Source organism: Elephas maximus, chromosome 2 (assembly GCF_024166365.1).
Source record: "Elephas maximus indicus isolate mEleMax1 chromosome 2, mEleMax1 primary haplotype, whole genome shotgun sequence".
Classification (NCBI taxonomy): Eukaryota; Metazoa; Chordata; class Mammalia; order Proboscidea; family Elephantidae; genus Elephas; species Elephas maximus.
The window spans coordinates 136433946-136578124 of record NC_064820.1 but is presented as its reverse complement, the minus strand read 5'-3'; the positions used below and the strand labels follow the sequence as shown (position 1 = coordinate 136578124).

The 144179-nt window shown below is 37.2% G+C and overlaps 1 protein-coding gene across 3 annotated transcripts; it reads left to right on the top strand.

Annotated features, from left to right (window-relative positions):
- Positions 1-70587: 70587 nt before the first annotated feature.
- Positions 70588-134301, top strand: SRFBP1 (serum response factor binding protein 1). Of its 3 annotated transcripts, none has more exons than XM_049873591.1 (8): positions 70588-70807; positions 77760-77848; positions 78893-78965; positions 104216-104287; positions 123717-123798; positions 124705-125413; positions 126663-126700; positions 131009-134300. In XM_049873591.1, the coding sequence occupies exons 1-8, from the start codon at positions 70772-70774 to the stop codon at positions 131197-131199; spliced, it is 1290 nt and encodes a 429-aa protein (XP_049729548.1). In that variant the 5' UTR covers positions 70588-70771; the 3' UTR covers positions 131200-134300. The 3 variants fall into 3 exon arrangements, with proteins under 3 accessions (XP_049729548.1, XP_049729550.1, XP_049729549.1); XM_049873592.1 differs by lacking the exon at positions 70588-70807 and adding an exon at positions 70814-71000 and having other exon boundaries at positions 131009-134301; XM_049873593.1 differs by lacking the exon at positions 126663-126700 and having other exon boundaries at positions 131009-131114.
- The last annotated feature ends 9878 nt before the right edge of the window (positions 134302-144179 follow it).

Here is a 144179-nt window from a genome sequence, read left to right as displayed (position 1 = left end):
ACAGTTTTGCTGTATATACGATTCTTGGCTGGCAATTTTTTCCTTCAATGTGTTATGTAAGTCATCCCATTGCCTTTTTGCCTGCATGGTTTCTGCTGAGTAGTCCAAGCTTATTCTTATTGACTGTCCTTTGTCGGCGACTTTTTGTTTATCCCTAGCTGCTCTTAAAAGCCTCTCTTTATCTTTGGTTTTGGCAAGTTTGATTATAATATGTCTTGGTGACTTTCTTTTGGGATCTACCCTACATGGGGTTCAATGAGCATCTTGGGTAGATATCTCTTCTCTTTCACAATATCATGGAATTTTTCTGCCAAGAAGCCCTCAACAATCCTCTCTGTATTTTCTGTTCTCTCTCCCTGTCCTGTACTCCAATCATTCATAGGTTATTTTTCTTGATAAGAGTCCCACATGATTCTTAGGGTTTCTTCAGCTCTTTAAATTCTTTTATCTGATTTTTCTTTGAATATATTGGTGCCAAGTGTTTTATCTTCAATCTCACTGATTCTTTCAGTTCCTCAATTCTGCTCCTCTCACTTTCTATTGAGTTGTCTAATTCTGAAATTTTGTGGTTAATCTTCTGAGTTTCTGATTGCTGTCTCTATATGAAGTCTTGCAACCTATTAAATTTGTCATTATGCTCTTGAATAACTTTCTTAATTTCCTCAACTGCTTTATCTGTGTGTTCCTTGGCTATTTCTGTGTTTTCCTGATCTCTTAAAGAGTTCTGTATGTTATTCTTTTGTATTGTACCTCTGATAATTCCAGGAATATATCCTCCTCCAGAAGATTCCTCGATTCTTTGTTTTGGGAGCTTGTTGAACTGGTCATGGTCTGCTTCTTTATGTGATTTGATATTGACTGTTGTCTCCAAGCCATCTATAAGTTATTGTATTAATGTATCTTATGTGCGTTTTCTGTGTCATAGCTTCTTGCTTTGTTTTGTTTTGATATGCCCAAATAGGCTGCTTGAGTGAGCTAGCTTGATTATTTGTGCCTTTGAAACTCTAATGTCTTGTCACCAGATGGCTAGAGCTCTTATCAGGTATATGAACCTAGGAGTCCATTCAGTTTTCTTGAATGGATTCAGCTCAGGTGTCCAGGTAGTTGGTCACCAAGTGTGTAATGCGTGCTCTCACCTACAGTCTTAGAGGAGCAGGGGTGATTGGTGTAGGCACAGGTATCAGGTTGCAGGAGGGGGTCACTCTCTGAGCAAGGCAGGGGGCTGAACACCATCCCCTGAGTGTCTGTGAGGAATGCACTTCCCTCTTCCTTAGAGCAGACAGATGTGTGGGTTCTGCAGCCAGACCATGGGCATCCAATTCTTTCGGCTCTAAGGACTGGGAAGCACCACTTTTCCTTGAACCCCTGTTGCTGGTGGCTAGGTGGCATGGGTGGACCCACCAGTGCTCAGGCCCTTGATGTGGGTAGGTAAGGACCCTGCTTAATAGGCAGAGCAGTGTCAAATGTCAAAAACCAGCCTCTCCACCGCACAGCTGAAACAGTTGAAGTCAGATCTCAGGCACATACATCCCATTGCAGTCTGCTAACAAGGGGCTAAGCTGCTGAAATGGGACCACTCAGATCCATGCAGGGATGAAAGGCATTCAAAGCCCATGGACTATTTGTGCCTGGACATGAGCAGCTTCTGCCCTGAGTTCATGGCTTAGGGGAGCTGGCAGATTATTTTTTCCCTCATTTGTTAATTTGTTCCTGGGAGAATGGCTCAGAGCATGAAGCAGGACCTATCTCGGGCCCAGGGAAATCAACAGCCACTGAAGCTGGCCTTGGGGCCTGGGGCAGAGGGAGGATGGATCAGATAAATGGGACAGAGTTCTTTTGAAAGGGGTGCTAATTTGATCCATGTAGTAAGTTAGATGTAAGCACTTATCTTTTGCTGAGAGCACTGTTCTTCGCTGATTCCAGAGGTATGAGTAGATTCTGTGGGGCCCGTTCCCTGTGGCTAAGGAAACCGTGTCCTGAACGCTACTGCCAGCCCCACTGTGGTCATGCAAGGGATCGTGCCTGAGTGGCATCAGTTCCCACTGAGTCAGGTCTGGCAACTCCTTGCCACTTCTGAACCGTCTCTCTGTCCCCCTGCTGCTCAGTCTGATTTCCAAGCTTTGCCTTTGATGTTCAGGGTTCCTAGCTTGTCATATATACAATTGATTCACTTGATTTTGGGGGTCTTTCTTGTAAGAGGGATCACTAGAAGCATCTACTACTCCACCTTCTTGGCCCTACCCCCTTTTCTGTTCACTTTACCTACTCTGCACTCAAATTTCAAAGTCTCTTCTGACATTAATTTTTGTCTTTTCTTTCTTTCCAGCCTTTTAAAAGGGACATTTACTTTCTTCATGTATGATGTCCTTGATGTCATCCCACAACTTTTCAGGTCTTCATTCATTAGTGTCCAGTGCATCAAATCTATTCTCGGTTTGATTTCTAAATTCAGGCAGGGTTTATTCAAGGCCGTACTTGGGTTCTCATGCACTCGCTTTAATTTTCTTCAGCTTTAGCTTGCATATGAGCAATTGATGTTCTGTTCCTTAGTTGGCTCCTGGCTTCTCTGGACTGACAATATTGTGCTTCTCTATGGTCTCTTTCCACAGATATAGTCTATTTGATTCTTGTGCAGTTCGTTTGGTGAGATTCACATGTGTAGTCATTGTTTGTGTTGTTGAAAAATGTATTTTCAGTGAATTAGTCACTGGTCTTGCAGAATTCTATCACGCAATCTCCAGCATTGTTCCTATCACCAAGGCCGTATTTTCCAACTACTGATCCTTCTTCTTTGTTTCCAACTTTTGCATTCCAGTCACCAGTAATGATCATTGCATTTTGGTTGCACATTTAATCATTTCCAGACTGCTGCAGCTAGTAAGAATCTTCAGTTTTTTCATCTATGTCATTTGTGATTGGTGCATAAATTTGAATAATAGTTGTATTAACTGGTCTTCCTTGTAGCCATATTACCTATCATTGACAGCAGTGTATTCAGGATATGTCTTGAAATGTTTTTTCTGATAATGAAAGCAATACTATTCCTCTTCAACTTGTAGTTCCTGCCATAGTAGACCACATGATTATCTGATTCAAAATGGCCAATACCAATCCATTTCAGCTTACTAATGTCTAGGATATCCATCTTCAAGTGTTCTGTTTCATTTTTGACAACTTCCAATTTTCTTCAATTCATACTTTGTGCATTCCATGTTCAAATTGTTAATGCATGTTTACTGCTGTTGTTCTCATTTTGAGTCATGGCAAATCAGCAAATGAAGGTCCCAAAGTCCAATGGTATCATTAAGGTCAACTCAACTTTGCGGAAGCAGCTCTTAGTCATATTCTGAGTGACTTCCAACCTGAGGGGCTCATCTCCCAGCACAATATAAGACCTTATATTTTGTTGTTATCCATAAGGTTTTCATTGGCTAATATTCAGCAGTAGATCACCAGATCTTCCTTCCTAGTATGTCTTAATCTAAAAGCTCTGCTGAAATCTGTCCAACATGGGCAACCGTGCTAGAATTTGAAACACTGGTGGCATAGCTCCTAGCATCATAGCAAAAGGCAGGCCGCCACCGTACAACAAACTGATAGACAGGTGCCACGGGGATAACACACATTTCTGTTGAGTCATTTCCCATTTGTCCAGACCATAGTATCTTGATATAATTTTATTATAATATATTGATTTTTTAAACAGAAATTTAAGGTGACTTATTTATATTTTCCTGAGACCTCTATACGTTGAAATCCAGGATTCCAACAGTGACATTTTGACAAGGTATCAGTATCCCCAACACTACCAGATACCAAGGCTGTAGACTTTTACAGCACTATATTCGGAGGTAGGATATATTCCCTCATTCCCTCATAACATATTAACTCAAAACATAATATACTAATTTCCAGTACAATTAACACCGAGTGTACCTGAGATGGTTTAGATGGTACACAGATAAACATTTTAATTAATGATAATGTCGGTATTAAATGTATGTCAAAGTATATTACTAATGCATCAAAGGTGTGATACTATTATTTAGGACAAGGCTAAAAGAGTATTTAGATGAGTTTTTTGTTTTGTTTTGCTTTTTTAAGAGAGTCATTTTAACAGAATATTTTAAGAAAATAGTAGGGAAAAAGGTGATACATGAACAAGGCAAACTTCATGAAAACGCTACATGAATTACACAGGCTTGAAAAACAGTAATATAACTGTAAGATAACTGGAAGTTGACTATAGACTTAAAAGAAGCATCAAAATTAGGCTGACCTAAAGTACCATAGCTAATTCACAGTTGTTATTGAAGTCAAAAAAAAAAAAAAAAGAAGAAAGAAAGAATTTGATTCCATATTAGAAGATATCTTCTGGCATATCTCAAAGCTAATGTTTTATTAAATGCGATATTTTAAACATTAACTTCTACAAACCCAGCCAAGAAGTAAAATGTGCTATATTTTAAATAATAGCTAATATTTATAGATTTTCTCCCACTCAAATATGTGGTTTACTTTGTAAAGACAATAAATTCTAAGGGCCTGAAAAGATTTATAACTGCATTTTAAAAGGCTTTCTAGAAATTTATTTGAGCCAGAAACATTAGGAACAATGTAAAATAAAGCAGAGCTGAGAGTAAAGTAGATTCTAGTGCTATGTTGCATTGTAATATGAATGTGAAGCAAAGCAGGTTCCATTTAGCAGGTGAAAAGGAGAAAGTGGTAGAATTTGTTAGGTTAGGTGAAGTTTTGAGCTTTGTTCACTCTTAGCTTTCTTAAATTGAATGAAATTTGTAGCTTTGTTGTTTTCTGGGGGGGGAAGGGGGAATAAAAGCATTTCTTTAACTAAAAGGTGAGTTATTTCTTTTGGTTTGTTGTTAATTTCAAACACAAGCTTCTGCTTTCAGGTATTATTTTTAGAAGAAATTCCATGTTATCAATATTATAAATATAAGTAAATGATAGATTACACCAGAGGATTCTAAACACAAATGGCTCAATACCATTAGTGAATAGTATCATAATTCAAAGACAAATAACAATACATGATTCTACACTTAAATTTGTATAATTTGTTATGTGTAAAATATATCTCAATTAACAAAATTTGGTAGGAAAAATGATAGCAAGACTTACATAGTAAAACTGATAGCAAATTTACAGAATTAGTCAATTCTTGGTAATGGTGAGTGCTAAATAAAAGTTATTTCAAAGGAAATAATCCAAAGATACTAAAACAAACATCAAGAAGGTTTGTCAAAAAAATTGTGACAGACTGTAGCTAGAGGGCAAATCAGAGAACTGAGCTTCAGACACTCTAGTTACCTTGTAAGCAATCAAATATATATACAGTGGGGCTAAAAATGAACAGAAGATACCTTCAATACAGTAAAGGAATTGCCAAAATCACTAAGAATGATTGTTAGAGATGGACAGCTTGTACACACAACAACAGACATAATCAGAAATCTATCAGTTTAATCTTCCTCTCTACGATTTACCCAGAAGACGTGAAAGTGGGAGGGACTGAAGACAAAAATTCTGTCCGCTTTCAATTTGTGAAAGCAGGATTTGAACCGAATACTCCTTCTTACCATTCTGATGTTTTGTTTATACTTATCTATTTCTCCTTTTCACTTGGTTCTTTCAATGTTCTATGTCCTTTTTTGTTGTTTTTGTTTCTTTTTAACTAATTTCCATTGTTCATAGAACACTGCTCATTACCATCACAGTCACTGATCTGCACAAGATCTCTTTGGTTTTGTATTTCTTGTTATATTCTTTCTGCTTCATCCATTATTCTCAATACCATTCACATATTCCCTTCAAATTTACATATGTTTAGTTGCATATATATTCATCCATGTGTTTTAATTGTGTCCTATTCATCTCGTTGGTGAGAAAGAGATTCCTACTCTTCAGTTATAGCTTGGCCAAATATACAACACCTAACACAGGACAGATGAGATTGGCAGCAGTTTATTAGTCACATATACTGACAGCCCAGTGGAGGAGGATAACACACAGGGTCACACGGGATTGCACTCAGGAACAGAGGGAAAATCTACAAGGTGTGGGAACAAGTTTTGTAGTATCAAGAGGGTGGGATGTCCCCTGGTTATCGTGTGAGGATGTAATTGTCTAGTTTGAATGATTCCACAAATGGCAAGAGAATGAAACCTGTTACTTAGGGAAAAGCGGGAACTGTACCTTATCTGTTTTATAAAAAGGACTGTTTGGCTAGAAGACTTTATCTGCAAGAGCAAAATGGGCAGGAGAATTTGCAGTTACATCACTTGAGATCCTCTCAATTTCACTGAATGTCAATGCAGCATATAAAATCGGACATTGATATTAGGCCTTACACTACACTACCCCACGTGCCTATCAGTTTGTCATACTGTGGGGGTTGTGTGTTGCTGTGATGCTGAAAACTATGCCACCAGTATTCAAATACCACTAGGGTCACCCATGTTGGACAGGTTTCAGGTGAGCTTCCAGACTAAGACAGATGAGGAAGAAGGACCTGGCAATCTACTTCTGAAAAGAATTAGCCAGTGAAAATCTTATGAATAGCAGAGGGACATTGTCTGATATAGTGCCAGAAGATGAGCCCCTCAGGTTGGAAGGCACTCAAAAGACAACTGAGGGACAGTTGCCTCCTCAAAGTAGTTGAGCATAATGACGTGGATGGAGTCAAGCTTTCAGACTCTTCATTTGCTGATGTGGCATGACTCATACTGAGAAGAAACAGCTGCAAACATCCATTAATAACTGGAATGTGGAATCTACAAAGTATGTCTCTGTGAAAACTGGAAGTCATCAAAAATTAAAAGGAATGCATAAACATTGATATCCTAGGCACTGGTGAGCTGAAGTGTGCTGGTATTGACCATTCTGAATTGGACAATCATACGGTATACTATGCTGTGAGTGACACCTTGAAGAGGAATGACATTGCATTCATCATCAAAAAGAATATTTCAAGATCTATCCTAAAGTACAATGCTGTCAGTGACAGGATAATATCCATACGCCTACAAGAAAGACCAGTTAATGTGACTATTATTCAAATGTATGCAACAACCATTGAAACCAAAGATGAAGAAATTGAAGATTTTTACCAGCTTCTGCAGTCTGAAATTCATCGAACATGCAATCAGGATGCATTGATAATTACTGGTGATTGGAATGTAAAAGTTGGAAACAAACAAGAAGGATCAGTAGTTGGAAAATATGGCCTTGGTGATAGAAATGTTGCCAGAAATCAAATGATAGTATTTTGCAAGACCAAGGACTTCTTCTTTGGAGATACCTATTTTCAACAACATAAAAAAATGACTATACACGTGGACCTCACCAGATTGAATACACAGGAATCAAATCGACTACAGCTATGGAAAGACACAATGGAAAAGCCTAATATCATCAGTCAGAACACGGCCAGGGGCCAACTGTAGAACATACCATTAATTGCTCATATGCAAGTTCAAGTCAAAGCTGAAGAAATGGGAATTCCAGAACACTTAATTGTGCTCATGAGGAGCCCTTACATAGATCAAGAGGCAGTTGTTCGGACAGAACGAGGGGATACTGTGTAACTTAAAGTCAGGAAAGGTGTGAGTCAGGATTGTACCCTCTCACCATACTTATTCAATCTGTATGCTGAGCAAATAATCTGAGAAGCTGGACTACATGGATAAGAACAGTGCATCAGGATTGGAGGAAGACTCATTAACAACCTGCATTATGCAGATGACACAACCTTGCTTGCTGAAAGTGAAGAGGACTTGAAGCACTTACTGATGAAGACCAAAGACCACAGCCTCCAGTATGAGTTACACCTCAACAGGAACAAAAATCCTCACAACCGGTCCATTAAGCAACATCATGATAAACAGAGAAAAGATTGAAGTTGTCCAGGATTTCATTTTACTTGGGTCCACAATTGACACTCATGGAAGCAGCAGTCAGAAAATCACATGATGCATTGCATTGGGCAAATCTGCTGCAAAAGACCTCTTTGAAGTATTAAAAAGCAAAGATGTCACCTTGAAAACTAACATGCATCTGACCCAAGCCATGGTGTTTTCAACTGCCTCACATGCAAGCGAAAGCTGGACAATGAATAAAGGAGACTGAAGAAAAACTGACGCATTTAAATTACGGTGTTGGTGAAGATCACTGAATGTACCATGGACTGCCAAAAGAGCAAACAAATTTGTCTTGGAAGAAGTACAACTAGAATGGTCCTTAGAAGCAAGGATGGTGAGACTTCATTTCACATACTTTTGACATGTTATCAGAAGGGACCAGTCCCTGGAGAAGGACATCATGCTTGATAAAGAAGACCCAGTGCCGTCTAGTCGATTCCGAGTCATAGCGACCCTATAGGACAGAGTAGAACTGCCCCATAGAGTTTCTAAGGAGGATAAGGAAGAGGGTCAGCAAAAAAGAGGAATACCCTCAATGAAATGGATTGACACAGTGGCTGCAACAGTGGGCTCAAGCATAACAATGATTGTGAAGATGGTGTGGGACCGGGCAGTGCTTAGTTCTGTTGTACACAGGGTCGCTATGAGTCAGAACTGACTCGATGGCACCTAACAACAATAATGCCCTACACTATGAAAGGTCATATGTGGGCATGGCTTATAATTATCAGTGATTGTGTTCAATAAGCATTCTGTTTCTTACTCTTTCTATTCAAAATATGTTTCTTGATAATATTCTATGTTGCTATATAGTCTAAGTTCATTCCTTCTGTACTGTACATAGTACTTCAAAGTATGCACATGGCACCTTTACTTATGCAATACCCAAGGCAGCAACAAATATCTGCATACCAGCCCTCTTGCATACCTGTTAGAGAGTATCTCAGGGATAGATATCAAGTAGGAGATGCTTTATGATATGCAAAAGTATACGCATTATAGAAAATGAGTAATTTTCTCTACTTAATACAACTCTCACAAATGACTATCTAAATTTAAACTCCCAACAGCTATGCATGGGACTGCCATTTCCCTACATCCTAAATGGTTGGTGATGTTATTTGACTTTTTAAACTTTTGTCAATCTGACAGATGTGTAATGGTAGTTTAATGCCTTTTTAATTTGCATTTTCTGATTACCATTGCTGTTGAACATGCCTGTTAGCCATTTGGTTTTGACTTCTCTGAATTGTGTCTTTACATCATTTTGTCTATTTTTGTATTAGCTTTTCTGACATCTTCTTAATGATGTGAATTACTTCCTTATACATTGTAGGTATTGGTCTTTGTTGAACATTAACTTTTCCATAACCTTCTCAAACCTTTAATCTGCCTCAATATTTATTCCAATATATAAAAATATTTAATTATAATTAAATTTATCAATTTCTCTGTGTGGTTTTTGCTTTGGGGTCTTGTTTAAGAAATTCTTTCCCAATTCAAAGTTACAAAAACATTCCCTGATATTTTCCTCCAGTAGCACCATAATTTTACATTTCATATTGCTTCTTAAGATATTTAGCTTATTAATGTTGTTTATCTTCTAATATATTTAAGAATATAGAATTCCTTTTAAATACCAAATTAGTAGCAACCCCCCCAAAATTTGTTTTTAGTGTTTTCATTAGCCTTCAGTTTAGATTATAGTTTGGGTGCTTGGGTGCTATCAATGCTCTGAAATTCAATGAGAAATATTTTATGGCCTACATGAAACATGAACTATTTTAATAAATGTTCTGCATATACTGGAGAAGAATGTACATTATCCAATTCTTGGATTGAATGTTTCATATAGAATCACTTGATCAAGTTAAATAAATATGCTATTCAAATTATCTTTAGTCTTGTTTTTGTTTTGTTTTTCTGTATACCAGGTTTAAAATACTGAGGTATTTTGAAATATCAAACTATTCTGGTAGTTTTGTCACTATCTTCTCATAATTCAGTAATGCCTTGCTTTATATACTTTTAGACTAAGTTATTTAGTGTATACAAGTTTAGAATTGCTGCATTTTCCTAGTGCGTATAATTTTTCAAATCATTATCAAATGATTTTCTTTAGATGTATATTAAGGTTTTTGGAAACATAGTCTAATTTTTCTAATATAAACAGAAACTACTCAGTTTTATTTTGGTTAGAATTTGTATGCATATCGTTTCCATCCTCTCACTTTCAACTTTTATGCATCATTGTGATTTTAGATAGGGTTCTCATAAAGAACATAAACTTGAATATTTAATCCTGTGTGACACTCTTCTTTCTTTACTAGAGAGTTTCATCCATTCACATTTATTTTAATTAACAATATATTTTACTCTGTTATTACCATTTATATCATGCCATTTGTTTTGCTTTTTTAGTTCTTTCCTTCTGTCTTGTCCACTTCAGATTGATTGAGAGATTGTTTTCTTTTTCCATTTACACATTTATAAAATACACTCACTATATATTTTTCTGTGTGTATATGCTTACAGTAGCCATCTTAACATGTATACTTAACAATATCTAAAGTTAATCATCTTTATACCCTTGCCTCAACAAACATATGGACCTTTAATGATTTAACTCTGATAAGCATTTGCCAGTTTATATGTAATTGTCCTTTTATTTATTCCCCACAAATTAGCATCATTTTGGTTTCCTATACAGTCATTGCTTATTTAGATTTATCCATATACTTACCAATACATTATTCATAATTTCTTTCATTTATTTTCACCTCTACACCTTACCTTACTTTGTGCTAGATGAGTTATGCATTTTAAAACTTTTGTTTACAATACTTAATCAAGCATTTTTAGTTATTTTTATCCAGAAGGTCTTTCAGAGTAACTAGTGTGTAATTTTCTTGAAATTATGTTTTTGTCTTTATTTTCCTTGCACCATTCAGATAAATTTTACTTGAGAACACTATGCCATTTTTTAATATATTCTTGGATTCAGTTACCTAACACATTAATGAAGATTTTTGCATTTATGTTAATATATGAAATTGGTCTACGGTTTTGTACAAAAATATCTGGTTTTGCTATCAAGGTTTTACTACCCTGAAAATATACTGCCTTCCTATCCTTCACTGAGTCTATAATTTGATTGAATCATGAGAAAACACATAAGCCTAAGGTATAAAGCCAATTTTGAGATAGAAAAAAAATTCAGGGGTTTTGGCAATTTAACTGGTGCTGTGGGACACAGAAATGAGCCAATATTTGCAAAAATAAATTCTGTCATTCTCAACATGTTCTTAAATTAGGAAGTATGATCTGTTCTACATGAAAATATATTTTTAAGAATACATTAAAAGTACATACATTTGCCTAAAACATTTACTGTGTTGTTGTCGTTGTTCTTGATAGGTGTCATACAGTCAGTTCTGACTTATGGCAACCCTACGCACAACAGAATGAAACACTGCCCAGTCCTGCACCATCCTCACAATTGTTGCTATGCTTGAGCCCATTGTTGCAGCCACTGTGTCAATCCATCTTGTTGAGGATCTTTCTCTTTTTTACAGACCCTCTACTTTACCAAGCATGATGTCCTTCTGCAGGGAACGACCCCTCCTGATAACACATCCAAAGTGAGACGTAGTCTTGTCATCCTTGCTTCTAAGGAGCATTCTGGTTGCACTTCTTCCAAGACAAATTTGTTTGTTCTTTTGGCAGTCCATGGTATATTCAATATTCTTTGCCAGCACCATGATTCAAAGGCATCAATCTTCCTTGGTCTTCCTTACTCATTGTCCAGCTTTCGCATGCATATGAGGCAATTGAAAACACCATGGTTTGGGTTAGGTGCACCTTAGTTCTCAAGGTGATATCTTTGCTTTCCCACTCTTTAAAGAGGTCCTTTGGAGCAGATTTGCCCAATGCAATGTGTCGTTTGATTTCTTGACTACTGCTTCCACGGGTGTTGATTGTGGATCCAAGTAAAATGAAATCCTTGAGAGCCTCAATCTTTTCTCTGTTTACCATGAATGAGGTATAGGTCCTGTTTTATTTTTCTGCAAGTGGATTAAGGAGACTGTTTCTGCTCCACTGAATGGATTTTGACCCCCTTGTCAAAAATCAGTTGCCCATAGATGGCTGGGTTTTATTCAGAATTCTCATTTCTATTCCACTGGTCTATGTGTCTATGGTGGAACCAACACCAGGCTGATTGATTACAATGGCTGTATAGAATATTTTGATATTGGGGAGTGTGAAGCCCCTGCTTTGTTCTTTTCCTTCAACATCCCTTTGGCTATTTGGGGTTTCTTTAGTTTCCATATGAAGTTGGTCCTTAGTTTTTCCATTTCACTAAAGAATGTTGTTGGAATTTATATTGGGATTACATTGCATCTGTAGATCACTTTAGGTAGAATTGACATTTTCACTATATTAAGTTTCCCAATCCATGAGTATGGGATGTCTTTCCATTTTTGTAGGTCTCTTTTAGTCTCTCGTAGTAGTGTTTTATAATTTTCATCATATAAGTCTTTCATATCCCTTCTTAGGTTAATTCCTAGGTATTTTATCAATTTGGGGACTATTGTAAATGGTATTATTTCCTTGATTTCTTTTTGCAGGACATTTTTGTTAGTGTAGAGGAACTCAACTGATTTTTGTGTACTGATCTTGTACCCCGCAATGTTGCTAAATTCTTCCATTAGTTCCAGCGGTTTTCTTGTGAAGTTTTTAGGGTCTTCTATATATAAAAAAATCATGTCATGCACAAATAGAGATAGTTTTACATCTTCCTTTCTGATTCGGATACCTTTTACTTCTCTTGTCTTATTGCTCTGGCTAGGACTTCCGGTACAATGTTGAATAAGTGTGGTGATAATGGGAAACCTTGCCTCATTCCCATTCTCAAACGGAAGGCTCTCAGCCTTTCTCTGTTGAGTATAATGCTGACTGTTGGTTTTGCATACACACTCTTAATTATGTTGATTTCATTTTTTTTCTATTTTGCTAACGGTTTTTATCAGGAAAGGGTGTTGAATTTTATCGAATGTCTTTTATGCATTGATTGATATAGTTTTTTTTTGATATATGATTATATGGTTCTTTTCCTTTATTTATGTGGTGGATTACATTGATTTTCTAATGTTGAACCACCCTTGTAATCCTGATATGGATCCCAGTTCATCAGGATGTATGATTTTTTTTTTTTTTTATGTTGCTTAAGTCTGTTGGCTAGGATTTTGTTGAAAATTTTTGCATCTATGTTCATAAGGGATATTGGTGTATAATTTTCTTTCTTTCTTTCTTTTTTGGTGATATCTTTGCCTAGTTTAGGTATTACAGTTATGCTGGCATCACAGAAAGAGATTAGTAGTTTCTGAAACTATTGATAAGTTTCTCATTCTTAAAGGTAATAATGGTACCTCCCTTAAACAGTTATTTTGAGGGTAAAATCAGTTAAAATATATCAAGCACTTAGAACACTTGATTTTCTGTTTGGCACTTAGTAAATTAGCTTTGTTTTCATTACTATTTTTATTACTAGATAAAGATTTTTATCCTTGATCTTTGACTTTTTCTGCTTTTAATCATTCCAGCAAGGTTATAGAGATGATTTTTACTATTAAAAATATAAGATTGATATTGCTATGGTTTAACCACACAGCCTGCTGGCCCTAAAATAATTTATTCCTTCTACCTCTTCTACTCCCTGGAGTCTATATCAAGTTAAAGTCCCTTCATTTTGGAAAGTGAGAAAGATATACATAATGAATAAAGCATGCAGTTAATCTTTCATAACTAATCCTTAGCATAAAAAGTGTCAAATTATCTTCCTCCTGACAATTCATCACTGTCCTTTACTTTCTGAAAAAAGTGGAGATGCCCTTGATCTGAAAAGCTTCACAGAACATATTAGATTAGTTCCAAAGTAAAATATGAAATGTCACAGAAATATCACTACTAGACATTACAGAACTTTAACAAGCTCCTTTTACTCTCCTTTTTCCTACTCTATTACCCTTCCCTTATGAACCCCAATCACCTATTTCTTTCCAAAAAAAAAACAAACCCAGTGCCATCGAGTCGATTCCGACTCATTTCTTTAGCAATAAAAGACTAAAATCCAAGTTTCTTTAGCCTGATGTTAAAACCTTCAAAAATTGGTTGTAATAAAAATGGTCAGTCTTTTCTCCCATTTCTTTGCTCTAAAGATTCTTTCTTATAGTCTAACTACACTAACTTCAACCCCCAAACCAGTGAAAAACCAGTTGCCATGGAGTTGATTCTGACTCAGGGTGCCCCCGTGTGTACAGAGTAGAACTGTGCTCCATAGGGTTTTCAATGGCTGATTTTTCAGAAGTATCTCATCAGGCCTTCTGAAGAGCTTCTGGGTGGACTCCAATCTTCAACCTGAATCTCCAGCCTTTTGGTTAGTACCTGAGGGCATTAAGCATCTGCATCACCCAGGGACTCCAAGCCCCAAAGAGGAACTCATATTTAGATCAAAACAAAACCCACTGCCATTAAGTCGATTATACATGAGGACTATGCACTCGGGAACCACATGAACTGAGCTAACTTAAATAGTTGTTTAGGAGGTTAAATAAAATATGTATGGGTAATGCCTAGTATATTTCTTGGTAAAAAATACTGAATGTCAGTTCCTTTCCCTGCCCCCTTTCTCTTGAAAGTCCATATTTGTGCCTACATTTATGCTTTACTTTTTGACTCTCTTCACAACCTCCGGCTGTCAAAATCATACTTATCCTTTTTAGTCAACTCACATGGCACCTTCTCAACAAAGTCACCTCAAATTACTATTCTTAAAGAATTTTAGTTATTTAATAAGGGGTTCTGTTGGCATGGTGGTTAAAGCACTTCGCTGCTAACTGAAAGGTTTGAACCCACCAGCAGCTCTGTGGGAGAAAGATGTGGTGGTCTGTTTCCATAAAGAAAACTTTGGAAACCTTTGGAAACCCTTTGGGGGCAGTTCTACTCTCTTCTACAGGGTCACTATGAATCAGAAGCAACTCGATGGCAATGGGTTTTTCAGTTCTTTAATAGTAGTGACAATATATTCTGATAGTCTGTCAAAATTTCTAAAAGTGTGGCTTGAACACAGTGGGAAACTTTTTTTTTTTTTTGAATTAACAATTTAAAACCGGAATGGTGGGGTTGGGCTGAGTATAGATCAAATAGACTATAGAAACTCAACTATGAAACATTGCTGAAAGAAATTAAGGAAAATCTAACTAAATGGAAAAACATTTGGTGTTCATGGATTGGAAGGCTTAATATTGTTACGATGTCAATACAACACAATCTATAGATTCAATGCAACACTTATCAAAATTTTAATAGCCTTATTGTAGAAATGGAAAAGTTAATCCCAAAATTTATATGAAATTGCAAGTGGCCCCCAGCAGCCAAAACAATCTTGAAAAGGATGGATACTTTTTTTTTTTTTTAATTCAGTCCTTTTCCTAGTGTTGTATTGGAGGTGCCTTCTACCAGCACCACTCACAATGATATTGTTGCTTCAAGAAAAGTGTCATAGTTTTTCCTTTCAGTGTACACAAGAAACATGCCTTGTCCAAGTTTAATGAAATCATTTTCAGCATACTGCCTCACTTTAGCTCAGTTTTCATTGCATTGAGTTGATTTTCTTCATATGCTGAGATTCTGAGTTATAGAAGGTTGCCTGGCAAACTGCTTTGGTAAAACCTAAACCAAACAAAAAGATAGTTGTTGTGTGTCTTTGAGTAGATTCCAACTCATAGTGACCCTATATGACAGACTAGAACTGCTCCACAGGGTTTCCTAGGCTGTAATCTTCACAGAAGCAGATCGCCAAGAGCTGATAGATAGATAGATAGATAGATAGATGGATGGATGGATGGATGGATGGATGGATGGATGGATGGATGGATGGATGGATGGATGGATGATAGGTAGAAAGGCAGATAGATCTGATGTTAAATGATAGATCAGTGGGCAGGGGGTAGGTGGGTAGGTAGGTAGATGGGTAGATAGATGATACACTTTTATTGCTTACACAGCTCTTCAGTTTATCTTTAAATTCCATTTTGACTTTTAAAAGATAATTCCAATTGAATTTCCTCCAAATACTTCCTTCAAGAATTATAAAGTGCTCTTTTGAGTAGTTATAGACATTAAGACTCCTGTCTTGGGCAAGTGATGGTGGATTCAACTGGAACTTACTTAAAAATTAGAAGTACCACTTAAATCACCCATGCCATGCTTTTTATTTTAAAGTTTGTCAGGGTCTATCAGCTTTTTTAAAAAAACTAGGTCTGTAAGATAGTCTATATTATCAACCCAATGGCATTTTTTTTATATGACAAAATTAATTCTACTGTTTCCACAGGGGGGAATTTTAGGACAAAGTGGGAAGGGGAGACAATCCTAAGAATGTAGCTGAATTAACTATATCACAAAAACCACAAAAAATAGAACACCAAAACCATGTGCATTATTTTTTATAAGCAATAAACTATTGTGGATCCAAAATAAATTTACAGGATGAAATGTACAATGAAAATCAGATTAAGTATAACTTTGAACAATAATTGTACTATTATACAGAATATTACATTGATATTGAAAGAATAACAACTATGCTATAGGAAGGGTTGGATTTAAAAGTGGCAGACACAAGTGTTAATAATTTTTGCAAGAGTGGTAAGAGAAATAGAGAAATTAAAATCACTCCAAATATTCATTGCAACCACTGAAATGATTATCTTTGTAAATTGTCAACTTCCAAGAGTAATACATGCTGATGTCAAAACATTTGCACAGAACAAAATCGCATGACGTAGAAAGATAAACTCTCCTATTATCCAAGCCCAAAGTGAGAAAACAGATCAGATTTTTAAAAGCACAAACACACTTGATATTAGCATTTGTGTTTACTTTTTTGTTTTTTTCTTTTTGGGGGTAGGGTGTTTTTATAAATTCATAAGCATTTAATAGTTTTTAATTGTTTTAGCAAAAGATGGGCTTGGATGGGCCATATTTTATTTAATTTGCCCTTTATTGGGCAACAGTACTTTTGTTTTTAATTTTTCACAATTTGAAAATAAGAATACAATGAACAAACTTGTGTATATATCTGTGCACACTTGCAAAGTATATCTATAATTACAAAAATAACATTGATGAACCAGAGTATAATCATTTTACATTTTAATACATATCACTAAATGTCTCTGATTTTTTTGATAATTTCCACATTCTGTTGGATAACCTGTCTTTGGCATAGGCATCAATATGGATTTCTTCCGGTCAGCTGGCCAGGTAGCTGTCTTCCAAATTTCTTGGGATAGACGAGTGAGCACTTCCACTGCTGCATCTTTTTGTTGAAACATCTCAATTGGTATTCTGTCTGTTTCTGGAGCCTTGTTTTTTGCCAGTGTCTTCAGTGAAACTTGAACTTCTTCTTTCAGTACTATTAGTTTTTGATCATATGCTGCCTCCTGAAATAACTGAACATCGACCAATTCTTTTTGGTACAGTGACCCTGTATTCCTTACGTCTTCTTTTCATGCTTCCTGCATCTTTCAGTATTTTGCCCACAGAATCCTTCACACTGTTACAACTCAAGGCTTGAATTTTTTCTTCAGTTCTTTCAGCTTGCAAAGTGCCAAGCATGTTCTTCCCTTTTGGTTTTCTAACTCCAAGTCTTTGCACATGAACAATATCATTATCAAACAATACCATTAATATTACAGGTAAGTAAAATTTTGCTGAAGATCATTCAAAAACGGTTGCAGCAGTGAATCAACAGAGAACTGCCAGAAATTCAAGCCAGATTCAGAAGATGACATGGAACAAGAGATATCGTTGCTGATGTCACATGGATCCTGGCTGAAAGCATAGAATACCAAAAATATGCTTATCTGTGTTTTATTGACTATGCAAAGGCATTCAACTGTGTGGATCATAACAAATTACATTTCAAAGAATGGGAATTCCAGAACACTTAATTGTGCTTAGGAGAAACCTGTACATAGACCATAAGATAGTCGTTTGAATAGAACAAAGGTATACCATATGGTTTAAAGTCATGAAAAGTGTGTGGCAGGGTCGTATCCTTTCACCACAATATTCAATCTATATGCTGAGCAAATCCAAAAAGCTGGACTACATGAAGAAGAATGGGGTATCAGGATTCGCAGAAAATTCATTAACAACCTGCGTTTTGCAGATAACGCAACCTTGCATGCTGAAAGCAAAAGGTACTTGAAGCGCTTACTGATGAAGATCAAAGACTACAGCCTTCAGTATGAATTACACCTCAACATAAAGAAAACTAAAATCCTCACAACTTTACCAATAAGCAACATTATGCTAAACGGAGAAAATATTGAAGTTGTCAAGGGTTTCATTTTACTTGGATCCACAATCAACACCCATGGAAGCAGCAGTCAAGAAATCAAATGACACATTGCATTGGGCAAATCTGGGGCAAAAGGCCTCTTTAAAATATTAAAAAGCAAAGATGTCACTTTAATGATAAGGTGTGCCTGACCCAAGCCATGGTGTTTTCAATCACATCATATGCATGTGAAATCTGGACAATGAATAAAGAAGACCGAAGAAGAATTGATGCCTTTTAATTATGATATTGGTGATTAATATTGAATATACCACGGACTGCCAAAAGAAGGAATCAATCTGTCTTGGAAGAAGTACAGCCAGAATTCTCCTTAGAAGCAAGGACATCAAGACTTCGTCTCACATGCTTTCAACAGGTTATCAGGAGGGACCAGTCCCTGGAGAAGAACATCATGCTTGGTAAAGTAGAGGGTCAGTGAAAAAGAGGAAGACCCTCAACGAGATGCATTGACACAGTGGCTGCAACAATGGGCCCAAGCATAACAATTGTGAGGCTGGTGCAGGACCAGGTAGTGTTTTGCTCTGTTGTATGTAGGGTCACTATGAGTCTGAACTGACTCAACAGCACCTAACAACAACAACAACAAATGTCTCTAAAAAATATTGAAATACTGCACTTCTACCAAGAGCATTGGCCTTTTGCCCACATTGTCACCTATATTGGATAAGAAATCTTTTTAAATGTTGATTTTTAAAAATTGTCAAACCATTAAAAAGGAAACACTCCCTCCTATTCCCCATGACAGAAAAAGGAATAGAATTGTATTGAAACGATGATAGTGTCAGGAAAGAGGCACACATGCAAATTTAAACCGTAACTAACACTCACCAGAGAAGGGTTGTAATGAAAAGAGTAGTCCACATAATAATACAATCTTTTAATATATATAAAAGTTCTTTTTCAGTTCTTCTCCAGATAGTCCAAGGAAGAAGAAATTTCCTCAGCCTTAGAAAAAACTTGTAAAATACTGATCAACCAGAAAATAATTATTTCCACCTCCAATATTATATTATTAGAGATCAATAACAACTTATCTGATGTTAATGATAATAAAAATTAGAGTGTCTTATGTGTTTAACCCTATGGGGCAGTTCTACTCTGTTCTATAGGGTCACTGTGAGTCGGAATCGACTCGATGGCAATTGGTTTTTTGGGTTTTATGTGTATAAAATAAGTTATTCCCTACTTTTTTAATCTTTCAAAGTTAGAATCCATAGGCTGCTTGTTCTACATTAATTTATCACTTTAAGTTTTGTTTCTTCCCTCTAATAATATAGTCGCATCATATATGATATTATGATTGAAGTAAAGCCTCTACTGCTGTTGTGTTTTCTTTGATTTTAATAAAGAAATAATTAAATAGAATAAAATTATACTCAGCTTACAAAGCCAAATTGAAAACTACCACTTACCTGAGTCCTTCAACCACCCATTTAATCAATATGTGTTTTTAATGGTAACAGTTACATGCTTATTGCGAGAGCTTAATTAAGAAATACGATGATGAAATTAGTAAAGGTACTAAAGAAAGCCATATGGACATTTAGTCTCTCGATCCATAGACTCTCTGTATTCACTTCAGGTTTTTAAAATGCATTTAGGAACAATTTAGTGAGCTAATATAGCAATACCAGATGTACTTTGTAAGTTGATTATGAAACAGATGGCTTTATGATCACACTTGTGTTTTAAAAGGTGGTATTCTATTATATAAGGTTCACATTTACAACACATGCTTTTTGTTTAGTATAGTGGATGGTGTCATCCTGTCAGAGCATCTCATGTATTTCTGTTTCCTCACATCTGTTCAGTAACTATGCTGACTGATTCACTCAGTAGGAGGGATAAATTATCCAATTACATTGTTGAGAGTATGAGTATGGTATATTACATGGTCCTAATTTTCTTATTAACATGATGACATCAGTATATCTAATACCACAGGAAAACATGGGAAATCAACACAGACACCTAAAAGCTAAGTTGGGTTGTACCCAGTTTATTAAATATCTGATCAAGATTTGACAAGAAAATTGTATTCCTTAATGACGTCTTTCTACTGTTGACAATATAGTTTTGCTCAACTAAGCTTAAAGTATTATGTACTCTGGAAGTAATTCTATATTAAGAGACTAATTCCATAATTATTCCTACTGTGCTAAACTAATAATACAAACATTAACCCCTACTTAGCCCTAATAGAAAATAAATATGACTATAGAGATATGCATGTCCTCCTGAAGAAAGCATTTAAGCATTATGCCTTTTGCTCATACAGTAAATTTCAATTTTGTCAGTTCTTTAGGATGTAGTAAAATGCAAAAAAAGCATTTCAGGAAAAATCTGTCTTGTCTATAAACTCAGTCTACATGCCCTGGTATTCTGGCAGTGTTCCCTGTCTGACTTGTAGCGGTAACCTAATCCTAGATTTGAGTGATCCAGTGGGAATAATCCTGTTATCTGAACTGGCTATATTAAGCATCAATAATAACGAGAACAGACCATCATTCATTCAACCAGCATTTATTTACCACCTACTAAATGCATCTGTACTAGCCACTGGGGATATAAATATAAGTGGATCACTGTGCACGCCCTCAAGGAAATCACGGTCTAGTGATTAAGCAGGCATGCAAATAATTATACATACATACATATTACAGATAAAATTACTATTACTGTAAACAAATATTGAATTCCAGTTAATGATATTCATGCTGAAGTATCAAAGGGGACCTTTACTGATATTTGTGATCTACTTTGAAATGCACCCAAAACAAGAAGGATTAGTGATGGAGAGGGGGATGGCTAGATATGCTAGTAAAGCAAGTACAGTAAAATGTTAATGATAGAATCCAGGTGATGGATATAGAGGTGTTTACTAAAAAATTCTTTCAAAGTTTGATGACACTTTAAAATAAAATGTTGGAAAGGAAATCAAAGTAAAATTATGGAATAAGGAGTCAGTTGTTGGCAATAACAAGATTTAAAGTAAGACCATCTGAGTTGGCTTTTTGAGAATGAAAAATAGGGTAAATAGGGAAAATTCAAAGAATCAAGAAACTGGGGCAGGGGACTAGAAGATTCATCTACTTGAATCTATACAAATGTTGAAATCATCAAAATTTTACATTTGTTGTACTGGAGAAAGTGATAGTGGTAATCACTTATCACTTATATTCAAGGAATGAAAGAGGTTGATCTGGATGCAGCTAACAGAAACAATGGGAGACAGCAAGTGAAAGCCTGATGACAGAAGTTTTAATGCTGGAAGCTTTTTAGAAGGGAGGAGTAACAATGTTCTGGATACAACAGAGAGAAGCAGATATGATTTCAGGCTCAGAGGTAAAGGACCAGGGGAGAGTAAATAGTCACTACCTATAGGGTCGCTATGAGTCAGAATTGACTCGACAGCAGTGAGGTTTTTTTTTTTTGACCTGAGAAGGTTACATGAAAAATAAGTGTGCTAAGCGCTTAGCTGCTAATCCAGGGGCTCTGCAGGAGAAAGACCCAGCGATCTGCTTCTATAAAGATTACAGCCAAGAAAACCCTATGGGACAGTTCTACTCTGTTACGTGGGGTCACTACGAATCAGAATAGACTCAATGGCACCTAACAACAAAACAAGGGTCCATCAAAATTTTGGTTACAGCATAAAGGTAAAGGAGTTTAATGAAGAGGTTGAAGTATAATGAGGAAGAGATTTTGCTAAAGACCAGTCACAAGTTCCAAGGAGTAAAATAGAAGAGTTTAGGAAACTGGAATGATAGGAGTAGACATGGAGTCAGATAAAGTTATATGTAAGTAATTTGCAGATAAGACTCCTGAGCCTCCTGTGACGTATAAAATATACAGAAATAAAAGTGTGACAAGAATAATGCCAGTGGTTTCAGAGACTAAATGGGATGATAAAACTCTCTGAATGATGGAAGAAGAGAGGCAGTTATGGGTATCTTGCCAGAAGCTAGCAGGAAGAGTAAAGATTTTTCAAGCAGACAGGCAGGGGAAGGCCTTTCCAAGCAGTGGCAACAGTCTGAGCAAAGGCTCAGGGGCATGAGACGGTAAGGTGCTCTGGGGACCACAAGTAGCTGAGCGTTTCTGGTGTATAAAATTCACGGGTGGGAATTCTAATAATGAAGCTGCAGAGAGAGTTCATATGTTCCCATATATGCTATAGGAAAAGAGTTTGAAATTTATCCTGTAAGCAGTGGGTAACCATTGAATAATTTTGTGGAAGAAAGTGATGTGATCACATGTTGTTTTTAAAAAGATTACTCTGGTACAGTATAGAGCCTAGATTGGATGGTATCATTGTAAAAGCAGAAAGACAAGGTAAAATGATTGTTCCAAGGGCAAGTGAGAGATGATAATTCCTGAGCTAGATACGTGACAGTAGAGATGGAGAGGCATGGAGAGAGAAATGTTTAAAAAATAGAGCCAATAGACTGTACCAATTGATGCAAAAGGTAAGATAAAGAAAGAAATCCCTGACGGCCTCAACTTTCTGAAATAATCACGGAACCAGTCACCACAGAGCAGCAAGGACAGTTGAGAAGGTTTAGAGTAGGGGGATATGATGAACTTCTTTGTGACACTAGGAGGGATACCATTGAGAACTTGTCTGGTAGCAATTTGAGTTATAAAATTGGGATAGTTGTATGGATTGCTAAATAGTTTTTACCAGTTTTAAATACTGAACTAAAGTTTGATCCTTCCCTGCCTGTCTGTTGCTAGTGCAAACATTATAATAAATGAATACATATCAAGCAGGAGGCAAGCAGAAAAAGAGAGATTTATAGAATTAATATGACATCTCACTTGAAAAAAAAATGAAGCATTCAATACTGCTTTAAATATGCAAATAGCTAGTGTTATGGATTGAATTATATCCCCTCAAAATATGTGCCGTAAATCTTAACCCCTGTTGTGTCAGAGCCCTGGTGGCATAGTGGTTAAAGCGATCAACTGCTAACCTTTTGGCAGTTCAAAACCACCAGATGCTTAACCAGTCACCATGGGTCGAATTCCACAGCAGTGTGTTGGAAACTCTGGTGGTACAGTGGTTAGAGAGTTTGGCTACTAACCAAAAGGTCAGCAGTTTGAATACACCAGGCGCTCCTTGGAAGTCTTGTGGGACAGTCAGTCCTATGCTGTCCTATAGGGTCGCTATGAGTTGGAATCAACTGGATGGCAATGGGTTTGTTTTTTTGTTTGTTTTTTTTAACCTGTGGTTATAAACCCATTTGGGAATGAGTTTTCTTTGTTATGTTAATGAAGCAGTATAAGTGTACCAAAAAACCCACTGCCATGGAGTTGATTCCGACTCATAGCGACCCTATAGGACAGGGTACAACTGCCCCCATAGAGTTTCCAAGCAGCACCTGGTGGATTCAAACTGCCGACCTTTTAGTTAGCAGCCTAGCACTTAACCACTACACCACCAGGGCTTCCAGTATAAGTGTAGGGTGTGTTTTTTGTTTGTTTTAGTTTTTATTGTGCTTTTTAGTGAAAGTTTACAAATCAAGTCAGTCTCTCACACAAAAACTTACATACACCTTGCTACATACTCCCAGTTGCTCTCCCCTTAATGAGACAGCCCGCACCCCCCCTCCACTCTCTCTTTTCGTATCCATTTCACCAGCTTCTAAGCCCCTCTACTCTCTCATTGCCCCTCCAAGGAGGAGATACCAACATAATCTCAAGTGTCCACCTGATCCAAGAAGCTCACTCCTCACCAACATCCCTCTCCAACCCATTGTCCAGTCCAATCCCTGTCTGAAGAGTTGGCTTTGGGAATGGTTCCTGTCCTGGGCCAATAGAAGGTCTGGGGTGTAGAGTGTGTTTTAACTCAATCTCTTTTGAGATGTAAAAGAGCAGATTAAGTAAGCAAGCAAATACAAACAGAGGTATAGAAACAAGCCATGTAATTGCCAAGGAACCTAGGAATAGAAACTAAAAAGAGAAAAAAAACCTTCCCCCAGACAGACAGGGAGAGAGATACTTCCCCTAGAGCCAGCACCATGAATTCAGACTTCTAGTCTCCTAAACTATAAGAAAATAAATTTCTGTTTGTTCAAGCCACCCACTGTGATATTTCTGTCATAACAGCACTAGATAATTAAGACAGCTAGGAAAGAGTAGTTCCAAAGTATTATCTCAATAATTTTTAATTTAGTAATACTTTTCACATTGACTAATTCTTTTGGTACAGTGACTCTTTGCCCACCTTCGATATTGAACCATTTCAGGAGGTAGCATATGATCAAGAGCCAATGGTACTGAAGGAAGAAGTCCAGGTTGCACTGAAGGCGTTGGCGAAAAACAAGGCACCAGGAACTGATGGAACGCCAACTGAGATGTTTCAACAAATGGATGTAGCCCTGGAGGCACTCACTCATCTATGCCAAGAACTTTGGAAGATAGCTACCTGGCCAGTCAACTAGAAAACCCAACAAAACCAAACCTGTTGCCGTCGAGTCAATTCTGACTCATAGTGACCCTATAGGACAGAGTAGAACTGCCCCCATAGAGTTTCCAAGGAGCGCCTGGTGCATTTGAACTGCCAAACTTTTGGTTAGCAGCCATAGCTTTTAACCACTACACTGCAAAGAGTGGTGATCTAACAGAATGTGGAAATTATCAAACAATATCATTAATGCCACCCAAACCAAACCAAACCCACTGCTGTCAAGTTGATTTCTGACTCACAGCAACCCTATAGGACAGAATTAATACCACAGGCAAGTCAAATTTTGCTGAAGATCATTCAAAAGCAGTTGCAGCAGTACATCCACAGGAAACTGCCAGAAATCAAGCCAGACTCAGAAAAGGACTTGGAACACGGGATGCCATTGCTTATGTCAGATGGATCTTGACTGAAAGCAGAGAAAGATGTTTACCTGTGTTTTACAAACTATGCAAAGGCATTCAACTGTGTGGATCATAATAAATTATAGATAACATTGTGAAGAATGAGAATTCCAGAACACTTAATTGTGCTTCTGCAGAATCTGTACATAGACCAAGAGGCAGCTGTTCAAAAAGAACAAGGGGACACTATGTAGTTTAAAATCAGGAAAGGGGTGCATCAGGGTTGTATTCTTTCACTATATTAATTCATTCTGTATGCTGAGCAAATAATTCGAGAAGCTATACTATATAAAGAAGAAAGTGGCATCAAGATTGGAGGAAGATTTATTAACAATCTATGATGTGTAGATGACACAACCTTGCTTGCTGAAAGTGAAGAAGACTTGAAGCATTTACTGATGAAGATCAAAGACTACAGCCTTCGGTATGGATTACATCTCAACATAAAGAAAACAAAAATCCTCACAACTGGACCAATAAGCAACCACATGATAAATGGAGAAAATATTGAAGTTGTCCAAGATTTCATTTTCTTGGATCCACAAACAACACCCACGGAAGCAGCATTGAAGAAATCAAATGACACATTGCTTTGGGCAAATCTGCTACAAAAGACCTCTTTAAAGTGTTAAAAATCAAAGATGTCACTTTGAGGACTAAGGTGTGCCTGATTCAAGACGTAGTATTTTCAATCGCCTCATATGAACATGAAAGCTAGACAATGAATAAGGAAGACCAAAGAAAAATTGATGCCTTTGAATTATGGTGTTGGCAAAGAACATCGAATATACTATGGACTTCCAGAAAAACAAACAAATCTATCTTGGAAGAAGTAAGGCCAGAATACTCCTTAAAAGAGAGGATGACAACATCCTCATACTTACATACTTCGGCCATGTTATCAGGAGGGACCAGTCCCTGGAGGAGAACATCATGCTTGGTTAAGTAGAGGTTCAGCAAAAAAGAGGAAGACCCTCAATGTGATGGATTGACACAGTGGCTGCAACAATGGGCTCAAACCTAGCAATGATTGTGAGGATAGCACAGGACCGGGCAGTGTTTCGTTCTGTTTTACATAGGGTCAGTAAGAGTCAGAACTGACTTGATAGCACTTGACAACAATACTTTTAAAGTCCGTAACTTTATAATTATGAGCCTATTACTATTACATAGTCCAGTACATTACTGAGTCAACAAAACCAGAAGTGTACTCTGGGAATAGTTTCTTTCTTAGAATAATTGCAGAGTTAGATGAAAGCTTAATGTTATTTGTGTTAAATATGGAAATAAACCAAAAAAAAAAAACCCACTGCCATAGAAATATGGACATTAAAAATTCACTTCCTGGAAACTGAAAAAATGTCACATTTATCCCAGAAAGACGGGCCATTACTTTTCCTTTTTATAAGATAGGGAAGCTATTTTGTAAAAAATTTAATTATAAGGTAAAATCTAAATACAAAATTATAGCTTGGGCTTCTACTTGGCATAAAATTATTACATATGGGTAACCTATCATTCTGCCCCCTTCTTGAGTCAATTTTACCCACTTCTGTTTAGATGCAGTATTCTAGACTGCATGGACATAAAATCATTTAATGTTAGAACACTGTCAAATTTAATACTAAAATTGACATTTCTTTGCACCAATGTCATGGAAAAATTTGTATAAAATTCATTGATTGGAAAACAAATTTGCTATGTACACTTTCCCCTAAAGCACAATACAGTGTTCAAAAAAAAAAAAAACTGGCATTTCTTAAACTACTTTTGTCAGTACTTGGATCTGACATACTATCATCAGTAAAGACACATTTAGCATCCTTAAATGAAGAATAATTTCTTTTAAAACCTTTTCATGGTTTTTAATTATAGTTTTTTTTTTTTTTTTTCTACCTGCTCAACCTTGTTGATATGTCTCCACTGATAGAAAACTTATTTACTACATTACTCCTTTGGCCTCTGTTGAATTTGCAGAGTTTAGGTTTTGTTTTTTTGTTTTTTGTTTTTTTTTTGACTTTTTGGTTTTTTACTTATTAATGTTTTTTTATATTAATATGCTAAGTAAGATATGATCCTTTTTTACTTACAACCAAGATAACAAAACAAAAATAAACAAAAAAAGCAAACCCACTGCCATTGAGTTGATCTGACTCATAAAGACCCCATAGGACAGAGTACAACTGCCCTATAAGGTTTCCAAGACTGTAAATCTTTATGGGAGCAGACTGCCACATCTTTCTCTTGCAGAGTTGTTGGGGGGTTCTAACCACCAACCTTCTGGTTAGCAGCCAAGCATTTAACCACTGCACCACTAGTGCTCAGCAACTGTAAAATAAAATTCTAACAGCTTCTTTCACTTATCTTGAAGTTGTAATGCTGCATTAGTGCCACTGCATCTTGACGGTGAAGATAAAGAAGGTAGCTTGGAACATGACAACCTCATGTTTTCATCAAAAATTTCTGACAAGAGGCTATGATTCACAATTGCATGATTTAAGCACTATTAGAATTAACAGTCTCTTTTGTAATACAAATTGTGGCAACTCTATTTAAAGGTGTGTTCTATTCCGATGAAGATATATTCAGCATTTAAATCAGTATGTAATCAAACATACATAATCAACTGCCTCTCCACAATCTGAAACAAATTAGGTCACCCCAGGAATAAACTTGGAGTGAACACTTTAGCATTTTAAGAATTTTTTCCTTCTATGTCTTCTTTCTGTTCAAGTTTCAAATAAATGGCTCAGATATAATGACCCTTGAAGTTTCCAAATTTTTAAATCAATTACCATAGGCCCTTTGACATTACCACTGATTTTAATCTTCCCGTCATTCTAAGGCCTATCTGGCCTCTGACTTTCTTCTCTTTTCCTCCAGTTTTCTGCCCAGCTGTCACTTCTTGAATTTAGCAACAGAACTTTGTTTCTGTTTTTTCACCTTTGATATATCCTAAAGCATGGTGTGTTCTCCCTTCCTTCACTGGGAAATCAAAATTTATGATCAAACTGTAGCCTAAACACAGCCTCCTCCAGCAATCTAGCATACTCCTGATTATCTAAGAGATAATCCACACCCCTCTGCTTACCCTCTTTTTCCCATGGGATTCTTATTCCTATCCCTTTATTTGTTTCCCTCAAAACAGGAAATCAATAAGGAGCAATGGCATTTCGATTTGTCTGAAAACAATTTAGGAAAAGAGAGGAAGAAAGTAGGTAAGTGGCCTATATGTAACTTCTGATAGCCACTGGAAATCACACACTCTACTTATTCTCTGAGCAACTGGTCACTGAGTAGGATTAAGACCCCAATGAGGTAGATTTTTTTTTCCCAAAGTTGTAGGACTTTTATCATTACTGGCATGTGAGATAGCTCTAAAAGAAGCATTTAAAATTACAAAAATAAAGACAAACAAAACAAAGAGAAAACTCATTAGTGAACTTTGGAGCAGGCTAGGAAACCAACTAATTTTTTTAACTGATGAAGGCTATCAAGTATTTACCCTACCTCTTCTAGATGAACTGTATCCTAAGGTAGCCAAATAGTTGATAAAGAAAGATCTCTTTACTTTAGTACAGCAACTCCTAAATTAAGAAGAAATGAAGGAATTAAAATACCACCATTTAGGAACCATTAAGAAATTAATGGATCTCAGCTGCTGACCAAAAGGCTGGCAGTTCAAATTCACCAGACTCTCCCTGGAAACCCTATGGGGCAGATCTACTGTGTCCCATAGGGTTGCTGTGAGTTGGAATTGACTCGATGGCAACAGGTTTGGTTTTTGGTAAGCAACAATCATCAACAGATACAGATGTCACAAAAGGAAAGAGTCAGATATTCATGACTTCTCATGGAAGTATACAATACTAATAATGATTATTAAAAAGAAAAAAGAATTAGAATCTGATGTAGCCTCCATTTATAAGTACCCAAGCCAAACCAAACCCGTTGCTATTGAGTCATTTCTAAGTACTAGAACACAGTAAACAAAGGGGTCAAGCAACATATTAAATGAGACCATGTCATTTGGAGTGATAGTAGTTCTTAAAACAAAGGGAGAATATATAATAACAAAACAATTTTAAAACTCAAGAGTACCCAAGAATCTTTCCCTAGGTACTTCATAAAATACATCTATGAATATGTGTTCTACTCTAATATAGACTCGATAGCAACTAGTAAGCCAACATCAGATTCTAAGGAGGAAAGACTAGAAAGCAGAATAACCCCAAGAAAACCCATACTCGTCGTCGTCATGTCAATTCCTACTTATAGCGACCCAATAGGACAGAGTAGGACTGCCTCATATGGTTTCCAAGGAGTGCTTGGTGCATTTGAATTGCTGATCTTTTGGTTAACAGCCATAGCTCTTAGTCACTATGCCATCAGGGTTTCCAGAAAGAAGAATACTGGTGAAGAAAGTTGTTTAGAAAAAGTATAATTAATACTGATTGAGAGCATGGAAAAACACCTTGAATAGTCTTTTTACAGAGAGGAAATAAATTTGCTTGCTTTCCTTCAGGGATTACAACCCTGTGCTACCTGTTGTCCAATATATTACAATAGGTGTTTAAATCTTTGTTTAAAGCAAAAAGTAATTTCAGACTGTGTTACTCTCAGGGCAGGGAGAAAGATCCCTATTATTTTTAACTTGATAATATTTTGAAACAACACTTTTGGTGAATTGAAATGTAGAATGCCCTTCAGCTATAGAACATAAAAATATAAGCATTTTTAAGGACATATAAACAGCAAAAAAAAAAAACCAGAAGAAAAATGACTGTGTTTACTATCAAAATGGGATAAGTCTCCCATGACTTGATTGCTTCAGGGAGGAGGACCTACTTGAGGTGTTTGTCTATAATCTTACTATCAGTATTAATTATACTTCTAAAAAACTAGACACATTTTATATTGTTAAAAACAAAAAACACCGTTACCGTCAATTCTGACTCATAGCAACCCTATAAGACAGACTAGAACTGCCCAGTAGGGTTTCCAAGGAGCGACTGATAGATTTGAACTGCTTGCCGACCTTCTGGCTAGCAGCCGAGCTCTTAATAACCACTGTGCCACTAGGACTCCTTTTATGTTATATACAGTTTGAATTTCAAGATTACTGCAGCTCTCCCTATATTTCAGCACGAAAATCTTAAAGAGTTCAAACCATGGCTCATCCCAAAAAATTATATAGGTCCTTGTGGCATCCATTATTCATATATTAACCTTTCTTCTGATTCTATTTTATTTTCCTTTCTTTTCCATTCACCTCATTTATTTTCTAATTTTATTTTACAACACATTGTATCTTTATAAACCATACACAGTTTCACTCAGTGTGTGATTTCAAATTATTTTCATTTGTCCCTGTTTGAAGAGATGCAAGATTTTCTTTTCACCTTAAAAATCAAAACTTAAAGGCGGGGCCAAGACGGCTGACTATATAGAACTACTGCGGATCCCTCTTGCAACAAAGACTCGGAAAAACAAGTGAATCGATCACATACATGACAATCCACAAACCCTGACCATCAAACACAGAACTAAGGAGTTGACCTGAGTGACAGGGGAGCGAAAAGCCGTGCCCTGAAGCAGCGACTGCTTCTGGAACTGGCATCCTGTGCCACAGTCTTGAGCTCTTGCGGTTCCCTGGTGCCAGACAGGTGGGGTTGATCGTGGCTTAATGACATGGGGCAAGCACGGGACACAGCCCTAACCCCCTGGAGTAACCTCGGTAGAGACTCAGCCAGCGCAATCACGCTGCACACTGACATGGCTGACAAAAGAATGAGCAACTACAGGGAAGCAACAACTGTTTTTGGAGCCTGGAGGCAGCATCCCAGTCAGAAAACCTTGGTGCCGGGCTTTGGCCTAAGCGCAGAGGAGCTGATCACGGCTTCCTGAGGCACCGCAAGCACAGGACACACTCCTAGAAAAAAAAACTTTTTTTACTCCTAGCCCCCTGAAATAACCTTGGTGGAAACCCAGCCAGTGCAATCAGGCTGCACAACGACGTGGCTGACAGAAGAAGGAGAAATCACAGGGAAGCAGTGACTGGTTTTGGAGCCTGGAGTGCACCGTCCCAGGTAGAAGACCTTGGCGCTGGGCTTTGGACTAGCAGCAGAGGAGCTGATCACGGCTTCCTCAGACGGCACAAGCACAGGATGCAGGCCTGACCCTCGGGGGCAATCTCGACCCAGCCAGCACACACAGACTACAAGCATCTCTGGAATCTCAGATACAGTCATCACCAAGCAAGAAAACTAACTTTGCCTCTCTCTCCTGTCTCTCTGATACTTCCCCCCTCCCCCAGCCCCAGGTGGCTTTATTAATATTGGAATTTCCTGGGCCAGGGAATGAAGTGCTCTGCGGGTTTTTTTTTTTTCCTAGCCCATTCTCCTGGCCTGAGAGAAGCAGCAATTAACAATCCGGGGGGGGGGGAATCCTTCCCTGACTTCCCTAAACTGGAATAAAAATACAGAACCAGCTCCAGCCAAGCATAAAAGGTCCACAGTCTTTGACTTTCATCCCTACAGGGAACAAGGTGGCTATTATAATATAAAGGGAATTCTGATAGAGATCTGACTGTAATTGTTTTAGCAGAGAAGTGGAAAAACAAGTTTTGGAGGTCTGATACGTCTCTACCTATTAAACAGAGACCTCACTGACCCACAGTAGGGAACTGAGGACAGAAGCTCCACCCAAACCACCTAGCCACCTGCTAAAGGGGTCTAAGGACAGTGACGCCTACCAACTTTAGAGGTACAAGCATTGGATGACTAAGGTACAGCTGCAGAGCCCACCCACCAAAGTGCTCTAGGAATAGAGACACACCTACCTCACTGGTACGTGTGGGAAGGCTGTTGGCATCCTGCCCTCCTAGGAGTGTGATGCCCTGCTGCTACTAGAATCTGGTGCATACAACTATCACAACTACTCTTCTAAGTTAATAGGTGACAGCCTACACCACACTTGGTGACCCAAAATCAGGACACCTAAGCTGACTCTATTCAAGAATAGTGAATGGACTCTTAGGCTTATATACCTGGTAACAGCTCAAACCAGATGGTAATAGGGCATAAGTGATTCAAAGGCTACAACAATCAAGACAGCACAATCTAGTAGCTCATATGGGTATACTGAAACAAAAAAAGCAAGAAGATAAGAATCAGTGAGCAAATATAAAATAAATCATTACAATATCTTATAGATGGCTCAGAGACAGCAGTCGATAACAAACCCCATAAAGAAACAGACCATGATTCCTTCTACAAACCCCCAAATTAAAGAATCAAAATCTTTCCCAAATGAAGATACAATCCTGGAATTACCAGATGCAGAATATAAAAAAACTAATATACAGAATGCTTCAAGACATCAGGGATGACCTCAGAAATGAAATATGGCAATCTAGAGAAAAAGCCAAGGAACACACTGATAAAGCAGTTGAAGAAATCAAAAAGATTATTCAAGAACATAATGGAAAAATTAAAAAGCTGCAAGAACTCATAGAGAGACAGCATTCAGAAATTCAAAAGATTAACAATAAAATTACAGAATTAGACAAGTCAATAGGAAGTCAGAGGAGCAGAATCAAGGAATTGGAATGCAGAGTGGGGGAGTTGAAGGATAAGGCAATTGACACCAGTATAGTTGAAGAAAAATCACATAAAAGAATTAAAAAAAAATGAAGAAACCCTAAGAATCATGTGGGACTCTATCAATAAAAATAACTTGCATGTCATTGGAGTTCAGGAACAGGGAGAGATAACAGAAAATAGAGAGAATAGTTGAAGATCTGTTGGAAGAAAACTTTCCTGGCATCGTGAAAGATGAAAGGATATCTAACCAAGATGGTCATCGAACCCCATCCAAGATTGATCCAAAAAGAAAATCACCAAGGCATATTATCATCAAACTTGCCAAAACCAAAGATAAAGAGAAAATTTTAAAAGCAGCCAGGGATAAAAGAAAAGTCATCTACAAAGGAGAATCAATAAGTTCAGACTACTCGACAGAAACCATGCAGGCAAGAAGGCAATGGGATGACATACATGAGCACTGAAGGAGAAAAATTGCCAGCCAAGAATCATATATCCAGCAAAACTCTCTCTCAAATATGAAGGTGAAATTAAAACATTTACAGATAAACACAAGCTTAGAGAATTTGCAAAAACCAAACCAAAGTGACAAGAATTACTAAAGGAAATTCTTTGGTCAGAAAATCAATAATATCAGATACCAACACAACACAGGATCACAGAACTTTCTGACATCAACTCAAACAGGGAAATCACAAAAACAAAATAAGAATAATTTACAAAAGAAAAAAATGCTCATAACAGGGAATCATTGATGTCATTATGTAAAAAAATTACAATAATCAAAAAAGAGGGACTAAATACAGTAGGCATAGATCTTCCATATGGAGAGGAAAACAAGGTGATATAGGACAATACAAGTTAGGCTTTTACTTAGAAAAATAGGGGTAAATATTAAGGTAACCAAAAAGAGGTCTAACAATTCCATAACTCAAAAACCAAGATAAACATAACGACTCAGCAAAAATAAATTCAACTGCTATGAAAATGAGGAACACACAATTTACAAAAAAAAACTTCTCAGCACAAAAAAGTAAGTGGAAAAATGAAATTGTCAACAACACACAAAAAAAGGCATCAAAATGACACCACTAAACTCACCTTTATCTATAATTACGGTGAATGTAAATGGACTAAATGTACCAGTAAAGAGACAGAGAGTCTCAGACTGGATAAAGAAACACGATCCGTCTATACGATGCCTACAAGAGACACACCTTAGACTTAGAGACACAAACAAACTAAAACTCAAAGGATGGAAAAAATGTATCAAGCAAACAATAAGCAAAAAAGAGCAGGAGTAGCAATATTAATTTCTGACAAAATAGACTTCAAAGTTAAACCCACCACAAAGGATAAAGAAGGACACTACATAATGATTAAAGCGACAATAGACCAAGAAGATATAACCATATTAAATATTTATGCACCCAATGACAGGGCTGCAAGATGCATAAAACAAACTTTAAGAGAATTGAAAAGTGAGATAGACAGCTCCACAATTATAGTAGGAGACTTCAACACACCACTTTCGGAAGATAGGACTTCCAGTAAGAAGCTCAATAGAGACGCGGAAGATCTAATTGCTACAATCAGTCAACTTGACCTCACAGACTTACACAGAACACTCCACCCAACTGCTGCAAAGTATACTGTTTTTTCTAGTGCACATGGAACATTCTCTAGAATAGATCACATATTAGGTCATAAAACAAACAGTTGCAGAATCCAAAACACTGAAATATTACAAAGCATCTTCTCAGACCATAAGGCCATAAAAGTAGAAATCAATAACAGAAAAATCAGGGAAAAGAAATCAAATACTTGGAAACTGAACAATATCCTGCTCAAAAAAGACTGGGTTACAGAAGACATTAAGGAGGGAATAAAGAAATTCAAAGAATGCAATGAGACTGAAAACACTTCCTATCAAAACATCTGGGACGCAGCGAAAGCAGTGCTCAGAGGTCAATTTATATCGACAAATACACACATACATAAAGAAGAAAGAGCCAAAATCAGAGAACTGTCCCTACAACTTGAACAAATAGAAAGCAAGCAAAAGAATCCATCAGGCACTAGAAGAAAACAAATAATAAAAATTAGGGCAGAATTAAATGAATTAGAGAACAGAAAAACAATTGAAAGAATAAACAAAGCCAAAAGCTGGTTCTTTGAGAAAATTTAAAAAATTGATAAACCATTGGCCAGACTCACTAAAGAAATACAAGAAAGGAAACAAATAACCCAAATAAGAAATGAGATGGGCCATATCACAACAGACCCAACTGAAATTAAAAAATCATACCAGATTACTACGAAATATTGTACTCTTAACAAATTTGAAAACCTAGAAGAAATGAGTGAATTCCTAGAAACACATTACCTACCTAAACTAACACAATCAGAAGTAGAACAACTAAATAGACCCATAACAAAAAAAGAGATTGAAAAGGTAATCAAAAAACTTGCAACAAAGAAAAAGCCCTGGCCCAGACGGCTTCACTGCAGAGTTCTACCAAACTTTCAGAGAAAACACCACTACTACTGAAGGTATTTGAAAGTATAGAAAACGACGGAAGACGACCTAACTCATTCTATGAAGCCAGCATAACCCTGATAACAAAACCAGCCAAAGACACCACAAAAAAAGAAAATTACAGACCTACATCCCTCACGAACATAGATGCAAAAATCATCAATAAAATTCTAGCCAATAGAATTCAACAACACATGAAAAAAATAATCCACCATGACCAAGTGGGATTTATACCAGGTATGCAAGGTTTGTTCAATATTAGAAACACAATTAATGTAATTCACCATATAAATAAAACAAAAGTCAAAAATCACATGATCTTATCAACTGATGCAGAAAAGGCATTTGACAAAGTCCAACACCCATTCATAATAAAAACTGTCAGCAAAATAGGAATTGAAGGAAAATTCCTCAACATAATAAAGGGCATTTATACAAAGCCAACAGCCAACATCACCCTAAATGGAGGGAGCCTGAAAGCATTTCCCTTGAGAACAGGAACCAGACAAGGATGCCCTTTATCATCACTCTTATTCAACATTGTGCTGGAGGTCCTGCCAGAGCAAATAGGCTAGACAAAGAAATAAAGGGCATCCAGATTGGCAAGAAAGAAGTAAAATTATCTCTTTGCAGATGACATAATCTGATACACAGAAAACCCTAAGGAATCCTCAAGAAAACTACTGAAACTAATAGAAGAGTTCAGCAGAGTATCAGGTTACAAGGTAAACATACGAAAATCAGTTGGATTCCTCTATACCAACAAAAAGGACATCGAAGAGGAAATCACCAAATCAATACCATTCACAGTAGCCCCCCAGAAGATAAAACACTTGGGAATAAATCTTACCAAAGATGTAAAAGACCTATACAAAGAAAACTACAAAGTACTTCTCCAAGAAACCAAAGCGGAACTACATAAGTGGAAAAACATACCTTGCTCATGGATAGTAAAAATGGAACATACTAAAAATGTCTATTCTACCAAAAGCCATCTATATATACAACGCACTTCCGATCCAAATTTTGTATAAGACCACTATTATAAGATCTTGAGAAATAGTTCAAACTGAGAAGAACACATTCTTTTGTGGTCATGAGAGGGGGAAGGGAGGGAGGGTGGGAGAGGGTTATTTACTGATTAAATGGTAGATTAGAAGTACTTTAGGTGAGGTGAAGGGAAGGACAACACTCAATACAGGGGAGGTCAGCACAACTGGACTGGACCAAAAGCAAAGAAGTTTCCTGAATAAAATGAATGCTTCGAAGGTCAGGTGAGCAGGGGTGGGGGTTTGGGGACTATGGCTTCAGGGGACATCTAAGTCAATTGGCAAAATAAATGCTATTAAGAAAACATTCTGCATTCCACTTTGAAGTGTGGCATCTGGGGTCTTAAACACTAGCAAGTGGCCATGTAAGATGAGTCAATGAGTCTCAACCCACCTGGATCAAAGGAGAATGAAGAACACCAAGGTCACAAGGTAATTATAAGCCCAAGAGACAGAAAGGCTACATGAACTATAGACTACATCATCTTGAGACCAGGAGAGCTAAACCGTGCCCAGCCACAACCAATGACTGCCCTGACAGGGAGCAAAATAGAGAACCCCTGAGGGAGCAGGAGAGCAGTGGGATGCAGACCCCAAATTCTCATAAAAAGACCAGACTTAATGGTCTAAGACTAGAAGAATCCCAGCAGTCATGGTCTCCAAACCTTCTGTTGGCCCAGGACAGAAACCATTCCCAAAGCCAACTCATCAGACATGGATTGGACTGGACAATGGGTTACAGAGAGATGCTGATGAGGAGTGAGCTCCTTGCATCAGGTGGACACTTGAGACTATGTTGGCATCTCCTGTCCGGAGGGGAGATGGGAAGGTAGAGGGGGTTAGAAACTGGCAAAACGGTCGCAAAAGGAGAGACTGGAAGGAGGGAGTGGGCTGACTCATTAGGGGGACAGTAAGTGGGAGTATGTAGTAAGGTGTATATACGTTTATATGTGAGAGACTGACTTGATTTGTAAACTTTCACTTAAAGCACAATAAAAATTACTTTAAAAAAAATCAAATCTCAGTGTCCAAGTCTTCTACTATCCAGTTGTAGAGACAATTGTCCTGGGCCATTAAAAAAAGGATTACCTTTAAGGGGATGTCTGGACTGAGACAGGTAAGTTTTAATTTAAACCTGACACTCAACAAACAAGAGCTGACTTTTGGTAATTAAGAAAACTCACAGCTCTCTGAAGCTTTGGCAGAGACTCTTAGTTTCTCCAGCACTTTCTCTCCTACCCCATGATCTCTCAACAACTTCCCTCCTCTGCCCATGAACTCTATTTATCCAGTTTGTACAAACAAGAAATAACATTTCAGTGTGTGTTCTAAGATTTTTGAATTCTGCTTTGGTTAGTGACTGTTTTGTTCTTCCTTTTCTTTTTGTTTGTTTTCTTAATACTTCTTACAGCCTTTGTCTATGTTCTGTTAAGTAATTCTTATCCTTCTAGCTGGGGAAGGGAAGAGGACCTCAGGATCCAAGGGGAGGTATTAGGTGGGATGGGGAAAAAGAACAGATATTGTTTTTATTTTTAGATCATTTAATTTTAATATTTCCCACCAAACTGAATTACATTCTTTTGGATGAATACATCATTGCATAGAAAGAAAAGTATCAAAGTGGGTAAGAATATTAACATTTTTTTTTAAATATGGTTACCAAGAAGATTAGGTTCACCCACATGTAATAGAAAACCCAAACTAACAGTGGCTTAAACACTTGGGTGGTGTAGTGGTTAAGAGGTATGGCTGCTAACCAAAAGGCTGGCAGTTCAAATCTACCAGGCACTCCTTGGTAACCATTTGGCGCAGCTGTACTCTGTCGTATAGGGTCACCATGAGTCGGAATTGACCTGATGGCAATGGGTTTGGTTTTTGGTTTAAATACATCGTTTTTTTGGTTTTTGTTTTTTTTCACACTTAAGGAAAAGACTTGATATTGCAGTTCAGTGAAGTCATCAGAGACCCAGGCTTTTTCCAAATTTTGACTATGCCTTTACTGTATATGGTCTTCAGCTATATGTTTTTAAATATTGCTGAAGATCCTACCACTTTATCAACATTCCAGCCAGCAGTAAGGAGGAAGCACAGGAGGCACATTCACTTCAACATAAGTTATTTCTACCACTTTGACTTACATCCCTTTCGTTAGAAATTAGTAAGGTGGCCAACCTATGAGAAAAGTACTCGGAGTCACTGAATATATTTTTAGTTGACCCAGCTAAAAAAAAAAAAATTAATGGTTGTCTTACAATGCAAAAGGAAGAAAACACGTAATTGAAGCAACTCCTAATTTCTGTCATGGTAGTTTTGGATATTGTATGCTAAAAGGGAGCATCTAAAACTAGAAAGTTCAGCAATCAATATTTCAGGGGTAAAAACAAAAGAGGACCAACTAGAGGTAAGATATGGAGTTAGGCAACAAAAAGCAAAAACAGTTTGGTAGCCCAGGAGCTAATTCAAAGCAGGCTGAAACTTTCAAGGTCCTGGTTTGATGTTTCATTGGACCAGGTATGGTCTTTTAAATAAGCCAAGCAGAAATGAAAAGTAGGATACACCTTCAAGAAACCTTGACTATTATTTCTTTTAGATTAAATAGAACATAATGATGCTGCAGAACAAATCTGTATTGGAAGAAATACGACAAGAATGCTCCTTAGAAGCAAGGATGGCGAGACTACGTCTCACATGCTTTGGATATGCTGTCAGGAGGGATCAGTCTCTGGAAAAGGACATTATGTTTGGTAAAGTAGAGCGTCGTCAAAAAAGAAGACCCTCAATGAGATGGACTGACACAGTGGCTGCAATAATGGGCTTAAGTCTAATAATGATTGCGAGGATGGTGCAGGACTGGGCAGAGTACATAAGGTCACTATGAGTTAGAACTGACTGAAGAGCACCTAACAACAACAATGATGCTGCGTGGGAACCTCTACTTTTTCAAGCAGAGTGTTGGAGAGACTACACTTGCAGTTTGCAAAGAGAAATCTGACAGAGAGTTCTAATGCATTGGAGGAAGGGAGGTTGCTGTGTCTCAGCTCATGGAATTAGATAAAAAAAATTTTAAAAAAACCTTTTTTTTTTTTTAATGTAGAGGATCCATCCACCATCTTAATTTTACAAGTGAGGATCCTGATGTTCAGGGAAATGAAGTGACTTTCTAAATGAGTTTAAATGTTAGTACTAGATACAGAAGCTTCCTGATTCCTAGTCCATGGCTCTTAAATCTTAAATCTCTTGGCCACATCTAGTTATTTATCAAATTTTAGCTTCCTCAATCTGGGAAAGGTCTCAGCAAATCAATTTAGAATTCTTATTTCCAGCATTTAGGTAACATTGAGTCAAAAAGCCATCTTAACTCAGAGTTATTTTATAATTAGCTAAATTCTACATTTTTATGAGGATTCATTTAAACCATTGTTCAACCTGCCTTTATGCTCACATTGATGAAAGTTTTTATTCATCTTCTGTTAATGATACTCTTGGATATTATGAAGTTTGACTGTGCTATTTCCTACTCAAAATGTTCTTAATTTAACCAGGTACTCAACCTCACCCCACACCTCTTATATAACTTCAAAGTTAAGAAGGCTTCACCGTAAAACCCACTGCCATTGAGTCAATTCTGACTCATAGTGACCCCATAGGATTTCTTAGACTGTAAATCTCTATAGAAGCAGACTGCCATATCTTTCTCCCATAGATTCGCTGGTGGTTTAGAACCGCCAACTTTTGGTTAGCAGCCGATGGCTTTAACCACTGTGTCACCAGGGCTCCTTTGATATTCTGCTAGATGCTGGAGAATACAATGGTAAGCAAAACCAAACATGATACCTGCAGACACTGAGTTTAGAGTTTAGTGGGGTTTAAAGACATTAAATGAGCATGCTAATGGCTATACAATTTTAAAATTTAATTATGAAAAATAACACGGTTCAATGGAAGCACATAATAAAGACTATCAAAAAAATTTTATTGAATGAACTATAATGGGCATACACACTATATATGGGGACTGATCAGCCTGGTATAAAGTGAGATGATAAAGTTAAGATACATCAAATTGCCTTGAATTGTATGCTAGATGTTTAGTCTTTGTCCTACAGATAAAGTGAACCATTAAGGGTTATAAATTTGAGGACCGACTGATCGTATTTATGTTTTGGAAAGAAAGCTTTGATAGTAGGAAGTAGACAGCATAATATGGGTGTAAAACTAAAAGCCGGAAGATTAGTTTACTGACACTTGCAGTGGTCCAGGTAAAAGATGGTGAGGTAGTAAGAAGGCAGGAGCATGGATGAATTTGAAATACATTTCATGGATATTTATTAGGAGAATTGATGACTAATACCCCTCTGTGATGTCAGCAATATGAGAGTTTAAAGTTAACCAGATGTTTCTTATTTAGATGACTAAGGTGATGGCAATAAATAAGACAGAACAAAGAGCAAGTGTTGTAAAAAGAATGAGAAAGAAAAAAGGAGCTCCTGACATTGGGAAATTTGACTGAAACACAAAGCTAGGCCTACTGTTACTACAAGCTGGTTTGAGGCTTCTAGGTAGGCCATTTGTTCTGCTCTTGGACATAATCAATATCAAACAAAGTAACTCTAAGACCATGACTAAGCGAGACCAAAACAAGATCATTGTGCAACCCACAAAATACCAAACATTCCCCTCTCTGCTAAAATGAGTGACCACTACTTCTTTATTAATTACAGCTTTATATTTGTCTAGTCTGCTCTCCCTATAAATAAGATTTATTGAGATACCTAATTATAGATTTGCCCCTGCTTTCTGGTAGCACCTATCTAGAGCTAGCCCCTGCTTTCCTAGATAGTCTCCAAAATTGCCCAACCAAAGCTCAAATCCTTTCTTTCCAACACCCTCTTACTTAGATACCCCATGTTTCCCTAAAGAAACCTCTGTGTTTTGTTTCATTTTGTTCTCCAGAGAACAGGTTGTTAAACATTTACCAGTACATACTGGTATAAAACCCTATAAAAAATTGTTCTCACAAAAATCCATCAGTGGAAATGTATGAGAATGTTCACTGCTGTATTATTTATGGGTAACAGTGATGGGCATATACCTTTAGGAGAACTAACTTTTAGGAGAGTAGATAGAAAACATGGCAACTGCAAGCATAAAGCATCATGCAACAATTAGATGAGATTACAGTCATCTGGTAACAATCTTTAAAATATAATGCTTAGTAAAAAATTTAAAACAGAATGAGGTAATATCATCTATGTATATTAAATATCATATGTAAAAAAACAATAATACACATTTATACAAATGCCAACACCCTCTCAAAAAAGATACATATTAAATACAATGGAACAATTACCTACCAGTATAGAGGGTAGAGAATGGAAACGGGTAGAGGAAATGCATAAACAAAATAAGAAAGGAAACTTGCACTGACTAATGATGAAAACATGTGATGAACTGAGTAATATAACTAACGCAACCCTCTGCATCTGAGATCATCTCAACCTCCAAGAAAAAAGTATCTGAGTTAAAGTTATCCAGGTTAATGATAAACCAGTATTTGGTAAATAGATCTCTGGGCAACTGTATGGAGTGGGATGTTAAAAAAGCATTTGTGGTGAAGAATCCATATCCACAATGGCATATTCAAAAGGGAATGCCAGAAGAAATGCAAGTATTTTAGTATATTTATAAAGTTTTAGCAAAGAGTAAAACCTGGAGATTTTAGTAGAAAACAGATCATAAAGAGCCTGATATGCCACACTAAGAAGTTTGGTTTTACTAAATAGACAAGAGATAAGTGGTAACTTTGGGGAAAGGTAAGACAGTACACAATACTGGGGAAACCAGCACAGCTTGTACAAGGCAAGGTCATGGAAGCTCCATAGACACATCCAAACTCCCTGAGGGACCAAATTGCTGGGCTAAGGGCTGTGGAGATCATGGTCTCAGGGAACATCTAGCTCAACTGGCACAACATAGTTTATAAAGAAAATATTCGACAGTCTACTTTGGTGAGTAGTGTCTGGGGTCTTAAACACCTGTAAGCAGCCATCTAAGATATGCCACTGGTCTCACTGCTTTAAGAGAAAGAGGGAATGAAGAGAACTAAAGATACAAGGGAAAGATTAGTCCAAAGGATTAATAGACCACAAGTATAATGGCTTTTACCACCACTGACTGCTCTGACAGGGATCACAATAGAGGGTCCTGGACAGAGTTGGAGAAAAATGTAGAACAAAATTCTAACTCACAAAAAAGACCAGACTTTACTGGGCTGACAGAGACTGGGGAAACCCTGAGAATATGGCTTCCAGACACCATTTTAGCTCAGTAATGAAGTCACTCCTGAAGTTCACCCTTCATCCCAAGATTAGACAGGCCCTTAAAACAAAACGAGATTAAAGGGGCACACCAACCCAGGGGCAAGGACTAGAAGGCAGGAGAGGAAGGAAAGCTGGTAATAGGGAACCCAAGGCTGAGAAGGGAGAGTGTTGACATGTCATGCATTGCTAATCAATAGTCATAAAACAATATGTGCACAAACTGTTTAATGAGAAGCTAGTTTGTTCTTTAAACCTTCATCTAATGTATAAAAAAAAAAGTTTGGTTTTTATCATGAAAGCAAGGAGAAGTCAGTGAAAGAATTTTTGGAGGAAATATAATTCCCAAAATTAGACTTAGGTCTAAAAAAGACGACTTACAATGTGGAGAATGGATTAGCAGTGCTGAGTCTGAAGGCAGGAAGACAACTTGGAAACTACTACACAAATCCAGGCAAGAAATGACGAGGTTGTGGGGATAAAGATAAGGGAACTCAGGAGAGAAATGAATTAGAGACTCTAAATAACTTGATTATTGACTAGTTATGTGAGAGTAAGTGGTAAATTAAGGAAGAAGTCAAGGATGATCATGTGGAAAATAATGCCCTTCACTGAGGTTAGGAGTTTTTGTTTGTTTGCCACCTTTACATGATTTGTGAGGCATAAATGATGAGTTTAGTTGTAGAAATATACTTTAAGTACTTCTGAGATATTGGTATACTAGTGGCATAATTTATGATATACCCAGAACAAATAATTTTTATACTTTCCTCTACAGGAAGAAGTTATTTTTCAGAAATAGTTGTAAAAATAAAGAAATAATAATGGTCAGAAAAAAGTACACAAGGAAATTTCTTTTATTGAATTTGGTATATAACATTATGCAGTAGAAAAGATTAAAAAAGAAAACCTTAATATTTAATCAAATACTAGAATACAAGAAAATGTAAAAGTAATGAATAGATTTTTAATTATATTAATATAATTCATTAAAAAGGGAAAAACTTATACCTACATATCAATCTTTCAGAGCATTAAATAATAATATTATAGTTTTTGGTCACAAGCCTTACTTCTGCAAACTCGTCAACAACTTTACCAAAAATTGATGTTCACATATTCATGTTTACCAGAGAGTAAAGCTGATTCATCAATTTCTGCTTCTCACAGCTAATTAAAGGACACTTTTAATTAATTTTAATGTTGATGTTTCTTTCACCTGAAGCAACTTATATGCAAATGTGAGGAACCGTCTTAAACGTAAGAATAAATTTGGCACAGATTTATAATACTTTCATGCACAATAAATTTCAAAAACTGTATACTATCCATATCTTTGTTTCTTCAGGATATATGCTAGTGTTTTGAATGACTCTTCAAAACTATTTCCGCTAAAATATCTTCACACAAAAATTCATCATAAATTTCTCTAACACTTGAGATTATTTGTCATCTTTCACAAAAGTCAAAAAAAATTGCTGAATGATAGAAAACATGGACATGATTTGATTCATTGCTTTAGAACAAGTGACCATTACTAGTAAAAACAAGTGAGGTATTCAAATATTGCTCCTCTGATTGTTTTTATGACAATACCAGCATCTTTAGTTGTTCCTCCCAGTATTCTTCAAAATTTAATTCTTTTCTCTATATGAATGTCCATTTTCTTACTTTTTTTAGGATGTTTTTGTTGCACAGTTAATAGCCTTCCACACATTTTCTGTATGACCATCATCAATAAATGACTTTATGATTTTCTTCTTTATTTTGGTGAGTAGGTTTGTCAGCTTTCTTTGTGGTTACCTTGAAATTTACCTTTATCTTCCCAGGTTTGAACCATTCTACTATTACTTGGAATCACCTTGCCTTCCTCTCTGTTAGACAGTTCTATACCTACAGTGTTTATTCCCTCTTTCATTGTTCCGACGTTGTTGTCATTTACAGATTAACCTCTCTGGTACCCTGTTGTAGTTCTTTTGGTTTTGCATAGTCCTTGAGAGTTAATTTCCTACGTTGGTATCTGGCTGGTACAATCTTGTGTCCTAGATTCGGGCTGCAGTCTGATGTTGTATGTTCTCAGATTGAAAGACTCCTTTTAATAATTCTTCTAAGTTTGGTTTTTCACATATTCCCTTAATTTCTGTTTATCTGAAAATGTCCTGATTTCACCATCATATTTGAATGAGAGTTTTGCAGTATATATATTTCTTGATTGGCAATTTTGTTCTTTCAAGGTTTCATATATGTCATCCCGTTGCCTTCTTGCCTACATGGCTTGGGCCAAATAATCACAGGTTAGTCTTATTGTTTCACCTCTGTATGTGACTCTTAGTTTTTCTCAGGCTGCTCTCAGGATTTTTTTCTTTGTCTTGGTTTTAGCAAGTGTGATTATGGTATGTCTTGGTGATTTTCTTTCGGGGTCTATCCTATATGGGGTTTGCTGAGCTTCTTGGATGGTCAGCTTTTCATCTTTCATGATATTAGGGATGTTTTCTGTCAGCAATTCTTCAGTGATCCTCTCTGTGTTTTCCATTTTCTCCCCCTGATCTGGAACTCTAATCACTCCTAAATTGTTGCTGTTGATTGTATACCACATAATTCTCAGGGTTTCTTCAGTTTTCTTTGTTCTTTTTTTCTGATTTTTCCTCAGAGTTGTATCCAAGTATTTGTCTTCAATTTCGCTGATCCTGTCTTCCATCATTTCAAGTCTCAATAAAAAAAAAATCTACAAAAACCAAAGAAATGAAAAAGAAATCCACACAAAAAAAGAGGAAATTAGCACAGGACAGTAACAGGAACAAAGAAAATGTAATCACTATAAAAAAAGAGCACTACAAAATGACAGCAATAAATTCACACCTATCAATAATTACACTGAATGTAAATAGCCTAAATGGACCCATAAATAGACAGAGAGTGACAGAATGGATTTTAAAAAAAGTATCCATCAATATGCTGTCTACAAGAGACACACCTTAGAAACAAAGACATAAATTTATTAAAAATGAAAGGATGGAAAAAATATATCAAGCAAATAACTGCCAAAAAAGAGCAGGAGTGGCAATACTAATCTCAGATAAAATAGGCTTTAAAACAAAATCCACCATAAAAGACAAAGAAGGGCACTATATAATGATTAAAGGGATGATCCATCATGAAGACTTAATCACAATAAACATCTACGCATCCAAAGACAGGGCTCCAAAATACATAAAACAAACTAAAAGCACTGAAAAGAGAAATTGACAGTTCCACAATAATAGTAGGAGACTTCAACACACTGCTCACGGTAAAGAACAGAACATCTAGAAAGAAACTCATCTAGAGAGATACAGAAGAGCTAAAGGACATAATCAGTCAACTTGACCTCATAGACGTATATAGAACACACCACCCAACAGCTGCAAAGTACACATTCTTTCCCTACCACATGGAATATTCTCCAGAATAGACCACATCTTAGGCCAAGGAGCAACCCTCAACAAAATCCAAAACACTGAGATAATACAAAGTATCTTCTCTGAACACAATGCCATCAAAGTAGAAATTAACAAAAGGAAGAGCAAGGAAAAAAAAAATCAATTACATGGAAACTGAATAACATCCTGCTTAAAAATCACTGGATAATAAAAGAAATCAGAGATGGAATAAAAAAAATTCCTAGAAACAAACAAAAATGAAAACTCATCATAACAAAACCTGTGGGACACAGCAAAGGCAGTGCTCAGAGGTCAATTTACAGCAATAGATGCACACATCAAAAAAAGAAAGGGACAAAATCCAAACATTAGCTACACAACTTGAACAAATAGAAAGAGAACAGCAAAAGAAGCCCCTAGCCACCAGAAGAAAGGAAATAATAAAGATCAGAGCAGAAATGAATGAAATAAAGAATAGAAAAACAACAGAAAGAATCAAAAAAACTAAAATTTGGTTCTTTGAAAGGATCAACAAAATCAACAAACCACTGGCCAAACTGACAAAAGAAAAACAGGACAGGATGCAAATAACCCAAAGAAGAAATGAAATAGCGGACATTACAACAGACACAACTGAAATAAAAAGGATCATAACAGAGTATTATGAAAAACTACACTCCAACAAATTTGAAAACACAAAAGGACAAATTTCTAGAAACACTCTACCTACCCAAACTAACTCAAAATGATGTTGAAAATCTGAACAGACCCATAACAAGAAAAGAGGTCGAAAAAGTAATTAAAAAAAAAAAACCAACAAAAAAATCCCTGGCCCAGATGGCTTCACTGGAGAATTCTATGAAACATTCAGAGAAGAGCTTATGTTAATACTACTCAAACTATTTCAGAATATAGAAAAGAAAATGATACTGCCAAATTTATTTTATGAAACCAGCATAAAACTGATACTAAAACCAGATAAAGACACCACAAAAAAAGAAAATCACAGACCAATATCTCTCATGAATATAGATGCAAAAATTCTCAACAAAACGCTGGCCAATAGAATTCAGCATCGTATATAAAAAAAAAAAACAAACACCACGACCAAGTGGGATTCATACTAGGTAAGCAAGGATGGTTCAACATTAGGAAATCAATCGATGTAACCCACCACATAAATAAAAGGAAAGAAAAGAATCTCATGATCATCTCAATCGACACAGAAAAGGAATTCAACAAAGTCCAACACCCATTCCTGATAAAAATTCTCAACATAATAAATGGCATCTATGCAAAACCAACAGCCCACATCATTCTTAATGGAGAGAGGCTGAATTTATTCCCCTTGAGAACAGGAACAAGACAAAGATGCCCTTTATGACCACTTCTATTTTACATTGTGCTGGAAGTTCTAGCCAGAGCAACAATAAGACGAGAAAAAGAAATAAAGGGCATCAAAATTGGTAATGAAGAAGTTAAACCGTCCCTATTTGTGGATGATGTGATACTACACATAGAAAACCCAAAAGACTCCATGAGAAAACAACTGAAACTAATAGAAGATTCAGCAGAGCAGCAGGATACATGATAAACATACAAAAATCAGTTGGATTCCCATACAACAATAAAGAAAAGGATGAAGAGGAAATCACAAAAATAATACCATTTATAATAGTCCCTAGAAAAATAAAATACTTAGGAATAAATCTAACCAGGGATGTAAAGGGCCTATACAAAGAAAACTACAAAACACTACCACAAGAAACCAAAAGAGATCTACATAAATGGAAATATATACCGTGCTCATGAATAGGTAGACTCAATATCGTGAAAATGACAATTCTACCTGAAATGATTTACAAATACAATGCAATCCCAATCCAAATACCAACAACATTCTTTAAAGAGATGAAAAAAACTTATCATTAACTTTATATGGAAAGGGAAGAAGCCCCGGATAAGTAAAGCACTACTGAAGAAAAAGAATAAAATAGGAGGACTCACACTACCTGACCTCAGAACCTACTATACAGCTAAAGTAGTCAAAATAGCCTGGTACTGGTACAATGACAGATACATTGACCAATGGAACAAAATTGAGAACCCAGATGTAAACCATCTACCTATGGCCACCTGATCTTCGACAAGGGCCCAAAGCCTATCAAATGGGGGAAAAGACAGTCTTTTTAACAAATGTTACTGGAAAAACTGGATGTCCATCTGCAAAAAAATAAAACAGGACCCATACCTCACACCATACACAAAAACTAATTCAAAATGGATCAAAGACCTAAATATAAAGTCAAAAACTATGAAGTTCATAGAAGAACAAATAGGATCAATGCTAGAAGCCCTAATACACAGCATTAACAGGATCCAAACCACAACCAACAACACACAAACTCCAGAAGATAGGAGAGATAACTGGGATCTTCTAAAATTAAACACTTATGCTCATCCTAAGACTTCACCAAAAAAGTAAAAAGAGAACCTACAGAGTGGGAAAAAAAAAAATTTGGCTCTTACAAATCAGACAAATGTCTAATCTTTAAAATCTACAAGAAAATCCAACACCTCTACAACAAAAAGATAAATAATCCAGTTAAAAAATGGGCAAAGGAAATGAACAAACACTTCACCAAAGAAGACATTCAAGTGGCCAACAGACACATGAGGAAATGCTCATGATCACTAGCCATTAGAGAAATGCCAATGAGATACCATCTCATACCAGCGTCACTGGCACGAACAAAACAAACAGGAAATAACAAATGTTGGAGAGGCTGTGGGGAGACCGGAACTCTTACACACCGCTGGTGGGAATGCAAAATTATATAATCATTTTGGAAAATGATATGGCACTTCCTTAGAAAGCTAGAAATAGAAATACCACATGATCCCAGCAATCCCACTCCTGGGAATATATCCTAGAGAAATAAGAATTGTCACACAAAGAGACAAGTGCACACTCATGTTCATTACAGCATTGTTCAGAATAGCAAAAAAGATGGAAAAAACCTAGATGTCCATCAACAGAGGAATGGATAAACGAACTGTGGTACACACATGCAATGGAGTATTACGCACCGATAAAGAACAAGGATGAATCTGTGAAGCATGTCATAACATGGATGAATCTGCAGGGCATTATGCTGAGTGAAATAAGCCAATCACAAAAGGAAAAATATTGTATGAGAACACTACTGTAAAAACTCACGAAAAGGTTTACACACAAAAAGAAACCATCTTTGATGGTTATGAGAGAAAGGGATGGGGACAGAAAAACACTAAATAGACAATAGATAAGCGGTAACTTTGGTGAAGGTAAGACGGTACACAGTACTGGGGACGCCTGCACAACTTGTACAAGGCAAGGTCATGGAAGCTCGATAGACACACCCAAACACCCTGAGGGACCGAACAGCTGAGCTGAGGAGACCATGGTCTCGGGGAACATATAGCTTAACAGGCATAACAGTTTATAAAGGAACTGTTCTACATTCTACTTTGGTGAGTAGCATCTGGGGTCTTAAAAGCTTGTGAGCTGCCATCCAGGATACTCCACTGTTGTCACCCCTTCTGGAGCAAGGAAGAATGAAGAAAACTAGTGATACAAGTGAAAGAGTACTCCAAAGGACTAATGGACCACATCTACCACGGCCTCCAGCAGACCGGATTGTGCCCAGCTAACACCACTGACTGCTCTGACAGGGATCACAATAGAGGGTCCTCAACAAACCTGGAGAAAAATGTAGAACAAAATTCTAATTCAAAAAGAAAGACCAGACTTGCTGGCCTGACAGAGACTGGGGAAGCCCTGAGAGCATGGCCCCTGAACACCCTTTCAGCTCAGTAATGAGGTCACTCCTGAGGTTTACCCTTCAGCCAAAGATTGGACAGGCCCATAAAACAAAACAAGACTAAAGGGGCACGCCAGCCCAGGGACAAGGACTAGAAGACAGGGGTGAACAGGAAAACTGGTAATAGGCAGCCTAAGGTTGAGAAGGGAGAGTGTTGACATGCCGTGCGGTTGTTAACCAATGTCATAAAACAATGTGTACTGTTTAATGAGAAACTAGTTTGTTCTGTAAACCTTCACCGAAAGTACAATGAAAGTAATAATAATAAATGACTTTAAAGCTTGATGTTTCACTGTACAATGTTCTAGACTGATTCCAGCTGTTCACATATATTTTTGTGCCTGATTGGCTTCATTTCAAAACTCACCCTAGGAAGAAAAAGATAATCCAGAAAAACTTACATACAGTTATCATTGTTTATCGTGAATCTACTTTAAATGCAGGAAGATGTCATATCACAGGGGTTAAAAATGAACTCCATCCTAAAGCGAGCTCAGTTGATTTCAAATCATTATGAACTTAACACTGAATAGGTGTAGCTGAGTCTCCATGTACCAAGAGCTGACTGCATAACTAGCAATTCTCTAAATTTACTTCCATATAGAACACAATGTTGAAGATAATAAAAATGAGCTAATTTTGAACCTTATATCTATATTAATAAAACAACAGCAAAACTACAATTGTTTAAAGCTTAAGTCAACAAAAGATTTTGGGTTTTTTTTTGGGGGGGGGCTTTAACAAAGAGAAATTTATTCTCTCACAGTCTAGTAGGCTACAAGTCCAAATTCAGGGTATCACTTCCAGGGGAAGGCTTTATCTCTGTTGGCGCTGGAAGAAGGTCTTTATCATCAATCTTCCCCTGAACTAGGAGCTTCTCAGCACAGAGACCCCAGGTCCAAAGGATGCGCTCTTCTCCTGGCACTACTTTCTTGATGGTATGAGGTTACCATGTCTCTCTGCTTCCTTCTCTCTTTTATATCTCAAAAGAGATTGGCTTTAAACACGATCTAATCTTATAGATTGAGTGTCACCTCATTAACATAAATGCCACTAATCCCATCTCATTAACATCATAGAGACAGAATTCAGAACACACAGAAAAATCACATCAGATGACAAAATGGTGGATAATCACATAATATTGGGAATCATGGCCTACCCTAATTGATACACATATTTTGGGGGGACACAGTTCAATCCACGACAATTGGCTTAATATAATTTTTGTTTTAACAGCAGTATACTTTTTTTTTTAATTTTCACTGTGCTTTAAGTGAAAGTTTACAAATCAAGACAGACTCTCATACAAAAATTTAAAAACACCTTGCTATATACTCCTAATTGCTCTCCCCCTAATGAGACAGCATACTCCTTCCCTCCACTCTCTCTTTTCATGTCCATTCAGCCACCTTCTGACCCTCTCTACCTTCTCATCTCCCTTTCAGACAGGAGATACCAACACAGTCTCATGTGTCTACTTGATCCAAAAAGCTCATTCTTCACCAGTATCATTGTCTATCCCATAGTCCAGGCCAGTTCCTGTCTGAAGAGTTACCTTTAGGAATGGTTCCTGTCTTGGGGTAACAGAAGGTCTGGGGACCATGACATCCTGGGTCCTTCTAGTCTCAGTCAGACCATTAAGTCTGGTCTTTTTATGAGAATTTGGGGTCCGCATCCCACTGCTCTTCTGCTCCCTCAGGGGTTCTTTGTTTTGTTTCCTGTCAGGGAAGTAATCAGTTGTAGCCAGGAAACATTTAGTTCTTCTGGTCTCAGGCTGACACACCCTCTGGTTTATGTGGCCCTTTCTGTCTCTTGGGCTCTTAATTACCATCTTTGGTGTTCTTCATTCTTCTTTGCTCCAGGTGGGTTGAGAACAATTGATGCATCTTAGATGGCCGCTTGCTAGCATTTAAGACCCCAGACGCTACTCTCCAAAGTGGGATGCAGAATGTTTTCTTAATAGATTTTATTAAGCCAATTGACTTAGATGTCCCCTGAAACCATGGTCCCCAAACCCCCGCCACTGCTACACTGGCCTTCTAAGCATTCAGTTTATTCAGGAAACTTCTTTGCTTTTGGTTTAGTCCAGTTGTGCTGACCTCTGCTGTATTGTGTGTTGTTTTTCCCTTCAGCTAAAAGAGTTCTTATCTACTATCTAATTAGTGAAAACCCCCTCCCTCCCTCCTCCCTCTCATAATCATCTAAGAATATTCTCTTCTCTGTTTAAATGATTTCTCAAGTTCTTATAATAGTGGTCTTGTACAATATTTGTCTTTTTGCAGCTGACTAATTTCACTTAGTGGAATGCCTTCCAGATTCCTCCATTCTATGAAATGTTTCACAGATTCATCATTTTTTTATCAATGTGTAATATTTCATTGTGGAAAATACCATAATTTATTTACCCATTTATCCCTTCATGGGCACCTTGGATGCTTCCATCTTTTTGCTGTTATAAACAGTGCTGCAATGAACATGGGTGTGCATATATCTGTTCGTGTAAAGGCTCTTATTTCTCCAGGACATGCTCCACGGAGTGGGATTGCTGGATTATATGATAGTGCTATTTCTAGATTTTAAGGAACTGCCAAATCAATTTCCAAAGTGGTTGTACCATTTTACCTTCCAACCAGCAGTGTAGAAGTGTTCCATTCTCTCCACAACCTCTCCAACATCTATTATTTTGTGATTTTTGGATTAATGCCAGCCTTGTTGGAGTGAGATGGAATCTCATTGTAGTTTTGATTTGCATTTCTCTAATAGCTAACGATCATGAGCATTTCCTCATGTATCTGTTAGCCACCTGAATGCCTTGTTTAGTGATGTGTCTGTTCATGTCCTTTGACCATTTTTTAAATTGGGTTCTCTTTTTGTTGTTGAGTTTTTTGCAGTATCATGTAGATTTTACAGATCTAACGCTGATCGGAAATGTCATAGATAAAAACTTTTTCCCAGTCTGTAGGTAATCTTTTTACTCTTTTGGTGACGTCTTTGAATGAGCATAGGTGTTTGATTTTTAGGAGCTCCCAGTTATCTAGTTTTTCTTCTGCATTGTTAGCAATGTTTTGTATTCTGTTTATGCCATGTATTAGGGCTCCTAGCATTGTCCCTATTTTTTCTTCCATGATCTTTACTGTTTTAGATTTTATATTTAGGTCTTTGATCCATTTTGAGTTAGATTTTGTGCATGGTGTGAGGTATGGGTCTTGTTTCATATTTTTACAGATGGATATCCAGTTATGCCAGCATCATTTGTTAAAAAGACAATCTTTTCCCCATTTAACTGACTTTGGGCCTTTGTCAGATATCAGCTGCTCATACGTGGATGGATTTATGTCTAGATTCTCAATTCTGTTCCATTGGTCTATGTATCTGTTGTTATACCAGTACCAGGCTGTTTTGACTACTGTGACAGTATAATAGGTTCTAAAATCAGTTAGAGTGAGGCCTCCCACTTTGTTCTTCTTTTTCAGTAATGCTTTACCTATCTGGGGCCTCTTTCCCTTCCATGTGAAGTTGGTGATTTTTTTTCTCCATCTCGTTAAAAATGTCATTGGAATTTGGATCAGAATTGCATTGTATCTATAGATCACTTTTGGCAGAATAGGCATTTTTACAATGTTAAATCTTCCTATCCATGAGCAAGGTATGTTTTTCCACTTATGTAGGTCTCTTTTGGTTTCTTGCAGTAGCGTCTTGTGGTTTTCTTTGTATAGGTCTTTTATGTCTATGATAAGATTTATTCCTAAGTATTTTATCTTTTGAGGGGCTACTGTAAATGGTATTGATTTGGTGATTTCCTCTTCAATGTTCTTTTTGTTGGTGTAGAGGAATCCAACTGATTTTTGTTATGTTTATCTTGTATCCTGATACTCTGCTGAACTCTTCTATTAGTTTCAGTAGTTTCCTGGAGGATTCTTTAGGGTTTTCTGTGTATAAGATCATGTCATCAGCAAATAGCAACACTTTTACTTCTTCCTTACCAATCTGGATGCCCTTTATTTCTTTATCTAGCCTAACTGCTCTGGCTAGGACCTCCAGCACAGTATTGAATAAGTGATGATAAAGACATCCTTGTCTGATTCCTGATCTCAAGAGGAATGAATGATTTCAAACTGTCTCCATTTAGGCTGATGTTGGTTGTTGGCTCTGTATAAATGCACTTTATTGTGTTCATGAATTTTCTATTCCTATTTTGCTGAGAGTTTTTATCATGAATGGGTGTTGAACTTTCTCAGATGCCTTTTCTGCATCGATTGATAATATCACGTTCTTGTCTTTTATTTATATGATGGATTGCATTGATTTTTTTTTCTAATGTTGAACCATCCCTGCATACTTGGTATGAATCACACTTGGTCATGGTGAGTTATTTATTTGATATGTTGCTAGAATTTTGTTGAGGATTTTTGCATCTAAGTTCATAAGGGATATAGGTGTATAATTTTATTTTATTTTTTGGTGTCTTTACCTGGTTTGCTATGAGTCGCAATCGACTCAACGGCAATGGGTTTGGTTTTGGTTTTACCTGGTTTTGGTATCAGGGATATGCTGGCTTCATAAAATGAGTTTGGGAGTATTCTGTCCTTTTCTATATTCTGAAAATTCTTTAGAAGTAGCGGTGTTAATTCTTTTCTGTAAGTTTGGTAGAACTTTGCATTGAAGCTGCCCGGCCCAGGGCTTTTTTGTTGTTGTTGTTGGGAGCTCTTTAATTACCTTTTAAATCTTTTCTTATGAGTCTATTTCATTGTTCTACCTCTGTTTGTGTTAGTTTAGGTAGGATGTGTGTTTCTAGGAATTCATCCATTTCTTCCAGGGTTTCAAATTTGTTAGAATACAATTTTTCATGGTAATCTGATATGATCCTTTTAATTTCAGTTGGGTCTGTTGTAATATTACCCATCTCCTTTCTTATTCAGGTTATTTGCTTCCTCTCCTGTTTTTCTTTTGGAAGTTTGGTCAATGCTTTATCAATTTTGTTAATTTTTTCAAAGAACAAGGTTTTGGTCTTGTTAACTCTTTCAATTGTTTTTCTGGTTTCTATTTCATTTACTTCTGCTCTAGTTTTTATTATTTCCTTTCTTCTGGTGCCTGAAGGTTTCTTTTGTTGCTCTCTATTTGCTCAAGTTGTAGGGATAATTCTTTGATTTGGGCCCTTTCTTCTTTTTGGATGTGCGCATTTACTGATACAAATTTGTCTCTGAGCACTGCTTTTGCTGTGTCCCAAAGGTTCTGATAGGAAGTGTTTTCATTCTCTTTGTCCTATGAATTTCTTTATTCCATCCTTAATGTCTTCTATAACTCAAGTCTTTTTTGAGCAGGGTATCGTTCAGTTTCCAAGTGTTTGATATCTTTTCCCTGCTTTTTCTGTTACTGATTTCTACTTTTATGGCCTTATGGTCAGAGAAGATACTTTGTAATATTTTGATGTTTTAGATTCTGCTAAGAGTTGCTTTATGACTAATATGTGGTCTATTCTGGAGAATGTTCCATGTGCACTAGAAAAGAAAGTATGCTTGGTTGCTGTTGGGTGGAGCGTTCCGAATATGTCTATAAAGTCGAGTTGGTTGATTGTGGCATTTAGATTTTCCAGCCCTTCTCGATGGCAGTGGATTTTTTTTTTTTTTTTGGTTTATTGAGCTTCTTTCTGGATGTCCTGTCCTTCACCAAAAGTGTTGTGCTTGAAGTCTCCTACTATAATTGTGGCGCTATCTCACTTTTCAATGCTGTTAAGAGTTTGTTTTATGTATCCTGCAGCCCTGTCATTGGGAGCATAAATGTTTAATTTCGTTATATCCTCCTGGAATACTGTCCCTTTATTCAATGTTCCTTCTCCTTCGTGGTGGATTTAACTTTAAAGTCTATTTTGTCAGAAATTAATATTGCCACTCCTGCTCTTTTTTGAATGTTGTTTTCTTGATATATCTTTTCCATCCTTTGAGTTTTAGTTTCTTTGTGTCTCTAGTCTAAAGTGTGTCTCTTGTAGGCAGGGTATAGATGGATCATTTTTTTTTATCCGTTCTGCCACTCTCTGTCTCTTTATTGGTGCATTTAGTCCACTAACATTCAGCATAATTATGGATAGGTATGACTTTAGTGCTGTCATTTTGATGTCTTTTTTTGTGTGTTGTTGATCGTTTCCTTTTCCCATTTAATTTTTTGGGCTGAGTAGTTTATCTTTATATATTGTCTTTTCCTCTTATTCGTTGTTTTGTTTCTGCTGCGTCTCTATTTTTTTCTTGTATTTTATTTTGATGAGTAGGATAGTTAGTCTGCTTTGTGGTTACCTTATTATTTACCCCTATTTTTCAAAGTTTAAGCCTAACTTTTATTTCTTTATATTGCCTTGTCTTCATCTCCATGTGAAAGATCTATGACTACATTTCTTAGACCCTCTTTATTTTTTTAATGTGGTCTTCTTTTACATAATGACATCACTGTTTCCCTATTTTGAGCTTTTTTTATCTTGATTTATTTTTGTGATTTCCCTATCTGGGTTGACATCTGGTTGCTCTGTCCAATGTTCTAGTCTTGGGTTGATACCTGATATTGATTTTCTAATCAAAGAACTATCTTTAGTATTTCTTTTAATTTTGGTTTGCTGTTTATGAATTCCCTAAACTTCTGTTTATCTGGAAATGCCCTAATTTCACCTTCATATTTGAGAAATAGTTTGGGTGGATATATGATTCTTGGTTGGCAATTTTTTTCCTTCAATGCTTTATATAAATTATCCCATTGTCTTCTTGCCTGCATGGTTTCTTCCGAGTAGTCCGAGCTTATTCTTATTGACTGTCCTTTGTAGGTGACTTTTTGTTTATCCCTAGCTGCTCTTAAAATTCTGTCTTTATCTTTGGTTTTGGCAAGTTTGATTAATATGTCTTGGTGACTTTCTTTTCAAATCTACCTTATGAACAGTTCGATGAGCATCTTGGATTGATATCTTCTCATCTTTCACGGTATCAGGGAATTTTTTGCCAACAAATCTTCAACAATTCTCTCTGTATTTTCTGTTATCCCTCCCTGTTCTGGTACTCCAAGCACTTGTAGATTATTTCTCTTGATAGAGCCCCACATAATTCTTAAGTTTTCTTCATTTTTTTAAATTCTTTTATCTGATTTTTCTTGAAATATGTTGGTGCCAAGTGCTTTATCTTCAGGTTCAGAAATTCTGCCTTCCAGTTGCTCAATCCTGTTCCTCTGACTTTCTATTGCGTTATCTAATTCTGTAATTTTATTGTTAAATCTTCTGAGTTTCTGATCACTGTCTAGGGATTCTTGGAGCTTATTTTCATTACATTTTGAAGAACCTTTTGAATTTCTTCAACTGTTTGATCTGTGTGTTCTTTGGCTTGTTCTGTGTATTTCCTGATCTCCTTCCTTATGTCTTGAAGAGTTCTGTGTATTAATCCTTTGAATTCTGCATCCGGTAATTCCAGGAAGGCACCTTCATCCAGGTGATCCTTTGATTCTCTGTTTTGAGAGCTTGTTGACAAGATCATCGTCTATTTCCTTATGTGATTTGATATTGACTGTCGTCCCTGAGCCATCTATAAGTTATTATGTTTGCTTACTATATCCTAGTTTGTTTTTTTTTTTTTTTTTATATGGCCAAATGGGTTGCTTGAGTGAGCTACCTTGGTTATTTTTGCCTTTGGGGCTCTGACGTCCTTTCACCAGATAGCTAGAGCTGTTATAACATATATGAGCTTATGAGTCCACTCACTCTTTTTGTGTGGATTCAGCTCAGGTGTCCGAGTAGCTGGTCATCAAGCGTGAGGTACAGGCTCTGTTGTACTGTCTTAGAGGGGCAGGGGTGTTTGGTGTAGGTACCGGTATCTGGATGCAGCAGGGGGTCACGCTCTGAACAAGGCAGGGGCCTGAGAACCTTCCCCCGATTGTCTCTGAGGAAAGCACGTCCCTGTTCCCTAGTGCGTACAGGTGGGTGGGTTCTGCAGACGGACCATCGGCACCCAATGCTTTTGGTTGTAAGGACTGGGAGGTACCAGTTATCCTTAGACCCCTCTTGCGGGTGGCTGGATGACCTGAGTGGAGCCACCAGTCCTTAGGGTCCTGATGTGGGTGGGTGAGGACCCTGTTTAATAGGCAAAGCCATTTCAAATATCAAACACCACCTCTCCACCGCACGGCTTAAACAGTTGCAGTCTGCCAGCAAGGGTCTATTCTCCTGATATAGGCTCACACAGGTCCATGCGGAGAGAAAGCTATTCAAAGTTCACAGACTGTTTATGCCTGGACAGGAGCCGCTTCTGTCCTGAAGTCCCCAGGTTAGTGGAGATAGCAAATTATCTTTTCCTCATTGTAAATTTATTCCTTCTCCAAGTCTGGGAGCATGGTTCAGTGTGCTTAAATGGGTCTATCTCAGGCCCACAGACATCAATAGCCACTGAAGCCTGCTTGGGGGCAGGAGGGGAACGGTAAAATATACGCAAGTACTTAGCTTTTGCTGAGCGCGTCGTTCTCCTCTGGTTCTGGAGGTGTGAGTAGGCTGTGCAGCTGGCTGCTTCTCCCTGAGAAAACTGTGGCCGAACACTACCACTAGCCCGCTGCAGCCAATTCCGGGAATGGTTCCTGAGGGATCCCAGCAATTCAGATCTGGCAACTCCTCTCTGCTTCTGAACGGTCTCTCTCTTCCCCTGCCGCTCAGCCTGTTTTCTAACTTTGCCTTTGATGTTCAGGGCTCCTAGCTTGTCATAAATATAATCATTTCACTTGATTTTTGGGGTCTTTGTTGTAAGAGCGATCACCAGAAGCATCTGGTATTCCGCCATCTCAACCCCACCTCCAACAAAACTTTTGAAGGACTATTTTATCACTGACTCTTTTTAAGAATCACTTATGCATGGTGATAATAAAAGCAGGTTGACTTTTAGTCAGTTTATTAGTGATTTTAAAATCTTTACAGATAAAGCCTCCACCTTATTCCTTCACCCAACACTGACCTCTCTCACACTTGTCCTGGGTATTCCACTGCAGTATACAGTTGGCTGTTCACAACATGAACACAGATCAGGAGTTCTCAACTTCAGCACTATTGACACTTTGGGCTGGATAATTTCTTTATTGTACAGGGCTATCCTGTGAATTGTAAAATATTTAGCAGCATCCCTACCCTCTATCCACCAGATGCTAGTAGCACTCTCCCCTTCAGTTGTGGCAATCAAGAACGTCTCCAGACATTGCCAAATACCCTATGGGAGGCAAAATCATGCCCAGTGGAAAACCACTGACATAAATTAATGAGGGGGCCAATAGATAACCTTAGAGGACATCAGTATTTCATACAATGGGTAGAATCAATAGTAGGATCATGTATGAAAAAGTTTGAATCTATAACGGGGGAAAATAACACAGCTTATTTCTCTAACTCTACTCCTTACCAGATGTATGGATTGAACTGTATCCCCCCCAAAATATGTACTGTAAATTCTAACCCCTGTAACTCTGGTTGGGGCCCTGGTGACGCAATGGTTAAGAGCTCAGCTGCTAACCAAAAAATCAGCTGTTCAAATCCACCAGCTGCTCCTTGGAAACCCTATGAGGAAGGAAGTTCTACTCTGTCCCATAGGGTCGCTATGAGTGGGAATTGACTCTACAGAAGTAGGTTTGGTTTTGGTTTTTATACCTGTGGTTATAATCCCATTTGGTAATGGGTTTTCTTTGTTACGTTAATGAGGCACTATTAGTGCAGGATGTGTCTCAAGTCAATCTCTTTTGAGATATAAAAGAGCAGATTAAGCAAGCAAGAAAGCAGGCTAGTCAACCCCCAAAACCAAAACCCATTGCCATGGAGTCAATTCTGACTCATAGCAACCCTACAGGACAGAGTAGAAGTGACCCAGAGAGTTTCCAAGGAGCGCCTGGTGGATTTGAACTACCAACCTTTTTGGTAAGCAGCCATAGCTCTTAACCACCGGGGTTTTCAGCAGGCAAATAGAGAGGGGAAAACAGACGCCATGGCACATGAAGATCACCAAGGAGACAAGGAACAGAAGCTGAAAAGAAACAAGGACCTTCCCCCAGAGCTGACACAGAAAGAAAGGCTTTCCCTAGAGCTGACGCCCTGAATTCGGACTTCTAGGCCTCTAAACTGTAAACTAAAGGTCTGCAGTTCAAACTTACCAGCTGCTCTGTGGGAGAAAGATGTGGTAGTCAGCTTCTATAAATATTTACAGCCTTAGAAGCCCTGTGGGACAATTCAACAATGTCTAATACGGTTGCCATGAATCGGAATCAACTCAACAGCACCACCTTTTTTTTTTTTTTAACTGTGAGGAAATAAATTTCAGTTTGTTAAAGCCAATCATTGGTAGTATTTCTGTTATAGCAGTATTAGGTAAAAAAAAAGATGCCAGAGAGACTGCATGAAATTCCTTCAAGGAGAGACTAAGTGACCTGTTAAATTTAACTCCCCAGGCTCTACATCTTGCCTCTTTCTCTGTATTGATGGACAAGAGACCCAAAAGATTTGTGACAAACCCCTTCCTCCTTGATGGTCATATTCGAATTAAAAAAAAAAAAAAAAAAGTTTTCTCTGAACAGGCTCGTACACGATTTACTTCATTATGTCCCAAATTTCCATCTTTATATTTACATATAACTGCAGAAGAATTTCCTTTAATGATCAGTCATTTGCAAATCCATAGATTCTCAGGTATTTTGAAACCTGCTTTTACTGATGTATTTATATTCATCTGTTCCCCCCCCCCCAAAAAACCTTGCTTCACCTTTTAATACTTTCAATAACTTAAGAGAATGATCATTTCTTAAGAGGGATGTGCGTAAGAAATATATTTAAAAATTTTAATTTCTAGGTCTAATGATATCTTACAAACTCTAAGGGTATATGAAAAATTCTTTAAATGTTTTATTTCATTTATGAAATAGAGTGTCAGTTATTACTGGGCTTTTATTTAACTAATTTCCTCTGCTGGGAATTTTCTCCCTATGCCACAGCAGCCTACTGAAGTGCCACTCCACCTTCAAAATTGAACTCAAATCCCTCCTCCTCTAGGAAGCTTCTAGTCAAACTGCTCTCTCACTCGCCTATAGTAGTCCATTAGTACTTTATGCTCTTACTATGGTGCTTAACATAGACTTCCTTGGTATCAGAATTATTTAAGTTACTACTCTGTAAGTCCGCGGAGCACATGGACAACTTTAATAATTTTTGTATCTCCTACCGAACCTAGGACAATGCTTTGCAAAAGATGCCCAAAATATATGTATTAAAATGAATCAAACATAATCAGTAGGTTGAAAATAGACTCTGAACTGGACTTTAATAATGTTCTCTGATCTTAGCTTTAAATTATTATAGGCTTTGTGGTAATAATCTTCAACCTATCTTGAGCTATCTAGCAAAAAATCAAAAGAAATTATATATTTATATGGGGTTTATAGTTTATAAAGTACATTAGCTCATTAACTACTGAATAATCAACAAAAGATTACGTGAATGGAAAAGATGGTAGTCATAAACTATTAGTGTAATTTATACATTCATATCATGATAAAAAACTGCCACTAGTGATTTTATGTCAAGAGGCTCATATCGCCCTCCTATTACCTCTATGATCTTAAGCATATTTGATATTTGTTAAGAATCCATCATATGTACTATGCCTATCTTATAGAGTTACTGTAAAGATCAAATGAGATAATGGAAAACAATAGCAGTTAAAATTACTGAGAGGTAAATATTCATCAACAACTGTAAAATGTGTTCGTGTTTACCATCACGACAATGCTATGAGGTTATCATTCCCATTTTAAAAAATAAAGAAACTCTGGCACAGAGAGCTTAGATAATTTTACAAAGGCACGTAGCTAGTAAGAGATAAAACTGGAATTTAATAGCAGATAGTCTGATTCCAAAGCAAAATACTAAATTGCTAAGTATGAGTTCCATCCCTTGAATTTTGGAAATTTCACTATTTTACATTAAGATTTCAAATTCCTTGAATAGAAACTTTTCTAGAAATGAATCACTGCTTAGATTTTCTAGTGGTATAAAGTAACAAATTTAATCAAAATACTCTATACAATTCAAATAAAAGAGGCAAAATTAATCTGTTAGAGGACTGATTTAGTAAATATATTAGGTTAATCACTTCCAATTATCTATCCCCCCATACAGTAGCTAGTTACACTCTTTAGTATAACATATATATATGTATGCATACGTATATATACATACAGATATACACACATATACATATATATTACATATATATACAATATTGAATCTTGAATAAACCCATTAGTGGGTCATTGAAGAATTTATTACTGTTCAGTAGCTCATTTCAGATCAGAAATTTGAAACTTACAGCGTTAACTGTAGGCATTAAAGAAATATAAAAAAAAAAAAAAAGAAATATAAGACCTGTAAACCCATTGCCATCTAGCCAATTCCAATTCAGAGTGACCCTACAGGACAGAGTAGAACTACGCCATAAGGCTGGTGGATTCGAGTTGCCGACCTTTTGGTTAGAAGCCAAACTCTTAACCACTGCGCCACCAGGGCTCCATAAGACCTGTTAGATCTGTTTTCCTTCTAATTCAGAAAATGCTATATAACACATGCTATGCATTTAGATTAATTTCAGCATTCAGTTTCAATTGGGATGTGCAATTTGCAGGACAACACTGCCATCCGGGGTAAATGGCTGAAAGTGCAGAACCAGAATAACTGAAAAACTTGTTGCAGTGGTTACCAACTTGAGGTGAAACACCCATATATGCTGCAAGCTGTCGTGAGTTGAATTACTAATAATAGTTTGAGTACTAAAGATTGTAAATTACATGCTTTTAAAAAAATGACAGAATTCCCAATAATAACTTCTCTTTCAAGCACTCATTCAAGCAAAAGAGGGCAGAATTACAAGCTCCTTGTTAGGAATGTCCTATGTGTCCCTATGTGAGGAAGATGCTTTAAGATGGTATAATAACATGATCAAAACAATAGAAATTGAAAAGGCATAAAATTCAGCAACCATTCCTACCCATAAAAAAACCCTCTGGAAGAACAGAAGAAAACTACTTGGATTTGACTTAAACTATTCACCATAACATACACCAAATATCATTTCAGATGGTGAAATATTAAAGCCATTCCCATTAAAATTAGGTATAAGCCACAGAGGAAAGCCTGGTGGCGTAGTGGTTAAGTGCTATGGCTGCTAACCAAAGGGTTGGCAGTTCGAATCCACCAGGCGCTCCTTGGAAACTCTATGCGGCAGTCCTACTCTGTCCTATAGGGTTGCTATGAATCGGAATCGACTCAATGGCACTGGGTCTGGTTTGGTTTTTTGGATAAGCCAGAGATACTCAATATCACTGTTATCACTTAACATTATTTTAGATGTTCTGGCAAATGTAATAATACAAGAAAACTGAATAATTGATCTAGATACTGAAAAAAGAGAAGTGATTTCCTTTGCTGATATGATGTATGTCTAGAAAATCCCGTTTTCCTCAAAAAAAAAAATTCTAAAAGTGATTGGATAACAAGCATACAGAGAATCTATACCAGCAATAACCAACTCAAATAGAGAAATGAAAGAAAATATTGTATTCACAATTGCAACCAAAAACATTAAGATATATACAAAATTTTGTTTTAAAAGTTAATACTAGCACATGATACAAAATTCAAAAGGTACAAAAGGGTACATGGCAGAAAGATTTACTTATGTCCTCTAGCCACTGACTTCCTCTCCAAGGAACAAAGCTTCTATACAAACAAGTAATTGTGGTGTGTGTGCATGTGTGTGTACACATATTCTTCCTCCAAATACACACAAACAATAGCCTACTATAGTATAATGCCACTAGATGTCTTCACTAAACAATGTCACAAAAGCCTTCCATTTTGGTAATAAGAGAGCTAAATCATTCTTCTTAATCAATCCATTAATTCAATCAGTTGTGTATTGATGGACAGTTGCCTCCAGTATTTTATTATTACAAACCTTATGTAATAAATAACCTTCAACGTGCATACTTAATTTGTACCAGTATAACTGTAAGATATTTTTCTAAAGCTAGAACTGCTAATTCAGCAGGTATGTGTATTTATTTAGCAGCCATATTGAGATGTAATTGATAGACAATAACCTGGACATATTTGTCTGATAAGTTCTGACATATATATACACATATATATATATACATACATACTGTGAAACCATCACCAAAATCAAGATAATGAATATATCACTCATCCCCAAAAATATCCTGATGACCCTTTGTAGTCTCTTTTTCCTATTCATCCCATTCCTCCCTCCCCCCCTCCCGCCACTTCCCAAGGCATCAATCTATGTTTTGTCACTATACATTACCTGCCCAGCAGCTCCAAAGGAGAAAGGCCTGGCGATCCGCTCCCATAAAAATTACTGCCTAAGAAACCGTATGGGGCAGTTCTACTGTCACATGGGGTCGCTATGAATTAAAATCAATTCAACGGCACCAAACAACAACATACATTATTTCGCATTTCCTAGAATTTTATATATTTGAAATAATACAGTACATAATTTTTGTCTGGATTCTTTAAGATTATTTTGAGGTTCATCCATGTTGAAGTGTTTGAGTGATATACATATATACACCTTTCTCCTCACTTATTGACTACCTCCTTACCCAACATTTCACGTTTACAATAATAGTAAAAAATCTACTATGCAACTATTTTGTGCATCAACGATGTACATGTGGCAGTAACGAATACCAAGGTACAAGGTGAGAGTAATCCTGGTGTTGATGGTTATGTGTCAAGTTGGCTGGGCCATGATTCTCAGTGGTTTGGCATTTATGTAATGATGTACTCATCCTCCATTTTTACATAACTCCAATTCTCCATAATGACCTGGTCATCAGAATATAACCATGTCGATAAGTGAGGAGAGGGTGTATATAGCCCACAGCGTTTCCAATCATTCACCTGTTGATGAACATCTGGGTTGTCTTTATATCTTGCCTATTATAAATTAAGCTTCTCTGGACATTCACATATGCCTTTGTATGGACATATGCTTCCATTTCTCTCCAGTAAATAGCTAGGAGGGGAAAGCCTGATCATGTGGTTGGTGAATGCATAATTTCTCTCAAAATTACCAAACTGATTTTAAAGTGGTTGTACCATTTTACATTCTAACTAGTAGTGGTTCAGAGTTCTGGTTGCTCCACATCCTCGTCAACATGTTATAAGCAACAACAACAAAACAAAAACCAAACCCAGTGCCGTCGAGTCGATTCTGACTCATAGCGACCCTATAGGACAGAGTAGAACTGCCCCATAGAGTTTCCAAAGAGCACCTGGCGGATTCGAACTGCCGACCCTTGGGTTAGCAGCCATAGCACTTAACCACTACGCCACCAGAGTTTCCTTGTCATAATCAGACTTTTGAATTTTAGCCATTCTAATAGGTGTGGTGCAATTTGTGCTTGACTAACCTGAACTATTAACCTAACCTAAAGGTTGGCAATTCAAACCCACCCAGCAGCACCACGAAAGAAAGTCCTAACGATCTGCATCCATAAAGATTACAGCCAAGAAGACCCTATGGAACAGTTCTACTCTGCAACACATGGGGTTACCATGTGCCAGAATGTACTCGATAGCAATGGGTTTGGTTTGGTTTTTGGTAACAGGTGTGTAATGGTATCTCAATGTGGTGTTAAAGTCCCTACACTCTAGGACCTCAGCTTTATTGAGAAGAGGTATACAAATGAGGAGAAAATTGTAATTCAGTTATGATCTAGTAGTAACAAAAACTACCTTCCTTCTGGGATAAACTGAACGCTTCGAAGGTCAGCAGAGCAAGGACGGGGGTTTGGGGACTATGGTTTAAGACGACTTCTGAGTCAATTGGCAAAACAATTCTATTATGAAAACATTCTGCATCCCACTTTGAAGTGTGGCGTCTGGGGTCTTAAATGCTAACAAGCGGCCATCTAAGGTGCATCAATTGGTCTCAACCCACCTGGATCAATGGAGAATGAAGAACACCAAGGTCACACGATAACTATGAGCCCAAGAGACAGAAAGGGCCACATGAACCAGAGACTTACATCATCCTGAGACCAGAACAACTAGATGGTGCCCCGCCACAATCGATGACTGCCCTGACAGGGAGCACAACAGAGATCCCCTGAGGGAGCAGGAGAACAGTGGGATGCAGACCCCAAATTCTCATAAAAAGACCAGACTTAATGGTCTGACTGAGACTAGAAGAATCCCGGCGGTCATGGTCCCCAAACCTTCTGTTGGCCCAGGACAGGAACTATTCCCAAAGACAACTCATCAGACATGGAAGGGACTGGACAATGCGCTGGAGAGAGGTGCTGATAAAGAGTAAGCTACTTGTATCAGGTGGACACTTGAGACTGTGTTGGCATCTCCTGTCTGGGAGATGGGAGGGTAGAGAGGGTTAGAAACTGGCAAGACGGTCACAAAAGGAGAGAGTGGAAGGAGGGAGCAGACTGACTTATTAGGGGAAGAGTAAGTGGGAGTATGGAGTAAGGTATATATAAGCTTGTATATGACAGACTAACTTGATTTGTAAACTTTCACTTAAAGCACAATAAAATTAAAAAAGAAAAAAACTACCTTCTTGTACTCTAGTCAAACAGGAAGTTAGCAGTTAATCTATTTGTACCCAAATCACACATTAAACTGTAAAAATACCAATCCAAGTCTGAGCTATTCTAAGTGAAGTAGGGCATCAAGTGTTAAAAGAATGGGCTCTGGAAAGGGCGCTTCATGGGCATAGGGCCACACACTCAGAAGCACGCCCTATGCTTGGTTTAATGCTCTTCAGTTGCAATCTTGAAATTCTTAATTTTATCTCTGAATTTGTGTTTTGTAAGTGAGGCCCAACAGGACAAGGAAACATCTGCCAAGGGCTTGTAGTTTCAGTTCATGTGCAGTCCTATCATGTTGTTGTTGATAAGTTGTTGTGTAGTTAATTCTGACTCATGGCGACCCCATGTGTGTAGAATAGAAGTGCTCCACAGGGTTTTCAGTGCTACGACCTCTCAAAAGCAGATTGCTAGTCCTGTCTTCCAAGGTGCCTCTGGGTGTCCCCCTCTCAAAAATGTGTTGTAAATACTAACCCCTATAACTGTGATGAAGGAGCTGTGGTGGTACAGTGGTTAAGCATTCAGCTGCTGACCAAAAGGTCAGCAGTACAAACTCATCAACCACTCCTCATGAGAAAAGACCTGGTGAACTGCTCCTATAAAGATTTAAGCCTTGGAAACCCTATGAGGTAGTTCTACTCTGTCCTACAGGGTCATCATAAGTCAGAATCAACTAGAGGCATGCAACAACATAGCTGTGATGTAATTCTATTCGGGAATAGGGATTTTCTTATGTTTATGAGGCCATGCCAATGTAAATTGTGTCTTAAATGTAATCACTTTTAAGATATAGAAAGAGCAGATTAGGCAGAGAAACCACCAAGCTCAAACGGGGGAAAGATAGATGCCACCTGGAGATCTCACGGGAATGGTAAAAAGAATGTCAGAGAAGCTGAAACAAGGATTTTCTCCCAGAGCAGAGAGAGAGCCTTCCTCTAGAACTGGTGCCCTTAATTCAGATGTTTAGCTTCCTAACCTCTGAAAAAATAAATTTCTATTCATTAAAACCACCCTGTCTTAGTTACCTAGTGCTGCTATAACAGGAACACAAGTGGATGGCTTCAACAAACAGAACTTTATTCTCTCACAGTTTAGGAGGCTTGAAGCCCAAATTCAGGGCACCAGCTCTAGGGAAGGTTTTCTCTCTCTGCTGGGTCTGGGGGAAGGCCCTTGTCTCCTTTCAACATCTGTAGACCCAAATTTTCACTGGAGATCTCCATGTATCTTTGCATCCCAGTGGGGATGGGTCTTGCCTGGTGTGACCCCTTAAGTCATTTGAGAGACACCAGACCTTTGAGAAAGAGAAGGCGGATTTTATCGAAAGCTGGCCAAACGAGGAGCTTGGAAACCAAGTCTCAAATTGAGCTCCCAGAGGTTGGGGATTTTAGCATAGTTGTAGGGTTTGGGATAGGGAACTTATAATTCATTAAGTTTCTGGGAATAGGCGGGCAATTTCAGGAACTAATTAACAGGTATGGGGTGCAGCGGAGGTGCAATGTGACCGGTGGCGGGTATGACACAACAAGCTTATTTAAGGACAGTTTTGTGGCTTATTGCTCAGTCCAAATTGGCGGAGGGGGGAGGGGTGGAGGCAGCTGGTGAGTAGTGAAGCAGCCTTTAGCAGAGAAGCAGCAGTAAGATGACCTTGTGTTATTACAGACAACACAGAAATGTCTTATCAAGAACTCACAGAGCTTGGCTGGGATGGGAAGAGGAGGGGGGAATAGTTTAACCCTGTCAGTTACATTTCAGATGTGGGAACACTTTAACTTATCAGTTATAACTTGGCATCAATCTTCCCCTGGGTCTAGGAGGGTCTCAGAGCAGGGACCCCAGATGCAAATGACAGGCTAGCCTCTTGGCTTTTTTCTTGGTGGTACTGCAGTCCATCCCCTCTCTGCTCACTTCTTTCTCCTTTTATCTCTTGTAAGATAAAAGGTAGACAAAAGCAAGGATGTAATCTGAGTAAGAGTGTGACATAACTCTGGGTGTGACTAGAGTAAGTGTTTGACCATCCTCTTCTAAGGCTATGATTCAAAATACACCCCACACTGATCCTATCTCATTAGCATATAAAAACCAAACCAAACCCAGCACCTCTGGTCAACTCATAGCTACCATATAAGACAGAATAGAACTGCCCCCTAGATTTCCAAGGCTGAAATCTTTACTAAAGCAGACTGCTACATCTTTCTACTAGAGAGGGGCTCATGGGTTCAATGGTCAACCTTTCTGTTAGCAGCTGAGTGGTTAACCACTGTGCCACCAGGGCTCAATTAACAGATATAGAGGTTAGAATTTAAAACATATCACAAAATGGAAGCTAATTATATCAGGTCACAAAATGAAGGACAACCACACAAAACTGGGAATCATGGCCTAGCCAAGTTGACACATATTTTTGGCAGGACACAACTCACTCCATGACACATCTACTTGTGGTATTTCTTTTACAGCAGAACTAAGAAACTAAGACATTCCTTATATGGGTTTTCCAGCTCCCGGCTTCCCCGCCCATGATCAGCAACTGCTGCCACCTTGCTCAGATGCATGCACTGCTCTTTGAGTTGGTGGACACTTGTGAGAATCTGCACTGGTGACACCAGTATCCCTGTGCTTGAGGGAGTACCACATTAAATACCAAAACAAAACAAAACGAAACTCACCATGACAGGTCAGGAGAGACCGTGAAGGAAGTAAAGAAACTTTTTTCTGCTGTTTGAACAAGGTGTCCTACATTTTCATTTTGTACTGTGCCCTACAAATAATGTAGTAGGCCCTGGACTATTGCAGCAGTGGTCTGCCCCACCTGGACGACTCTGGGCAAGACTCTTGACTCCTCTGAAGTCAATTGCTGCAACTGTAAAACGAAAGTAACACTTCTTTCCTTTTTGGATTTCTGTTAAAGTTTTGGAAATAATTCATGCAAACATCTGACCCTGTTCTTGACTCATTTTAATGCTCAATAATAGAAAGTGATAAACCGTAAACAAACAAAAAAAAAGGTCACAGCACCCCATATTAGTGGATTAATTAACAGCTACTAGATTTTCTTCAGACTCACTCCCTCATGTTTTCTCAGCCCACAGCAATTCCCACAGGCACGTTAATAAATGTGCATTCTGGACTTGCTTCAAATGTTCAATGTATAAACGTAAACTTTCTTATAAAAACCAAAACAAACAAACCTGTTGCCGTCAAGTCGATTTCGACTCACAGCAAACCTAAAGGATAGAGTAGAACTGCCCCAAAGGGTTTCCAAGGAGCGTCTGGTGGATTTGAATTACTGACCTTTTGGTTAGCAGCCGTAGCTCTTAACCACTACGGCACCAGGGTTTGCCCACACCTCAGCTATAAAAGGAGGCGGGAACAAAAAGCTGTGAGGATCTAATAAGTGGTACTTGTTAGAAAGCCCAGGAATCTAGATACGAATCCGGGGCAAAGATCGGTGACTCAAGTGCCTAATCCTTTCACAAAAGCTCTTTCACGTCTATAAATAAATTTTAAAAACTAAAAAAAAAAACTGCCGTCGAGTCGATTCCGACTCACAGTGACCCTGTAAGACAGAGTAGAACTGCCTCCTAGGGATTCCAGGAGCGCCTGGGGGATTCAAACTGCCGACCTTTTGGTCAGCAGCCGGTAGCTACTAACCACTACGCCGCCAAGGTTTCCACTCACTGCTATAGAGAAACGAAAATCAAACTCCCGACAACGCCACGGGCAGTCTACAAGCCAACGTAACTAAATCAACATCTTGGACAACTTCTAAAAGTGGCAACAGTTTACACAGCGCCCTCTGGACCGCCAGCTCCCGACTGTTTCCATAATAACGCCCGGTTCCGGCGCGTCGCCTCCTGCGCCGGAAGTTTCTGTCCCTCAGTTCCGTTCTTCTCCTCTAAACGTCGTCGGTCGACCTTATCCCAACGCGTCGGCACGTAACACCCGGGAAATGAGTTTTGGGCCGAAGAGGCCGCCGTTGAGGGGCGTGGCGACGCAGCCGCAGTCTCGCAAACACGTTCACGTGCGGACAGAAACCAAGAGGTGGTTCCACAGATCATCTTCCTCAACCAACTATGGCTCAGCCCGGAACGCTGAACCTCAATAACGAGGTGAGCACCAAGTCTGGGAGCATGTGGGGCTGACATGTGCAGCTGACATTTAGGGTCCTCAGAACCGGCTCCTCAGCGTGTTTGCGACGTGCGTGTGATCTGCCGATTTGAAACTCTGAATGCCGAGGGTGGGGCAGGAGAAGCTTCCTGATGGACCCAGGCCCGGTTTCTTGGATCTCAGAGCACGGGAACGGTAACTCCCCTTGACAGTGTTTAAGAGACTAAACCAAGAAGCATACCTCTGGCTCTTAGGCGCCACGACTTTTTACCTGTGGGGCTTTGGGAAGATCATTTACTCTTTAGTGTCTCCATCTGTAAAACGGAGCCTGGGATCGTACCTTCCTGTTGCTTTTGGTAAAGACAAATTCAAACAAGGCCAATCTCTCTCATCTTCTTTTATACCACTGTCCCCTCAACCTGTGTACTTCAGCCTCACTGACCTTCCTCCATTAACTAGCCTAGGCCTCTACAGATCTTTTGTGTATGCTCTTCCTTTTACCTGAAACTCCTTTTTCCTCTTGTTAACCGTTTAATACTTACTCTTATTTCAGTTGTCACTTTCTCGGGGAAACCATGTTTGATATTCATTTACCCTTTTTGTACGCTTTTTAAGCATGATCTACTCCTTTTTAGCACTTGTCATAGTGGCTTTGTGCATGTGTGTATGTGTATGTATGAGAGAAACAGATATTCTTATCCCCCCCCCACCCTCACTTGGCTGTAAATGTTTGCATACCGTTATATCCCCAGTCCCTGCCTGTTGAGTGAATAACTTGAGACATCATTTTTATAATCCTTAGTAATATTAGATTAGGTCACCTTAACTGGGTTTCAGGAATGCATTTCAGGGATTCTACAGCTACCTGGTGGTGCAGCGGTTAATAGCTCAGCTGCTAACTGAAAGTTCGGCGGTTCAAACTCATCAGTCCCTCTGTGCGAGAAAGATAGGATATTCTGCTTCTGTAAAGATATACAACATTGGAAACCCTATGGGGCAGTTCTCTGTCCTATAGGGTCACTATGAGTCGGAATCAACTCAATGGCAATGAGTTTGGGTTTTTTTTTTTAATTGTCTGGAGTTTCTGGGTGGTGCAAATGGCTAACTGCTTTCTGCTGCTAACCTAAAGGTTGGAGGTTCAGGTCCACCCAAACGTGCCTCAGAAGAAAGGCCTGGTGATCTACTTCCAAAAAATTAGCCATTGAAAGCCCTGTGGAGCACACTTCTACTCTGACACTTGCCATGAGTCAGTGTCAACTCCACACAACCTTTTTTTTTTTTTTTTTTAATGGAATTGTCTTTGATTGATTTGGTAAAAGCCTTTGTGTCATAATTTGTAATTATAGCTTTCTCTTTTTAAAAGTTGCATAACAGTTTAATTTACGATGTATTTAATTTCACCTAATGTCTTATAAAAATACAAGCCTGCTTGCAGAGGCCCCCAACTGTATTAGGCTTTCATTGTCTCCTACACTTAATAGTTCCATTCTTTCTAAAAATTTCACATCCTAGAATAAAGGCTTTACTCCAGGAACTTAAAATATGTTTCTGCTTCTGAAGTAATGTAAAATTTTATCATTACTTTTTGTTTTTAAATCATAACTTTTTACTTCATTTTATTATTTATTTCATGTTTTAGCTTCCCCAGAACTTTTCGTGTATTTCGAAGAGAGACTATTTCACTGATCTATTGTAGCAGCTCCTCTAACATATAGCACAGTACCGTGTCTATAGATAATAAGTAAATATTTGTTGGACAGATGGAAATATGGATAGTACAGCTTGAATTGTTAAATATCAACCAGTGTTCAAATGAGAGGGAAAACCCCCCCACACCCCCCAATTAGAATTAGATAAAGAAGGAGGTACAATTGAAAACAATAGTGCCATGGCATTTTTAGTGAGTAACGACTTTGCAGAATTACAGCCCGATTTGCTCCAGTCATCTGTTTCTTTAGCTAACAGTGATACGTAAAATCCCAATTTAAATGAAGCAATTTCATGGGTATTTTAATTCCATAGGAGAGCCACTGGCCTTTGTTTAAAGCTGATATTATTAGAAAACTGCTATCTATTTCCTTTAAAATAGTAAAGGTAGAAATTAATATGGCCATGAACAAAGTGATTTGCCTCCACATATTGTAAACGGTAAGAATATCAAAAACTGTATGTGCTTAGGAAGTTATAAAACTTCTCCGTCATAATTGGACATACTTTTTAATAATACTTCTCAATTTTTTTTCCTGAAATGGTAAATCAGGATTCATCCATAAGAAGAGAACCAGTTTCTGTATTTGATTGTTAAACTATTCTGGGAAATTTTGCTAGGTGGCAGTATATGCTCAGTAATAGTTAAATTGTAGCTAATCACTAAGCACTTCTAAATTTTTTTAATTGTTGCTTATCAGAAATAAAAATAAGTATAATTAAACCATAAATTATCCAAGTGGCCAAATTAGAAGTCCTCTTATAATTAATATTGCTAATATGAAATAGTTCAAATGTGTGGAAAATAATATAATAAATGTCCTTGTGATCCACCTACATAAATGTCAACAGTATGGCATATCTTAGTGCTTAATTCCACCTATCTTCTTTTCCACCTCAAAGATAGTTATTAATATTTTGGTGTGTGTTTCTCATCCATAGGTTTCGTAATTTTAGTAACGTGTATTTATACTCAGTGTATTGTGTTTCGTTGCATATGTATAACGTCTTCACATGTGGTATTATAGCGTATATACGTATCATGTTGTATATATGCTACAAGTTAACTTTTTATTAAACATTTTTGAGGTTTATCCATAGTCATACATCCAGATCTAATATATTGACTTAACATACTGTGTTGCTTTATGTATATACAGTGTTTTATCTCTTACACAATTTTTTATAGGAATGATAGAATGAATAATTTTGTGCATACTCTTTCCCTGTTGTTGGGGGTGTATCTTATGGATAGATTCATAGAAGTGGGAGTTTTGTTAGGTATTACCAAATTTTTCTGCAGAAGAAAAATAGCAGTTTGCATTCCTCTCAGCTGCTCCTTGGAAACCCCATGGGACAGTGCTACTATGTCGTGTAGGGTCAGTGGGTCGGAACCAACTTGGTGGCCATGGGTTTGGGTTTGGGTTTGGTTTTAGGGAGAACAGGAAAGACTCCTGAGAAATGACAATTGAGCCAAAACCAGAAGGATGAGCAGATGTTAACAAACTAACATGAGAAGAAAGGCATTCCTACCAGAAGAAAAGGCTCTCTGGAAGGTGTAAGTATGGTGAGGTCAAGGGATTTTAAGAAAGCCCATGTGGCCTTAAGAACAACTGGAAACCACTGAAAGGAGTTAAGCAAAGATAAGTCATCAGATCTGTGTGCTGTGTGTTAAAAAAAAAAAAAAAATTATTCCAACTGTGTTGTGGATAACTGATTGGAGAAGAGCATGAATGGTGTAGAGGAACCGCTGAACAGTAACTCAGCCAAGAGAGCTAGGAGATAAAGATAGAAAATAATGGAACAGTTTGAGAGAAATAATTAGGAGGTAAAGTCAGTAGAACTTGGTGATAGATTCATTGTGAGGTATTTAGAAAAGAGACCTATGTATAATGAGCCCTAGGTTTCTGGCTTTAATAACTGAGAAGATAATTCCATTCCCTGAAATGCAAAACACCAAAAAAGGAGATCCAGTTTAAGGGTAAAGACATGAGTTCAGGTGTGATTTTGAGGTGTTATTGAGATCACTCTGAGATCACTCAAAAGGAAATGTCAAGTAGGTAGTTGCACATTTGGGTCTGGAGCTACTAGGAGAAATTTCATCGGAAGAGAAACATTTTTGAGTCATCTTTGTTTAGATTGCAATCAATAATATTCACATATGAGATCAGTTAGGGCTAAAAAGCATGTTGTGAAAAGAGTTGGCCTAGGGCTGCCCCTTTTTGATGGTTAAGGTTATTTGTCTACTTTGCTAGGCCATGATTCTCAGTGATTTGGCAGATATTATGAAATCATCGTCCATTTTGTGATCTAATGTAAGCATCCAGTCAGTTTCCTTGGGGGTGTGGCCTGTATCAAATATATATGGATGTTCTGGCAAAGCGTTCTCTGGATCCTGCATCCAACTCATCGTCCTCTGACCTCCAGTTCTTGGTATGTGAGCCAGCAGCCTTCCACCTGACCTGCAGATCTTGGGACTCGGCAGTTTCCACAACCATGTGAGTCAGGAGAGGCCTCTAGCCTGATGCCTGACCATGGATTTGGGACTTGCCAGCCTCCACAGCTGTGTGAGCCACTTCCTTGAGATAAATCTCTGTGTGTATGTATATGTGTATACATATATGAATAGTTATGTATATGTATATATGTGCTTCACTGGTTTTGCTCCTCTAGAGAACCCAGCCTAAGACACCCTTGAACTGTATTACATTTTCCTCAAACTGTATTAATACATTTTGTGGCTCAGTAGAGGTGGGTGAACCTTCAAGGAAGACCAAGATGTATTGGCTAGAAAGGTAGGAGGAAAACCAGGAGAGTATTTTATCATGGAAGCCAAGGGGAAAGTGTTTAAGGAAGGAGGAAGTGGCCAGCAGTGTCAAATGCTGCTGAGATCTCAAGTAAAATGAAGTCTGAAAAATTCTCATTGGATACAGGGACTTTCACAAATCATTGATGTCCTTACTGACAGCTCTTTTAGTGGACTTAACGGGAATGGAAATCAAGACTGGAATTATGTGGCATGTGGAAATGGAGATAGTGAGTTTAGACTTCTCTTTCTAAAAGTTTGACCCTAAAGGCAGTGAGAAAGAGAAGGTGCTTATAGTAAATTTGTGTAGTGAGAATGTACTGTTTGTCTACGCTTTACTGAATATGACTCAAGCACGTATAAATATCAGTGAGGAAAATCCACTTAAGGGGAGTAGATTGGCAATGCTAGAGTAAAGGGGTAATCCGTAGTAAGGGCTCTTGAAGGCAGAAGAGGATGGGATTGAAAGCACAGTTAAAAGATTAACCTCAGTGTAAAGAGGTATTTCTTGTATTGTAACTTTATTAATAGAGAATTGGAAATTTTAAGTAAATTTGCATTCATGATAATAGAAAGATGATGGTTCCCATCTAATGTTTATTTTCTCCATGAAGTTAAAAATGAGAGGGGAGGTGGGAGGTCAGAAATTTTAGGAGACTGGCGAAGGTTTAAAATAGTCATCGTAGAGTGAATTTACCAGAAAAATATGATAGGATTGCTAGGATGTGTGAGGGCCCATTTGAGGTTTATTATGATTAAATTTTAATATAATGTCTCAAGTAGTTTCTGGCCACTGGGGTACCGTCATGAAGAATTCAAAATGTTTTCATACAGGATTAAGTTTTTGCCAACCAGAGGGATGGGGAATTTAGGGTATTGGCAAGTGTTGATTGTGTACCTAAGCCAGATGAAAGAAGGAAAATTAAAAAGGAAAGTCTTATGTAATACAAAGTGTAGGGGTCAGAGGACTGTTGGTCCTTATGAAGTCAAAGAAGGTTGTTGTGGGTGGATTTGAACAAGCTACTTGATAGAAGTTGTGGTTACAGCATGGAACATTTACCAGTTTTAGAAATGAAGTAGGTACAAGTAATGACAAGATTTATCTGAGTATAATCATAGAAGTGGATCTGAGATGGAATAGATTAGTTCATTAGAAATGAGGAAGTCAAGAAGTAAGGATATAATATCGGATAGGTTATTCAAGTGGGCATTTAAGTCACTGAAGATGATGGAAAAACAGGGTGAAAAGAAATTTTAAGTTGGGTGCCAAAATCTTCAATAAATGAGGGGATTAAGGACACTAATCAAGGGTAAGAAAAGATGTTATAGTCAAATGCAAGAGCTTCAAAGAATTTGAAGAAAAAATTATATTGTTGATATTATTATTTTGGCAAGAAGAATTTGAAGGATTGTGTGTGCCAGGCACTCTTGCAAGGCACAGAAAACATTATGTGAATTTTACAAGGCACTGTCCTGTAGGAGATCCCGGTCTATAAAAACAACAGCCACATGAGCAGTTAGTGGCACTACAATGAGATAGATGTGTTAGTAAGAGAACCTACGAAGTATTTTGGGGACCTCAAGGATAGAGTGATTATCTCTAACTGAAGAGGTCAGGGAAGATTTTACAAGAAAGAATATACCTGAACTTAATTTTATGTACTTCATCAAGTGCAGAAGGGGAAGAAAGACAGTCCAAGAGGTACTATAAGGTGTATGTCACCTCACCATGATAAACAAAACATAAACTCAAAGTGATATGCCATTGTATTAATGAGTATTATTATAACGTGTAGTTCTTTATAACTAAAATATTTCTGTATCTTGGCCAGTAATTTTTTTTTTTTTTTAGTTAGAGTTCTGCATTGTTCTCTAGTGAGATGATTTAAAACACGGATTTGCGTATGTGAGCACAGCTGTACCCTTGTGTTTATGGGGTTTCTTCTAAAGTTATGATTGAAATAATTTATTACTAAAAAATAAATGCAAGCAATATAAGTTCACTTTCATGCTTTTACTCTTGTTAATATGAACACTCATTCAATAAATTAAATTCCTACCATTACAGATGGGGCTCTGTTATAGATCATGAAGATACAAAGGTGAATATAGGAGTCTCTAATCTCAGGGAACTCAGTTTATTATGTTCCAAGCCCAACAGACTATAAGTATAACATTAAAATAACTAATCGCTGGGAATACCTTGACTTTTTTTTTTTTTTAAATAATAAATTGTTTCTTTTAAGCCCTCAGACACATTTTTAGACTGTTGATTTATTCCTCCACTGTTTATGGAAGAAGTTTGATTTTATCAAACTATGAATGTAGTTAAGCAAAAATTTGGTTAAAGTGGTAGGCTAAGTCTAGAATATTAAGACTCAAAATGAAAGTGTGCTTATTCCTGAATTAAGTGCTTTTCTAACTGACTTTATTCCTCTAAGGTTGTGAAGATGAGGAAAGAAGTGAAGAGAATCCGAGTTTTGGTTATCCGAAAACTTGTCAGGAGTGTTGGCAAACTGAAGTCAAAAAAGTTAGTCATTTAAAGTAATTGTCCTATAACTTACAAAATGTCAAAAATTGTTGTTATTCAGTATTTACTAAATTTGAGGGTGGGACCTAGAGGAATAATTAAATATCGTACTTATACTGTATTTTATGTGTAGAGAGGATCTGAGTGGGATAAAATGTGCTGTGTCAGCCTGTCCTTACATAGTTTGGACCATTTTCTTTTAAGGGACAGGAATTCCTCTGCTGTTTTTCGAAACGCTCTTTTTTTTCCAAAACGAAAGTCGTTTAGGACTATTTATGTGTTTTATGTTACTAGAAATTATTTTAAGATGTTGATATAATTTTACAAATCTAATAACACCCTGAATCAATTATAAAAATTTTATATCACTTTTTTCCTTGAATTGCTAATTAATTTGAAAGTGTCCATACTTTGTGGAAGCATTTACCAAAATAATGCGTTCCATATAATTTTTGGAAAAAGATAATATTTTGTATTTTCAGTGTCACTAGTGTTAAAGAAAAAGTATTTTATTTATAGTTCTTATTGTTTAAGCATGAATACTTAACAAAGTCTTCAGATGTTTTCTTCCTGATTAATTTCCTGTTTCATAAATCTTTGAGATGATACTCGTCCTCAGTGATAAAATCCGATATTTATGGTCTTCATTTTTTAATTCTGAGAATGGGTTTACATTTAATAAAATTATATGTAAGTTTTAATTGTAGCTTACGAAACTTATGTTACATTAAATACAATGTGCAATTGGTTTATGTATTAAAAGTATTACTGGCCTCATCATTAATGAATCAGGGAAGACAAACTAGCTACCGGTGGTATCGGTAGCAGTCTTTAATATATAATGCAGAACAGTGCTTATTTTTGTCAGTTTCAAACACTTGAGTTTATGAAATTGGAGTCTTTTGTGGGGGAGGGGAAGGGTACAGGTTGGCAGAGTGTTTGTTATTTAAAAATTTAGTATTCTTTCCTAAAAGAAGCAGATTTCTTACACAATATGAGTCTAAAAGTATTGACTTCCTTGGCTAAGTATTGTATTTTTTGCAGAGGTACAGAAGATGCGGTGTTAAAAAACCAAAGACGGGCACAACGATTACTTGAGGAAATTCGTGCCATGAAGGTAAGGACTTGGGTTGGTGTGTATGTGTTTCTGTGTCTCCTATCAGTCTACATTTTGTGTGTATGTGGTGTTGCTTATTTGAATATTCCTGAGTATTGCATAAAACTTAACTTGTATGGTTCTGTTTGGTGAAGAATGTAACACATTTAAAAAATTATAATGCTTTTAAGTTTGCGTTTTTCCATGTTTTTTTACTGAATTTGCTGAAGTATTTTTTTTATTAGACTAATTTGAGTCAAAGCACTGCCAAACTACACTCATATATGTTTAATAATGCCTTATGGCTCAGGTTTTTATTTTTACAGTAACTTTAGTTACTTTACTTTGTAGTCTGTTACTTTGAAGAATTAAAGTGTTCGTTCTATTTGGAAATGTTGATGGTAATATTGGTGGCTGACATCATGCTCTGCCTTATTGCCAACTCAATAAATTTTTGTGTGGTGATGTCAGCATTTTATTCAGCTCTGTAGTAACTTAAAATAAAATTAGTGTTGGACCAACGTGATCTGTATTTTTATTTCTTTCAGCCAGACTCTTCACTAGCATAATTTTTAGGTCCTCTTGCTGCTCTTACTTTGTAGAAACTTTCATTTACCAAATGACATACCATTAAATGTCTGAGAGACTGTTTTATTACAGAACGTAAAAACAACTTTTGGTACTAGCAATTATCTTAATTGTAGGGTCATTTTTGCATGTATGTTTAACTATTATATTTTGGTATAACTTCAAGTTTCGAGTTAGATAAAAGAGTATGAGAATTCCCTAACGATATTTTAATAGGATAATCAAATCTTTTCATTATCTTTTTTCCTTTTAAAAAGGGTGGACATAATTTTTCTGTAAAGAATATGTTTTACAGGCCAAAGTTACTGTAGTTAATCTGAGTAGAAACAGATTTAGGAAATGACTCTTTGGGATGAGGTATATTTGTTTTCTGTGAGTTTTTTGTTTATATTTTCTACAGGGCTGCACAACTCGTGGAATCCATTTATATCTTCTCAAAGTTTTAATCCCTTTTTTAATTCAACCATTAGGTCAAAATGCTCTGTATTTGTCTCTTCATTATCATTTGTATTCCTTTGGTTTGCAGTTCACTCAGGCTTTTTCATATACAGGCACTCTCTGGGTTATGAATGTCTGACTTACATACAACCCGTGGTTACCAACCAACCCCTGTAAAGCCTATTATATTAAAAATTCAAGGTGCATACAATAGCTTGTAATAACAGGTGCTACTTTGTGATGTGCATCAAAACATTATTATTACTGTATTATTATGTTAAAGATGTTTTAGTGTATCTATCTCTTTAATGCTTTTTATACATAGAAGGGTACACTGTATACTATATACTAAGACATGTATCAGGCTAACTAATGTTAGATACGAACCGTACCTTACCATACCAACTTAAACTTACAAATTTGACTTAAAGACAGACTTAGGAATGGAACTTGGACTTAGGAACAAACTGCCTGTACCTATTTTCCCCCTCAAATCCCTGTGAGAAATAACATCTTCAGTGATTTCTAACACTAAGATAGGAAGTTACGATTTATCTCTGTCTCTTTCACTTTCTCTTAACCAAGGTCCTCACTAAATTACATTGCCTACCTAAATTTTTCCCTGTAATTTTTTCTGAATAGTCATTTTTGTAGTCCTAAATTATTCAGAGGCTTTGAGCTACTATATAATTGCTTACTTTATTTTACCATGGAAAGGATGCAATATATAAAATAAACCTATATGCAGTGTATGAAGAGCCTGAGAACAAAAGAATGCATACTCTTTAGAATGCTTCCTTTTTGTATTTTTCAATATTGAATTTGATTTAGTCAATTAGAAAGAGAAGCTTTCTGATTTGATTATATATTAAGCTGTTTCTGTTTTTCTTAAATCTCATAAGCAAAAAATCCAACTCACTGATGAAGTTCATAGGTTTACAAGATTTCTGTGTCATACTATGTTTTTGGGGTTTTTTTTTCCTTCTGTTTTTCCTTGCGATTATATAAGACCACTGTGGAATTGTCATGTCATAAAAAGCCAAAATTTGTAGCCTGTGTGTTCCTTGAATTCATGAAATTCTTAGCAAGTTTATTCCTTGAATTCATGGCAGTGGTTTTATAGGGTGGCCTCGGTTGACTGCTCTGACTTCAGTTTCTTTTATAATACCTTTTAAAAAGTGGATTAAATTTAAATATAAAAACCAAAATAAAAAGAACACCAGAAAGACTAATTGTTTGCTTTTCTTAAGTGTTAAATTTCATTTCTTATTTATGCTTCTTTAACAAAACTGGCTTTCTTTTCTAAAAGAAGCAAATACACAGTACATTTTTTATTAAAAAGGCATTTGTAATTTTCTAAGAAAGTATGTATCATGTATGTGAGAATATCAAAGATATAGTCACAAAAGAGAAAACTCGCAGTCATAATTAAATTTGAAGGAAAACCTCTACTTATTCTTTTTTCTAGAATTTTTTTTGTACCTCATATACCACTACATTTTTATAGTCTCGTTCATGACGTACTGTCCTATACTTGCTTTCAATGATAATAGGGTATTTTGTTGCAAGATGACTTCTTCATGAAGAAAACCTAAGGTATTTTTAGAAATGGAAGTTTGTTTTTTCTGGACAAGGAAAAAAATGGCCCAATCTTCAGGATAGTATAAAATCATAGGTTCTAACTTTACAGACTCTGTAACGTATGAATCCCAAGTCCTTGCCCTTTTTTCTAATAGTATTCATACTTCCAACTTAGATAAAAAAAAAAAACTTTGATAGCCTTCATAAATACTGGCTTCTGAAATGGTTCCTTTGTCTTTATAAGTTAAAGTAACTTACCAACATTTTTAATCCCTAAATTATTTAGCTGGAAAGGAAATGGTAAAATTAAGGCATGTACTGAAATCACACAAAATGGGCAGGAAACCCGTCCTCAATAATAAAGATAATAACTAGCTTTTCTTGAGCATTTGAAGCCCTGTGGCATAGTGGTTAAAGAGCTTGGCTGGCAACCAAAAGGTCAGCAGTTCGAATCCACCAGGCACATTTTAGAAATCCTGTGGGGCAGTTCTGCTCTGTACTGTAGGGTCATTATGAAGCAGAGTCAACTTGACAGCAACAAGTTTGGTTTGGTTTTTCGGATTGAGCATTTATTACATGCCAGGTACTATACTGTGTTTTATATGCAGTATTTCATGAAGTAGTTATTATTCCTATCTTATGAAGTATGAAACTGAGGCTTAGAGCAGTTAAGTAACTTCCCCAAGGTCAAACAGTTGTTTAGTGGTGGACCCCATTAAAAAAAAAAATGCATTATTGCTGAGTCGATTCCAACTCATGGCAACCCTATAGCAGAGTAGAACTGCCCCATAGGGTTTCCTATGGGTGAGACTGTAATTTTTATGGAAGCAGATTGCCACATCTTTCTCTGTGCACCGCTAGGTGAATTTGAACCACCGACTGTATGGCTAGGAACTGAGTGCTCAACCATTGTGCCACCAGGGCTCCATAACTTACCATAAAGCTAATGGTGTTAATCACTATTCAGCAAGGAAAGAACTACCTGAAATATTTCTAGATTCACCATCCCCCAGCACATCTTAATGTGAGCCCCACATTCCAGAATAGAGTTGGCAAACATCCAACTCTTAGAAACCTAGGAGAATGTGGCCCCACCCTTTGAGATCCAGGAGACTGTAGCCCCACCCTTTGAAACTGAGAGGACTCTACTTCCCATGCTTCTTCCAGGGATTCTGCTAATCTCCAAGCTGCTCTAGTTATGGTCCTTTCCTTTTCTTGGAGGACAACAGATATAACTCCTTTGGCCTGTTTTCTGCCTGTAGAATTCCAAGAGGCAGACAGCATTCTTTCCTTTTGTTCTATCCCTGTCCCCTTCAGCCTAAGCTGATGGGTTTTCTGCTGTGGTAGTTAGTCACAGGCTTAATTTCTTTAACAAAAAATAATGTAATCATGCCCTTGGTGAGCATTCTAGGACATGTCCTTAGCTTGTACAGCAAAATTTTCCAAATCTTTAAGTTTTGCTTTCATTTTGCACTGTTCATATTTAAGTCCACATCTTTCCTCTCGCATTTTACTGTAAGCAGCAAGGAGAAACCATACAGCCTGTTTGAGATCTTGGTTAGAAATCTCATCAGCCAGATACCCAAGTTCATTACTTACAGATTCTACCTTCCACCAAACATCTGAACATAATTCAGACAAATTCTTTGCCACTGCATAAAAAGCATTGCCCTTCCTCCATTGACCAATCACATTTTCATCATTTTCTTTTAATGCCTCACCAGAAGGACATTTAATGCCCACATTTGTAGCAACATTCTATTCCTGGTGTCATATGTATTTTCTAAGATGATAAAGACTTTCTCTGTAACTCTTCTCACTTCCTCCTGAGCCCTTACCAGAATTGCCTTTGATGTCTGTAATTCTACCAACAGTCTTTTTAAGGCAGTTTAGGCTTTTACTATCACCCACTGCCGTTGAGTCGATTAAATTCATAGTGACCCTATAGGACAGGGTAGAATTGCCACATAGTTTCCAAGGAGCACCTGGCAGGCTTGAACTGCCGACCTCTTGGTTACCAGCCATAGCACTTAACCACTACACCACTAGGGTTTCTGCTTTTACTGTTAGGTACCTTAAAACTCTTGCAGCCTCACCCATTACCCAATTCCAAAACCACTTCCACATTGTAGGCGTTTGTTAGAGCAGTACTCCACTCCCAGTACCAAGTTATGTCTTAGTCATTTAGTGCTCTTATAACAGAAATATCACAAGTGGGTGGCTTTAATGAACAGAAATTAATTTTCTCACAGTTTAGGAGCCAGAAGTCCAAATGCAGGGTATTGGTTCTAGCAAAAGACCTTCTCTCTCTGTTGACTCTGGGGGAAAGTCCTTGTGTCTTTAAACTTCTGCTCTTGGGCCATCTTCATGTGGCTTGACATCTCTTTCCCTGTCTCTTCTCTGCTGGCATGCTTGTTTAATTTCTTTTATATCTCAAAGGAGATGGACTCAAGATGCACCCTACACTAATCCAGCCTCATTAACATAACAAAGACAACCCATTTCCAAATGGAGTTATAACCACAGGCATAGAGGCTAGGATCTACAACACAGTCATTAAAAAGACAGGAAAGAAAGAAAGACCAAAGTGGATGTCAGAAGCGACTTTGAAACTTGATTTTTAGCATAGAGTAGCTGAAGCAAATGGAAGATTGGAAGATAGGATGAAGTTAATGAGCTGAACAGAAGATTTCAAAGGGTGGCTTGAGAAGACAACGTATTATAATGAAATGTGCAAAGACCTGGAGTTCAGAAACCAAAAAGAAAGAACACACTCAGCATTTCTCAAGTTGAAAGAACTGAAGAAAAAATTCAAGCCTCTTGTTGCAATATTGAAGGATACTGTAGGCAAAATATTGTATGATGCAGGAAGCATCAAAAGTAGATGGAAGGAATACACAGAGTCACTGTACCAAAAAGAATTGGTGAACTGTGACTGTTAAGATTATGTGTCAAGTTGGCTGGGCTATGATTCTCAGTATTTTGGCAGTCATATAATGTTGTGGTTACTTTCCTGTTGAAATTTGGCATGTGGTCACCCCCGTGATGGAACTTGCTAAATGGTACCACTAGGGGTGGGGCTTGTGGCAACTCATTGCTCCCTCAGCCTCCATCTCTCTGCCCACCGCTGCCTGCTTCCTTCATGCTCACCTGGATCCTGGAGCTGCCTCTTGTTCATCTGGCCTCCGGTCCTTGGGACGTCAGCTAGCAGCTTACCTGCAGATCTTGGGTTCACTAGGCCCTGCAGCTTTGTAAATCAGGAGAAACCTTATGGTCTTGCCTGCCAATCTTGGGATTCAGCAAACTTCACAGTATGTCAACAAGAGCCCTGCTCTCCAACCTACCGATCTTGGGTTTGTCAGCCCCTGCAGCAACTTGAATCAGGAGAAACCTCTATCCTGATCCACAGACTTGGAACGTTCCAGCCTCTACAATCGTGTGAGCTGTTTCTTTGGTATGAATCTCTCTATATAAATATTTGTACGCTTTACTGGTTTTGCTTCTCTAGAGAACCCAGCCTAAGGCAGTCAACATTCAACCATTTCAGGTGGTAGCATATGATCAAGAACTGATGGTACTGAAAGAGAAGGTGAAGCTGCACTAAAGGCATTGGTAAAAAAAAAAAAAAAAGGCTCTAGGAATTGACAGAATACCAATTGACAAGTTTCCACAAACAGATGCAATACTGGAAGTGCACGCTGGTCTCTGCCAAGAAATTTGGAAGACAGCTGCCTGGCCAGCCAACTGGAAGAGATCCATGTTTGTGCCCATTCCAAAGAAAGGTTATCCAACACAATGCGGAAATTATCAAACAGTATCATTAATATCACACACAAGGAAAATTTTGCTGAAGATAATTCAAAAACAGCTGCAGCAGTACATTAATATGGAATCACCAGAAATTCAAGCTGGATTCAGACGAGGATGTGGAATGAGGGATATCATTGCTGATTTCAGATGGACCTTTGCTGAAAGCAGAGAATTCCAGAAGGATCCTTACCTTTGTTTTATTGACTGTGCAAAGACATTTGACTGTGTGGATCATAACAAATTATGGATAACGTTGCAAAAGATGGGAATTCCATAAGACTTAATTGTGCTTACGTGGAACCTGTGCATAGACCAAGGAGCAGTTGTTTAAACAGAACAAGGGGACACTGCGGGGTTTAAAATCGGGAAAGGTGTGCCCCAGGGTTGTATCCTTTCACCATACTTAATCAGCCTGTATGCTGAGCAAATAATGTGAGAAGCTGGGCTGTGTGAAGAAGAGCATGGCATTTGGATTGGAGGAAGACTCATTAACAACCTTTGATATGCAGATGACACAACCATGTTTGCTGAAAGCAAGCAAAACTTGAAGCACTTACCGATGGTCAAAGACTACAGCCTTCAGTATGAATTATACCTCAACATAAACACAAAAATCCTCACAACTGGACCAGTAAGCAACATCGTGATAAACGGAGAAAAGATTGAAGTTTTCAAGGATTTCATTTAGCTTGGATCCACAATCAGCACCCATGGAATCAGCAGTCAAGAAATCAAAGGATGCATTGCAAATCTGCTGCAAAAGACCTCTTTAAAGTGTGAAAAAGCAAAGATGCTACTTTGAGGACTAAGGTGTACCTGACCCAAACCATGGTATCTTCAGTCACCTCATATGCACGCAAAAGCTGGATAGTGAATAAGGAAGACAGAAGAGAAATTGACGCCTGTAAATTATGGTGTTGGACTGCCAAAAGATCTGTCTTGGAAGAAGCACAACCAGAATGCTGCTTAGGAGCAAGGATGGTGAGACTTCATCTCACGTGTTTTGGACGTGTTATCTGGAGAGACCAGTCCCTGGAGAAAGGACATCATGGGTGGTAAATTAGAGTGTCAGCAAAAAAGAGGAAGACCCTCAACAAGATGGATGGCATAGTAACTGTAACAATGGGCTCAAGCATAGCAATGATTGTGAGGATGGCATAGAACCGGGCGGTGTTTCTTTCTGTTGAAATAGAGTTGCTGTGGTTCAAAACTGACTCGATGGCACCGAAGAACTACAACTTTTGCATGGTAAACTGACTAATCCCTGCAAGGTGCATAAAATAGACTAATTATAGGGTAGGGGTATAGCCCAAACAGTCACTGAGGGGAAAAAGAAACCCATTGCACTGCATTTACCAAGTTCTGTTACTCCTATCTCCTAAATATGTAGCAACTACTTAGGTCAGGTTATTATTTCCTATTTGGACTTTGTGCCTCTGATCTCACTCTCCTGAAATCATGTTCTACACTGTAACCAATGAGCTTTCTGAAATGCATATCTGATCAGGTTTCTTGCCTGCAGAGCATACGAGGCCCTTTGTGATCTGGTTTGCAGCTTCCTTTCTGCTCCTCATATATCTTGTTACTACCTTCTACTTTTTATGCTAGCTAGCCTGAACCCCAAACATATCAGCTTGCCGCACGCCTCCTTGCCTTTGATGAGGCTTTTTACATATAGCACATCTCTTCCACCTGGATAAAGACTTACTCTTCCTTAAAAACACTTATATCTCTTTGAATTGCTCACTCTAGGAAGGTTTCTCTTAAACCACCACTCGCATCCCAGAGGAATTATTCACTATCACCTGTATACAAATCTTTAACCTTGTGTATGCCTCTGCTATTATATATTGTATAGCAGTTTGTTTTCATGACATTCCTACTACATAGAAAACTTCTTAAGGAAATAGGTTGTTTTACTCAACTTTTTGCCCCTAACACCTAGTATTGTGCCTGGTACATGGTAAATGCTGCCTAGCTAGCTGGCTAAGTGACTTGTAATACAAAGTTCCTTACTTATATTGGCATGTTTAGAGTGTTGAAGTTGCTCCGGGGTCTCTATAGATAAGTAGAATACTGCTGTACTGGTACTGAGGAGTCAGTAACCAAAGAGTTGTATTTGTTTCTTGTTGTTCGTAATGTTAAGTATCAGAAACAAAAACAAAAAGGCAGCTCATTTTACAGTCACCTTAGCTAATTCTCTAAGGCCATATTAACTTACTTTTAATTTAATCTTTTAAAAGGCAGACCTTTTTTTGCACCCAAAGACAGATGAGGATACCCTGGCTTAATAGCCTTTTGTACCCAACTTGTGGCTTTTGAAATGATAAACAGGAAGTCATAGTGGTCTTTTAAAAGATCAGTATATACTGGTTTCCTCACACTCATGCAACAGCATTTAGAAACAGATCATCACATTGGAATTCCACTTTTTTTTTTCCTGGCATGTGGTTTCTACAGCTTTAATTCAATGTTTTGAATAGGTTATAGTCCTGAAAATGTGTTGAATTTTTAACATGCAAAGGGCATGATTTTCATTATAGGTCATATTGATAGAAGAATATCATCAAGTCTATGAAAATAGTCCCATTTTTTAAATAGGAGTAGTTATAGCAAATAAAAGTGATAGCCATCCCCTCTTTTTGAACCTGCTTGCTCCTATTTGAAAACAAAGAAGTTGGAGGAGCTTATTAGCAAAAGTGAAAAAGCTGTTACTGTTTACAGAGTTATAACACTCACCTAATTTTTGAATGAAGAACTGATTCAGGAACTGCTTAAATCTGCATAAGCCTAGTTCAAAGGCTACTGAGTATGTAAACAGGACTTAGTAATAGGAAGAAAGAAAGCAGTATCACATGAGCTTTAGAAAATGTTTTTTCTTTTTTGTTTTGATTTTTTTAAGTTTTGTAATTCTGGAAATTTGAACTTACAACCTTGGCAGGACATTTCCTACTAACTATGAAAATACCCGAAGCCTTTTTCAACTACTAATTCAAAATTTTTGGACAAGCAATACTACTGTCATAATTCCAGTATGAAATAATGTGGTGCTTGAGAAGAAGCAAATATTACAACACGCAGTGACAACAAAGGGCCCTTGAGAAAAGCAGCAATAAGAACAATAATGGGTCTTGCAAAATGGTACTTTTTTTTTCAACTGGTATGTCGCCTCAATTTTGGGGTAAATGGACAGATTATTTCCAAACATTTATACTCATTATCTTGAACACATATTTTACATTGTGAGTTTTCCATTGTAATGGAAACTATATATTCTTTTTATTCCTTTTTCTGAATTAGAATAACTAATGTTAGTGTTTTGGCTTTTCAAAGAATTAATATTTTGTGATAAGAGGAATTCAATTATGTTGTATTTTTTCCTTGAATATGAAGAATTTCATGTCCTTATTCTCTACCTGCTATTAAATTATGCAAGCTATGTAGTATTCTGAGAAATTAAAACAATTTCAATAGGAATGGTTGATCTAGTCAACAATGTTTCCTTAGCAATTTACAGGGAAAATGTATAGCTAACTTTATTCTTCCTTTTTCCTCTGCAAAGAGTAACCAAACCACTTGCAGGATATATTAATTTTATATATGGGTGGGGTAGCATGAGAAATCCTCACTTTTTAAATTTCTGATTTCTGTTGAAATTTAGTATATTAAAATAGAGCATATGGGTTTCGATTATAGTTAATCATTAACAATCATTCTTCTGTTCATCATAATCAATTTTTATGTTTAAAAAACAAAAACCCAGTTTTAATGATCATATATATTTTAAAATCTATAAAATTTGTGACTATAAAATAAAGATTAGGAATTTCCAGAATTGCAATTATAAATTGTATATTATATCATTGAGTAGTTAAATAAATTTAATTTAGGACCTACTATAAACTTTTTTTTATAAACTTAGATGAAGAGAATTCTATTTATGCTATAGAGGAACATACTGTTCTGAAGGAAATAAACATAATTCTCTCCCTGATATGAGCCCTGGTGTTGCGCGGTGGTTAAGTGCTGCTAATTTCTCTGTGGGATGTGCTCCTGTGAAGGTTACCTCTTGCCATCAAATCGATTCTGATTCATAATGACCCTATAGGACAGAGTAGAACTGCCCCATAGGGTTTCTAAGGCTATTTTTTAATCTTTACAGAAGCAGACTGCCACATCTTTCTCCTTTGAAGCTGCTGGTGGATTCAAATCACTGGCCTTTTGTTTAGAAGCCAAGTGCTCACCCGTAAAGATTACAGCCTAGAGAACCCTATGGGGCAGTTGTACTCTGTCATGTGAGGTCACTAGGAGCCAAAATTGACAGCACATAACCACAACAGTGTTCTAATCAAGAGAGTTTTGGGGAACCTAGGAGGAGATCAGTTAATGTAATTATGTAAGGGATTTGTAGAAGGCTTTATGGAGTGGGGGACCCTGAGTTGACAACTTGAAGAATAAATATGATTCTGCTAGGGAAAGGGCATACTGGGTAAGAAGAGCACACCAAGAACAAAGCCTGAAGGTCTAAAAATGCACGGATTGAATTGGAAGGGCTTCTTACAGAGTGTTGCTGCGATATGCTGTATTTCTGTTATGTATTTAAGCTGTAATTATCTCTTTACGTGTCTCCCTTTCTTTGAGGATGGTATGTTATCTTTCTATGTCTGGTTCTTAATAAAAACCCCCATTGCTGTCTAATGCAGTGTCCTAAAGTAGACACTTGGCATGTCTTTAATTTGTGAATTAATGTTGTGACTAGAATATGGAGTGAGTGAAAGGGTAAGTGGTTGAAGATAGTGACTAAAATGATAGATGAGGTTATGTTTTAAAGCCTCTTAGAAAATACAGACACATCAGAGGTTTTTGAGTAATCATATGTGTTTTCCAGAAAGATAAATCTGAAAGCAGTGTTGATGATCCATTGAAGGGAAAAGAGACTAGAGAGAAAACAACTAGGTAGAAAGCAATGTCTTACAGATCTTCCTTATGGACTTTATTTTTTCATTCATTAAGCAGACATATATTAAGCCTGTTTTTGTGGAAGATGTACCATGTGTTTCAGTGTTCTTATTCAGGAAAACCTTATAGTGTCATAAAGGGGAGCTGCTATGCACAATTTTAAAAACGGGGTATACTGTGTTAGGTGATTTGAATATTTCAAAGGAGCAAGAGATTGCTTCCAGCAAGTAATCAGGAAAGCTTCATTTGGAGCTTTTATGAAAAAGATGATAGTGTAATCACAAATATACATGTTATTGATTTACCAAGTTGATGTGATTTTGTTGATTTTCTTTAATTGTATCCAGATTAGATAGAAAGGATACTGTTTTATGCAACTTTGCACCTCAGGCATATATATTATTTATAGCATTAGGAGGTTCAACTTCAGATATAAGAACAGTGCTTATAAATAACATTATAATAATAATTTTAATTATTAATTATTGAGCCCCTACTCTATACTGAAGACCAAAAAAGAATTGACGTCTCTGTGGTGTTGGTGAAGACTATTGAATATACCATGGACTGCCATAAGAACAAACAAATCTGTCTTGAAAGAAGCAAGAATAGTGAGACTACGTCTACATACTTTGGACATGTTATCAGGAAGGACCGTTCCCTGGAGAAGGACGTCACCCTTGGTGAAGTAGAGGGTCAGTGAAAAAGAGAAAGACCCTCAACAAGATGGATTGACAACAGTGGCTGTAACAATGGGCGTAAGCATAACCAGCATTGTGAGTATGGCACAGGATCAGGCAGTGTTTCGTTCTGTAGTACGTGGGGTTGCTATGAGTCGGAATCGACTCAACAGCTCCAAACAACAGCAACACTCTATACCAGGCTCCTTACTAAACAAAAACAAAAACCAAACCCATGGCCGTCGTGTCCATTCCAACTCACAGCAGCCCTATAGGGCAGAGTAGAACTGCCCCTGTAGGGTTTCCAAGGAGCGGCTGGTGGATTCAAACTGCCAACCATTTGGTTAGCAACATAGCTTAACCACTGCACCGCTAAGGTTCCTATATTATTTCTTATCTTCATGATAGCTCTTCAGGTTTCCTATTAGCCTCATTTTACTGATGCAGAAACTGAAGATTTTAAATTAATTGCTTGGCCCAAAGTCACGGTATTAGAGGGTGGCAAAGCTAGGAGTCGTATCAAATCGTCTGATTCCATAGCCCATGCTTTTCTACTCTATCAACTTAACCTTTCACTTTAAGTAATGGGTGCACAATTTTGTCAGTAATAATTAGGTATTATGAAGAAATTATGCTGCTTTGGGTGGCCTAAATAGTTAAACACTCCACTTCTAGACAAGAGATTGGCGGCTTGAACCTACCAGAGGTGCCTAGGAAGACAGGCCTGGCAATCTGCTTCTGAAAGGTCATAGCCTTAAAAACCCTACAGAGCAGGGTAGCCAGGAATTAGGGTCAACTGAACAGCAACTAGCAACAGCAGATAAAGTAATTATTGTACTTTTGTATTAATTTATTTTTGTAATTTTAATGATAACTGTTAATTGAAAATTTAAATAATAACAAAATAATACTGCCTCCTGGGAAAAAATAGGATTTGCTGATAATTAGGCACTGTTGGCAGGAATGTAAAATGGTATAGCCACTTTGGAAAATGATGTGGCACTTCCTTAAAAAGCTAGAAATAGAAATACCATATGATCCAGCAATTCCACTCCTAAGGATATATACTAAAGAAATAAGAACTGTCACTTGAATAGACACATGCACACACATGTGCATTGCAGCAGTATTAACAACAGCAAAAAATGGAAACAACCGAAGTGCCCATCAGTAGGTGAATGGATAAACAAACTATGGCATATAGACACAATGGAATACTATGCAACGATAAAGAACAACAACGAATCTGGAAAACATCTCGCAATGTGGATGAATTTGGAGGGCATTATGCTAAGTGACATAAGTTTATCACAAAAGGACAAATACTGTATAAGACCACAATTGTAAAAGTTCATGAAAAAGTTTACACACAGAAAGAAGCAATATTTGGTAGTTACAAGGGAGGGGAGGGAAGGAGGGTGAAAAACACTAAGTAGACAATAGATGAGTGGTAACTTTGGTGAAGCGTAAGAGTGTACACAATACTGGAGAAGTCATCACAACTTGACCAAGGTAGAGTCATAGAAGCTTCATAGATACATCCAGACTCCCTGCAGGCCCGAGTTACTGGGCTGAGGGCTAGAGACCATGGTCTCAGGGGACATCTAGTTCAATTGGCATAACATGGTTTATAAATAAAGTGTTCTACATCCAACTGTGGTGAGTATCACCTGGGGTCTTAAGCCTGTGAACTGCCAACTAATATACATCTACTAGTCCCACCCTGTCTGGAACAAAGGAGAATGAAGAAAACCGGAGACACAAAGGAAAGATTAGGCTGAATGATTAATGGACACAACTACCACAGCCTCCACCAGACTGAGAACAGCTAGATGGTGTCTGGCTACCACCACTGGCTGTTCTGACAAGGATCACAATAGAGGACCCTGCGTAAGAAAAATGTAGAACAAAATTCAAATTCAAAAAAAAGCCGTTCTTACTGGTTAGGCAGAGACTGAAGAAATCCCAAGAGTATGGCCCCCAGAGACGCTTTTAATTCAGTACTGAAGTCACTCCTGAAGTTTATTCTTTAGCCAAAGATTAGACAGGCCTCTAAAACAAACAATAACACATGTGGGGAACATGCTTTTTAGTTCAGTCATGTATACGAGACTAAGTGGGCACACCAGCCCAAAAGCAAAGACCATAAGGCAGGAAGGGACAGGAAAATTAGGCAAATGGAAATGGGGAACCCAGAGTGGAGAAGGGGAAAGTGTTGGCAACCAATGTCACAAAACAATTTGTGTATTAGTTGTTTCATGAGAAACTAATTTGGTCTGTAAACTTTCACCTAAAGCAGAAAAAAAGAAGAAAGAAAAAAAAAAACCTACAGTTAACATCATACTTAACAGTAAAAGACTGAATGTTTGATCAAGAACACGGCAAGGGTGTCCACACTCACCACTTTTATTTAACATATTATTATAAGTTCTGGCAATAAGGTAAGAAAAAGAAATAAAAGAAAGGAAAAAATAAAACTCTTCCTATTTGCAGATGATATATTGTCTATGTAGAAAATCCCAAGGAATCTACCAAAAAAGCAAGATGAACTAATAAGCAAGTTCAGAAAATCACAGGATATAAGATTGACACACAAAAAAGTCACATTTCTACATTGTAACAATGAACATGGGGAAACCAGAATTTAAAAAAAGAAACACCACCATTTACGAACACTCCAGAGCAAATTAAATACTTATGTATAAACTTAACAAAACATGTACAGGATCTGTATGCTGGAAATCACAAAATACTGATGAAAGAAATTTTGTAATATGTCACCTCTGGGGAAACTGTAGGTAATACACGGGATCTCTCTGTATTACTTCTTAAAACAGCTGCATGGGAATCTACAATTAGAGCAAAATGAGAAGTTAATGTAGAAAAAGGAGAAGGGACAAGAGGATGAGAACATTATATTCAAATGGAAAGACCTCACTGTTAAGTGAAAGAAAACAAGTTCAGAAGAGTATAATTGCATGCATTGCAAAATCTGGAAGGAGACACAGGAAACTAAAGTGATTCTCTGATGGATGGGTTGAGAGGAGGTGAATGGGGGGACAAGGATAGGTGGGAGGAGTGTACACATTTTTATAATGTTTGGCTTTTGAAACATGAAAACCTAAAAAAATTAAAAGATTTCTCTAAAAAAAAAAATCTGAGTTTCAAGTATCAGTGAGTTTTTTAAGTCAAGCAGTGTAATACAGCAGTAGGTTGAAGACTTTTAAGATTTAAAAAGGATATAATTATAAAAGGGAGGACGAATGAATCTAATTGGTGCCACATTTCCTGAAATTTTATTACCTTCAACACCATTTTGAAAAGTTATATCAAAACTATTCATTGACAGAACCTGAACAGCGGTGTCCAGGTTGTATTGTGAACTTTCGACCAGAAGCTGAAATAGTTTTTAATGTTTTTGCTAGTATGGTAGCATTAAGTTTTTTCTGTTGTTTTTTTACCTGATCTTACAGGGTCGCTGAGTCAGGATTGACTCGACAGCACTGGGTTTGGTTTTTGGTTTTGGGGTATTATTTAATCCTGTATTTTGCCAGAAAAATTCACAGACTTTTATAATGTCATCACAGAACTATCCACATGATCAAAGAGCTTTATTTTGGTTCAACACAAAATACATTAGGTCTGTATTTTGTGAGTCACATACTCAGCTACTTTATAGAAATACAGAAATGAATATGTTCCCTGCCCATATTGGACAAATAAACATAGTGTAGAAGACACTGGTAGACATATTGGAGGAGGGACACTTAGTAGTTATTGCAGATTCAAGGAAGACTTTCTGTAGCAGGAAACTGAGTCTTAAAAGGTGAGTAGAACTTAACAAGTTGTAGGATAGGCCTAGACCAGACCCATGGCTGTCAAGTTGATTGTGACTCATGGCAACCCTAAGTTGTAGAATGAGAGACTCAGATTTATATTGTTTTAATTTTGCTTTGAAAAAATTGTGAAGGAAGTATCTGTAGAATCGAGAAATAGAAATTTTTAGATTATTTCATTTTTTTACATGAAGTTCTACATTAGGTATAGTAGTGATTTAGATTTCAACAGGACAACAGGTGTTATGGTTTTTTTGTGGTTGCAGTTTTTTTTTTTATCTTTATTAAAAAACAAGTCTTGAGCAAAGGACATAGTTATTAAATGTAACATCTGCTGTAGTTTATGGACAGGAGCAGTGGTTACTGGCAGGTCTGGTTTAAGCTACACCCAGTGCTGAGATAACTGAGATATTTACTGTAACAATTTATAACACCTAACAACTAGGAATAAATTAAGTATACATTCGTTCAACACGTATTTATTGTAGGTTCACCAAACGCCAAGTACTGAGAATAGTACTAGGCACTAATGATATATTTGAAAATATATGTGTGTATGTGTATATAAAGATTCTTGATTTTTGTAATTTATTGAGGTGGGGGAGACAACAAACATAATAAGTTGTTAATGGTATGTGTCTTAGTCATCTAGTGCTGCTATAACAGAAATACCATAAGTGAATGGTTTTAACAAAGAGTAATTTCATTCTCTCACAGTCCAGTAGGCTAGAAGTCTGAATTCAGGGTGCCAGCTCCAGGGGAAGGCTTTCTCTCTCTGTTGGCTCTGGACGAGGTCCTTGTCATCAATTTTCCCTTGGCCGGGGAGCATCTCAGAGCAGGAACCTCAGGTCCAAAGGACATACTCTGTTCCTGGTACTGCTTTCCTGGTAGTATGAGGTCCCCAAGTCTCTGCTTGCTTCCCTTTGCTTTTATCTCTTGAGAGATAAAAGGCGATGCAGGCCACATCCCAGGGAAATTCCTTTTATATTTAGATCAGGAATGTGACCTGGTAAGGGTGTTATAATCCTACCCTAATCCTCTTTAACATAAAATTACAGTCACAAAATGGAGGACAACCACAGAATACTGGGAATCATGGCCTAACCAAGTTAATACACACATTTTTGGGGGGACATAATTCAGTCCATGACAGTATGTTATGGAGAGCAGAATAGCATTAGAAGTGATGATGTCAAGTAGGCCAATATGTAAATCTAGGGTTCAAAAGCGCAGTCTGAGCTAAAGATAGAGATTTGGAAGTTGTTGACGTGTACATGTTATTAAAATGATGAGACTGGATGAAATCACTAAGGTAGTAAGTATTAGATGATCATAGTGAAGAGAATAGAATCAAGGACAGAGTCCTGTTCTCCACTCGTAAGCTGGAGAGAACAGGAGGAACTGGTCTATACTTAGGCTATAGAGAAGACTCAGGAGACTAAGAAGGAACAAGCAAGGGTGTGGGCCCTATAAGCCAATAAAGAAATTATGTCGAGGAGAAAATGGGAATTAACTTGTCAAAAGTTTCTGATATGCTAGGGAGGGAGAGTCAGATGCTGCTGATCTATCAAGTAAAAGGAGTACTGAAAACTGTTATCAGATTTAGTAATATAGAGAGAGTTGGTGGCTTTTAGAAGAATGAGATTGGTAGAGTTGTTGGAGCAAAAGGCAACTTAAAGTGTTTTCATTAAGGTGACCATATGATAAGATTTCTTTGGACTGTCCTGATTTTTACTACTACTTGTTAGGTGCCATCAAGTTGGCTTCTACTCATAGCAGCACTGTGTACAACAGAACGAAATACTGACCAGTCCTATTACTACTTAATCCCAGTATGATCATTAATAGTGCCTTGTTTTACTTTCAGATGGGTCCTAGTTTGAACAACATGTTATATGTCCAGTGTTACAATCCATTGCTGTCATTGTTCTTTTTGACACCCAAATTTATTTGGCCGGAAGCATCCCGTTTAAGTCAGCTTATGTGACTTTTTGAGAGGACCTCATTAGTCCTTCTTTTTGTGGCATAACAAAATGTTGCAGGGTTTGTACTTTTCCTGTCTCCGATCCATAATCTAAGACCCTGTTTATTTTAATTAGAAATCGTATTTGAGAACTAAGACTTCAAACATAGATAAGAGTTTTGACTGGGGAGAAGAAGAGAGAAAAGTAGGTGGCCAAAGGAAGACTTCCTCCTCCCCCCCCAAAAAAAATGTGAACAGTTTACCAAAGATGCTGGGGTATGAGAATAGAAAGTTTACTCAGGTCATTCTGTGTAAAACTAAATGGATGCAACATGGATGGGACTCCTAAGAGAAGTGTTATTAGAGTAGAAAGATAGATTGAGGCTAGGTAGTGGGATTTGAATGTCTGAAGGTCTTTGACTTCGTTGTGTGTTTAAAAGGGTGATGTCATGGGCCTCGGAATTACTGGTTCTAGAGCAAGGAAACCAGTTAGGCTATTACAATCTACACAACCCATAATAAATCTGTGAACCTAGAGGTGGGATAATGGTAGTCAAAAGGAGAGAACCAAATTCAACAGACATGCAGAAGAGAAGGCAGAAAGGGAGTGGGAGCATAACAGAAGCATGACAAAGAGGCCAGAGAGTGTCGGATGACTCTGAGCTGTCTAACCTGAGCTGCAGAGCATTGAAAAAAAAAATTGAGATGCCATTAATTGCAGTAGAGAGCACAGGAGTAGGTGTAGGAGGAAGACAGTGATATTTTATTTGGAAAAATCCATTGACAATATGATGATGGAGTATAACCTTATTGAAGTTCCATCTGGTAAAATAGAATTTAGGAAATAAGATTTTTGTCACTGAAGGATTTCCATAATGAGATTCCCATCTGTAGAAAAGCATGAAGATTTGGATGTCAGTAGCTCTCTCATGAGTTATTTCAGATTCTTTATTTCAGAGAAATAACATTGCTTGCCTCGTTTCCAAATAGGCCAAAAATACCCAAGAACAGACTTTTCGTGGTGCCTTCTAGTTCCGTGTATCAGGGATTAACCCATCATGAACTAAGTATTATTCTAGTTTTGATCACATTTGGGAAAACACAAAAGTGTTTTTTAATTTGTTAAGTTAAAAGCCCAACCCTACTTAGAGCCTCTTAGAATAAAAAAATGTCAGCAAGGTTACTACCTCCAAGTGACTTTTTGTTCTGACCCAGTCTTCCTCCCACAGCCTAATATAGAGTTGTTGCAAATGTACTTTTCTCATTCGACCAGAGACATCACTGGTTATATGTCATGAGTCAGTACATTAGAAAGTTCAAGGAAAAGTCTCTGGAGAGGTAACAAGAATATAATCAAATGACCAAAATTGTAATTTAAAAAAAAAAAAATTGCTGTTGAGTCGATTCTGGGATTCTGACTCATGGCAACTCTACAGGGCAGAGTAGAAAAGCCCCACGGAGTTTCCAAGACTATAATCTTTATGGGAGCAGAGTACCACATTTTTCTCCCACAGAACGACAGATAGGTTTGAACCACCAACCTTTTGGTTAACAGCTGAGTGCTTAACCGGTACACCACCAGGCTTCCTTAAATTTTGATTACCCAATTTTAATTTGATATTTTGTATATAAGCAAAGAAGTACCATCTAGCACAATGTGAAATGAGGGAAATGAAATTACTCTGATGGATATGGGAACTCTAGTGGATGATTTCTTTTGATATGGAAAACTCAAGTAATGCCAGTTTAATGTAATTTGAAAAGAATTCAAACAATTTTTAATTTGTCATCACTGACAACAAGCAAGATATGGTAAACAGCAAAATATGAGGAATCTAGCCCTAGTCTTGTGATACCTTAAATAAGTCTCTTAAGCTTCTTGGGTCATTGTTTCCTCACCTATAAAATGAATGGATCAGGGGTCCCCAAGGCCACCCTCAATGTTCTCCTTTGCACCATGCTAGTATTCCTCCTGCCTGTTTTTTCCATTATTTGTTCCCTTCAGCTCTACAGAAGAAGCCTGCATTAGCAACTAAAAATTCTTTGGAAAATCCTGATTTTGCCTTTTCTATTCATAAGAGATTTTACTGATACTTTTTAGTTTAGTTTTTTTTTTTTTTTCCCCCTCACTAAGAAGTGAGCATTTTAAATGGTTTCATTCTGTTCAACAAACATCATTGTGCTAGGATCTGGTAATCAAAGGTGAATAAGATACCATTCTCACCCTTAAATAACTTATATACTAGGGTCTTTATTCTATTTTTATATGAAGAAAATAGATCACAGAGGTTTATGAAAGCATAAATGCTTCTGTGACTTTTATATAGTTCCTCAGACCATTTTCTTCTGACTAGGTGGCTTACTGCCTAACGAAGTTCAAGCTTGCTTCCTTTCCATGCACATGAAGCAGAGCTGTTCCCAACAAGTTGGTCAGAGTGTACTTCCACTTCTGGTTAAAATCCCTTAGCATCCAAGCCTCTAAATACCATTTATATTTCACAGATCTCTACTGTTTACCTAAATTAGGGCCTTTTGGGGTTTCATGCACCTACCTTGGAATCGTGCCTGGTTTCTAAAGTTCTTTTGCGGGAAACGGTTTATAATGAAGAGAGCTGATGTATTATCTTGTCAGGCAAGGTACTGCAGCCCCAAATTGAGGGAAATTGCCATTCATCTCAGGCATTCTTTCAAAATTGTGATTTACTTCGCACTTGACAAATCAACTCCCAAAATCCCCCAGAGTTTAATTAATCATCTGATAGATCCTGGTGAGTTTTACCGTAGCGACTGGCTTTCTTAATCAATTTGAAGAATTTGTATATTTGTAGAACATGAGCAAATTGTTACTTTACAAAAATTAGATGAAGAAAAACATATCATAGAAACTATTAAATTTAATCCAAGAATAATAAAAATAGTTATGTGAGAGTTTTCTCTTTAAAAATGTAGAAGGTATTCTGGTTCAAAATGTCCATAAATCTAAGGTTGAGATAAAGTGACACAATTTGTAAGTCCTTGCAGTTTAAACATGAACTTTCCAAATAGACTTCACCACAGACTCTTAGCAGAACTTAAAAAGGCTATAGGTGAAATTTTCCCTTATCTTTTGAGAAAATACTAACATTTAAGGTACTTTCTATTCAATAGGAGCCTTATTCTAAAAGTTGATACCCAATCTCTTCTAAAAAAAAAAGAATAGGGAGAGAAGAATAATTTTATAATAATTATTATATTTTTTGTATTGGCTATAAAAATTTTATTTACTAGTTTCCTCAGTGTCTGTTTATAATATCAGTGACCAAAAATTCCGGTTGTAACACAGCATTATTATCTGTACAGGTTTGCTAAACCCATTTTAAGAATTAGATGAACTGTATCTTAGGAGATAGTGGTCCCTGTTCTAGTCTCCTTAATTATGTATATGGTTCTGTTGAAAGCTAAGGCAGTCAGTAAATTGTCCCCAAGGTACCAAAGTATGAGTGTTGTAATAATAAAGTTTAAGCCATCCTAATACACCTGGATTTTATGTTGTCATTTTTAAGGTAAATATTTAATCCTTGAATTATTTATATCCATCACTCCTCTGTCAGTTTGTCATACTGTGGTGGTTTACATGCTGCCATGAAGTTGGAAGCTATGACACTAGTATTTCAGATACTAGCAGGGTCACTTAAGGTGGACAGGTTTCAGTGGAGCTTTCAGATTAAGACAGACTAGGAAGAAGGACCTGACGGTGTACTTCTGAAAAAATAAGACAGTAAAAACCTTATGAATAGCAGTGGAACATTGTCTGATACAGTGCCAGAAGATGAGCTTCTCAAGTTGGAATGCACTCAAGATATGACTGGGGAAGAGCTGCTTCCTCAAAGTAGAGTAAGCCTTAATGACGTGAATGGAGTCAAGCTTTCAGAACCTTCATTTGCTGATGTGGTATGACACAAAATGAGAAGAAACAGCTTCAAAAATCCATTAATAATCAGAACGTGGACTATAGGAAGTATGAAGCTAGGAAAATTGGAAATCCTTAGAAATGAAATGAAACGCAAAAAGATCAATATTCTAGACATTATGGAGCTGAAATGGACTGGTATTGGCCATTTCAAACCAGACAATTACGTGGCCTACTATTTCGGGAATGACAAAATGAAGAGGAATGGCATTGCATTCATCATCAAAAAGAACATTTCAAGATCTGTCTAGGAGTACAGTGCTGTCAGTGATAGGATAATATTCATATGCCTACAAGGAAGACCAGCTAACTCGACTATTATTAAAAATTTACGAAACAACCACTAAGGCCAAAGATGAAGAAGTTGAATATTTTTGCCAACTTCTGAATCTGAAATTGATCAAATGTGCACTCAAGTACATTGAAAATTACTGGTGATTGGAATGCAAAAGTTGGAAACGAAGAAGGATTGGGAAATACGGTCTTGGTGATAGAAACAGCGTTGGAGATTGCATGATAGAATTTTGCAAGACCAATGGCTTCTTCATTGCAAATACCTTTTTTTCACCAAGATAAACAGTGATTAGACACATGGGCCTCGCCAAATAGAATGCACATAAATATAATCAACTGCATCTGTGGAAAGAGACGATGGAGAAGCTTTATATCATTATCATCATCAGTCAGAACAAGGCCAGGGACCAACTGCTGAACAGACCATCAATTGCTCATGTGCAAGTTCAACTTGAAGCTTAAGAGAATTAGACCAAGTCCACAAGAGCCAAAATACAATCTTCAATGTATCCCACCTGAATTTAGAGACCATCTGAAGAATCGATTTGATGCCTTAAATGCTAAATAACTGAAGACCAGATGAGTTGTGAAAGGACATCATACATGAAAAAAGCAAGAGGTCATTAAAAAGAAAGAAAAGACCAAAGTAGATTCAGAAGAGACTCTGAAACTTGCTCTTGACATAAAGTGGCTAAAGCAAAAGGAAGAAATGATACAGAGCTTAACAGACGGTTTCAAAGAATGGCTCAAATAAACAAAGTATTACAATGAAATGTTCAAAGACCTGGAGTTAGAAAACCAAAGGGAAAGAACATATTTGGCATTTCTCAAGCTTGAAAGAACTGAAGAAAAAATTCAAACCTCGAGTTGCAGTAGTGAAGGATTCTATGGGGAAAATATTGAACAATGCAGGAAGCATCAAAAGAAGATGGAAGGAATACACAGTCACTGTACCAAAAAGAATTGGTCAGCATTCAGCCATTTTGGTACATAGAATTTGATCAAGACCCAGTGGTACTGAAGAAAGAAGTCCAAGCTGCACTGAAGGCATTGGCAAAAAACAAGGCTCAAGGAATTGACAAAATACCAATCGAGATGTTTCTACAAAGAGATGCAGTGCTGGAGGTGCACACTTACCTATGCCAAGAAATTTGGAGGACAGAAAGGTGATTCAGCAGAAATGCAGAAATTATTGAACAATGTCATTAATACCACACACAAGTAAAATTTTGCTGAAGATCATTCAAAAAAGTTTTCAGCAATACATGGACAGGAAACTGCCAGAACTTCAAGCCAGATTCAGAAGAGGACATGGAACAAGGGATATCATTCTGATGTCAGATGGATCTTGGCTGAAAGCAGAGCATACCAGAAAGATGTTTACCTGTGCTTTATAGACTATGCAGAGGTATTCAACTGTGTGGATTATAACACATTATAGATAACATTGCAAAGAATTAGATTTCCAGAACATTTAATTGTGCTCATGAGAAACCTGTGCATAGACTAAGAGGCAGTTGTTCAGACAGAACAACGGGATACTGTATGGTTTAAAGTCAGGAAGGATGTACACCTGGGTTGTATCCTTTCAGCATACTTGTTCAATCTGTGTGCTGAGTGAATATTCTTAGAGGCTGGAATATATGAAGAACAGTGCATCAGCATAAACGATGAAAACATTGAAGTTGTCAAGGATTTCATTTTACTTGGATGCACAATCAGTGCCCGTGGAAGCAGCAGTCAAGAAATCAAACGACACTTTGAATTGGGCAAATCTGCTGCAAAAGGCCTCTTTGAAGTGTTAAAAAGCAAAGATGTCACCTTTAGGACTAAGATGTACCTGACCCAAGCCATAGTATTTTCAATCTTCTCATATGCATGCGAACACTGGACAGCACGTAAGGAAGACTGAAGAAAAATTGATGCTTTGAATTTTTGTGTTGGTGAAGAATATCGAATATACATGGACTGTCAGAAGAACAAACAAATCTGTCTTGGAAGAAGTACAGCCAGAATGCCCCTTAAAACGAGGATGGTAAGATTTTGTCTCATGCACTTTGGACATGTTGTTACATGGATGGTCCAGTTCCTGGAGGAGGACATCATGCTTGGTAAAGTAGAGGGTCAGCAAAAAAGAGGAAGACCATCAGTGAGATGGAGTGACACAGTGGCTCCAACGATGGGCTTAAGCTTTGCAACGGTTATGAGGATGGCCAAGACTGGGCAGTGTTTCCTTTGGTTGTGCATACGGTTGCTATGAGTTGGAACCAACTGGACAGCACCTAACAGCACCAACATTTATATGTCATGTTCTTGTTGAAATAAAATGGTGTAATGAATTCTTTTACGTTTTGAAGATTGCTAGGAGTTAAAAAGTGTATTTTTTTCCTATTATTTTTGTTAACAGTATACCTGCCACAAACTTAAAGTAGCTAAAATAACTCATTTTTTTATCTTACAGTGCTTGAGGTCATTAGTCCTAAAATCAAGTTTCAGCAAGGCTGTGCTTCTTCGTTTTGGTTAACAGCCTTAGCACTTAACCACCACACCACAAGGATTTCCACTTAGTGGAATGCGTATCAAGGTTAAATTACAGTGAAGCCTATGAGAGCAGGAACCTGACAGAAGTCCCTTGTTTTTCTGGATCTCACCAAGTTTTCTGCCTTTGACAGGGTGCAGTCTTACCACTTTTTTATCTCCCGTTTTAGTAGAAAATATTTGAGTTTTCCTTCTCTGACAGGTTTCTGCCTTATGCACGTTCTGGCTTCTGCAGGTTTTACTGTATTTTAGAGAAACTTTCAGAAGGGTATATACAAAAATTCTAACCATGTAAACATTGCTAGTAATTTTATTTTTCTTTCTAGTTTCTGTGTTTTTTAATTTTCTAACATAAATCTGGATAAATTACTCTCAGTTTTCTGGCACATAGTTGAGTTTTCTATCTTCCTTGGAATCTCAATTAACTATCTTAGGAAGGTTAGCTCTTAAAGTCATTTTGCCTTGATTTTTGTGGTAGCATGAAAATTCTTGCTGTGATAGGAGTTATTCTATACTAAAAATTAGGATATTTAATAAGTTTCTTGTAGTGAAACATGGGAAGAATTTTAACTCATAATAATAATAGTTTAAAATGAGACTTATAACTAAAAGTATTTTGTTTTATTCTTTCACAGGAGTTGAAACCTGATGTAGTAACTAAATCCGCTCTTGGCGATGACATAAACTTTGAAAAAATCTGCAAACAGGTATATCTGCAATAGATTGTATTTGCTTTATGAAAAGTTCTTTGTATTACTTGGTTTTTTTTTTTCCTGTCACTGGTTTTCTTGAAGAGAAAACGTATCAAGAAGCTAATTATTATTAATATATTGTGATTTTCCCACTTGATGTCCAGAATTGCCACTGAAAAGTATTTTATAGTAATTTATGAATTTTGCTTTGCTGTGATATCACACCTTCAAGGTCCTTAAAGGTCTGTTGAACTTAATATGAAATTTCATATGTTAGATAATAATTTGTCCATTAATCTTACCAGTTAAAACAAAGACTATTATTGATCATTTAAAAGCATTTTCATGAACATGAATTCCTGTATTCTTGCTGTGAAAGATTAGTTTTCTCCCCTTTTTGCAAATGAAGCTCAAGAAGATCTGCATGAGATAATATTATGTGGCAAAGTCAGTACTATTAACCAGATCATCAGCTGTTTGGACCCCACCACAGTACTTCTCCTGTACTCTGTCTTCTTTTTCATTGCCACTCACGTTGCCAGTATTTATACCAGCCAGTTCCACTTTAGAATAGTTTTTCGATTCATTGATTTTTCTGTTACTGCTTTTCTGTTGTCACTTTCATTGATTTCTACTCTTATCTGTATCATTTCTTTCCATTGTTGTGCTCTGTGTTTAATTTGCTCTTTTCTAGTTTCCTAATGTAGAAGTTTAAATTACTGGTTTTAGAGCTTTCTTATTTTCTACATGAGCATTTAATGCTATAACTAAATTTCACCCTAAGCACTATTTTAGCTGCAGCCTATAAGTTTCGATATGTTGTGTTTCTTTTCTTTGAGTGTAAAATATAATTTCTCTTAGAATTTCTTCTTTGACCCATGGTTTATTTAGAAGTATGCTATATAATTTCCAAATAATTAGGGGTTTTCTAGTTACATTTTTATTATTCTTTTGTTTAATTTTGTTATGATCTGAAAACATACTTTTTCGATTTCTTTTAAATTTGTTAAGATTTGTGTCATGGTCCAGGATATGGTTTATCTTGGTAAATCGTGTGTTGTGAAACAGTCTTGGTAGAGATAACTGAATAGTTTTTTACTATTTTCTTTCTTTCTAACGATCCTAATCATCAGTTCACTCATATGTTAGTAATAGTTAATGTCAGTAAGTTTTAATTGCCCTCGCAGAGATACGAGAGGTTGTTGAATATTAAAATATCAAGAGTTGAGAATAGCTGTGTCAGGGAAAATTCAAGCATCAAAGTAGTTAAACTGAATGGTATTTAAGATCTTTTCTAGCCTTAAAATATACTAATTCTGCATTTATGTAGACTGCACTCACTTCTTTACCATTAATTGATATTGTTGTTGTTAACTGCCATCAAGTAGATTCTGACTCATGGCGACTATGTGTACAACAAAATGAAATGTCGCCCAGTTCTGCATCATCCTCACAATCACCAGCATGTTTGAGTCCATCATTGTGGCTGTTATGCCAGTACATCTCATTGAGGGTCTCCCATACTTTTCTTGGTGCTCTGCTTTACCAAACTCAATGTCCTCTTCTAGTAATTGATTCCTCCTGATGGCATGCCCAAAGCAAGCAAAGGAGTGTTCTGTTGTGATCCATAGGGTTTCATTGGCTGATTTTAGGAAGTAAATCTCCAGGCCTTTCTTCTAGTCTGTCTTAGATTGGAAGCTCCACTGAAACCTATCCATCATGGATGACCGTACCAGTATTTGAAACACTCATAGCATAGATTCCAGCCCCACGGAACATACAAGCCACCGCAGTATGACAAGCTGATAGGCAAGTCATGATCATTGATATCAGACATGTTAAATTTTGAAGTATCTGTTGTAACCTGGAGTTAGAAAACCAGAATGGAAGAATATGTTCAGCATTTCTTGAGCTGAAAGAACTGAAGAAAAGACTCAAGCCTCAAGATGCAATATTGAGGGATTCTACAAGGAAAATCTTAAATAATGCAGGAAGCATCAAAAGAAGATGGAAGGAATACACAAAGTCACTGTACCAAAAAGAATTTGTTGACATTCAGCCATTTCAGAAGGTAGCATAAGATCAAGAACCAATGGTACAGAAGGAAGAAGTCTAAGCTACACTGAAAGCATTGGCGAAAAACAAGGCTTCAGGAATTGACGGAATACCAATGGAGATGTTTCAGCAAATGGATGTGGTGTTGGAAGTGCTCACTTGTCTCTGCCAAGAAATTTGGAAGACAGCTACCTGGCCATCTGACTGGAAGAAATCCATATTTGTACCCATTCCAAAGAAAGGGTTCCCAAAAATGAAGAAATTATTGAATAATATCATTAATATCACAGAAAGTAAAATTTTAATGTGGATCTTTCAAAAACGATTGCAGCAGTACATCAACAAGGAACTGCCAGAAATTCAAGCTGGATTCAGAAGAAGACATGGAACGAGAGATATCATTGCCAGTGTCACACAGATCTTGGCTGAAAGCAAAGAATACCAGAAAGATGGTTACCTGTGTTTTATTGACTTTGCAGAGGCATTCAACTGTGTGGATCATAACAAATTATGGATAACATTGCAAAGAATGGGAATTCCACAACACTTAATTGCGCTCATGAGGAAACTGTACATAGACCAAGAGACAGTTGTTCGAACAGAACAAGAAGATACTGCTTGGTTTAAAGTCAGGAAAAGTGTGGGTTAGAGTTTTATCCTTTCACCGTACTTATTCAGCCTGTATGCTGAGCAAATAATCCGAAAAGCTGGACCGTATGAAGAATAATGAGGCATTGGGATTAGAAGAAGACTCATTCACAGCCTGCGAAATGCAGATGACACAAACTTGCTTGCTGAACCTGAAGAGGATTTGAAGTACTTACTGATGATGATCAAAGACTACAGCCTTCAGTATGAATTACACCTCAACATAAAGAAAACAAAAATCCTCACAACTGGACCAGTAAGCAACACCATGATAAATGGGAAAAAGATTGAAGTTGTCAAGGATTTCATTTTACTCGGATCCACAATCAACACCCATGGAAGCAGCAGTCAGGAAATCAAATGACACATTGCATTGGGCAAATCTGCTGCAAAAGACCTCTTTAAAGTGTTTAAAAGGCAAAGATGTCACCCTGAAGACAAAGGTGGGCTTGACCCAAGCCATGGTGTTTTCAGTCGCCTCATATGTTGGTAAAGCTGGACAGTGAATAAGGAAGACTGAAGAAGAATTTGTGCCTTCCAATTATGGTACTGGCAAAGAATATTGAATATAGCATGGGCTGCCAAAAGAACAAAGAAATCTGTCTTGGAAGAAGTACAACCAAATACTGCTTAGAAGCAAGGGTGGCAAGACTACATCTCACATACTTTGGACACGTTATCAGGAGGGATCAGTCCCTGGAGAAGAACATCATGCTTGGTAAAGTAAAGGGTTAACGAAAAAGAGGAAGACCCTCAAGGATATAAATTGACACAGTGGCTGCAGCTGTGGGCTGAAGCATAACAGTGATTGTGAGGATGATGCAGGACCGGGCAGTGTTTCGTTCTGTTTTACGTAGGGTTGTTATGAATCCGAACTGACTCAAGGACACCTAACAGCAACAACATTGTAAGGAGACCGGCATATGAAGTGTTTGTTTGTTTCCGGGGGAGAGAAGTTGTTTGTTGTTGTCTCTATGATTGTTCGAAAAGTAACACCAGAATAATGAGAATGGTCTTATAAACAGCCTCTTTATTTTATATTAGCATGATTTTGCAGTAAGTATTCTTATTTCATAAGATTCATATAAAAAGATTTCAGCCCTACTGCAGTTTTAAATTTGTGATTTAGTCTTTATCCTAGAAAAATATTAACATGTTGAGTAGATTAGTTGTAATTGTATAAAAATATGGCAGAATACATCTTTGTTTTTTCTTGAGAGTTAAAAAATAATAATTTAAGATTTTTACTGTAATAATTTTTTTGAACTTTCTGTTTGCTAAATTCTAAAAGTATTTCATTAATGTTTAGTTTGTGGTAAGAGTAAGAATCAGTTTATTTTTAGTTGCCTAGTAATGTTGGATTGAGAGTTCAGGCTGCTAACCAAAAAGGTCAATAGTTCGAATCCACCAGCCTCTCCTTAGAAACCGTATGGGGCAGTTCTCCTCTCTCTTACAGGGTCGCTGTGATTCAGAATCTACTTGATAACAGGTTTAGTAATGTTATGTTTTCATTTAAACTTACAATAGTAGGACGTGGCAATATTTATTAATTGGCTTGAACTTGAAAATATCTAAAATATCCTAGGCTTGCTTTTGTTTCTGTTTTGTTTTTTTCTTTCTACCAGATTGTTTTTATTTATAAGGTTAGTATAAGTAATCTATGTGTAATATGTATGAAATCAGATACTTAGGATATCCTCTTCCATCTACAACCAACCCTGTCGTCAGCCTTCCAGTGTATGAAATGTCATTTATCCTAAAAATAGGAAAACAAATGTCTATATTAGCTTATCATGCTTATTTTCTGATTCAGCATCGACCTGACAGCAGTGGGTTTGGTTTTTGTATGGCTAGATTTGTAGTCATGAGATTAATCACAGTACAGGTTGTCCCTGGGTTATGAACAAGATCCGCCCCAACTGTGTCTTTAAGTCGAATTTGTAGGTAAGTTCGAATAGGTGCGTATAGTTCTTGTTTAGCCTTGTTGTTAGGTGTGGTAGTCGGTTCTGACTCTGACTCATAGTGATCCTGTGTATAACAGAATGAAGCACTGCCCCGTCCTGTGCCATCCTCACAATTCTTACTGTACTTGAGCCAATTATTGCAGCCACTGTATTAGTCCATCTCGTTGAGAATCATCCTCTTTCTCATTGACCCTCTACTTTACTGAGTATGATGTCCTTCTCCAGAGACTGGTAGCTTCTGATAATATGTTCAAATTATGTGAAACGAAGTCTCACCATCCTTGCTTCCAAGGAGCATGCAGGCTGTTCTTCGTCCAAGAGAGATTCGGTCATTCTTCTAGCAGTCGATGGTATATTCAGTATTCCTCACCAACACCATGATTCAAAGGTATCAGTTCTTTGGCCTTCTTTCTTTTTTTCAGTTCTTTTTTGGTCTAGCTTTCGCATACATATGATGCAGTTGAAAAGTGTTTAGCCTTACTTTAGTGCAAGAAAAGCTTCAAAACCTTTGCAGTTATTTAAAAGCTGCACGTGCAGTAAGTGAAGGTTATTGTGATGAATTTGTTGCACGTAAGTGTTAGTTCACTTGTTTCAAATTAAGGACAAATATACATAACTTTAAAGGGCAAATATGAAAGTTGCCCAACCTGAGTTCATAACCTGGGGACTGCCTGTCATTCAGACAGAAAATTTAGGATCAAATATTTTCAAGTAAGACCTGAAAATTTCTGCCCTTTTTGTACCTTCCTCTAAACAAAAGGAAGAGAAGAAAAAAAAAGAGAGGAAGAAAGGGAAAACAGGTCTATTACATCAAAGTTATTGATGGAGCCCTTGAGGGGTTTAGAGTAAGTCAAACTTCTCTGCTGAAGAATCATTTCAGAGTCCTTACAAGCTACTTGATTTCAGGTGTTTTGTTGCTATTTTATTTATGATTTCCTTCTGTTGTATCCAAGTTCTTCGGTATCAAAGTGAGCTAATAAAACCTCTAAAACAAAAATAAGGTTGGCAGCAAAATGTCATTCAGGAATGAGTAGTTATTTTTTAGCCTGTCCCAGGAAAAGAGCTCAGTGGAAAATAACCAAATAGGAAGTATGTCTCTTATATACCCACTTCTCTCGAGTCGATTCCAACTCATAGCGATCCTCCAGGACAGAGTAGAACTGCCCTACAGAGCTTCTAAGGAGCGCTGACAGATTCAAACTGCCGACCTCTTGGGTAGCAGCTGTAGCACTTAACCACTATGCTGCCAGGGTTTCCAGTCTCTTACATAGAGCTCTACATATTTGGGGCTGTTTTACCACCAGAAGAGCACGCAGAGTGAATTAATTTGTGTAACATCTTACAGCTAGCATAATATTTCCATATGCATTCTTAACTGATCTTAACAGCCCTCTCAGAGAGAAAGCATGTGTGGCTGCGTTTGTGGTTTGTGGGTGTGTAATAGTGTCTTGGTTTTCCAAAGGATGAAAGGGGGAAGAAAGGTTAATTAGCTTGCTAACATCTATACGTTAAGCCTTTAGAGTAGGGACTAGAAGTCTTATATTATTGCCAGAATTCCATGAGCATTCCAGTTCAACAGTGTCTTTTGCAATCATAGAATTCAGCTGGCACTATGTAGAATATGAAGAAATTACAAGACAGTATATTTTCTAGAGAATATGTACTCTAGTAGAAAATAAAAGACAATCGTATAAACCAACTAGAGGATAAGATAAAGCAAATTAATATTTATTAACATCTACCAATTGTCTGGCACAAGTTAGGTCCTTTACATATGTTACCTTTTGGGGAGGATGATAATAACATCATTTTACAGGTAAGACAATAGTCCCAGAAAAGTTTAAAAAACAAAAAGCCCCATGTTCAGTCAGTAGAAAATGACAGGTCCAAGATCTAAGCCCAAGTTTCTGCCTACAAAACCAAAGGTTAAAACCAAAGGACAAAATGTGTCCTATATGTATACATAGGCACCCTGGTAGTACAATGGCTAAGAGCACGGCTGCCAACCAAGAGGTCAGCAATTGGAATCCACCCGCTGCTGTTTGGAAACCCTGTGGGGCAGTTCTGTTCTGTCCTATAGGGCCCCTATGAGTCGGAATCCCCTCAAGGGCAATGGATTTGTTTTGTTTTGTTTTTGGTTTTTGTTTGTTTTTTACATATATATGTATATGTTTATGGGTATATATATATGTTATATATATATGTATGATTACATTTTAGGATCATGGCATCACAAGAATTATAAGATTTTGACAAATACAGAAAAGCCTCCTGGTCCCCATAATGTGGACTCTAAGCCTTTCAGTCACATAGCTGAAAAGAAGGTTCTGTCTTTTTCCATGAGTCAGTATAAGTGCTCTGTATTTAACATAGGACAAGAAAAACGTAAATGACAACAAAACATTAATATTTCCAAACCATTCATCTATTTTTATCTTTTGGGCAGTGAATCATACCAGTGATCTGGCCCTCTCCTCCTATTACCTGTTGAAAACCTTCATGCCAAAAATGTGTTTCATCCACAGAAGTGTGCAGGCTTTGGAGGCATGCATGTTGGTCACGCCCTTGTTATATACTCCATTTTAATTAAAGCTTAAACAAAATGAGATTGGCCTGGTTATTAACACATCCACCAACATCCACGTGATGAGTTATTATTAAGTGAATCACTATTAAATATACTGCCAGAAGTCCGTTTTATGCTTTCTCCCAGTCACACCTCTCCCCCACCAAAGTAACTGCTATCCTGACCTCTAACATCTTGATTAGTTTCATCTGTTTTTGAATTTTATATAAATGGAATTGTACACTGTATATTCATTTGCATCTGGCTTTATTTACTCATTAGTGTCTATGAAATTTTCCCATGGTTTTGTATATAATAGTAATATGTTTATTTTCGTTGCTCTACAGTATTTCAAAGAGTGGGTATACCACAATGTATCCGCTCTACTGTTGATAGATATTTCACTTGTTTCCAATTTGGGGTTATTATAACTAATACTGCTATGAACATTCTTACACATATCTTTTGGGACACTGACTTACACATTCCTCTTAACTATATACCTAAAAGTGGACTTATTTGGTCTTGAAACATGCATGTGCCCAACTTAGATACTGCCAAACAGTTTTCCAAAGTAGATAAATACTAATGCACACTCCTGCTTGCAGTATATGAGAGTTCTAGTTGGTATTGCTGGTATGTTTCATTTTAGACATCAAGTGGCTGTATAATAATTTCTAAATTTAATTTAAATCTTCCAATGGCATATCATCATTTCGATCGACAGTTTGCGTATCTACTTTTTATGAAATGTCTTTTCATATCTTTTTGCTGAATTTTTAATTGGCTTGTTTTCTTAGTGATTTAAAACGGTTTTTTATTCTTGGATGAGTCTTTGCAGGCTGGAAGTATCTACTTTGATTCTTGGCATGGCTTTTTACTCTCTTAGTGATTTCTTTTGATGAAAAGAAATTCCTAATTTTAATTAATCCAGTTTATCAGTCCTTTCCATTATGATTAGTGTATTCTTTCTCCTTTTTCTCTCCTTTCTCAAGTTTCTACCTATTTTTATAGAAAGTACTTACTGCTTACTTTTGGTATTATCTTACTGCATTGTATAGTTGTACTCTTTTAAATGCTTTTTAGAACTGGGAGATAGATAATAAACAGATAAAGGTGTAATACTTCAGGGCTCACAGGAAGTATTCCGTGCCTTCTTTAGATAAGTAGGCAGGCAGGCAGGCAGGCATAGTTCTTGGTAAGCTCTTTGTGTAAATGGACACAAATGGCTAAAATGTCCATGCCTATGTGTGTGGTTGTCTTTCCTGTGTGTAGATTATCTTCTTCCTGAAAGAATTGCCTTACCTAAAAAGCAAAAAAAAAAAAACCAAACCCAGTGCCATCGAGTCGATTCTGACTCATGGCGACCCTATAGGACAGAATAGAACTGCCCCATAGAGCTTCCAGGAAGCACCTGGTGGATTCAAACTGCCGACCCTTGGGTTAGCAGCCGTAGCACTTAACCACTACACCACCAGGGTTTCCATAAATTCCTTACCCAACCATTTACTGCATTCTTTCACGAAAGTCACATTGATGGAAGTGGTCCATGATCTACAATAATAATAGCAGTGAAAATTCTCATAATCTTTCAAAGGAGAATATCTAAAACTGAACCAAACCCACTGTCATTGAGTCGATTCCAACTCATTATGACCCTCTGGGACAGAATAGAACTGCCTCATAGGGTTTCCAAGGCTGTAAATCTTTATGGAAGCTGACTGCTACATCTTTCTCCCATGGAGCTGCTAGTGGGTTCAAACTGCCAGCTTTTCGGCTGGCAGCCAGAGGCTTTTAACCACTGCACCACCGGGGCTCTTTAGAGAGAACATAGTGGGCCAGGCTTGTCTTTGGAACTTTCGCTCTCTGTATGTCCTCACCTTTTCCATTTTTCTTTTAGAAACTTGATGCTGTTGTGGAACACACCATCCTGACCTCTGTACCTTCAGCTGTTCTCTGTTTTCCAGTTGTTCCTGACACTCAACTCCATCATCCTTCCTCCCCCTACTAACTCTGCCATGCTTAGTTTGTCTTAGTTCTTCTGAGCCAGTTTAGTGATCCATTTCCTATTATATTTCTAACTTTTTTAATAAATACAAATATTAATGTGTTGATTTGTACTTTTAGATAAAACCTAGAATAGAAATTAAACCCAATGGAGCCCTGGCGGCACAGTGGTTAAGAGCTACAGCTGCTAACCAAAAGGTCGGCAATTGGAATCCACCAGCCACTCCTTGGAAACCCTATAGGGCAGTTTTGCCCTGTCCTGTAGGGTCTCTGTGAGTCAAGATCGACTCAACGGCAACAGGTTTTGGTTTTATATTAAAAGTATTGCTACTAACATTCTACTTCCGGTTCATTTAGTTTGTTTCTCAACAACATTTCAAAGAAACTAAATATTACATGTAAGAGATCTTTTTCATATTCAGACTATTGTTTACATTCACACATACATTCTCAAAATTCTTTTCAAAATTGAACACCAAATGTTTTTCTGTTCTCAATAAATACCCATATTCCAAAATAAAATTTTTCCATTAAAAGATGAAACGTTTTCCCTTTTTTTATTTAATTTATTTGAAATGGAAATAACTAGAGGTGTGTGAAAAGCACAGTTTCCTGAGAATTTTCCACAGCAAACATTTTGTCAACCTTAAATAAGGAAAGCTGTGGTTTTCCTCATACATCCTAATATTGTGAAGTCTTTTTTCATGCAGGTGTAAAAACTTCATAGAGACTACTGAGCCTTTTAAGCTTCAAAACAAGTTTAGGTAAATTTCAGATGTATCACTGTATTTGAATTCCTTCTATAAACCTGCATGACATTCTGTCTCTTCTATAAAGTTTATCACATTCTACCTTGTATTAGTTACTTTGTGCATTTGTCTTGCCCTTTTAAATTAGAGTAAGATTATGAGCCACCAATGATAAAGAGTCTGTCTTTATGTGTAAGACCATGCCTTAACATGATGAGGGCTCAGTAAATATAAAGAGCAAAGGCCTGGTGTTGCAGTAGTTAGGAACTTAGCTGCTAATCAAAAGGTCGGCAGCTCCAATCCACCAGCCACTCCTTGGAAACCCTGTGGGTCAGTTCTGCTCTGTCCTATAGGGTTGCTCTGAGTCGCTGTCGATTTGATGGCAGCAGGTTAAAATATAAAGAGGGAGGAAGTAGGTGAGAAAGGAAAATAGTCAGGAGAGAAATAAGGGACTCCCCTACTTAGTCTTGTGATTCTTGGACTTTACCCAGTGTCTAAAGCAAAATGCAGACGTACTCTAAAAATGCAGCAAATTTTTACAATTTATAGTATAAAAAGCATCTGAGTTTGGGTGACAAGATAAGAGAAAGTTATCTCAAATAGTTTAGAATGAAGCTGTTAAAGAATACTAAATTCGGAAACCTGGTTTTGACTACCAGCTTGTTCCTAAGTGACGAATCTTCAAGTCAAATCTGAACTTTTAGTCTAATCGTTCGGTAAAATCTTTGGCCTATATCTCCTTTAGTTCCTGTTAAAATTTGATTTTAAAATTTAAATGAAAACTTTTTAAATTGCTTTCTTAAGAATAAATTTTTTTTTAAAAGGCTTGAAATGTTAAATTTAATAGTTAAACTTAGGAATAAAAAAGTCTATATAAATGGTTGCTGTAATTTATAAAATTTGCTTTTAACTAAGACTTTCTCATTTTTAAATCAAACATTTTAAGATCTACATGCATAACATTTTTATTCATTTTTTTAGGAACAGAATATTTGAGTCCTTAGTATTTATAAAGGATTTAACTACCATGTACATCAGTAACAGTTTTTGCGTTTGCACATTTTTTTTCCCATTAGAATATTTATCTGCTCCAGTCTTAGTTATCTAATGCAGTTGTAACAGAAATACCACAAGTGGATGGCTTTAACAAAGAGAAATCTATTCTCACAGTTTAGGAGGCTACAAGTTCGGATTCAGGGCACCAGCTCCAGAGAAAGGCTTTCTCTCTCTGTTGGCTCTGGAGGAAGGTCCTTATCGCCTTTCTCAACATCTGTGGGCCTGACATTCCTTGGATATCATGTGTCTTGGCAGCAATCTTTTCCTGGGTCTAGGAGATTCTCAGCACAGGGACCCCAGGCCCAAAGGATGTGCTCCACTCCTGGCTCTTCTTTCTTAGTGGTAATGAGGTCCCTCTCCTCTCTGTTCGCTTCTCTCTTTTATATGTCAAAAGAATTTGACTCAAGATACAACCCAATCCTATAGATTGTACCCTGCCTCATGAACATAACTGCCTCTAATCCTGCCTCATTAACATCATAGAGGTTAGGACTTAACAACACATAGGATAATTACATCAGATCACAAAGTGGAAAATGACCACACAATACTGGGACTGATGGCCTAGCCAAGTTGACACATATTTTGGGGGGACACAGTTCAATCCATGACAGCTCCCCAAATCATAAGCTATTCAGATTTGCAAATCACTCATACAAATATGAATTTATTAAAACCATCTAACAGCTAAATATAAGGAATTTTGAAAGATCAGATATATTCTAAGGGTATAAAACTCTGGTACAGTGTATCCTGACATTTATCAATGATTTGATTAAATAATTTTTAATTCAATGAAAGCCTCAATTCTTATATTGTTATAGTAATGGTATTGTTATTAGTACTTCATCATAACGTGCCGTTCCTCTGTAGGCTGACAATTTAGATGCCCTACTAAGAAGTAGGAAACCCTAGTGGCATAGTGGTTAAGTGCTACAGCTGCTAACTGAAAGGTCGGCAGTTCAAATCCACCAGGCACTCCTTGGAAACTCTATGGGGCAGTTCCACTGTGTTTTATAGGGTCACTATGAGTCAGAATCAATTTGACAGCAACGGGTTTTCTTTTACTGAGAAGCGATTGGTAATAACCTTGTTATCAGTTATAAACTCCCCCTCTGTTTGCAAAGATTCCTGTTCAGAGAGGGACAAGGCTTAAATTTCTAAGAGTTTCTTGCATTCTGACTAGTGTTGCCTTGCCACTAGCTGCATGACTTCAAGTGAGTCACTTATCTCTTGTTTTTTTCTCATTTCTGTAATAAAAAGTGTTTCAAGACATCCTGATAATGCATTTTAATCCCCTTCAAAGTCCTTACTGTAACAGATGTAAAAATGATAATGCTTATCCTCTCAACGTTTGGATTTGTCTTGCCAAAAATTTTAGCATTTCATATACCCTCTCAGACTCAGCAATTTTTATAATACTTCTGTACCATATGGGATTTTGATATTTTGTTAAGTGTTCTTAAACAACTGACCTTTTTCATATTTAAATGTAACAGTTGTTCATTCTACAAGATATTTGGCCATAGTGTTGGGTAGCCAACTTTATCAAAATTTCCAGCTTATAAATATTAGAAGCAGGAAATACATTTTGAAATGTTGTTATTGTTAGGCGCCGTCAAGTCGGTTCCAACTGATAACAACCCTATGCACAATAGAATAAAACAGTGCCCTGTCCTCACCATTTTCACAGTCATTGCTATGTTTGAATCCACTGCTGCAGCCACAGTGTCAAAACATCTCATTAAGTGTCTTCCTCTTTTTCCCTGACCCTCTACTTTACCAAGCATGATGTCCTTCTCGAGGGACTGGCCCCTTCTGATAACATGTCCAAAGTACGTGAGACAAGGGCTCTCCATCCTCACTTCTAAGGAGCATTCTGACTGTACTTCTAAGACATTTGTTCATTCTTCTGGTACTACATGGTATATTCATTAGTCTTCGCCAGCACCATAATTGAAAGGGATCAGTTCTTCTTTGGTCTTCCTTATTCATTGTCCAGCTTTCGCATGCATGTGAGGCAATTGAAGATGCCATGGCTTGGGCCAGGTGCACCCTATTCCTCAAGGTAACATCTTTGCTTTTTAATGCATTAAAGAAGTCTTTTGCAGGAGATTTACCCAATGCAATGTGTCTTTTGATTTCTTGACTGCTGCTTGCATAGATGTTGATTGTAGATCCGCGTAAAATGAAATCCTTGACAAACTTCAGTATTTTCTGTTTATCATGATGTTGCTTATCGGTCCAGTTGTGAGGATTTTTGTTTTCTTTATGTTGAGGTGTAATTCATACAGAATACAGTAGTCTTTGATCTTCATCAGTCAATGCATCAAGTCCTCTTTGCTTTCAGCAAGCAAGGTTGTATTGTCTGCATATCACGGGTTATTAATGAGTCTTCCTCCAATCCTGCAACCGTTTTTCTTCACATAGCCCAGCCTCTCTGGTTACCTGATTAGCATACGGATTGAATAAGTATGGTGAAAAGATACAACCCTGACGCACCTTTCCTGATTTTAAACCACGCAGTACCTCCTTGTTCTGTTCAAACGACTCTCTTTTGATCTATGTACATGCTCCTCATGAGCACAATTATGTGTTCTGGAATTCCCGTTCTTCACAATGTTATCCATAATTCGTTATCCACACAGTCGAATGCCTTTGCATCGTCAGTAAAACACAGGTAAACATCTTTCTGGTATTCTCTGCTTTCAGCCAAGATCCATCTGACATCACAATGGTATCTCACACCATGACCTCTTCTGAATCTGGCTTGACTTTCTGGCAGTTCACTGTAGATGTACTGCTACAACCATTTTTTAATTATCTTCAGGGTAATTTTAATTTCATAGGATATTAATGGTATTGTTCAATAATACCCACATTTTCTTGGATCACCTTTCTTTAGGATAGGCACGTATATGGATATCTTCAATTGGTTGGCCAGGTAACTGTCTTCCAAATTTCTTGGCATGGATGAGTGAACGTTTCCAGCATTGCATTCATTTGTTGAAACATCTCAGTTGGTATTCCGTCAATTCGTGGAGCCTTGTTTATTGCTTATCATTTTGAAATATGTATACTGAAATGCCATTATGCTACAAAGTAGATATGGCCAATACCTATAAGAAAACATCTTTGTTAAATAGATTCCCAGCTAAACGAACAGGAATAGGAGAAGCCACCTATTTTTAATCCATTGTTCTTAAATAGAATTTCATTCCTACTTGTGAAGCAGTGTTTATTTTAATCACTGTTGAAGACACAGACACAGCCACGTAGTATAAATGAGGTTTTGTATTTATAAGTGTTTAAAACTTGCCCATATTTGTGTTTTCTGGTGTGGAGTGATAACAGGAAGTCAAATGCCCAAACCTCATACTTTTCCTGAATAAGCCACATTCTCATCAAATATTTTGCTTCTGTTACTGTTTGATAGCTCCCAAACTGAGAAGCATAAAGGATCAGAATGTTTTAGAGCTTCCTTGAAAGTAATTACCCTTGTCAACAAAGTGCCTATTAATAGAAAAATCTACAAGTAGTGCCCAACATATTCGAGTTATGATGAACCACACTGTCCTTTTTTTTAACATCTTATTGTTAGTAATATGTACTACAAGCAATATTGTAGCACGTAATTTGCTGATGTTGTCATTCTTATGCCAGCCCCAAAGACAAATAAAGATTGGATTTATAAAGATAGTATTTTTGTAGATCCTAAAGCTGTGGTATGTATAATTCTTGATTCAGAATTGTAAAACGTGTGTGGCAGGGTTGTATCTTTTCACCTTACTTATTAAGTCTGTATGTCAGCAAGTAATCAGAGAAAAACCAGAAAACCAAACACATTGCCATTGAATCAATTGCTACTCATAGCGACCCTATAGAACAGAGTAGAACTGCCCTGTCGAGTTTCCAAGGAGCTCCTGGTGGATTTGAACTGCCGACCTTTTGGTTAGCAGCCACAGAGCTTAACCACTACACCACCAGGGCTTCCAGTAATCAGAGAAGCTAGACTATATGGATAAGAATACAGCATTAGTATTAGAGGAAGACTCACTAACAACCTGCAGTATGCAGGTCACACAACCTTGCTTGCTGAAAATGAAGACAACTTGAAGCATGTACTGATGAAGGTCAAAAACTGCAGCCTTCAGTATAGATTACACCTGAATGTGAAAAAAACAAAAATCCTTACAACTGGACCTATAAACAACATCATGATAAATGAAGAAGAAAATGAAGTTGTCAAGATTTCATTCTGCTTGGATCAACACTCCAGCGTCCATGAAACAGTAGTCAAGAAATGAAATGGCATATTGTACTTGGCAAATATGCTACAAAAGACCTCTTTAATTTTTTTTTAAATGCTAAGGATGTCACTTTGTTGACTAAGTGCACTTGACCCAAGCCATGTTCTTTTCCATCTCCTAATATGCATGCAAAAGCTGTACAATGAAAAAGCAATGCAGAAAAAGAATTGATACATTCAAATTGTGGTGTTAGTGAAGAATATTGGTGTTAGTGGACTGCTAGAAGAACGAATAAATCAGTCTTAGAAGAGATACAACCAGAATGCCCCTTAGAAATGAGGATTTCAAAGCTTTGGCTTGCTTAACTTTCTATGTATCACCAATTGATAGAAAAGAATATCACGTCTCCTAAAGTAGGGGTTCAGCAAAAATATGAGTAACCTCAATAAGATGGATTGACACAACAGCAGAAACAATGGCCTGAGACATACCACGGATCATGTAAATGGTGCAAGACCAGGCAGCATTTTCTTCGGTTACACAAAAGGTCGCTATTTTGTTATACAAAGGTCACCATGAGTCAGAGCCAACTCAAAAGCAACTACCCACAGCAATACATAATTCTGCATATTAGGTAGTAATCATACCTGATTCAGTTTTATCAGTTGTTAAGAGCTCGGCTGCTAATCAAAAGATCAGCAGTTCGAATTCACCAGCCGCTCCTTGGAAACCTCATGGGGCAGTTCTGCTCTGTCCCATAGGGTCATTGTGAGTTAGAATTGACTCCACGCACCGTGTTTGGTTGGTGGGTTTTTCGTTTTTTTTTTAATTCTGTTTTATATTTGAGTAATTACATACCAGTTTTACATACCTTGTATACCCAAGTCTCTGTGTTCTTCTTCAAACTCGCTGCTGATACACATGGCTGCATAGGCTATCTACTGCACAACACCAGTTGTGACAACTACAATGTTGGTGGCACTCCTGGGATTATATAATGCATTGCCCTTTTTGAATCGATCTCACTACTTACTAACCTGATATTCTCCCCAAATAAGCCCTCCACAAAAGCTACAACATAAAATCGCAGTTATAGAGGAAGACATGTATATCAAATGGATAATATCTTCATTCATTCATTAGATTAATACATAATTGAAGAATTGAAAGGCTTATTCTAGAGCCTTTTTATTTGATGGAATTTACTGAAACCAGGCCACTAAATCATGATTACTCTGGAATATCTCCCAAGGCATAGAAACAACTTTGCTAAATAAATTCAATGATAAAAAGTGATTTCAAACAAAACAGTATTTACCTGGAGTCAATATTAGACATGCAGGTATCACCACTGCTCTTCCAAAATTTTTATAACTAAGCTGAAAAGACGTACCTATCTTTGGAAGGAGAAACATCCAGTTCATCAAAGTTTTTAGCACGTTTTCAAAGCAGAGATTTAGAAGCAGCAATAGATCTGTTTTTCAACAATTGTGTGTGACTAAATCTTAGACCTGTTTAGGATTCCCAGAACTTCCTAACAAAAAACGTGTGAGATTAACTCAGTTTATCTGTTTTACAGATACAGCTGTTCGTATACTGAGGGTTAACTTTCAAGTGAATTTTTAGTAGCTGCAAGGGGGAGTATACTGAAAGAAGCAGTTAAAGATAAAACAGCTTCTCCTGGAGTGTTCTTAGAGTGTCTTCTTTTTCCCTTACCCTGAAGGACAGTTTCCTGTGGGGCACATAACTTTGGTCAAGACTAGTAGTTTCTGTTGTCACTGACATTAGTTTTTAATTATTTTTATTTTCTTTTTTATAGCACTTTAGATGAAGGTTTGCAGAGCAAACTAGCTTCTCATGTCACTGACTTTATTTTTAAATATAAATGTTCCAGAATTAGCACTGAAAATTCAAACATATTGCATCTGTGCTGCATACTAAGTTGTTTCAACTAAACCAGAATCTCAAATTGTATCACTCTTCTGAAACACATTTAGCATATTTAGTGCCTTGGTTTGGCAACAACAGTCTGTCCTGGCAGTGTTTTTGTTTTAAATTAACCATAGGCATGCTGAATTTCTTTTCCTTCCTTTTTTCTTTTTATTTTTCAGTTTTTCCTTCTCAGGATTCTACTTGCACAAAATTTAGAGTAGGCATTACATACTTTTTTCTGCAAAGGGCCAGATAGCAAATATTTTAGACTTTGCAGGTGATACAGCCTGTGTCACAATTATTCTACTATGACATTATGGCATGAGGGCAACCATAGACAGTATATAAATTAATGAGCTTCCCTGTGTCCCCATAAAACTTTATTTTAAAATACAAGTAGCAAGCCAGAACTGGCCCAGGGGCCGCAGTTTGCTCACCCCCAGTTCTGAGAATCAAATATTTCTGAAGTTTTTTTTTTCGTTTTGTGGAAATGACAGTCCTCTATAGTCTCCCCACTTCCAACTTTAGTTGAGTTTCATAGAATTTACCCCCATGTCAAGATTTTTGTATTAGTATTATATTGACTTGTCAGTTTTAAGCATTAGTTGTTGATTGCTATCGAAGATAAGGACTTAGATCTCTTCTCCAAAGGGTCATATAGGTACCCTCGTTTTTTGTATCGTTCCTCATTTTAGTGGGCAAAATTTCTTGGGCAAGAACGTGCAAAGGATGTAACTTTTCTAAACCTTGCATATCCTAAAGTTTTTTCTTTTTCCCAGGTGTGTAATTCTAGGTTGGAAATTATTTTCCTCAGAATTTTAGAAGCACTAGAATTACTCTGTTGTTTTCTGACCTCCAGAATTGCTGTTGTGAAGTCTGAAGCTGTACTGATTATGACTTTATTTTCATATATTGTGTTGAGCCCCTTCAGCCTAAAAACAATTAGCATTCTGTGTTCTAGCTCCTCATACGTTTCCTATAAGACTCCAGCAAGCGTGTTTCACGCATAACTTAAGTAGCTCAGCTTGTCACTTAGTGACCCAGGATACCAGCCTTATCAGTAATATTATAAAGATACCAGCAATCTCTGTTGGTGACAAAGTCATAGGTACTACTAGTACCTAGATTCATAATTGAAGGAAACACTGAGTTACAATTAGAGATTAGTGAAAATAAAGTTGTAAGCCCCGTCCATCCAAGTTTACAGACCAGACAGTGTATTTCTAAGGAGTTTGACCTCACTTAAAATCATAATAAAGCTACATTATGAAGATCTTAGCACAAAAGATAGAAATTCAAATTAAGTAATTTTCTTACTCCTAATTTTTAAAAGGAGTCCTGGTGGCACAGTGGTTAAGCATTTGAGTGCTAAAATTTGGCAGTTTGAATCCACCAGCTGCTCCTTGGAAACCCTACAGGGCAGTTCTGCTCTGTCCTGTAGGGTTGCTGAGTCAGAATTGACTCAATGGCAATGGGTTTGGAGTTTTTTTGGTTAATTTTTTTTTTAATTGATCATAGGAGATAAAGATGATAATAGAATCATAGAAATGACAAAAGCTTACTCAGTATTTATTACCTGAGTGTTGGTATCTGCTTTATGCCCAGTTACCATGTTAACACTTAATAATTAAGGATTGTCTGAGTTGTCTTAATTATACATACATTAAATATTATATGTATATAATCTCTTCTCATTCAGTTGTCATCAAAGATTTATAAAGTTGGCTGTGTGCCAGGCAGTGATAGTAGACATTCAAAATATAAATATATAGTATTAGGTAATTTCCAGGTCTACAATAAATGGAATTTCAAACATTGGTCATTCATTATTTGTAACACCCAGCTTAACACTAGTACGTTACTTGATTCTTTCGTATTGGTTTATTTTTCTTAACTAGATGTTTTAAGCTCTTTGAAAGCAGAAATATATTACATTTTAAAAAAATATCACATGATGCTTAGCACAATTCTAGAAACATATTAAGTACGCAAAGCATATTTACTAGTTGGTTACTTGATAATTTTTATTGTTCAAAAACAGTCATTTTTGTCAGCATGATTTTTATTTGTTGTTATGATGGATTATGTAGATGACTTATGTGATGAGAATATTAACAAATTCCTTTTCCCCAACTCAAAGACTGATAAATTTTTTAATTTACTTTTTGACAATACCAAGTTGTCTTTATTCCCATATGTTTATTTTTCAATTTGCAGCCAGATTCTACTGCGACTGAAAGAGCAATTGCCAGGCTGGCAGTACACCCTCTTCTGAAGAAAAAAATAGATATGCTAAAAGGTATGAATTAAATGCTTTTAAAGCCATGTTTTTAGTATGTGATTTAGAATAAAATGGCAATTTATTTATTTATTGTAAGTATTACTTACGGTTCTTTGTCCTCTTGAGGATCATTTTTATATTATAAATATAGATCTCATTCAAATATTTTCAAATATTAGAAAGTGCCTGAAAATATGGAAGGTATATGATGTCTAAAGAAAAACTATACTTTTTTTACTAAAATTCTGATTAACAATTTTATAAATGTATAATATATATGTGACAACATTGAGTATAGCTGCTTTGCTGAATAGTAATGTAATTATTTGTTTTTACAGCTTAGTTTTTATTTATATGTGTGTGTTATAAAATATATTTACAGAACTAAATGCTTTTGTTGCAGATTAGGAGATAATTTATTTTTATGCCTGAAAACACAATTTATAATGGTCTGCATTCATATCAGTACACTGTTGTTAGATGCCATTGAATCAGTTCCAACTCCCAGTGGCTGTAATCTTTATGGAAGCAGATCACCCGGTCTCTCTCCCATGGAGCCGCTGGGTGGGTTCTAAACCATTAGTATTTTGGCTGACAATCAAGCACTTAACCATTTGTGCCACCAGGGCTCTGTCAATACATTATTACTGTTGAAATTAAAGTTGCCATTTTGTTTTATTTGTATTCAGCGAAGTTTTTACTATTACTCATAACTCCAAGACATGAGGATACATCTTAAGACGATAACTTTTTCAAAAGTCAAAGGATTTCCATGAATTCAAATCCTTTTTACATAGCGAATATAAACTTAAACTTCTGTCTTCTGTTTCCAAACAATTATTCCAAGCATTATGCTGAAACGGTGATGCATTTGTATTATGCATTTCAATGCTGAAGCAAATCATGTGTTATTTATCTATGCAGCTGCTGTCAAAGCTTTTAAAGATGCACGACAAAATGTTGCTGAGGTTAAATCATCAGATGCTTCAGAAGAAAATCATTCTGAAGACACTTTGTATTCAAATGATGATGAAAAGAAGTTGCAGCATGAAGGAACTATTTCCCGTGAGCAGAAAGTGAAAGAAGTCAAAATATTGGCAAAGAAACCAATAAATAACGCAAAAGAAAAAAGGGGCAAGATGGAGCATGGACCCGAAGCAGTGACCATTCCAAATTCTCCTTCAAAACCTTCTGAAAAGGATTCTGTAGTTTCATCTCTATCCCAGAAGACACCTGCTGACCCCAAAATGGAAACATTAAGTCAAACCAAAAAAAAGGCAGGCTCCAGTAGCTCAGTTGGTGATAACAGTGATGGTGAAGAATTACATGAGGAAGACAAGGAGTATTTTGATGATAGCACAGAAGAAAGATTTTACAAACAGTCTTCCGTGTCTGAGGATAGTGATAGCGATGATGACTTCTTCATTGGGAAAGTCAGACGGACACGAAAGAAGGAGAGTAGCTGCCATTCTTCAGTTGAGGAACAAAAAAAACCAAAAAAACTGTTACCTGAAGAAGAAATACTTAAAACTCACTGGGATATGAAAGAGGACAAAAACAAGCCAAATACAGAATCCAGGAAGCTTGAATCAGTGTTTTTTCACTCGTTATCTGGATCTAAAAGCTTCAGAAGGTAGGAGTGTTTTTCTACTCTGAAATAGTTATTAGATCTTTGTTTTTTAAAGAACTAAAAAATGATTTTAAAATTTTTAAAATGGCCACACATTCTAACAATGGGATAAGAGACTCTCTCACATATAGAATTCTAGTTTGTATGACACATCCTGTTATTAGACTTTACGTTAAGTTACCAAATACACCTATGGCAATGCCTCATTTATTCAGCCTCATCTAAAGATAAGATGTTACAGCCAAGTGATTTGTCTGGATAATTTGAGTTTATCCCTTCAGTTATCAAACTTTTGAAACATTGGATTAGTTTCTGATAAAAAAAAATCTTGTGGAAATGTCTCATATATCTCTCTTTTTAAACAAAACTTTCTGAAAATAATTTTTTTTTTCCTTGATGACCCAGGGCCGTTATTGCAATTATTAATCATTTTTCTATGTATTCTTACATCAGGATATAAGGCTGCTTGTCCTAAGTCTGAGTTTTCCCAGACTGCTTTATATTTGGTGATGCTGCTGTCTCCATCCTTGCTGTTAACCACCACTTTTCATAGCTGTTCTAAGTCTATAAATTTAATTTCTTATATAATTCTGATCTGATAAGGGGTATCGTCACACTTCAGAGTAAAAATCATGGCTACCTAATTTCTTCAGTAACATCTATTTTCTTCAATAAACTGATTTGTTTTTGTTTAAGTACAGGTCAGGGATGTTGCTTAATGAAATAGAAAAACGTGATGTAGAAATTTTCCAAAGAGGTGGAAAATTGAAAAGGATACACAACCATCTTTGAAACCTTGAAAGTAATTAAGATATTTACTTATATCTGCTAAACCTGCCTCAAAAGGCTACGTTTTTTTCCTCGTTTGAAAATAATGCACCACTACCCTTTCCCTTCCCACAGTATGTAAATCTTAATTTTTGTTGTATGTGACTCATTTTCCCTATGAGAACACTTTTGAAATTCTTTATCTAAATGGTCCCCAAAATAGGATATTTTTCAGTTACAAAGAGAAGCCCCTGGAAGGGTGGTGAGAGGAAAAGTTCCTCATGTTTCTGTACAAATATTGGAATCCAACAAACCTTCAGTGTAGGTAAAACTTTGGATTCTCATAATTTTTTATTGATTGATGCTGGAAGAGAGGAGCACGATAGTGTTTTGAATGGCCTATTATCAGTTTTATTATGTTATCTACTTAAGATCAGAGCATTTAATGATCTTTTAAGTCATAATAGTCTTTTTCTTCTTTTAGAAATTCCAAAGAACAGGTTCCGAAAAGCAAAACCCCAGGTATGTGTTAATGATTTGCGACCTCTGTATGTATTTGAGCCCTGGTGGCGAAAGTGGTTAAGAGCTCAGCTGCTGCTAACCAAAAGGTCAACAGTTCAAATTCACCAGCTGCTCCTTGGAAACCCTATGGGCAATTCTGCTCCGTCCTGTAGGGTCACTAAAAAAAAAAACCACCACCCAGTACTAGGAGTCAGAATTGACTCTTAACAGCAACAGGTTTGGTAAAGTGTAAGGCTAAAAAATTGTAGTTACTTAATAATTTGAATGAATTAAGTCATTGGGAACACAAATGAGAACAGAGTGTCTTACAATTATCAGTATAATTTTTTTTTTTTAATTTTAATTGGAGAAATTATTTTTTTGCCTATATCCTGCCAAAGGGAAAGATATAGACAAAAATTAGGAAAATTATATCTATTTAATTTGTCTTGAATTAAGTCAAACATATTTTTTAAGTAAATTGTTATATAAATTATATGTTTATCAGTTAATGCCATGCCATTAAATACCAGTAACAAGTATATTACTTTCTGGGTTAAGAGTAAGTTTAAAGTATTTTCAGATTAATTAATAACAAATCAAATGAATTTTAATATATTTGGGTTAGTCTGACTGCTGAACACAACCCCAACTCTTACTAGCTTAACACAATAAAAATTTCTCACATCTCAATCCACTCTGAATTGGCAGAGGGACTCTGTTCCCCATAGTCACTCAAGATCAGGCTTCTTTTATCACTTGGCCCCTCCTTCCCCAGGTCCCAAATATTTTCCCTTTGGTCAAGAGAAGGGAATAGAGTGTATGTAGAATTTTATGAGAAGTTTTTATGGGCCATGCCTGAAAGTAGTGGCAATGAATTCTCCTCATATTTCCTGGCCCAAAAGTCAGTCATAGTGACCCCCTCTCCCCCTAGCAACAAGAGAGCTGAAAAATGCAGTCTAATTATGTGCCTAGAAGGGAATAGAGTCCAGCTTCTTGAACACATAACTGTGTCTACTATTAGCCATCCATTCAGTCACCAGATGTCAGTTTCATTTTTCCTCCAACAGGTAGAACACACTTACCTCTTTAGCTGAGAAGACAACCCAAAGTTCCATCTAGTCACTGCATCTAGCTCAAAGTCTAGAATCACAGTGCTTTCCATCAGATTTCCTCATGGATATGACTCCTCAAAATTTGGTGACCTGTGCCCTAAAAAGACAACCTACCTCCTCCCAACTCAAATCAAATATACAGTGGTAGAGCAGGGACACGATAAACACAATAAAAACTCTGAATCAGTTAAGGAAAGAGTGGAGGTACACAACAGTCATAGGTGTACTGCCTGGCAGGATTGTGATGGCTCTGAAAGGAACCTTCTTATCCATTGTTCTCCATGGTCTCTTAACTCTGCTGTCTTGGGAATGCCTTTGTTATCCTCCATGGCCATATCTGAAGTGGCATTGAGTGTGACTTCCATGGGATTTGCTCCAGGTGGCTGGTACAAATATAAGGTCCCAGGTCCAGCTCAGCTCATGATTTCTTTCACAATGCAATTCCTTCAAAAACTTAATGGATTTCTGATCTCTTTATTTCCAGTCAATCTAACCATGAGCTGGTAACCACACTGAAAATTCTTTCCTAGAGCTAGTTGTCAAAACTGCCTTGTTTCTGTTTTTCTTCACTCCCACTATCATTCAGTGTCTCCTTGACAGGGCCTTTATTGCTCAAAAATTTTCTCAGTCTTATCCGTTACTTTTTGGAGCCCAGAAGCTTCTCTAAGCCTCAAGTTCCCAAATATATAGACTTTGTTTGCTCTAGTTTTTGCATGTGAGCTGGGCAATTCTTTCCTGAACTCTTCTCTCTCTCTTTTTTTTTTTTTTTTTTTGTAGTATGTTACCAAAGACAATCAACAGTAGCTGGCATACACTAATATTTTTTTTCTTTTCAACCATTTACCTTAGCGCTACAAACTCAGACATGCAGCCTGTTATTACTGGCAACAGTTTTACCTATTACTTTAGCACATGGATTGCACATATATACATTTCCACCCTCAAATATCCATTTTTTTTTTTTCACCTACCACTGAAACTGCTGACCTCTACTTCTAGGTACTGATTTCAGTTACTATTCATAGTAGACGATCTGATGTAACAAATAACTGCCAAATTTCAGTGGTTTGTTACTCATCACAGTCCATCAGCTCTATGCACGCCCTTCCCATCTTGAACCTCTGCCTCCTCAAAGTCCTAAGAGCACTCTTCATCAACCAGTGGTTGGGGGTATGGGGAGAGAGAAAGAGATAATGGAGGATTAAATGTGAAGTTTTTATGTTCTGGGTTTTTTGTCACATTTCATTGCCCATAACTCAGTTACATGGCCTTACCTAACTGCAAAGCGAATAGTTGTGTGCCTAGGAGGAAAAGAAAACATTCAGCAAACGCATGGCAATCCGCCACATTTACCGTGTATTTGCAAACATAGGATAAGTGTAAGTAGGCAGTTCTACATTTTCTCAATGGGAAGATCAGCTAAAGTTTTTTTGTTTGTTTACTTAGCTTGTATATTTAAAATATTTGATTTATGACTTTTACTTACACATACAAATTTAGTTTATGTAATATTTTTATTGTTGTTAGATGCCATCAAGTTGATTCTGATTCATAGCAACCCCATGTGACAGAGGAGAAGTTCCCCATAGGGTTTTCTTGGCCATAATCCTTATGGAGCAGATTGCCAGGTCTTTCTCTCACTGATGGGTTTGAACCGACATTTCAGTTAGCAGTTGAGTGCTAAATCATTGCACCACTAGGGCTCCTTTTATATAATATATAAGATTATGTATACTTTAGAAATATTACCTTATTCAAATATCAGTTTTAATGAAACATTTTCAATTAAACTCTTAACTCTTTATCACTGGAGTCATTTTTTAAGTATTACGACAGATTTCTAGAGCGCATGTGATCTGAACAAGACATGGAATACTTTGAATCTGTGTACAATGTTCTGGAAGTTTTATCCCAAACTGTTTGACTCATTTGTATAATAATATGACATTGGCTCTTTAAAGAAGTCTATAAAAGGCTATGGACAGTGATGTCTAATTGGAGCAACAGTTAAGTGTTCGGGTGCTAACCAGAAAGTTGATAGTTTGAACTCACCCAGCTGCTCCACAGGAGAAAGAACTGGCTTTCTACTTCTGTAAAGATTACAGCCAAGAAAACCTATGGGGCAGTTCTTCTCTGTCACATGAGGTCTCTATGAGTCGAAAATCCATTCGACAGCACCCAGCAACAACAAAATACTCATTTGTATATGTTTTTGTGTGTGTGTGTGTGTGTGTATGTTATATATATAAAAAGTGAAACCTGTGAGAGCCCAGAGTCAGTGGGTCAGCCTTGTTTTTCCAGGTCTCTCAGTTTTTCTGCCTATGACAGGGTGTAGTCTTACCACTTTTCTGTCACTTGTTTTAGTGGAAAATATTTGAGTTTTCCTTCTCTGGCAGGTTTCTGCCTTCCACAAGTTTGTTTTTTTGCAGCTTTTACTGTATATTACCTCCCTTTTTGTTTTGAATTCATCAGTTAAACTCCCTCTAAGCATCCAAACATGAGTTGATTCATGTCTTCTCAGGCTGATGTATCTTCCCGAAATAGTACTTTGTTTTTCAAAATAATGTGATTGAAGTGCGTCATAATATAAGAGACTATAAAGGCTAGAATATCTGGAGGGTAATTTTATGGCGGAAATAGAACTTGGTCTTATACTTGAGCAGATTTAATAATTTACCTTGTAATAACTTTTGTTCGATAACAGAAGGAAGTAGAATCAATTAACCCTTTAAAAATAACTTTCTCATATCAGCATTGTTAGATCCAGTATCTTAGCTCAGTTTTAAAAAGTGAATTTTCTGGCTATATCTGTTCCATTCACAGATATCATAAGCTAGTAATGTTTCTTGGAAAATACATGATGCCCCCACCTTTTTTTTTCACCTTTCCATGTTAGCTAGAAGTAAGCCAGCCTTTTTGTATGTCACTGTAAATAAGCCAACATAGAATTTTTTAGGCAGTCCGTATGTAAACTGTAGGGTCCCTATGAGTCAGAATTGACTCGATGGCAGTGGGTTTGGTTTTTTTTTTAATGTAAACTTAACTTCAAAATGTTTTATGTTGGACATAAGTTTTAAATTGCAAGATATTCTATTTAACTAGGTATAACTGAATTTCTTCTTTTAGTATTGATTTAAAAAAGATGAAATTTATGCCTCTGTTATACTGTTTAGATATATAGTTAGTTTTCATTATTTTTACTTTCTTCTCCCAGGTTTTCAGCAAAATGAACCTCAGATCAAGAATCAATTCAATAAGAGTAAACAAAGAAGACCTGACAATACAAAACAGCAGTTACGGCTGCAGCTGCCTCTTCATCCTTCGTGGGAAGCAAGCAGGAGGCAAAAAGAACAGCAATCTAAAATTGCTGTGTTTCAAGGGAAAAAAATTATATTTGATGATTGATAAATGCCTCTTCTTGTGAACTTTTTTATCTAAAAAATATTTCTTTAACCTATTATTTATGCTTGTGATTGAATTAGTCTCCTATGAGTGAGTTATAGAAATAAGTTTGTTTTTCTTTTTTAAGTGTGTTCAAGTTTGCATAACCTTTTCACAAATCAAATACATAACTAAAGTTGTATTTTTCATAGTATGTCCCAGGCTATTTCCTCTATAAAAGAATTTGGGAATCATACCTGTTATCTCAGATTTTACCATTTGTGCTTATCATGAAGAATATTCAGTGGTTCCCCACCATGGTTTTTGCCTCGAGAATAAATATTGAGATATATTTAAAACAATAATGGAAAACTGTGAGGAAATTGTAGCTATTTAATATAGTCAGTACACCTTTGCTAAAATTATTCTTACTAGCAAAAACTAGAATAATAACTTTTATTAGGCTTATACAGATAATAAATTATACAAATAAAATATTTTTTTAAACTTTAAACTGTACTTTTTCATCATATTGTTAATTACTTTTCAGTACTTTTTGATTACTATAGTTTCCCAGGACAATGTTAGATTTCACATGTATTTCAGTTATTTAGGGGAAATTTTTTAAATATAACAATACAACCAAAAATCTGTTGTATTTCTCACTGTGTATACATATTTCCATTAAACCAGGAATGTATAACATCTATTTATTTGCCCTTGTTCCCTTTTAAAATGTCTTTTTTGAGGAACCATAGATCCTCAAATCCTTGAAGTTGTCAAGGATTCCATTTTGCTTGGATTCACAAGCAGCACCCATTAACACAGCAGTCAAGAAATCAAAGGACGTATTGCATTGGGCATATCTGCTGCAGAAGACCTCTTCAAAGTGTTAAAAAGCAAAGATGTCATTTTGAGGACTAAGGTGCACTTGACCCAAATCATGGTATTTTCAGTTGCCTCATTAAAAAATATATATTTTTTTTTCATATGCATGTGAAAGCTGGACAGTGAATAAGGAAGACTGAAGAAGAAATGATGCCTTCGAATTACAATGTTGGTGAAGAATATTGAATATACCACGGACCGCTAGAAGAATGCACAAATCTGTCTTGGAAGAAGTACAGCCAGAATACTCATTAGAAGCAAGGATGGGGAGACTTCATCTCACCTACTTTGGACTGTCATCAGGAGAGACCAGTCTCTGGAGAAGGACATCATGCTTCGTAAATAGAGGGGTCAGCAAAAAAGAGGAAAACCCTCAACAAGATGGATTGACACAGTGGCTGCAACAATGGGCTCAAACATAGCAACGATTATGACGATTGTACAGGACTGGGTAGTGTTTCATTCTTCTGTACATGTGGTTGCTATGAGTCAGAACCAGCTCAGTGGCACCTAATAACAGCAACATAGATTATAATTTATAATAACAAGTGCTTAAGGAAATAGAATTGAGATAGCATTTCTACAGATAGCAGGAGAAGTTATAAAATGGCTCACCGAGGAAGAGACTGCTTTAGTCCTGTTATTTAAAAGAAAAATGTTTTTTAAAAATCCCTTCAAATGTTTCACTTTGTGATCCTCTGGGAGGAATTTAGGGTTTTGGGTTTAAATGACTGAATACCTAATGTGTTCCTGCTGTTGTTGTTAGGTGCCCTCGATTTGGTTCCGACTCATAGTGACCCAGTGTACAATACGATAAAACACTGCCTGGTCCTGCACCATCCTCACAGTTGTTGTTACGTTTGAGCCCACTGTTGCAGCCACTGTGTCAATCCATCTCGTTGAGGGGCTTCCTCTTTTTCACTGACCTACTTTATAACACAAGGAAATCCAGGATCATGGCTTCAGTTGTCATAGCTCTTTAGTATGGAGAAGTTCACGAGTCTTTCTATTTTGTGACACTGACTTTTTTCAGAAGTACAAGTCAGTTATTTAGCATTATTCCTTGATTTAATTTTGTCTGATATCATCATGATTAAATTCAAAGTACTACTTTTGGCAGGAATGTCACAGATGTTGTGTTAATCCCAGTGCATCCTATTAGGAGGCACAGGATGGTGTTGATTTGTCCTATTTCTGGTGATAGTAACTTTTCTTGCTTGGTTAAAGTAGTTATCTGTGAGGTGTTTCCACCAGGGAGTTATTTTTTTTCTGCTTGTAATTAATAATTATCTTTTGGGGAGATACTTTGAAACCATGTGAATACTGTGTTCTGATATTTTCACCCACTACTTTTAGTGGAATGGTTAAGCACTTGGCTACCCACTGAAAGATTGGTGGTTTGAACCCAACCAGTAGCTCCACAGGGGAAAAGATCTGGCGATCTGCTCCCATAAAGATTACAGTCTAGGAAACCCTATGGGGCAGTTCTACTCTGTCATAAAGGGTCTCCATGAATTGGAATTGACATGCCAGCACACAATAATACTTTCAGCATCCATTAATAATCTTGCCTGAAGAAGTTATTCCATGGTAGTTGCAAATGATTTTTTTTAATTCCATCTGGGTGGTGGATCTTGTTTCTACATTTATTAGCTGGCTTTCTATAATAAGGAAAAGCCTTCCTTTATTCTTTTTTTGTTTGTGTGTCAGTTTAATCTCATTGATACCTCTTCTGAGTTATATGTTACTGTCATTTTTTTTTATTAAATATTTTTTATGATTTTCTTTGATTTCTATTATTGTCTTACAAGGCTTCCAATATATACCTTTAATTATCACAGTCTAACTTCAAGTAATATACCACTTTACATATGGGGTAAGAACTATATAGGACACTTTAATTTCCTTCCTCGCAGCCTTTGTGCTGTTGTTTTCTTACAGATGTTTACTTCTATAATACATTTTTTAATTGTTTTTCTTTAAATAGCTATCTTTTAGAAGTTTAAAAAATCAGAGGAAAAAGTATATTTACCCACGTGTTTACCATTTTTGGTGTTCTTCACTTCTCTCTGTAGATTTAGATTTCTATCTGGTATCATTTTCCTTCTGCCTGAAAGACTGCCTTCAGCATTCCTTGCAGTAATATTCGGTCAGCAATGGATTATCAGTTTTTGTATCTCTGGAAATTTTTTTTTTTGTCTTAATTTTTGAAATATTTCTACTGGTTATAGAATTTCAGATTGATGTTTTTTGTTGCTTTTTTCTTTCAGTACTGTGAAGATGCTGCTCCATTTTCTTCTGGTTTGCATTTTTCTTGTTTTTTTTCTTCCTCGGTATGTAATGCAGTTACATTGTTTCTTGCTTTTTCCTCTGGCTGCTTTTAAAATTTAATCTTTATAACTGGTTTTCAGTAGTTTAATGTTGAATATGATGTGCCTTGATATCATTTTCTCATGTTTTGGGGCTTGCCAAGCTTCATGTATCTCTGTGTTTAGAGTTTCATCAAATGTTTTCTCTCACCCCCTTTCTCCTCTTACTGAAATTTCAGTTGTACATATTTTGAGGCACTTGATCATTAGTGCTCTGTTGCTAGGTTTTTGGTTGTATTGTTTTTTCTGCTGCTTTATTTTTGATAAGTTCTATAGCTATATCTTCAAGTTCACTAATCATTTATAATAACAAAGGAAATTAGAAAATACTTTCAGTTGAATGAAAACAAAAACAAAATATATAGGATGCAGTGAAAGCAGTGCTCAGAGGGAAACAACTAACTTTATACCTTAAGAAGCTAGAGGGAGGTGGGACCAAGATGGCTGACTAGGTAGAAGCTTCCGCTTATCCCTCTTGCAACAAAGACTCAATAAAACAAGTGAATCGATTACATACAGGACAATCTATGAACCCTGACCACCAAACACAGAACTAAGGAGTTCACCTGAGTGACAGGGGAGCAAAAAGCCACACGTTGAAGCAGCGACCGCTTCCGGAGCCAGTGTGCCACTCCACAGCCTTGAGCTATTGTGGTTCCCTGGTGCCAGAGTGGTGGGGCCGATTGTAGCTTACTGAGACGGGGCAAGCATGGACGCAGGCCTAGCCCTCCAGACCAACCTCGGAGGGGACCCAGCCTGCACACGCAGGCTGCACACTGACGTGGCTGACAGGCAAACGAAAAACCACGGGGAAGCAGCAACTGGTTTTGGAGCCTGGAGTGCAGTGTCCCAGACAGGAAACCTTGGCGCTGGGCTTTGGACTAAGCATGGCGGAGCTAATTGTGGCATCCTGAGTCGACGCAAGCACGGGACGCAGCCCTAAACCTCTGGGGCAGTCTCAGTGGGGAACCAGCTAGTGCACACAAGCTACACACCCCTCTGGAATCTTAGAAAAACCAGTCCTCACCAAACAAGTAACTTTGTCTATCTTGCCGTGCTACTCTCTACTAATTATCTGATCCCTCCCCTCCCTTCCCCAGCTGGCCTCATTAACATTGGAATTCCCTGGACCAGAGAGTGAAGGGCACTGCCAGTTTTTTTGGTTTTTTTTTTTTTTTCTTCTTCTTCTTCTTTCTTTTCTAACCCATTCTCCGGGCCTGATAAAAACTGCATTTAACAATCAAAGGAAAAATCCTTCCCTGACTTCCCTAAACTGGAATAACAATACAGAACCAGCTCCATCCAGGCATAAGAGACTCACAGTCTTTGACTTTCGTCCCTACAGGTAACCGTGTGGCTATTATAATGCAAAGGCAATTCTGATAGAGACCTGACAGTAAGTGTTTTAGCTGAGCAGTGGAAAGGCAAGTTTTAGAGGTCAGATACCTCTCTGCCTATAAAACAGAGCCCTCACTGATCCACGCCAGGGAACTGAGGGCTGAGGCTCCACCCAAACCACCTAGCCACCTGCTAAAGGGGACTGAGGATAGTGACGCCTACCAATCTATACAGGTACAAGCATCGGGTGCCTAAGGTACAGCTGCAGAGTCCACCCTCCAGAGTGCTCTACAGAATAGAGCCACTCCTACCTCCCTGACACTTGTGGGAAGGCTGTCAGCATCCTGCCCTCCTCGGAGTGTGACCCCCTGCCGCTACTAGAAACTGGTGCATACAGCCATCTCCACTACTCCTCTAAGTTAATAGGTGAGAGCCTGTACCACACATTAGGTGATCCTGAGGACTAGGAGACCTGAGCTGATTTTATTCAAGAATAGTGAGTGGACTCATAGGCTTATATACCTGGTAACAGCTCAGACCAGCTGGTAACAGGACATAAATTATTCAAAAGCTACAGCATTCAAGATGGTGCAATCTAGTAGCCCATCTGGGTGTATTGTAACAAAACAAAACAAGAAGATAAAACTCAGTGACCAGATAGAAAACATTACAATATCTTAGAGATGGCTTGGAGACAGCAATCGATATCAAATCACATAAAGAAGCAGACCATGATTGCTTTTAAAAACCCAACCCAGTGCCGTCGAGTCGATTCTGACTCATAGCGACCCTATAGGACAGCGTAGAACTGCCCCATAGAGTTTCCAAGGAGCGCCTGGCGGATTCAAACTGCCAACCTTTTGGTTAGCAGCTGTAGCACTTTTACAAACCCCCAAGTCAAAGAATCAAACTCATTCCCAGATGTAGATACATGCCTGGAATTGCCAGATGTAGAATATAAAAAACTAATGTATAAAATGCTTCAAGACATCAGGGATGACCTCAGAAATGAAATAAGGCAATCTACAGAAAAAGCAAAGGAACACACCGATAAAGCAGTTGAAGAAATCAAAAAGATTATTCAAGAACATAGTGAAAAAATTAATGAGCTGTAATAATCCACAGAGAGACAGCATTAAGAAATCCAAAAGATTAACAATAAAATTACAGAATTAGACAATAGGAAGTCAGAGGAGCAGAATTGAGGACTTGGAATGCAGAGTGGGGGAGCTGAGGATGAGGCAATTGACACCAATATAGTTGAAGAAAAATCAGATAAAAGAATTGAAAAAAATGAAGAAACCCTAAGAATCATATGGGACTCTATCAAGAAGAATAACTTGAGTGTGATTGGAGCTCCAGAACAGGGAGGAATAACAGAAAATACAGAGAGAATAGTTGAAGATCTGTTGGCAGAAAACTTCCCTGGCATCATGAAAGATGAAAAGGTATCTATCCAAGATGCTCATTGAACCCCATACAAGATAGATCCCAAAAGAAAATCACCAAGACATATTATCATCAAACTTGCCAAAACCAAAGATAAAAAATTTTCAAAGCAGCCAAGGGTAAATGAAAAGTCAACTATAAAGGAGAATCAATAAGTTTGGACTACTCGGCAGAAACCATGCACGCAAGAAGGCAATGGGATAACATATATAGAGCACTGAAAGAGAAAAACTGTCAGCCAGGAATCATATATCCAGCAAAACTTTCTCAAATATGAAGGTGAAATTAAGACCTTTACAGATAAACACAAGCTTAGAGATTTGCAAAAAACAAACCGAAGCAACAAGAATTACTAAAGGAAATTCTTTGGTCAGAAAATCAATAATATCAGATACCAGCACGACACAAGATCACAGAACAAAACATCCTGATATGAACTCAGATAGGGAAATCACAAAAACAAAAGATTAATTTAAAAAAAAATTGCTCAAAACGGAATCATTGATGTCATTATGTAAAAGGTTACAATAGTCAAAAAAGAGGGACTAAATACAGGAGGCATAGATCTTCCATATGGAGAGGAAACCAAAGTGATATAGGACGATACAAGTTAGGCTTTTACTTAGAAAAATAGGGGTAGATATTCAGGTAACCACAAAGAGGTCTAACCATTCCATACTTCAGAATAAAAACCAAGATAAACATAACAACTCAGCAAAAACAAATTCAACTACTATGAAAAGGAGGAACGCACATTCTACAAAGAAAAACTTCTCAGCACAAAAAAGTAAGTGGAAAAATGAAATTGTCAGCAACACACGAAAAAAGGCATCAAAATGACAGCACTAAACTCATCTATAATTATGCTGAATGTATATGGACTAAATGCACCAATAAAGAGACAGAGAGTTGCAGACTATATAAAAAAAAAAACGATCCGTCTATATGCTGCCTACATGAGACACACCTTAGACTTAGAGACACAAATAAACTAAAACTCAAAGGATGGAAAAAAATATATGAAGCAAACAATCAAAGAGTAGCAGTGACAATATATTAATTTCTGACAAAATGACTTTAAAGTTAAATCCACCGCAAAGGATAAAGAAGGATGCTACATAATGATTAAAGAGACAATTTACCAGGAAGATATAACCATATTAAATGTTTATGCACCCAATGATAGGGCTGCAAGATTCATAAAACAAACTTTAACAGAATTCAAAAGTGAGATAGACACCTCCACAATTATAGTAGGACACTTCAACACACCACTTTCAGTGAAGGATGGGACATCCAGTAAGAAGCTCAATAGACACAGAGAAGATCTAATTGCTATAATCAACCAACTCGACCTCATAGACTTATACAGAACGCTCCACCCAACAGCTGCAAAGTATACTTTCTTTTCTAGTGCACATGGAACATTCTCTAGAATAGCTCACATATTAGGTCATAAAACAAGCCTTTGCAGAATCCAAAACATTGAAATACTACAAAGCATCTTCTCAGACCATAAAACCCAAAACCAATGCTGTCAAGTCGATTCCGATCTCAGACCATAGGGCCATAAAAGTAGGAATCAACAACAGAAAAACCAGGGAAAAGAAACCAAATAATTGGCAACTGAACAATACCCTGCTCAAAAAACACTGGGTTATAGAAGACATTAAGGAGGGAATAAAGAAAGTAGTCATAGAACTCAACGAGACTGAAAACACTTCCTGTCAAAACCTTTGGGACACAGCAAAAGCGGTGCTCAGAGGTCAATTTATATCAATAAATGCATGCATACATAAAGAAGAAAGAGCCAAAATCAAAGAACTGTCCCTACAACTTGAACAAATAGCAACAAAAGAAACCGTCAGGCACCAGAAGAAAGCAGATAATAAAAATTACAGCAGAATTAAATGAATTAGACAACAGAAAAACAATTGAAAGAGTTAACAAGGTCAAAAGGTGGTTCTTTGAAAAAATTAACAAAATTGATCAACCATTGCCCAGACTAACTAAAGAAATACAGGAAAAGAAACAAATAACCCAAATGAGAAATGAGATGGGCCACATCACAACAGACCCAACTGAAATAAAAAGAATCATATCAGATTACTATGAAAAATTGTACTCTAACAAATTTGAAAACCTACAAGAAATGGGTGAATTCCAAGAAACACACTACGTACCTAAACTAACACAAACGGAAGCAGAACAACTAAATAGACCCATATCAAAAAAAGATTGAAAAGGTAATCAAAAAACTCCCAACAAAAAAAAGCTCTGGTCCGGACAGCTTCACTGCAGTTCTACCAAACTTTCAGAGAAGAGTTAACACCACTACTACTGAAGGTATTTCAAAGCGTAGAAAAGGGCAGAATACTACCCAACTCATTCTATGAAGCCAGCATAACCTTGATACCAAAACCAGTTAAAGACAACACAAAAAAAATTACAAACCTATATCCCTCATGAACATAGATGCAAAAATCTTCAACAAAATTCTAACCAATAGAATTGAACAACATATCAAAAAAATAATCCACCATGACCAAGTGGGATTTATACCAGGTATGCAAGGATGGTTCAATATTAGAAAAACAGTGTCATCCACCATATAAATAAAACAAAAGACAAGAACCACATGATTTTATCAATTGACACAGAAAAGCCATTTGACAAAGTCCAACACCCATTCATGATAAAAACTCTCAGCAAAATAGGAATAGAAGGAAAATTCCTCAACATAATAAAGGGTGTCTACACAAAGCCAAGAGCCAACATCATCCTAAACAGAGAAAGCCTGAAAGCATTTCCCTTGAGAACAGGAACCAGACAAGGATGCCCTTTATCACCGCTCTTATTGAACATTATGCTGGAGGTCCTAGCCAGAACGAGTAGGCTAGACAAAGAAATAAAGGGGATCCAGATTGGCAAGGAAGAATTAAAATTATCTCTATTTGCAGATGACATGATCTTACACACAAAAAACCCTAAAGAATCCTCCAGAAAACTACTGGAACCAATAGAAGAGTTCAGCAGAGTATCAGGTTACAAGATAAACATACAAAAATCACTTGGATTCCTCTACACCAACAAAAAGAACATCGAAGAGGAAATCACCAAATCAATACCATTCACAGTAGCCCCAAGAAGATAAAATACTTAGGAATAAATCTTACCAAAGATGTAAACGACCTATACAAAGAAAACTACAAGGTACTACTGCAAGAAACCAAAAGGGACCTACATAATTGGGAAAACATACCTTGCCCATGGCTAGGAAGACTTAACATTGTAAAAATGTCTGTTCTACCAAAAGCCATCTATATATACAATGCACTTCCAATCCAAATTCCAATGACATTTTTTGATGAGATGAAGAAACAAATCACCAACTTTATATGGAAGGGAAAGAAGCCCCGAATAAGTAAAGCATTACTGAAAAAGAAGAACAAAGTGGGAGGCCTCACTCTACCTGATTTTAGAACCTATTATACCGCCACAGTAGTCAAAACAGCCTGGTAATGGTACAACAACAGACACATAGACCAGTGGAATTGAGAATCCAGATATAAATCCATCCACATATGAGCAGCTGATATTTGACAAAGGCCCAGTGTCAGTTAATTGGGGAAAAGATACTTTTCTTAACAAATGGTGCTGGCATAACTGGATTTCCATCTGCAAAAAAATGGAACAGGACCCATACCTCACACCATGCACAAAAACTAACTCCAAGTGGATCAAAGACCTAAACATAAAATCTAAAACAATAAAGATCATGGAAGAAAAAATAGGGATGATGTTAGGAGCCCTAATAAATGGCATAAACAGAATACAAAACATTACTAAAAATGACAAAGAGAAACCAGATAACTGGGAGCTCCTAAAAATCAAACACCGATGCTGTTATCTAAAGACTTCACCAAAAGAGTAAAAAGACCACCTACAGACTGGTAAAAAATTTTCAACTACGACATCTCCGACCAGCACCTCATCTCTAAAATCTATATGATTCTGCTAAAACTCAACTGCAAAAAGACACACAACCCACTTAAAAAATGGGCAAAGGATATGAACAGGCACTTCACTGAAGAAACATTCAGGCGGCTAACAGATACATGAGGAAATGCTCTCAATCATTAGCCATTAGGGAAATGCAAATCAAAACTACAAAGAGATTCCATCTCACTCCATCAAGGCTGGCACTAATCCAAAAAACACAAAATAATAAATGTTGGCGAGGCTGTGGAGAGATTGGAACACTTATGCACTGCTGATGGGAATGTCAAATGGTACAACCACTTTGGAAATCGATTTGGCGCTTCCTTAAAAAGCTAGAAATAGAACTACCATAGGACCCAGCAATCCCACTTCTCAGAATATATCCTAGAGAAATAAAAGCCTTTACACAAACAGATATGTGCACCCATGTTTATTGCAGCACTGTTTACAATAGCAAAAAGATGGAACCAATCAAGGTGCCCATCAACAGATGAATGGATAAATAAGTTATGGTATATTCACACAATGGAATATAAAGAACAGTGATGAATCTGTGAAACATTTCATAACGTGGAGAAACCTGGAAGGCATTATGCTGAGTGAAATTAGTCAGTTGCAAAAGGACAAATATTGTATAAGACCACTATTATAAGATCTTGAGAAATAGTTTAAACTGAGAAGAACACACTCTTCTGTGGTTATGAGATGGGGGAGGTGGGAGAGGAGTATTCACTAAATAGAGAGTAGACAAGAACTACTTTGGGTGAAGGGAAGGACAACACCCAACACAGTGGAGGTCAGCACAACTGGACTAAACCGAAGCAAAGCAGTTTCCTGAATAAACTGAATGCTTCGCAGGTCAGCGAAGCAGGGACAGGGGTTTGGGGACCATGGTTTCAGGGGGCATCTAAGTCAACTGACATAATAAAATCTATTAAGAAAACATTCTGGATCCCACTTTGAAGAGTGGCATCTGGAGTCTTAAATGCTTGCAAGCAGCCATCTAAGATGCATCAATGAGTCTCAACCCTCCTGGATCAAAGGAGAATGAAGAACACCAAGAACACAAGATAATAACGAGCTCAAGAGACAGAAAGGGCTACATTAACCAGAGACTACATCATCCTAAGACCAGAAGAACGAGATGGTGCCTGGCCACAACCGATGACTGCCCTGACAGGGAACACAACAGAGAACCCCTGAGGGAACAGGAGAGCAGTAGGATGCAGGCCCCAAATTCTCATAGAAGGACCAGACTTGATGGTCTGACTGAGACTGGAGGGACCCCGGTGATCATGACCCCCAGACCTTCTGTTGGCCCACTACAGGAACCATCCCCCAAACCAGCTCGTCAGACATGGATTGGACTGGACAATGGGCTGGAGAGGGATGCTGGTGAGGCGTGAGCTACTTAGTTCATGTGGACACTTGAGACAATGTTGACATCTCCTGCCTGGAGGGGAAATGCGAGGGTAGAGGGGCTTAGAAGCTGGCAAAGTGGTCACGAAAAGAGAGTGGAAGGAGGGGGCGGGCTGTCTCATGGAGGGGAATTAATTGGGAGTACGTAGCAAGCTGTGTATGGGTTTTTGTGTGAGAGACTATTTGTAAACTTTTGCTTAAAGCACAATAAAAATCATTAAAAAAAAAAAACAGAAAAAGAACAGCAAACTAAACCCAAAGCAAGCAGAAGAATAGAAATAATAAGAATTAGAGAAAATTAAATAAAATAGAGAAGAGAGAAAATCAATGAAACCAAAAAGTGACCTTTGAAAAGAGAACAAAATTGACCGAGTGGCCAGGAAAAAAGGAAGACTTAAATTACAAATCAGGAATGAAAAGGAATATTACTACAGATTTTGCAGAAATAAGGGTTATAATGGAATATTACAAACAATTGTACACCAAAAAATAGATAACCTAGATGAAATGGACAAATTCCTAGAATGACAAAGACTACCAAAACTGACTTGAGAAGAAGTAGAAAATCTGAATAGAGCTGTAGCAAGTAAGGAGATTTAATTAGTAGTCAAAAATCTTCCCACAAAGCAAAGCTCATGCCCAAATGGCTTCACCGGTAAATTCTATCAAATCTTTAAAGAAGAATTAACACCAATTCTTAACAAACTCTTCAAAAAATATAGACGAGGAAGGAGCTCTTCCTAACTCATTCTTTGAATCCCATATTACCCTGATACCAAAACTAGACATCAAAAAAATCTACAGATCAATATCTTTTATTAATATAGACATTAAAATTCCAGTTTGTAAATTCTTTTGATTTTGTATAGTCTTTGTCATGCAAAAGGTATGTTTTATTTTAATTTACTCAAATATATCATCATAAGCCAAAAAAAATTAAGTTTTCCATTTATTTCATTTTCCCATCTGGATTTTGAATCAAAGTTAGAAAATCTTTCCCTATGTTTAGTTGCAAAAGAATCACTCATGCTTGCTTCTCGTACTTGTATGATTTGCTTTCTAACTTGCCTGGCACTGCTTCCTTATTGTTCCCGTTTGCCTGGAAGACCTCTGGCATTTGTCTAAGCAAGTGAACAGCATGAAAACTTACATTCAGTGCTGGAAAACTGGAGATGCATGTAGTGCAGTGGCAAAACAATTGTTAAAATAGTCATAGGCAATTACTTGGAAGACAGGGCACTGACTCAATAGCTCTAAGAAAGTAGGTTGGAAAATGAAATGTTGCTAGAGGCTGTTGGTTGTTAACTGCATTTAGCAAGGTGATAGAAAAGAAGAGATGGGCTGTGGTAAGAATTTGCTAGTTTGCAAGCAAAAAGAAAAAAAAATGGAAAAGCCAACATTTTACACCCAGATGATAAATTATGTACAATGTTTCATTAAGACTTTACTTTCCAGCCTAGATCTGAGTATTAGTGTGGCACTTTGCCCAAGTTTTATAGCCATAAGACATGGGGCAAAGGAGGAAGAAAATAGGCAGTC

Excerpts from the sequence above, each read along its gene's own strand:
- SRFBP1 (XM_049873591.1), top strand. The coding sequence starts at position 70,772 with ATGGCTCAGCCCGGAACGCTGAACCTCAATAACGAG. Across the intron at positions 104,288-123,716 it reads TTGAAAAAATCTGCAAACAG|CCAGATTCTACTGCGACTGA; the intron begins GTATATCTGCAA and ends TTCAATTTGCAG. Across the intron at positions 125,414-126,662 it reads GGATCTAAAAGCTTCAGAAG|AAATTCCAAAGAACAGGTTC; the intron begins GTAGGAGTGTTT and ends TTCTTCTTTTAG.